Below are 144,179 nucleotides of genomic sequence, written 5' to 3'. Positions count from 1 at the left end.
TGCAATGTATTTTATCGAGGTATAATTTACCTACAACACAACTGACCAAGGTTGTCTTCTTTAGAATTCTGCCAAACGGATACCGCCATGCAACCATGACTACAACGATGACAATTACTGATTTGCGTTTTGTCTCTAGAGTTTTGCCTTTTCTAGAATTTCATATACACAGAATCCATGCACTATTTTCCCTGAACATGTCTTTGGGATTCACCCACGTTCCTGAAGCATATTAGTAATTCCTTCCCTTATGTTGCTCCTGGGTAACGCCTCGGAATGGGATTGTTGGGTCGTATACTAAATGTTTCACTTTATAAGAGACTCTAAATTGTTTGGCCAAGTGGCTGTGCCATGTCGCATCCTCACCAGCATTGTACAACAGTTGCAATTGCTCCCCATCCTTGCCAGCAGCTGGCATTCTCAATTTTTAAAACTTCAGCCATTCTAGTGGGTCTGTGGTAATAGCTCATCGTGGTTTTAATGGGCATTTCCCTAACAGCTGATGATACTGAGCGTCTGTGTGTCTTTATTTGTTATTCTTTTTTGCTTTTTAGAGAGAGAGAGTGCGCCAGTGCAGGAGAGAGGCAGAGGGAGACGGAGGTGGGAGGGGAGAGAGAAAAGAGAGAGAGAGAGAGAGAGAGAGAGAGAGAGAATCTTAAGCAGGCTCCATGCTCATCGTGGAGCCTGACACGGGACTCGATTCCACGGTCCTGGGGGATTATGACCTGAGTCAAAATCAAGAGTCAGAAGCTTAACTGACAGAGCCATCCAGGTGCCCCATTATTTGATATCCTTATTATCTCCTTTCATGAAGTGTCTGTTTAAATATTTTTCCTATTTAAAAAAAATATTTGTCTTCTTATTGTGTCCTATAGATTTCTCTATATATTCCTGACACGAGTCTTCCATCAGAGATATGCTTTGCAAATATTTTCCCAATTTTTGACTTGGCTTGCTCATCTCCTTCCTTTCTTGCTTCCTTCCTTCCTTCCTTCCTTCCTTCTTTCCTTGTTCTGTTCCTTCCTTCCTTGCATCCTTCCTTCCTTCCTTCCTTCCTTCCTTCCTTCCTTTTTCCTTCCTTTTTTCCTTCCTTCCCTCCATTTTCCTTCCTTCCTTCCTTCCTTCCTTCCTTCCTTCCTTCCTTCCTTCCTTCTTTCCTTTCCTCCTTCTCTCCCTCCCTCCCTCTTTCTTTCTTTCTTTCGGCTCCATGAGTTCAGCTTGGAGCTTGAACTCATGACCCTGGGATCAAGACTTACATGCCCTACGGACTGAGCCTGCCCGGAACCCCTGCTTGTTCATCTTCTTAACAGTGTCTTTTGAAAATCACGATTTTTAATTTTATGAGATCTAATTTATCCATTTTCTCCTTTATATGAATGATTGTGTATCTTAAGAAATATGTGCCTGACTCAAAGTCACAAAGATTTTTGGCCTGCCTTCTTCTAGGAGTTTTACAAGTTTATCTAGGTCTGTTAGCTCTATGGCCCATTTCAAATTAGTATTTCCTGTATACTGTGAGGAAATGGCCAAGGTTCATGATTTTTGCGTATGGATATCTGATTGTTCTAGCATCATTTGTGGAAAAGATGACCATTTTCCCATTATTTAACTTGGCACCTTTTTTTTTTTAATTTATTTTTTTTTTAACGTTTATTTATTTTGAGACAGAGACAGAGCATGAACGGGGGAGGGGCAGAGAGAGAGGGAGACACAGAACCGGAAGCAGGCTCCAGGCTCTGAGCCATCAGCCCAGAGCCCCATGCGGGGCTCGAACTCACGGAACGTGAGATCGTGACCTGAGCCGAAGTCGGTCACCCAACCGACTGAGCCACTCAGGCGCCCCAACTTGGCACCTTTTTATAAAATCAACTGATCATATTTGTGTGGGTATATTTCTAGATGTTCCATTGATCTCTCTCTCTATTGATCCTCACAGCAATGAGGTGTTGTCTTGGTTACCGTGGTTTGTAGGAAGTCTTGAACTCCAGTAGCTGAAATCTTCTAGTTTTATTTTTTTTCCCCAACATTCATTTATGGAGCACCAACTCCACACGCAGTCCCATTCGTTTGCTCACCGACTCATTCAAGAAATGTTTCTGGAGCATTGATTGGGTTCCAGGCTTGGATTTACATGCGGGGGCACAGTGGTGATAAAATATATATAAATTCCTTGCTCTCATGAAGTTTACAATCTATTGGGGGTTGGGGGGTGGGGAGTTGGAATGATAAACAGAAATATATACATTTCATTTGTCAAACTCATATATATATAATATATATTCATACATATCAGTCAAATACACATACAGTGCACGTGAGTGTGATCAGATAGTAACCAGTGCCATGAACAAAAATAAAGCAAGGAAAGGAGGGAAGCAGTGAGGGAGAGGCTCTCTAAGGACGAGAGCTGGACATCACCCCACAGCAGCAAGAGCTTGAGCCACACAACACATGCTCCTCAGTGCAGAAGGGAAAGAAGTACCCAGAGCCTGAACAGCCAGGGAAACATTCCGAGGAGGTTTCTGCACTATATTTGTTTAGCAGAAACAATCCAAGTTATAAAAAAATTCCACATAGTGGTCATTTCTATGAAAAAAATAAGTAGAATGAGCCGGATGGCGGTTGAGTTGAGACTTAAATGAGCAGCTGCAGGCAGTTATGTGAAGCACCGGACGAGAGCTTTTCAAGAGAGAGAGAACAGCAGGTACAAAGGCCCTGAGGTAAGTACGAGCTTGGTGTGTCCAAGAACCAGAAAGCAGACTACTATCAGTCCTGGAGATGAAATCCAACAGATAAACAAAGACCTAATGCCCGCAGGGTTTTGTGAGCCAGGGGAAAAGTTTCGACTCCATCCTAAGGGGCCACGGACACCTTTGGGAAGCTTTAGGGATGGGAGTGGCAAGCCTGATTTCTGTTTTAAAAGGTTGTGTGTGCTTCAGTGTGACTTGGTGGCTTTTTTTTTTTTTTCGTAAATTTCTTAAGTCCTGGGAACCCGTTGGGGTGTGGCTGTGCCATCTGGCAGCTTCCTGGAAACCCCCTAATCTGGGAGAATTTATGAAAATGTTCAACGATTGATGGACTTCACATTGTGACTGTTGAATTGCCTTGGGTGCCAACAGGAACTCTTCCTTTTATTGGAATGAGGAATGAATTTTGATATGTGGTCGGTGTGCGTGCGTGTGTGCATGTGTGTGTGTGCACACGTGTGTGTTTGTGTGTGTGTGTTTGGAATCCTTAGTCTCGATGAGTCACGAGGTATATTTCCGCATTTTAACTAAATGAACATTCTGTTTACTGTTCATAGACCTTCTCTGTCCCCAGCTTTTAACACATTTTGCTTGATTGTCTGAGTGCCCTCTCTTTCTCTCTCTCCACACACACACCCCAATAATTTTTTTCTGAACGACTTGTGGTTGTTATATCCATCATGGCCCTTGACTCCGAAAGACTCCAAGTTCATTTTGGCTAAGAATAGGACAGTCTCTTACCCCGCCCCTCCCCCGGGAGGGTTAACTTCGCACGTTTATACTGAGGTACCTCTTTGATCTAATTTATCATCCATATTCCGATTTCATCTGTTAACCCAATGCTGTTATTTATGGGATTCTCCCCTCCAGTACAGGTATAGTCCAGACGAAGGATTTGCATTTAATTTGAATTTAATCTAATTTAATTTTAGCCTTCTTTCACGCGGAACATTCCTACAGCTTTTCTTTGTCTTTTGTGATATTAGCATTTTTGAAGAATGTGGTCCTGCCTCTGTCCCTACCCCCGTTATCATAAAGTGGTCCTCATTTTGTGTTTGTCTAATGTTCCCTCACAACCAGGTATGGACTATGCATTCTTGGCCTCAATGCGGGGCACAGAGGATGTCATTTTCCGCTCCGTTTATCACCTCCGGAGGCATATGATGTTTCTCTCTCTGTCATTCGCGATGTTAAATACCCCCAACCTTTCGTCCAACATTTGTGGACGACATGAAGTGGAAAGAGAGGAAGAAAGTTGAAAAAAAAAAAAAAAAAAAGAGGAAACATGTGACTCAGCATTAAGTTCCTGAGTCATCGTGTTGCTGATTTAACCACCCGAAGCAAGGTTTTGTATAATCACAAGGGGTGAACACCTGCGTGCCCACACACCCGAACACACTCACACACACACACACACCCCTGCATGCCCAGACCTAAGCTAAGTTCCACTTTGCCTTTTTTTTTTAATTAAAAAAAGTTGTTTTTAATGTTTGTTTATTTTTGAGAGAGTGTGAGCCGGGGGAGGGGCAGAGAGCGAGAAAGACACAGAATCCGAAGCAGGCTCCAGGCTCCGAGCTGTCAGCGCAGAACCCGACGTGGGGCTCGAACTCCCAAGCCGTGACATTGTGACCTGAGCCAAAGGGGACGCTTAACCCACTGAGCCACCCAGATGCCCCACCTTTTTTTTTTTTTTTTAAGCTGACCAACAAAGTTCTGCGCCAGCACGTGGAGCATTGGAAGAAATAATCTGGAGAGATTTTAAAATTCTGAACTAAGGCTTCACATCATTATTACTTCCTAATTCTTTGGGCTTTAAAGGATTTGGTGCTATGGTTAGGACGTTTGTGGGTACCAGTCAAGCATATGCATTAGCTTAAAGCAGTGGTTTTCAGCCCTGGCAGTGCATTAGATTCTCCTGGGGGCATTTACCCATCCACTGCTGCTTGGACCCAGCCCCGGGTCAACTGAATCGGAGTCTCTCTGAGGGTGGGGCACCGGGATGGAAGAATTTTATTTTTTAATTTTTTTTTTAAGTTTATTTATTTTTGAAACAGAGAAAGACAGAGCATGAACGGGGGAGGGGCAGAGAGAGGGAGACACAGAATCCAAAACAGGCTCCAGGCTCCGAGCTGCCAGCACAGAGCCCGACGCAGGGCTGGAACTCACGGACCGCGAGATCATGACCTGAGCCGAAGACGGCCGCTTAACCGACTGAGCCACCCAGGCGTCCGGGATGGAAGAATTTTAAAAGCTCTGTGGGAATCTTTAGCGTCCTGTCAAGGTGAAGAACCACCAGCTTATGGGTACAATTCCAGAGCTTCTGTGATCCCGTCTTTAACTTTTGGTTAATGACTAAAGTGTATCGAGCATTTACTGCTCGTCGTGGGCATTCATGGATTTGGTTTCCACGGCATCCATTTTCTTTCTACTGGTGAAGGTGAAAAAGCTCCCTGGCTTTTCTCTGGCTAACTACATCCCTGCTTACCGATTGTGTGGTTGATGACCCTGATTCTTGACTTCAGGAATGGCCAGTTGATTCTTAGGCTTGACGAGTGGATTGATTCACGAATGGTGTAAGTTCGTCTGATGAGGCTTGAGCCAAGCCTTTTGCTGGAATTACGGGCAAAGAGGTGTTTTAGTTCCGGTGGGGCTGGTAAACCAGGTGAACCAGGGACTGCTCCAGAAAGAGAACCTATCCAAGAGCAAAGTCAACGTAGAAGAAAGCAGGAAAAGAAACAACCTCAGTGGATATATGGCTCAGACCCCAGGCTTGGATCTAGCCACGCCTGAAGCTATCAGTCCTAGTTCTTTAAGTCATATGAGCCAATGAGTTCCCATTTTGCTTAAGCCAGTTGAAGGTTTAAGAAGCAGGTAAGAAAATCTCAGCCATAAAGACCTGACAACTTGACCTGAGGTTGAGTTATCAGAGGCAGGAAAGCCTCATAGAGGGAGAGTTCAAGCCAGAACTGTGGGATGTCATGGTCATTGTGACAGCTCCAGCTTCCTCCTCAGTGGGGCAGAGGGCAGGTTGATGGGGCTGGCCACACAGTGCTCCCTCCAGATTCAACTACCTAGCCTGCCATGGCCCTGGGCACTGGTGGTTGTTGATGCCATTTTTAGAAGCCTGTGTAAAAATCGAGAAGACATCTGGGAAGGTTGCAGGAGCAGGAGATGTGGATGTTTCTAGAATGAAAACCGCCTCCTTTGGCCATTGCTACATCTGCTTTGTTTGGGTCATGTGTGCACGGACACCGGCAGGAAGTTTGGGCTCTTATTGGTAAGGCCGTTTTCTATGCTCTGTCTCCCCTACCCCTCTCCCATCCCCCAATTCAGGCAGAAGCCAGCCCTCCATCATCTTTGTCCCCGTCACATGGTGTACGCCCTCCAACCTCGCCCTCACCGGCCCGGGCTGCTGTGCCACTAGGACATCAGGTGATGCAGAATCTAAGAGCTGATGGCAGCCTGGGCCCTTATAATTTGCAAAGCCATCTGGGAGGCCCTCACGTGCCCGTGGGTCCTCTCCCCAGCCCCAGTGAAGTTCAAAAGAAAACGGTATTAAACCATAAAATGGAAAGATAGTTTTTGAAATGACACACCAAAATTACCTGCGACGATTATTTTCTTTTGAGGCAGACGCTTTTTTCTTTCTTGGGGAGGTGAACGCCTTCTTTGCCGGTGCCTCAACTAGCTGCCGGGTGAGAAACCCCAAGCTGACTTGTCCAGCCAGCACGGCTAACACACCGGCCACCTAGTCCGCTCCCCAGCCCCAGAGGCAGGTGCTACTCAGTGATTCCTGTTTGAAGAAGTGGAGATTTTCTTGATCTTCTGTCTTTCTAACTGCATCCATCCACCCGTCCATTTATCATCTATCTATCTATCTATCTATCTATCATCTATAATAACTATCCATCTATCTTTGTCTCTTACTCCTGACTTTTGAACTTACCCGGGTCTGTTATGTTTTTTGTGGTTACCTTATTCATCCTCCATCAGGATACTCCGGGAAGTGAAAGGAGGCCCAGGTGGCACTTGGGCACATGCTGGCGATGCCTCGGCATCCCGGGATGTGTGGTGGGGGTAGGGGTACTCCCCCAGTCTTCCTCCCCCGCCCCCTGCCCTCGGCTCATCCCCAAGGCTCTGAAAGTTGTGTCGAGCGTGTTTTACCAACAGTCTCCGAAGGGGTGGTAAAGAAAGCTTGTGTGGTTCATTCAGTCGGAGAGAAACTGAGCCACAAAGCGATGACTTACAAAATCGCAGAAAGGAGGTCGCAGGTGAGGTGGGGCCAAATCGCTCACACAGGACCCCTCGGTGCAGGTGACAAAGCTCCCTCCGGCCAGCATCCGTGGGCAGGAATGGAGCTCCCGGCCCTCCTGGAGCGAGCTTGTCGCAAAGAAATAATAAAACAATAATAGCTGGGGTTCACTGAACCCACACCATATGCCTTCGCTAGGCCTTCTACACGCATGGGCTTATTTGTTCCTTAAGGAAAGTGTGGTTATTCCGGAAAAGGAAATGAAGGTGCCACACATACTGGGGACTTGTCTCTTCCCCAAAAGGTATAATGGAGTGATACTAGGTGTTTGCCATTTTGACACCCCTTCAAAAAGTTTTTTGAAAATCTCCGGAAGGAGATTTTGGACCTCAGAAACATGTTCAGTGTGCCCAAACAGGCAAGACGAAATAACCCCGACTGGCAACTTGCCGCAGCACCTCACCCCTTAGATACATAAAAACAAATCACCAACTATGCTCAGGAATGAGTTAGCAGCGCTGAGGAGCTGAGAGCAGGAATCAAGTCAGCTTGGGCTTTGGCCCCTTTCTGTAGGGGCAGGGACTGTGGTGGAGGGGGAGGAGGGAGAGGGGGAGGAGGGGGAGGAGGAGGAAGGGGAGGAGGAGGCAGAGGGGAGGAGGGAGAGGGGGAGGAGGGGGAGGAGGAGGAAGGGGAGGAGGAGGAAGGAGGAGGGGGAGAGGGAGGAGGAGGGAGAGGAAGGGGAGGAGGAGGGAGAGGAAGGGGAGGAGGAGGGAGACAAGGGGGAGGAGGAGGGAGAGGAGGGGGAGGAGGAGAAAGGGGAGGAGGGAGAGGAAAGGGAGGAGGGGGAGGAGGGAGAGGAAGGGGAGGAGGAGGAGGAGGAAGGGGAGGAGGGGAGGAGGAGGGGAGGAGGGGGAGAAGGGGAGGAGGGGGAGGAAGGGGAGGAGGGAGAGGAAGGGGAGGAGGAGGAGGAAGGGGAGGAGGGGAGAGGAGGAGGGGAAGAGGAGGAGGAAGGGGAGGGGGAGGAGGAAGGGGAGGAGGGGAGGAGGGAGAGGAAGGGGGAGGAGGGGGAGGAGGAGGGGAGGAGGGAGAGGAAGGGGAGGAGGAGGAGGAAGGGGAGGAGGGAGAGGAGGAGGGGAAGAGGAGGAGGAAGGGGGGAGGGGGATGAGGAAGGGGAGGAGGGGAGGAGGGAGAGGAAGGGGAGGAGGGGGAGGAGGAGGGGAGGAGGGAGAGGAAGGGGGAGGAGGGGGCAGAGGAGGGGAAGGGGAGGAAGGAGAGGAAGAGGAGGAGGAGGAAGGGGAGGAGGGAGAGGAAGGGGAAGAGGGGGAGGCAGAGGAGGGGGAGGAGGAGGGAGGAGGAGAGGAAGGAGAGGAGGGAGAGGAAGGGGAGGAGGAGGAGAAAGAGGAGGGAAGGGGGAGTAGGAGGGAGAGGAAGGGGAGGAGGAGGAGGAAGGGGAGTAGGTGGGAGAGGAAGGGGAGGAGGAGGAGGAAGGGGAGGAGGAGGAGGAAGGGGAGGAGGAGGAGGAAGGGGAGGAAGGGGAGGAGGAGGGGAGGAGGGGGATGGGGAGGAGGGAGAGGAAGGGGAGGAGGAGGAGGAAGAGGAGGGAGGAAGGGGAGGAGGGAGAGGGGGAGGAGGAGGAAGGGGAGGAGGGGGAGGGGAGGAGGAAGGGGAGGAGGGAGAGGGGGAGGGAGACAGAGAAAGAAAGAGAGAGAAGGAACAGAGACTGGGAGAGAGAAAGAGAGAGAAAGGGTGAGACAGACGGACCGACATGGGGTTTGGCTGACGGCCTGGAGAGGGGCAGCCAAGCCAGCTGTGTGACAGTCCACCTCTGGTCCCTGCAGCCACCGCTTTGCAGTTACCACCATTTTGTTGCCTGGCAGGTGTCTGAGATGCAAGGCAGCGTCCAGAGCCCCGCAGACAGCAAGGCCATGGAAAGAGATGCCTCGGGGGGGGGGGGGGGGGCAGCCCCTCAGCAAGCAGTCCAGGCCTGTCCCGCGGGGCGGCACAGATCGTATCAGAGTTTGGACCCCCCCTCTGAAGAGTTCTGCAAAATGGTGTCTGTCGTGTTGACAGTGGTGGCGACTGCGTCCCCGGCAGAGTGTCCTGGTGCGTGCGGTTCCCTAACGAGCTGGCCGCCCGCCCGAACAGCTCTTATCTCCCTGTTTTGATGACATATCCTTAAGATGACCTATATTAGCTGGCACCTCGGATGGCCGCTCACAAAAAAAAGTATCACTGGAAGGAAAAAAAAAAAATCCCTAATGATTGTGTAAATATTCTTAGCCCGGAACATTAAGCGCCGATGCCCTCTGCTGGGCGAGGCGGGCAGGGGCGCGGGTCGGCGGGCTGGTGGCCCTGCACAGAGCTGAGGGGGCTCTGAGGGAGAGCAGCGGGAGGCCTGCCTCCTACTAGGCACGGGGGCCAGTCTGAGCTCCTTCAGGCACGGGAGATCAGACACAAACCTGAAACTACTTACAAGTACGTCCCTCACTTGGAGACATTTCTGACCATCTCTTCCCCTGCATTTGTGTCCCCGGTTACTAATACTGGCGGATCGGACAGGTGGGGAGAGAATCAGAGGAAAAGGCAGGGGCTGACGCAGGCAACTTTTTTCATCAAGAGAGAGGGTTCTGGGTCTCAACAAAAGCCCTGGCAGGGATGGTGGCCAAGTTCATCTTCATCGTTCAGTTGTCTTTCTCAACCAGGACACTTCGGGCTTGACAGAGCGTGCTATTAATGATGATACCGCATCAACAGGTGTAATCCAGGAGTGTTCGAGGCAAGTCAGGTGATCAGTCCAGCACTGTCCAAAAAGAACTTTCCACAACAATGAAAACGCTCTAGGTTTGTGCTGTTGGGTATGGTAGCCACTAGCCATGTGTGGCTATTGAGCGTCAGAGATGTGGCCAGTGCAACTGAGAAGATTCATTCGCAGCTTCCTTCATTTTTGTTCATCTAAATTTAAATGCAAATCATTGCACGTGGCTAGTGGCTACGTATCAGGGGGTGGAGCGCTGGTCTGATTCTTCATAGGCAGATACCCTGGATGTCAGCAGGTTCTCAGGACTTGCTGAGAGAGGTCCTCAAAAAGAACTTGTTGAATAAATGAAAACTCCATAATCAGTCATTTGTGATTGTTGGAGTTATCCTGAATTCTTTTAAGGAGAAAAAGATTACAGAAAAATCCAGAATGTCAGTGGGAGTGTATTCAAGTTGAGTCAGTAAGAACTTGCTGAACAAATGGAAACTCAACCATCAGAAGTCACTGCGCTCTCTCTCCACGGTGGTGGAAATTCAGATCCCTTCTTGGAGTCTCCCAGGAACTTCGAGAAACACAGCTTCTCTGGGGAGAAGTCGAGAGCCCAGTGACCGCTTTCCTGCGAAACTTCATGGTGGCGTTGGGATCCATGGTTGGAAAGGTTGTTCATCACTTGCTTCCAGTGCCTTCCCGGTAGTGTCTCAAAAGCCAGCAAAGTTGTTGCCTGCTCAGAAAAGACCTCTTTCATGTGGGATTTTCACCAGTAACTTAAAAAATGTCTCCAATCGTCTCCTGGTGTTATAGATTTGGAAAGAGGCATTTTTGTTTCTAATTATAAATGCCTGGGTGATGTCATTCAGTCCCCAAGCCCCCAGTGGGGCCGTGCTGAATAGAGAAAGACAATATGCTAACAAGTTATCTGGAGGTGTCAGAAAGAAATAATGAAAAACAGTACAGTTTGGGGAAATGTTTTCCAGCCTGCTTTCTGGTTTTAGCAACTGCACTGGAAAAGATAAGATACACATGGCTTTTATAAGGAGGCCGCGGGATCTCCAGGGGACGTGAGGCAAGAGAAAAGAATCAGGCCGAAAACATGCAATCATCACATATTCACTGAGAAACAGATTCCAGCACAGCAAAGGGGAGCTCTTCAGGGAAGGGCTCCTGTGTGGACCGTTGGGGCAAAGATTCAATGGGCTCCGGGAGAACTTGACTTCAGCTTGATGGTATTTGAATAATCTGCCAGAGAGAAAAACAGATATGGCACGCACTGTCACATTTAGCGTTGAAACTCTCGGTTTGACTGAGTAATGTTCGGCCATGCCCAGGGGTCAGGCCTACACTCACTCAGAAACAAGTGGGGAATTGAAGCAATTATTCAGATATCCACAGACACAGCTACTGGCCAGTGCTGTATCCCCGATTTAGCCCGGAAACAGTAACACCATTATAAGCTGTTTGCGAGTTGTGGAGCTATCTTGAATGTATTAAGGAAAGGAGATTACAGAAAAATCCAGAATGTCAGTGGGGAGTGCGTCCAAGTTGAGTCATACGGACTTGGAGTGGGAAATTGAGGGCCTCCTACCACCGAAAGGAACATCTTGCTTTCAGCCAAAATGGAAATAGAGACCGGGGTTTAAGTTTTTCAGATGGGTCGGTTCTCCACGGTCGCCGTTTATTAAAGGCACACTTGATAAATTTCACGTTGTGTTGCATCTGGGCCCGAAGACAGAAAGGGGTACAAAGCACATTGGAAGTTTTGAGATACTATGAATAGAGTAATCTTGTGTGAGTTTATCCCTGAAGGGGAACCTTCCCATGATTCTCGGTAGGCCAGCCAGTGGGGAAAATTGCCCTCCCCGCACACACCTCGTTCAAAATAGCTTTGCACAGAATCTAGTTTGCCCGCCTGTAAGAGAAAACCTAACACCAGCAGCTTAAATAAGATTTATTTTATTTAAATAAGATTTATTTTCCCCATTCAGTATGCAGCCCAGAGGTAGGCGGCTGCTGGTGTTGGTGTTGTATGGATTTTAAGACCAAATTTGTTGGGGTTTTGTTTTTTTTTCATGGTCGCATGGCTTTTCAGGCAGCAGAAAAGAGAATATGTGAGTCTTCACCTCCCCCACCCTTCACCTCCCCCCCCCCCTCCCCCCCCCCGCCCCCCCCCGCTCCCTCCCCGCTCCCCCCTCCCCCCCTCCCCCCCGCCCCCCCTCCCCCCCTCCCCCCCCCGCCCCCCCTCCCCCCCCCCCCGCCACCTTTAAGGAGCTTCCTGGGGGCCGCCTGGGTGGCTTAGTCAGTTGAATGTCTGACTTCGGCTCAGGTCATGACCTCGAGGCTCGTGAGTTCGAGTTCAAGCCCTGCGTCAGGCTCTGTGCTGACAGAGCAGAGCCTGCTTCAGATCCTCTGTCCCCATTTCCCTCTGACACCCCCCCCCCCCACTTATGCTTTCCCCAAAATAAATACTTTAAAAAAAAAGGAGTTTTTTTGTGAAGGCCACCCCATGGCTTATGGCATCTCACGGGCCAGAGCCGTGTTAAGTGGCCAAGTCCAGGTGCAAAAGAGGCTGGGAAATGTAGTTTTTAAAGCTGATGTTTTTAAAGCCTCCTTCCAACACCCCCATTAAAGTTGATATTCTATTAGTAACAAAGAAGGGACACTGTCTGTGGGGTAGGCTTTCAGTAGACTTCATCACTTCAAAAAAATCTTAAAACAAAACGGATAAAAAAAATGTTTTTGGGGCGCCTGGGTGGCTCGGTCGGTTAAGCATCTGACTTTGGCTCAGGTCATGATCTCACAGTTTGTGAGTTTGAGCCCTGCATCAGGCTCTGTGCTGACAGCCCCGAGCCTGGAACCTGCTTTGAGTTCTGTGTCTCCCATAACCCTAACTCCATAGCTTTTTTTTTTTTTTTTTTTTTAAGTTTACTTATTTATTTTGAGAGAGAGAGAGGTGGGGGAGGGGCAGAGAGAGAGAGAAGGGAGACAATCCCGAGCAGGTTCCACGCTGTCAGCTCAGAGATCCACATAGGGTTCGAACTCACCAACCGTGAGATCGTGACCTGAGCCGAAAGCAAGAGTTGGATGCTTAACTGAGTGAGCCACCCAGGAGCCCCAGTAACTCAATAGCCTTTATAAACGACTTTTATTTATAACCAATTACCATGTAGTAAAATAATGGCCATGCATATTATTAAATATGTATAGCAACAAAGGAAGCGAGTTAGCAAAGCATTAGTGCTTGTGTTTGTGGGCATGTTCTCCATGAGGGCAAAGCAGCATTCTTACCGCATGATCTCCTGCACGCTTCCCCTGGGGGTAAATGAATTAGGTGCCACTTTGTCCATCAGCAGCTCAGTCTCCTCCTATTAGAATCCGAGGCTGAGCAAGGATACTCCCGAGAACTGGCTAAAGAGCTTCAGTAGGAGTTTCTTAAACCTGAAACACACCGTCTAGGGCAAGTTCAACTTCATTAGTGATTTGAAGAGAGATTTATTGAGCTAAAGGGAAGCCCTCTCTGAACAGAGTGTGTCTGTCTTGATTTAAGTAACTCGAACAGCCACGGCATTGAGCGGTGGTTAGGTTCAGGTCTGAAACAATTTCTTTGTGAGTCCGCCATTATTAGCGGTGGGAAAAAGAAAGGGGGTGAAGGATCGGGCTGAGAGGTGAGGCTGGGGGTGGGCAGAGGGGCCAGACGTGCTGGGACTGATGTGCCCATTAACAGTCGAGTTTTAGCCTGTGGCTCAGGGGTCGTAAACTCCTTCAGGGCCAGACAGTACCATGGGTACGGGAGGCTGGCCAGGGGAAGGAGAAAGATAAGGGAGCAAATCTGTCCCCATGGTGACATGGGCTCCGGCCAATTGCTTCCATGGGAGACAGCAGACCCAGTACCGCTAGCCGGTTAGATCTTTCAGGAAAAGCCCAATATCTGAATGTTTATATTAAATCAGATTTGATAGCGTCGGGTCACATTTCATAATGCTGGGGCAAGTGTGGACCGAATGTGGCCACAGTGGGCAACTTTGCTTTAGGGGCAATATGGTCTCAGCAGGGTTGTCTGAGCAGAGAAGCAACACAGATACTTCTCTTCCTCTCTCTCTCCATTAGCCATGGGGAGAACGTTCCAGAATGCAGAGGAGGGTACTACAAAGACAGGGGCAGGGAGGGATCCACTGAAGGCAGGAGAGTCAGACAATATGCTCTAGTCACAGCCAGAATGCGATTTGGTGAGTGTTGGGATCAATGCAAATGGCAGTGAGGGTAGAGGGGTAGGCTAAATTCTGGAACAATTTCTCAGGCCCAGCATCAGAGCATTTAGTGACTGAGTGGATAAGGGACAAGCCCCAGATAGGAAAGGGGGGAGTTGAGGAACAGAGTGATTTTGTTTGAAGCAGAAGTTGCAGTCTGGCATTTTGGCAGAAGAGTATGCCCCAGAGGTATGTTCTGTGGGCCATGCAGGATTAAAATTTCCTTTATATTAATGTCCAGTTCTTGGGGCTCCTGGGTGGCTCAGTTGGCTGAGCATTCGACTCGATTTCGGCTCAGGTCATGATCCCACAGGTGGTGAGATCAAGCCCCACGTCAGGCTCTGCGCTAACAGTGCAGAACCTGCTTGGGATTCTCTGTCTCTCCGTCTGCCTCTTCCCCACTCGCACTCTCTTTCCCTCTCTCAAAATAAATAAGCTTTAAAAAAAAAAAAAAAACATTTACATACAAATCTAGATTTCTGACTCCCTTTGAAAAAAATCTGAGAGTATTAGACATAGATTCCAATAACGCGACAACAGCCGGCACTGGGCAGGGGTTGGGGCTGGTGGGGGGCACGGCGTGGGCTCCCCTGGTGCTAATTTTACCCACCTGGCTCCTCTAAGTATCTGAGTCTGTGACCCCTGAGGGAGCCGGTCGTGCAAACCACAGGAATATACGAGGTCAGCCCAGCAGAGCAAGAAGTGAAGTGTTCCAGGCCACAGGCACATTTCAGGACAGAGTAGGGAACACTGCAAAGGGCTTTAGAAACCATAGACCGGAAGGGTGAGGACGCACTGGGAAGGCGAAGTAAGGCAAGAAATAGAAGCTGCATGTGAGTGCACAACGCTATGGAGGAGCCTGTGGCAGAAGGCTTGAAACAGGCTGTTGGTGAAAGGCGTGCTGCCATCTTGGATTGGTGATTGGTCAATGCCCAGTAGTGTTGAAAGGGAAAGGGGCACACCCAATGGCCTGGGGCTCTAATTCTCTGTATCTGCCACAGGAACCCCAAATTGTTGCACAAGTGCAAGGAGAGAGAGACAGGGTGGAATGTTCTTCGTTTCCTTGTTGTTTGTTATAGAACCAGAAGCAACCTCAATGTCCATCAGCACAGTTACAGGTAAGTACACCATAGTCCGTGGTACCTCTGAGGTTGGGGATAAGTGCTTAAAAGGAATTTTCCTTCACCTTTAAGCTGTTAGTTATTTTAACCAGACAAATGCGTTTCTGTATCAGTCATGCCATTAAAAGGTAATTGAGAGCACAGGACAATGCGTGTGGCGTTTTGCAAGGACCGTCTCTGTAGAGCAGAAGGAGTGGAGAGGAGATCACAACGTCTTGAGGAGTAAACAGGAGGTAAAGGGACAGAAACCGAAGCTGGGAGAATGAGGGAAAGAGGACTAGAAGGCTACAGAAAGACTCAGGTCAGGGAAAGAAGCAAGGGAAAGTTCTTTGTTGGTTCACTTTAAAAAATTTTTTTTGATGCTTTTATTTATTTTTGAGAGAGAGAAAGAGACAGAGCGCCATCAGGGGAGGGGCACAGAGAGAGGGAGACGCAGAATCCGAAGCGGGCTCCAGGCTCTGAGCCGTCAGCACAGAGCCCGACGCGGAACTCGAACCCATGCACCTCGAGATCATGACCTGAGGCGAAGTCGGATGCCTAACCGACTGAGCCACCCAGGCACCCCTTTGTTGGTTCACTTTTAATGGGGGTGACCGAAAAGCCCAATAAAAGGACATTTTGACTTCTCCTGACAGGGCATTACCACTACAGTAGAGCATGGGGTTTACTCCTGACCCAAGCTCACACCTAGAATTTAGTTCCTGACTCTTCTGATGTAGAAAAGTCTAGAAGAATTTTGATGGGAAATTAAAATGGTTTCATTGGTGGGATAGGACCACAATACCTGTATGAAGACGAAATATTCATTTGGGGGCAATGTTGTTTAAAATAGAACACAGAGGAACATCCATTTGATTAAATGTTAGAATAATGAGCGAGGCAGATTAAAAATCGGGGTTTCCAGGTTTTCAAATTTTAAAACAGAGTGAAATGCTAGTAATACAATGTTTGACTTTTCAAATGCATGCTGCAAAACTTCCTGTGTGGTGGAGTCTAGTTGCACTCACAAAAATGAAGAGAGGCGTAAGGAGAAAAGGAAGGAAAGCATTCAATTGTCAACGATGCTTTGCTCTGGGTGATGGAGAAGTTGGTGACTTTACTTTTCCTGCATTTCTGTTGATGGGACAGTTTTCTATTGAAAACATTGCTGCTTTCATCATTCCCCAAAGGAACTGTTTTTAAAACTGTAGTTTGAAAATCATTTATGAGGGAAGACAGCCAAGGAAGGATTCCTGTTTGGCAAGGAATCAGGCAGGCTGGCCCTCAGCAGCCTTTTGGAGACTTTTTTCCCCCCTTTTACCCAAATGTCAAATGTCAGGCTTCCACACAGTGTGACAGAACCTAAAACGATCAACTTCCCCAATGCCGGGCGACAAATGTCAACTCCTCCCCACTCCCAACCAAAGGCCTGTTGTGTGTTCTTAACCCTCAAAGAGAAAACACAGAACTCAGTGGGCTGGGATATGAGCTGGCAAGAGAGGGCTGACCCTGAACGAGTTATGTGACATATAAAGAGAAGAAGGTCGCTCCTCTCCCTCCTCCTGAAGCCCCTCCTTTCCCCCAACATGGCAGGAAGCAACGCAGCCTCATGATTAAGCCTGTGAACTCTGCCTTCGAACACACCCGTATGGAATCCCTGCTCTCGCTGAACAGCTCTGGGGCTTCTGGTAAATTCTGTGACTTCTTTGCACTTCCGTTTTCTCCTGTGTAGAGAGGAGATGAAGAGTCCCCTCTTCACTGGGTTCCTTTGAAGACGAACTGAAATAATAAAGTACATGGAACCTCCATGTAGTGACGGTTGAGTCAGTGGTTTTATTCTCAGGGTGATCTGATTTTATTTTCTTCTCATGCCACCTTAGGGTCATAATTTTGGGGGATGGAAAAAGAAAGGGCAGTTTGGGGAGAAAGATATGCTTTTTAGTCCTCAGGTTTTTCTGTGAGAATAAAGCCTCCAAATTCTAGGCCGCCATCCATTTGGAGACAATGAGCAAATTTGTTGAGCACTCTTCCCTTCCAGGCAGTGTGCTTAAACCCCCTTTCAGGTGTGTGACTAGGTGTCCCATAGATTATCTAATCCTGTCGTGTTTTATTCACCTAAGTCCCGAAAACAGCCACTTCTTGTCCCTTCTTCAGCAACCATACTGATTGAAGCTGACCTCTTCTCTCAAGAAGCAATGGCAATGGCCTTCTACTTGGCCTTCACATTCATTCTTCCTGTTTCCAGTGAACTCTGGAAGCAACCAAAATAGGAGAAGAACCAATCTGGAGAGGATACCCTTATGTGTGGACCCAGGGGCTTTGGAGACAAAGCTGCTTTGTGCCCTCATAGCTGCCTGGCCCCAGAGACACCATGGAGGACCACCAGGCTTACAGTCACCCATCGTCGCTCTGGGAAACACCAGTGACTGTCTCTGCCTTACTAGGTAAGTGCCTCTCACTCACATCGAGAGTTGTGATTCACCTTTCCCCTGTTTTCCCATCACCAGGAGGGAGACATTTGTCATCCAACACGCCATCAGATGTTGGGGTTGCTGCTTCAGGAAACATGTGCATATCTGAAAATCTTTCTCTGCAGCTCTTTAAAGCCAACCTTTGAGTTAACAAGAGGTCTGATGAGATTTTTCCTTACGTATACCCACCAGGGGTGACTTCGTTGTTGAGTTGGTTGCTATTATTTGACAAAGGCATCAGACTATTCCTATCTTCCTTCTATTGATCTGTGGTAGGGGAATAGTGGATGTGAAAACAACTTTTTTTTTTTTTGAAAGGGTGAAAGCAATCCTTCCAAACGATCATAGGTTCACCCCATGATTTTGTCATCTCGTGGAGTTCGTTTTATTACAAGCTAAACTTACGGAAGGAATCCCATTTTGGCTTCATCTTTTTGCTACTCCTTTCTTGGCTAAGTTAAAGGTTTAGTTTAGAATGTTCAATTTGGTATCTTATGATTGTCTTACAAAATTTTACAAAAAAGGCAAAATGCTATAGATAGAGCTGTTCACTATGGTGATGTCTGAAGAGTGGGGCCTGTAAATCATTTCTCTTTTGCTCTACGGCAGCACAGAGAAATGGCTTATCCAGGGCTTGTACATGTCTGAGGGGTTGAGATATCCATGATTATAATCATGCAGCTTCTGAAAAAAACTCAGGGGAATGTATATGACATAATTATAATCATAATCTTATATAAGAAATTAGGTACCCAAAGCATAAAACAAAATAGCTTGCATGGAATTGGACAGTCAGGCAATTAGTATGCATATATTGATTACCTGTTATATGCCAGGCACTTTCAAACCAGGGACATAATCAATACAAAAAAAAATTTGAAGGTACCACATACACATAAGATTGAGTCAGGGAGATGGGATTATGGTAGACTCTTTTACTTTTATTCTCTCCTAACATTTAAAAAAATGTTATGGTTTCATAATTTAAAAAAAGGGAGAGAAATATTTGAAACATTTAAAAAAATGTTACGTTTTCATAATTTAAAAAAAGGGAAAGAAATATTTGAAACAGCATACTGATAAAAGTTGCAAATGCTAATTTTGTGAACTTCATCCCAAGCACTGCTCTTGAGCAGACTCTGAATACTATCTGATTTACCTCTGTAATGATGGTATTATCCATAACATCACTCCCATGTTATAGTGGAGAAATTATTTTATATCAAGCCCAATGTCTTAGAGCTCGTTCAAGGGAGAACTGAGGTCCAGAACGTTGTCAACTGCTACTCCAAACATAACACACAAGGATACATAACACAATTATGCGTGGGATTTCCTACAGTATTTCCTTGATACTTGGCTTTTGGAGCGGATGCCTCCTCAGCTATCTTGGAGTGTTCTCTGCTTTTCTTGTTTATCACTTTCCCAGACCCAAACTCACAGTTGATCCTCAATCAGCAGATGAATAAACCAATTGCACTTTGATAAGAGAGGCCAGGAACTGGGTTGTCTGCTTCATTTCTCAGAAGTGTCTGTCAACCCTGTGGGATTTTTATGGAGTTTTTGCTGTATGCCTACCATTGCAAACTGAAACACATGATGCCAACTCAACTCATAAGACAAGCAAACACATAAACTGGGAAGACGGTGATAAAAACAGGAAATAACTTCACCCTGGGAATATTCCAGAAACCAAGTTTGAATAATTGCTTCATGTTCAGTTGGACACAGGTTCACTCCCAGTTTGACTCACACATGTAAATACTCCTGACTATCTTATGACTGTTAAACACACACACACACACACACACACACACACACACACACACCCTTATCTTTTCAAAATGCTAACTGTGCAGCATGAATCAGTCAGTCTGAACTTCAGAGCACTGGGTCCTTCATCATCAACCTTGACTCCTCTCTTTGTCATCCTCACATCCAATCTATCAGCAAACCCTGCCCTGCCACCCACTTTCTAAGTTTGAAACCTGTTCTGTCAGTTTGAGTAAATGTTTCATGTGCACATGAAAAAGAATATATATTCTGCAGTTACCAGTTGCTTTGTTCAGTAAATGTCAGGTCAAGTGTGTTAAAGAACGTTGGTCAAAATTTTTCTATTCCTCTTGATTTATTTCTGTTGGTTTGCCCACTATTTACTGACAGAGGAATATTAAAGCCTACCATTATGAATGTGGATTTATCTATTTCTCCTTTTAGATCTGATTGCTTCTGCCTTATACATATAGAGGCTATATTAGAAAATGTTTCTAGATTTAGCATTGTTCTATCTTTCAATGGTACTGACCCTTTTTGTTATTATAAAATACCCTCTGTACCTATTATATTGCTTCTTACCTTAAAATTGACTTCATCTGGTACTAGAGTAACTAATCAGCTTTCTTTTGATTAGTGTATGCAATATATTTTCTCATCCTTTATTTTCATCCTGTCTGTATACTCATATTTAAGGTTTGTCTCTTGCAAGCAGAAAATAGTAGGTTTTTAAAATATTTAGTATGATAATCTCTCTTTTCATTTGAGTATTTAGTCCATTTACATTTAATGTAATAATTAATGCATTACTAACATAATACTAACACATTACTAGCTGTTTCAATTAGTTCCACCTGTTGTGAGTTCCATTTTCTTTCCTTTATTATGAACTTTTACATTAATGACATCTTTTTTAGGTCATTCTCCTATTAGCTTGTTATTTCCATATTTTGCATTACTGCTGCTATACATTTTATTTCTACATATATTTTAAACCCCACAAGACATTATTATTATCTTTTAATGCAGTCAATATTCATTTAGATTTAACAACACATTTATTCTTCTGTTGCTCTTCATTCTCTCCTAAAATTTTAGTCGTCCTTATGAGATTATTTTCTTTTTGCCTAAAGGACTTTCCTTAGTCTTTCTTTTAGTTAAAGTCCACCGGCAATGTAGCCACTCAGTTTTTGTTTGTCTGAAAATACACTTATTTCATCTTAAATTTTGATGGATATTTTTACTGGATGTAGAATTATAGGTTGGTAGTTATTTTCTTTCAGGTCTTAATTTTTTTTCTTTTTGGTAATGTTTATTTTTGAGAGAGAGAGAGAGAGAGAGAGAGAGAGAGAGAGAGACAGTGCATGAGTGGGGGAGGGGCAGAGAGAGAGGGAGACACGGAATCTGAAGCAGGCTCCAGGCTCTGAGCTGTCAGCACAGAGCCCGACATGGGGTTTGAACCCACAAACCGTGAGATCATGACCTGAGCCAAAGTTGGTGGCCCAACCGACTGAGCTACCCAGGCGCCCCTCAGGTCTTAATTTTTTAAAGGGTTTTGTCTTTGGACTTCCATCAGTCCTTCTGAAAAAGCAACTGCCCATCTCCTTGCTGTTTTCTATCGAAGTGGAGCACTGTGTCTCTCTTTTAGAATAACTTCATATCAATTTTCTTGTCTAGCTTTTGTTTGTTCCATTAGGTGAGATGTTCTGCAACTAGCTATCTGGACAGTTTCCCAGAGAGGAGTTTTACATATTAAATGCCTTTGGTTTTCCTTAGATGATGTTGGAGCTAGCGGCTGGAGGTTGAGGGAACGACAGAAGATCAGAGGGAGAGAGAGGTTAAGATAGACAGAGTAACTTTACTTAAGAGGAGTGGACCCCAGAAGATTAGCAGATGTCTGCGACCATAGGAAAGATATAGGGGATAGAATGGCAATTTATGAAAATAAATGCCCCTAGAATCTGAGAGACTATGATGGCCAATATTACATTTTATTTCTCTTTATTATGTTGTACTTCCCTGAAGTAATGGAGATTCAGAGAGGTTAATCAACATGCGTAATCTCAGATAGCTAGTACCCCTCTTGAGATTTGAACCCATGCCGGTAGGCTCTAGAGCCCACACTTTCAATTGTTTGAATGTTTATTTTTGAGAGAGAGAGAGACAGAGTATGAGCAGGGGAGGGGCCAAGAGAGACAGAGACACAGAATCTGAAGCCAGCTCCAGGCGCCGAGCTCTCAGCACAGAGCCCGACGCGGGGCTTGAACTCATGAGCTGTGAGATCATGACCTGAGCCGAAGTCGGAAGGTCAACCAACTGAGCCCCACCCAGGCATCCCCAGAGCCAACACTTTTAACTTCTAAGCTACAAGACCAGAGCCTTCTAAAGTTATCTGATTATAAACCAAAGTGAGAAATACCTCATGAATCGATATGCACATATTCATAATCAAAACTTTCACTAATCAATATTATCCATATTATGTGTAATACATCATGAAATATTCTATTCTATTCTATTCTATTCTAGTCCTATTCCATTCTGTTCGGTTCCATTCTATTTCATCCCATCCCACTCTATTTGCTGGGTCAACATAAATGGGTGGGTCCCCCATTTCAGATAAAAATCACTGCTGAAGACAATGACTTACCTTAAGGATTAGTAAAATACACAGCTCTGATTTGCTGGGGAAAGTTCTGAAAGCAAAAAAGCCACTTATCTTGTTGTTCAGAGATTTTAACAACAGAACAGCTTTGGGTCACCCCCTTCAGATTCTCTGGTAGGCAGCCTCCAATAGGCATGTTAACTTTCTACTGGCACTGAGCAAGTGAGGACATTATTTTGCTTGTTTGGGAACCCATTTTAGTTCTCTCTACACAGCACAAGGGCTGACGAGGTCACTCGGTAAATGTTTGCTGCCTGAGTCAAGTAAAGGGTCATCTCAGAGTTTTTCTCCTCTATTCTCTTTTTAGCCCTGAGTAAAGAGAGCTAGGCCATCTCACTCTGGGTCAGAGTCAACAGTAAAAGAATCTCCTAGAATGGTCACTTTCCCAAAGTTGCCGTTTTAGTCTGCTGTGGCACCGAGGGATTAAAGAAAAATTACCACCCCCCCCTCCCTTTCCAGAATTTCCTGTCCTGTCTTGTGGTTGACTTAAAATATTTCAGCTCCCACCTCCCTCTTTCTCACCATTACTTCTTCATGGTTAAAGAGGTTATAAATTTGCAAAGGAAATGATTAAGCAAATCCAACGCTCTTGGCCCGGGACCTGATTTTTCAAGGCCCCAGTTTTGGAGAGCTGAAGAAATCTGTGTGATGAAGGGTTTGCACATGAGTTTTTAGCCTTAGTCAGGACTGGGGCATAGTTTCCTGTTTTTGTACCCTCAGAACTGCTAAGCTCCTGGTGAACAACCGGCCAGCGGAGATGGGGAGGGGGTGGGGGCTTCGGGGAGAGGGTTGGGAGTCCAGAGGGGAGGAGAGAGCTATTCCTCCGTCAGCTCTGGCAGAACTTTAGTGAAAGTGGAGAGATTTTTTTTTTTAAGGCAATGAAAAAGAGACTAGAGGCAGATTCTAGACATTGAAGTTGAGGCTTTGAGTGGTAAAGAGGGGAAGAGACAAGTTTGAGCAGGGCTTTTAATGGGCTCCCAGATACTCAAAGAACAGTCGGATCTCAAAACGTTCCAATGAGCATGAGCGTTTATTCGACACGTATGCGCCAGGCACAGTGCTGGCTGCTTGGCGTGGAGTAGATCATTAAATCCACTTGGCATCTCTATCTGATGGATGTCAAAGCGAAGTTAGACAAGTTTAGTGAGGTGGCGTTACTGGGACCGTTCACAGACATGTTCATTTCTCTAGATACAGGGTGGGTGTGGGGCCCTAACCACTGTTGCTTTTCTCATTTTATTTTTTTCTTTCATAGCAGGGCTTGAGGTCGTGCTGGGCATTTGCCCGTTAATGCCTCTTTCCATGTTTCCCTTTGAACTGCATTTCCCAGGTTCCATTGCCAACTGGATTCTAGTTAAGCTCCAAGATATTTTTCCTCTGCCCTTCTGTCAGCCGAAAGGCAGTGCTCCCTGAGAGCCCCACTCCGGTCCCAGCTACCCTCAGGCAGCCTCTCCCACCCCTATGCGGTGCCCCGGCCCCCCCCCCCCCCCGCCCAGGGTGTCCAGATTCTCAGATTCTCTTGCTTTGGTAGTATCGCCTCTTCCTTCTGTCTGTCTGGCCCCCATGGTATGGCGGCATTCTTCTTCTGTGTCTAATCTCTAGGTGGTCTCCTTGTCACGTGCTTCCTTTCTCAGCTCTGCCAGCCCCTATAAATTCCCCTCTATTGAACCACGGGGCAAGGGACCCTAAGCGAGATACAGATGTTTGTGCCTCAGACACCGGACCCTGAGACAAGAGCTTGGAGGCAGGTAGTTTATTTGGGAGGTGACCCCAGGAAGCACAAATGAGGGAGAGTATGTTCATGAGTGCATCACTACTGTGAGCAGGTAGGATTCAGTTTTGCTGGGGACCCCGGGGGGACATTCAGCAGACACATCAAAAGTGTCCCTCGGAGAGATGGGGAAGCAGAGATAATTATCTGCTATCTCCCATCCCCCATTGCTTGAAAGCTGTCCCTTGGGGCATAAAATTTTAGGCATTTCCAGATTGCCCCGCAGGTGAGCTGAACAAGTTCCCCTAGCGCCTGGAGAAAGCCACCAAAAGGAAAAGCCAATCGTGGAGGGAATTCTGAAGTGGGCTGAAGGGAAATGAGGCGGACCATCCACCCTGTCTGCTACCATGGCAACCTAGCTACTATTATAAGAAGATACAGTCAAGGAAAGCCAAAGGCAGACTCAAGTCAAATTCTGGGGAAGTTCTAGAATTCCCCAGAAATTCTACTTTACTTGAGAATGGGATGGCCATCAGGGAAAAGTCAGTGTTTTTCTTTTTCTTCTCTCCTCCTTCTTTTCTTTTTTCTTGGATGAGCCAGCCAGCCAACGCATTGCTACGATGGGGAGGGCCTGGCACACGGTTTAATCCTAAAGATTGGGCGGCCTTTGAGCCCGTGAGAGTGAAGCCACGTGTTCTACCTTGGGCAGATACCATCTGTCTCCTCATCAATAATGCTCACCGAGCACTTATTATTTGCTGGGCACTCTACTTACAAGCCATCCACGTGTTGTCACACTCTTCTCAGCAACTTTCTGAGTTAAGTACTACTCTTATTCCCATTCTACAGAGGAACAAATTAAGGCTCCGACATGTGCAATCACTTGCTCACAGTCTCCCAGCCTTGGGTCATAGGCACGGATCATCTGCGTGGATCAGGGGCCAAATTCCAAACCCACGTTTATGACACTTGGAAATGAGTATTTAAGCACTCTTGTAGGGACCAGCCCCATTTCGAGGTTTTATCTAGATGGGTATTTCTTCTGCTTTTTGAAGCGGCTTAAGAAGAAAGTGATTACATTTTGTAACACTGAGTAGAGAGTTCGGGTCACGCAATGAATATTAGTCGGGTCGAGTTTATGTTAGATCCTACCTACCGCCAAAATACAGGTTGGATTCTGCCATGCTCCAGCTCCGATATTTTCTTCCCTATTTCTCAGGAGAAGTTTAAACTTCTTCCTCTGGGCTCCTTGCTTCATGACCTTGATGATCTGGTCTGTGCCTCCTCTCCAGCCTCCACTGTCTTATCTTTCCTCCCCATGGCCTCACTCTGGCCACACTGAGCTACTTGCCGTTGTCTCTGTAGACCCTAGGCTTCGGCACTTCCTGTTCTGCTGGGAACGCCTGGCCCGACTCTTACTCATTCTTTGTGAATCAGCTCAACTGTTACCACCTCAAATGGCCAACCTCCCTCCCCTGGAGTCTTGTAGCAGTGACTTTCTCTGAGCTCCACAACACCCTACGTTTACTTATCACACATTGTATTGTTATTGTCCTTTTGCCTGCCTGTCTCTCCCACAGACATGAAAACATGTCTTTGGGAGCTTAGGTTGGGTTTCAGCCTTGACTCTGACATGTGTGTCCTTGGGCAGCGTTGCGTCTCCCCTCTGAGCCTTAGTTTCCTCATCTGTAAAGTGGGTAGGAAGCAAGGCAATTTATGTGGCGCAGGACATCTGGCATCTAGTAAGTCCAACGTTACATACGCATCTTCCGGGCTGATCTTTTTAAGTTGATGATCAGTGGCGTGGCAGCTCTACCTAGACCCGTGCTTTTCAAATTTCCACCTGGAGGACTTGCTAAAACACACAATGCTGGGCCCCACCCTGAGACTTTTTGATCCAGCGGGTCTGGAGTAGGGCTTGAGAATTCGCAGCTCTAATTCGTTCTCGGGTGCTGCTGATGCCGATTGTTAGGGGACCACGCTCTGAGAACCACTAGCCTAGGCAGCTGGGGAGGGTGGATGTCTGATTAAAGTGATCGAACACTTCGTGCTGAAATAAACTCATACCAGAGTGTAGGGCAACCCACCGCCCAATGGATGTGGCCATAGGGTATCTATCAATTAATACATCCATTCAGCCAATATTTGTTGAGGATCCACTGCATCTAAGCATTATGCCAGACATTGACGACGGAGCCGTGAGTGAGACAGACATAAAGTCCCTGATGTTGATGAGTTCGGTCTAATGGCCCCGTTCTGGAGGGCAAGGCATCATAAATGCACATGTCCCATCAGTCGGAATTGAAGGGCATCCTCGGTCTGAGGAGTGGCTAACTTTAAAGATACTGATGTCAATAAGTGCCTGTTTATTGCATCACTGGAGTTGCCTCTAAGTATCTATTTCACCGGGGGCGCCTGGGTGGCTCAGTCGGTTGAGCGACTAACTTCGGCTCGGGTCACGATCTCACGGTTCGTGGGTTCGAGCCCGGCGTCGGGCTCTGTGCTGACAGCTCAGAGCCTGGAGCCCGCCTCAGATTCTGCGTCTCCCCCTCTCTCTGTTCCTCCCCTGCTCGTTCTCTCTCTCTGTCTCCCCAAAACAAATGAACGTTAAAAAAAATCTATTTCACCAAAATGATACATCAAAAATTGATTATGCTAATCCCAGAATCCCCTGGTCTGGAACTGCAGCCATCACTTGGCGTTGATCTTAGGGTGAAGTCAACCCATGGAACATGGCAGAGCAGAGTCCAGAGAATCAGAGCTAGGCTATGATACAACATCGGAGAAATGAAATGATAAACATCCTTACTGCTATCATTATTATTAGCCAGTGGGAATGGGAGTTTTCTGCTACTTGGTGCTGGAAGTTCCCTATGACATAATAGCTCTCCTTTATTAGCTCTTTATTATGCACCAGCCGCCAGCTCCGCAAAACAGGCACTAAGACTGTCCCATTGTTTAGGGAGGAAACTGAGAAGTCAAGTCACTTGCCCGCTAGTTGCGTGTAGAGACGTGAGAGGTAAGGCTGTGTCGTGGGGCATGAAAAGCTGGTGAGGGTAATTTATATGCTTTGCAGTGACACCAACCTAAATGGTTTGCAATCACAATATCCTTTCTTAAGCCTCTTTCCAGACGAAGCTGACAAGAATGGAAAAACCAACCAACCAACTCTATCTCTGCCTGGCGGCCTGGGAATCACCCAAGGCAGTTGACTTGCCCAGGTTGGCCCTCTTATTCTAAACTTGACCGCTTTCTAGAAGTTCATCAACAAACACATTCTTAAGAGCTGTTTTGGCCCGACCTCCTTCCTCATTAGGGAGTCAGGGAAAAGAGCTTGGCTGGAGATGGTAGCACCCTATGTTCTAGAACTCCCCCATGTGGCCAGATTTAAACAACAGCATCCGTGAGTGAGAGCCCAACGGGAAAGCAATGAGCTCCTTCAGTGGCGACCATTGGCAGAAAAGCAGCTGGGGCCATTTTGTCAAGAAGTACTCCTTTGGAGAAAAACAAAAAACAAAAAAGGCATACAGGTGCACGCCAGTGTCCTCATAATAAACTATAACAAAGGTGGCAATTAAGTTCCATTAGGGGCAGACAGCTTTAAATTAGATAATGTATTCAGAAAGCATTCTATAAACTGCGGAGTGTGAGAATGTGAAGCATTATTATTATTATCCTTATTTCTGCAAAATTGCCCGGATTGCTATGCCTGCCAAGGCCAGTTAAAGGGCCAGGGGATAGAGAAGACCAAATGAGTAGCTCTCTGGGGAGAGGAGACAGAGGCGAAAGGGTTAAGCTCCCCAGAACACCAATGTATGCAAAGGGTTAGATCCCAACCGGTTTTCAGGCCAGCGCTAAGATCTGAATTACAAATTTACAGAATTTGCTGCTCAGTAATTTTTTTTTTCCTCCCCTAATGGAGCCTGTTAATTTCCAGTCGGCCACTTCGTGTTCACTGATGGCATGAGGAAGGTCTAGCATGCAGAGACGTATTTCTACTCCCCGCGCGGACCCCCTTTTAAGAAGGCTTCAAAAGGGACACGCAGAGGATGCTTAAAACCCACCCTTATCATTCTTGCCATTCTGCAAAGCGCATGCCCTGCGTCTGCGGCTTGGGTGAGTTAATAATTGAAATCATCTTCCTTTCCAAAATTGTCTTTAAAGTAGGAAGGCTAGCTGATTTACCTTTTTGTGGCTTAAGATCCACGTGGGACTATTTGGCCTAAGAAGTGGCGTTTGTCAGGTCCGGATTGTAGAAATCTGTTCCCTTCTGGGGGTGGGGGGGCAGTCGGAGAAGGAGCCAGCGGGACACAGATTCCAGTCTCTTGGAGTCTGATTTAATGGGGCTCCATTGCCATTGCCTCTGGACTGTTTGCAAGCAAACAAGGACAGTCCGGCTCAAGCGTGTGCGTGTGCGTGTGCGTGTTGAAATCCTGGGTAGCTTGCTCCAAGAAAAGAGCAGGGGGAATGCAACAAAAACCGAAGAACTTAACTTTCTTTCTCTTTTCCCTCCGTTTTTGGCATTTCTTTAGGCAGGCCTCCCCTCCCCTAGATGATGAATTCGCGAGGGACCTCACGGGCTGCTGAGAACAAGCACGCGTTTGAATGAACTCTTTTACGGATATCAGTCCAAAAGTCACCATCAGCTGCAACTGAAAAGCAGAGTGGGTTTTGTTTTTGTTTTTGTTTGGTTTTTGTTTTTGTTTTTTCCCCCAGTGGCGGCCATGTCGGCTCAAAAGCTCAGTTCTTGGAAGGGCCACTTCCTCTTGACACTGGAGAAGACACACCTCCCTGTGCACCTAAAAATAAAAAGTAAATAAATAAATGAGTTTGTAAATTTTTAACGAGGTCCCTCCGGCCCCTCCTGCAGGCCATAATTCCCTTTCGGTTTCAGAGAGTGTGTTTCGCGTCTCGACGTGCACAGCTCTGCCTTCCAAGTGGCCCTTCTGGGTCCCTCAAGGCTCTTTGAGACCCGAGAGCCTTCTCCTGAGCTCATCTGGGGAGTCTCTGCTCTTTTTCACAGGAGTTCAGCGGGAGGCATGGAAATTAGTATTGTCTGTAAACGCACCAGGAACGAGCTCCCAACTAAAAAACAAAACAAAATACACCACACAAACCACACACACACACACACACACACACACACACAGCAAACCCTCAAAACCCAAAAATGGGGTTTTAACGCACTTCTGAGGCTACTACTAGATTTCAAATCTCCCAAATAAGTCATTTTCCGAGTCTACTCTGGCTTCAGTTTTCTTGCCTTTTAAAAATGACAATAACAAAAAAACCAAAGCAATTTCATTAAAAGATTGCTCTCTCTTTTTTTTTTGGCCAGGACGATATGAAACGGTTACAGAAAGTGTTGGGTTTGCAGAGAGGTTCTCAGCAAAGAACTCATTTAAGATTTTTTTTTAAATCCAGGGAGGTGGGGGGGATGGGAGGAGGGCTCCTTCTGCATTAGTGACTCAGCCCTGCCTGGGGGCATTTCTCATCAGGGCAAAAAGCCCCTGTGCCCAGCGAGGTGAAACTTGCAAATGAAACTGTCACCTTTCTCAATGGACGACTACGGCCCAGAGCTCACCAAAGGTCACACTAGGCGCCCCCCCTGGCGTTTGGGGACAAAGGAATAAACAGCTGCCTGGCCCTGTGTTCTATGATGATGTTGGTGGAGGAAAGTCACCCAGCCAGTAAGGGCTTCCCCAAAGGACTTTTTCCCGATTTGCGCCAAGTTAAGCATTCAGACAGGAGGCGGCATGAGGTCATTCTCAACCGGGTGAGTCACAGACACTGATCTCCAGGTTGGAGCAGCAGATCCGAAGAGGCTAAAGGGAAAGCTGCAAGGAAAAGACCTCTGATCTTTATTTGAAACCTAGCAATGGGCATCCACGCTGACAGCTAGCTGGCCACAGCAGCAGCCGACGCCACGCCCTCCCCCCCATCTGCTTTTTTAGAGATACCATTTTTTTCCTGAATGCATTTTCCAAGTGCCTTGTTTTTTTTTCTTTTTTTTTTTTGGCCAAAGCAATGGTTTTATTTTCCTAATGTAAGACTTGTCAGAAGAGCATATTCAATGTTTACTTCAGATCAACGCGTGACGGCTTTGCACAAGCCAGCGCGTATGTGCGAATCTGTGTTTGCTACACGTGCCTGTTTGTATGTGTGATTATGGATATGTTCATGAATTTATTCCTGTATGTAATATAGAAGTATGAATGCGTGCATGCATTTGTGCATTTCTGCATGTAAAGCATGTTTATATGTATGGACGTGTCCCTACGTGGGAATGAACACATATCTGAATACCATGTGCATATCTGTAATGGACTCTGCCCAGCCCCTCTCCTCTAGCTGTTATGGGATCCCAGCTTCTCAGCTTAGTGGGAGCACCGGGCCTGTCCCACCGCTTCCCAGGGTGGCCCGTGACTCATCAACAAGGGTACAAAGGCTGACCCCCTTGGCTCAAGATAGAACCCAACTGCAGTGTGCAATTCTGGCTCCAGAGCCCCCTGAGGGATCAGGATGGAACTCAACTCCAGCTGAGACCAATCCTTGCTCAGCTCCCTCCCCTGCCCTGTTGTTCACTTCCTCTCCCTCCCCCCTCCTGGTCCTCCCTGGACCAGAAGCATGTCACATGCTTCTGAGTCCCTATCTCAGGCTCTACTCCAGGCAGCCTGGCCTAAGGCAGGACTTTTATGTAAGTGGGAGTGTGTGCATGCAAATATATGTGTGTACACATTTGCATGTGTACGTGCCCATATACAAGGGGAAAAATCTAGGAGCATCTGCGAAGGAAAACAAAATGGAGGAAGAGCACTGATTTCATGCTGTGGAAGATGAAGGCGTCTCAGAGAGGACAAGAGACCTGCTTTAAAAGTTGAAAATTAAAAGATGCTTTAGATGTAAATGTATTTTTTTTATTAAATCAGAAAAAGAAAGGTACAGTATACATGATATCAATCAATCATATGCTACTTTGAATTACATTTTAATAGACTCATGGTCCTATTTACTCCTCTGTACACGTATTAAAAAAAAAAAAAACCTCGGGTATTTGAATAATCTTCTGGAAATTTTTTATTAACTGGGGTTATGGGGAGGGTTTTATCGGAGCACATCCTGAAACATTAGGAAATTACAGACAGACTTTGAGATAAGTGTCAGACAGAACAGATGAAGGAAGTCCCTCAGCCATCTGAGAAGCATTAATAATGTAAGATGTGGAGACCAAATCTTTGCTAGTACAGGACGCAGGATTAAAACGGAGACCTCGGTGCCCCCTTGTGTCGCAAAGTAAACTTGCAACTTCATTTATTTTGTGCCTTTTTTTTTTTTTCCCCTGAAGTTGTAATCCTTGCCCTCATCACTGAGCACAGCCGTCTTCCCAAATCATTTCAAACCCTCTGCGGTCAATCTTTTCCCTCTCATCAATAACTTTCAAGGACCCTATTCGAAAAGCGACTCGTATTCATTCCTTTTCCATTCCCCACACATTCCATTTCAGGAAATTGGCAACCTCCCGGCACAGAGCCCATGTTGTCCCTCCTCCAAATGTGAACTTAACCGGATTTTTGTCTCTCCTCTTGGAGCTCAGAAGAGGAGCCTGCACGTACTACAGAACTTAATTCCCTCTGCAACTTACTCACCACTGCCACGTTTCGTAACTTCGCCAGGATGCATTCCTCCGCCCCCTCCGCTCTCTGCTTGGCAACCTTCAACTCTTCTGACCTAACCGGTTAACCTGCTAAACCATCTTTACGGTCATTTACCGGAAAAGATTGGACCCGAGACGTAAATAATACACCTCAATATACAACAGCTCAGGCTTAATTTGTAGGCAGAATTTCATTTGATGGCCACGAGAAGAAGACTATGTACATGGAGTGGGCTGGGGGAGGAAACGGAGTAGGGAGAAGACATCTTGGTGCAGGACAACTTGGTGGGAACTGTAGTAATTTGTTTACTTGGTTTTACCAGCTGGTCCGATGGATACAGGGTCTGTCTGCACTTGAGCGTCCAACATCCGCTTTGGTCCCTGGAGAAAAATAGAAAGAAGTTGCACCCTAATGAAAGGCTGAACCATCAAGGGCAACGACTGCCGTCTCTTTAGCGCTTACTCTGTGCCAGGTGTTGAGCTAAACAAATGCACTTTTTTCATGAGTGGTGGATAAAAGAATGGCCACCAGTCAGATGTTGCAGTGCAATGCCCAGTTATAGTCTTTCTAGCATTGCGAAATCTTGGAGAAATTACTTAACTCTTTTTTTTTCATTTAGTTTTTAAGTAATCTCTGTACCCAGTGGGGCTCGAGTTCACCACCTCGAGATCAAGAGTTGTGTTCTCTCCCGCCTAAGCCAGACAGGCTCCCCTTATCTACCTCTGTAAACTCAGCTTCTCCATCTTTAAAATGGGGACAATACAATGTCTCAGAGGGTTGCTCCAAGATAAAGTGAGTTCATACCTGTGAGGTACTTAGAACACTACCTGCGCTGTGAAGAATGCTTCACAGTTGTGTCTTGCTTTAGTTACCCCGTCCGATCACTTGTGAAACACGTTGCCCTGCTTAACTTTTTATGAAACATAATCACCGTCTGAAATGATCTTATTATCTATGCCCTGATATCTGTCTCCTCCACCTGAATGGAATAAACTCTGAGTCAAGTATCATTATTACTATTGCTATTATTATTATTTTACCTTTTCTGCCCAGTATAATGTATATACAATAAAATCAACCTTTTTGTGTACAGTTCTGTGAGCCTTGACCAACCCAAGTAGTCATGTCACCACCACCAAAATCAAGATATAGCGTAGTGCAACCACTCCCCAGATCCCCTTTGAGTCTCTTTGGAGTCAACCCCTGGCCCCAACCCCCAGACCCCGGCAACCACTGATCTGTCTCCATCCCTAGAATTTTGCTTTTCCAGGACATCATATCAACAGAATCAGAGTACATAGCCTTTGAGTCCAGATTCTGTCATATAGCATAATGGATTTGCGATTCATCCATGTTGCTGCATATATAAGGGGTATTTTATTGTTGGTCCTGTTTTACAGTATATGTAGTATAGGCCAATGATAGTGTAATATAGGATAGTATATATATTTCAGTAAGGTGTGTATATGTGTGTGTGTGTATATATACATTTATATGAGATAGTGTGATATAGCAAAGTATATATAGTTGTATAGTACAGTGTAATATAGTATAGTATAATACATACTATAAATAATAGTATAATAAAGTATATATAGTATAGTATATATACATAGTACAAGCTAGTATTATGTAATATAGGATGGCATAATATAGGATGGTGTATATTGTAGAGTATGCATATAATGAAATCTAGTGTATTAAATGTAGCATGGCATATTATAGTATAGCATAGTACAAATAGTATAGTATATATTATATAATACAGATGATATATATATATAGGGTAATATAATACAATAAATATAGTATGGTATAGTGTATGTAGCACAGTGTAGTATGCAATAGCATATATACTACAGTATAGTATAATATTGGGTAGAATAGTATAATATGCTATTATAAAGCATATTTATATATGTATATAGCCTAGTATATGTATATAGCCTAGTAATACACATAGTATCATGTCGTATAATGTAGTATAGTAGAGCATACACAGTCTAGGATATGATAGTACAACACACAGTGTAGGACAATAGTGTAATGGTATCGTGAATATAGCATGGCTTACTAATATAGCATGGCTTAGTACAGTACAACACATAGGATGTACACAGGGTGCGTATATGGTGCGTATACAGTACAACGTACTGCGGTATATGTTGCATAGTGTAATGCAGAGTAGTACAGTGGAAAGCATGTTCTGTAGAGAATGCAATGCAGTGCAGTTTACCGCTGGCATCAGATCGCTGGGTTTTGAAGTCCAGATCGGCCACTTCCTGACTGCTTGACTTTGGTCAAGTTGCCTTAACCCCGTGCACCTCAAGTTTACCAGCGGAGCTTCGCAGGGAGGCCCGTGCAGAGGAGATGTGAGCGTATGCGAAGTGCTGTCGCACAGTAGGTGCTCTAAAAGAGTTACTGTGATTGCTTTTTGTTGGATTCGTTCATTCACGGGACAGCACGTATGGATCACCTACTCTCTGCAATACGCCGTGTCCGTCTGGGAAGACGAAGAGGAGAGGCCAACACGGAGTAGTGAAAGTTGGGACTCAAAGCTCGAGGACGGCTCCGTCCCTCTCAGGTTCCTGACCTCTGATCAATCCCTTGTCTGTGAGCCTGTTGTCTCATTCGTGAGGTCACCCTGGTCCTCCCAGCATCCTCTGGAGCTGACCCCATCATCACTGTCATTATCAACTCAAAGGAGAGAGCTCAGTGAGCTCAAGTCACTCGTTTTCCACCAGGAAGTGGTGGACCCGAGCTCTGTGTCCCGTGTGCCCGAGTCCTGAGCTCGTGTCCTGCACTCTAGGTGGCTCCCAGCCAGGCCGTCTGCCTTGCACCGTGAACACCTAACTCACAAAGTTGCTGGACACTTGGTGGCCTCTCACTCACCTGCATCTTTACAGCCTAGGGAGGGGCTGACTGAAGAAGAATCATAATAATCATCGTAAGAATAAAAATCGCTGTTCCCCCCTGACAAATTACAACATCCCAGGGATGGTTCTAAGGTTGCCATATCTGATCTCATTTCATTCGGGCTAACTCTGTGACCGAATCGGCCCATTGATAAGGGACCTGAAACTCAGGAAGGCGACTTGTCCAAGGTCACGTGGCCACTGAGTGGTAGAGCTGGGTGCAAATCCAGGGACGAGCTTCTCGAGGGCTGGACTTAGGCTGGCCCTGGGGAAAATGATCCCTTCTGTCCCCACGTCACCCAGCATGCCCTCCGTTGTGCTGCTGTCTGTCCTGGTTCACACAGGCCTCCCCCCTGACACTCAGCCTTAGCCTCCAGAGGTCCTATTCCTTCAGGTACTGAGGGTCTTTTTAAATTTTTTTATTAGATTTTTTTTAAGTTTATTTATTTTGAGAGAGAGAGAGAGAGCACGTGCAGAGGAGGGACAGAGAGAGAGGGAGACAGAGAATCCCAAGCGGGATCCGTGCTGTCAGTGCAGAGCCCGGTGCGGGGCTCAAACTCATGAACTGTGAGATCATGACCTGAGCCAAAATCAAGAGTCAGATGCTTAACCAACTGAGCCCCCCGGGTGCCCCAGTGCTGAGGGTCTTGATGGGCTGAGTCTATCAAACTCAGCTCGCTAAGTGGCTGTCTTGAGCTGAACTTGGCTTGTAAATGGGTTATGACAAACAGATTTTCTTCTTTTAGGTTTTAAGTTAAATGCTGACATTTAGAGATTAATGCCTTGGAGCACCTGGGTGGCTCGGTCGGTGGCCTGTCTGACTTTGGCTCAGGTCATGATCTCCTGGTTTGTGAGTCTGAGCCCCACGTTGGACTCTCTGCTCTCAGCACAGAGCCCACTTCAGATCCTCTGTCCGCCCCACCCCCCGCCGGCTCTTCCCCAACTAGTGTTCTCTCTCGCTCAAAAACTAAGTAAAAAACATTAAAAAAAATAAAAATGAAATGTTTCACATTACCATCCGCACTTTTGTTCTTCTCTCTTGAAAAGCGAGAAGACCTGCCATATTGGACCCATAAACCTGCAAGGCGATAAATGACTGGGACCGAGGGGCGGTGCCCCCTTTTAGATGGGGCACCTGCTTTTCCAGTTGCCACAGACCCCTCCCAGGTCTCTTCGCTCACATACGTTCCCCCTCTGGCCGCCTCAGGCATGGACTTTGGCGATCAGAGCCCCTGGAGGCCACCTTTGTCCTGCCTGGTGTATCAGGACGGTGCTTCACGGTTTACAACCAGCCGAACCAAATCCACTGCCACCGGGTCCCTCTCAGCAGCCCGGTGAGGGGGGGCAGTGATTAGTAGCCAGTCTTACAGATGTGCAAACCGGCTCCAAGTTAAGCCAGGGCCAGCTTATGTAGCAGCGGACTGGCCACCTGGACTGGGAATCCGGACCTCAGATCACCTGTCGTCCAGGCTCCATCCCGCGCACCACTGCTCTTTCCAAGCCCTGGGCGGAGTAACGGAGCTAATTGTCACAAGCCTCAGTTCAGCCTGTGCCCAGGGGAGACGGGCAACGATGACAGGTAGGGGCCCCTGGGGAACGAAGAGCGGGCCTTGCTTTCTTTCCAATCCCCACCGCCTCCTCTGTAAGACGTGCAGATGGGACGGCACAGAATCTTCTAACGCTACATAAAGGTGTCTCAGGGGCTCCCACAGGGGCAGAGATGGGGGGGCCACCAGCTAGGGGGTTCTTGGGCAAGACGGCGTGGGGAGCCCACTCCCCCTGCAATCAGGGCTCCGTGTTGGTCAAGTAGATGTGTTTCTATGTCCACACGTATGTGTGTATACACCCACATGCACACGCACGCACACGCGTGAAGGTTCTCAGTTGCTTTGTGAACGAAGTCCCTCTGCTCAAAAACCAAATGCTTGCAAACAGCTGCACCTGCCGAGTTCTAAAGGCTTCCTTCCAGTTCTTTTCAGACGTCGCATGAACTGCTCAGGAGGCTGCTCCCTGTTAGAATTCAGGCAGCATGCTGGAGGAGGGGGAAGGAAGGAGCCGAGCAGAGACCACCTCGCTGGGAGGGCACAGAGCGAGCAGGGATTGGCTGGCGGTGAACTTGGGGAACTGACTGGGGCAGATGGTCTTGGGGAGGGAGAGAGAGAGGTGGCAGTGAACGGAGGGAGAAGGGAATGCAGGGAAAGGAGTCCTGGGGGGGGTTTAAGGTGAGAGCCACGTGGGCTGATGTCCCCCCTTTGCTGGGGGTTAAGCTCCAGTCCACACGGAAGGTCCCATAAAACTTGCCAGGGAGATGAGAGCGTCTACTACAGAACTCCTGCTTCGTGCCAGGTGCTGGATCCAGTAGGGTGTGTGCATGTGTGTGTGTGCGTCTGTGTGTGTATTTACGTTTATTTATTTATTTTGAGAGAGACAGAGTGCACGAGCGGGGGAGGGCCAGAGACAGAGGGAGAGAGAGGATCCCAGGCAGGCTCCACACAGTCAGCACAGAGCCCAACGCGGGGCTCAAACCCACCAACTGTGAGACCATGACCTGAGCCGAGATCGAGAGTGGGACTGACTGAGCCACCCAGGCGCCCCCCGTAGGGCATATATGCATTTGATTCTCATGGGAACCCTCAAATGGTAGCTGTAATCATCACCTCAGTTTTGCTTAAGGGACACCGGAGGCTCTGAGGGGTTACGTGATTAGCCCAAGGTCACACAGCCAGGTAGGAAGTGGTAGGTCTAGGACTCGAGTAAGTGAAGCTGCCTGTCTTCACGGCACAGACTCCTCGGCACCGTTCTGTCCTTTCTACTGTCCTACGTGGCACCATTGGCACTTTGGGCTGGATACCTCTTTGTCATGGAGGGCTGTTCTGTGCACTATGGGACATTTAGCAAGGTCCCTGGTCTCTACCCACAACATCCCAATAGCACTGATTCCTAGTTGTGACGAGCAAATCGGTCTCTGACGTTGCCCAGCGTCCCCCACAAATAAAATCACTGATTCAGAACCATTGGACGAGAGCCATCCTGTCACGTCCAGGGGTGCCATGGGTAAGGGGATATGCAGAGAACACCCCCATGAGCCTCCGACCAAAACAAAGAAAAAAGAAAGAAAAGAAACCCCCCCAAAAAACCAACCAAAACCAACAAGAAAGACTGGGCCCGTGAGCTCAGAACCTTTCTAGAACAGCACCTTCCCCATGCCCTATGCCACCCTGTGCACTGTGGTTTGGCAGGGAATGGTTCAACCAGAACTTTGGGTAGTAGTCGTTTGGAAATGTCTAGAAAAGTGCAATTAGGGTTTACACTCCTCTCCAAGGAGCGAGAGCTGAGAATGGAGACAAATTTTCCAGCAAAACCACCCAAAGCACGATCAATCTTTCAGACACCCCCTCCTTTGGTGGTTGGTCTCCTTCACCTCTTAAGAACTGGAGAAGAGCTTTTCACTGGAGGCTTGGGGGTGATGGAGGGACTCTGGGCCAGGCTTCCCTTTTCCAAACAGCCCCAGAGCTTGACTTCGGGCATTGCCTCACATTGAGGTTCTATACACACACTGAGACCAGATGGAAATGTGATGGCATTTATCTTAAGACTTTAAACTTGGGGCCCGAGACGCTGCATTTCTAACAGGCTTCCCACAGATGATATTTGGAGACCAAAGCTGGGCCCAGGGGAACCATCGGACTCTCCAGCCTCCATCTGTCGGAAGTCAACAATACCAACAGATATTCAGGGACCAGGGCAATCAGGAGCGATCAGTTGGTCTCGGGCACATCCTAGACCATGTCCCTACCCCCAGCTCTATCACGACATGAAGGTTACCCCAGTGAACCCCGGCCCCACGGCTACTCTCAATGTTATTTCCGTGCCCTCCTCTATGGGCTCCAGCCACATTCCCGCGGGGTCTAGGTATGACTCCGCTTGTGGCTTCTGCGAATGGATGCTTGATTACCGCGCTTATCATTTGATTAATGACCTTTAGACTCTCCTTGTTTGCCAGGACTTATATAATAAAACATTTACCGGCGTCGTATTTCACTTCATCTACGCCTTCATCCGTTCAACAAACACTTACGGGGTGTCTACTATGCTCTACCCACCACGCTGCGGAGGACAGCACGTCTGCCCGTGACAGTATGGCCACTGCCCTCCCAAGGCTAACAGTCTCGGGCAGGAGACGGAGAAGAACCGAATAGACACAAATAACCCAAAGGTTAATCGATTATTGAATGTCTGGCCTCTGCTCACCCCTGTGTAGGCCTCTCTGGAAGGAAGGAGCTAATTTTTGGTCGCCTGTGGATCCCCAACACCCAAGATCGGGCTCACAGCAGTTTCCTGGTTTAAATACTTCGGGTCTCCCTTTGGCCACAGACCAACCCTGGTGCTCCTTATCACCACCCGTGCCTGCCTCCTATGCTCTCTTCCAGCCAGACTGAACTTCGCTTCCGTGCTGTCTCTCCAGCACCCCCACGCACCTGCTGTTCCATAGGCAGGAACGCACTGCGCCTTCAGACCTCCCCTTGCCTCCTCCTGCACAGGCTAATTTGAGGCCCCACCTTAGAGCTCACCTCTTCTGAGAAGCCTTCCCTGTTACTCCTTTCAACCCCAGGGCAGGGCCACATCCTCATGCTCAGGTTCCCTTCACCTCCTGGCTCTCCCTGCACTCAGTACCCCCCGCCCCCATCAATCCACACCCTGCAGGTGGGTGATGTCTGTGTCCACCTCGCTCTGCGTGCCTAGCACAGCACCTGGCACATAGAAGGTGCTCCGTCAGTATTTGTGGGGCCAATGTCCAAGCCAGTCCCTCCCTGAAGGCGGGCACCACACTTCCGGCCCAAGATCCCAAAAAGAAGAGTCGCACAATCCACCTACCAGGCCCTTAAAGAAGCCGCCGAGGGACTGTCGCCGCTTCTCCGGTCTCTTCTGGGACTTGTCCCCGTTCTGCAGTGAGTTCACCTCCACCACGGCCGGCTCCACACACTGGGCGGGCTCTTTGGCGTCCTGCTTGTTGTTCTTCTGCTTGTTCCCCTCAGCCGCCACCTTCTTGTCTTTGGAGGAACCCTCCTTGCCCTTCTGGCCCGCCCCTGCCGGCTCCGGCTCCGGGGGCGTGATGACCTTCTCCGCGGAGTCCGATGTCTACAGCAAGTTCAAACAAAACGCATATTTAGTAGCTGCAAGACAAGTCTCCATAGCAGGTGAATAAACGTGTCAAAACGGAGGTGTTCAAGTGTTGGAGGGTGTCTACGTTTTCATGCATCCTGGACGAGATGGGGGAAAAAATTAAGAAAAAATGTGCGAATCCTCATTATGGTTCAAGGTCACAGTAGGGGATGTTTATTTGTTTATCTAATAATTCACTCACTAATTTATGCTTTCCCAGCCAGTATTCTTTCCTCCCTCTCCTGGGACTACAACTTGCGTTTTCCTTGGGGAACCAGGATTCCCTTTCCTCTCTTTCATGTCAGACAAACTTATTCCACCCCTGTGGCTGGGGCCTGGCGATATCAGAGCCTTGCACGTGATTGGGCTGCTGTGATTGGTTCAGAGTGGCTGAACACACATTAGAAACTGAGCCAATCGCAGAGCTTTGCTAAATCAATCAAGAGAGAGGTCGGCCCTCTTTCCATTGGGTTTGAAGGTGTAGCTTCCAAGACCAGCACCATCTCTAGGGAAAAAAATCTGCTTGAAAAGGAAGCCAATAGGAAAGCAAAGTTGAGAGATGGAGAGAGAGAGAGAGAGAGACAGAGAGAGAGAGAGAGAGGAAGAGTCTATAAGCTGATGGTATCACATATGTCCCTGGATCTAGCTGTTCCTGAAGCCCTTTTGAGCTTAAGCCAGCTTTGAGAGCGTTTCTTCCACTTACAACTCTTTTCTGGGTGATGCCTATTCTTTTCTTCCTGATTACGTCTATCGTGGTTTCTGGTGTGAAAGTGTGCTTTCACTTATAAAACAGTGGTGAAAGAAGAGGAGTGTTTTATTTTTAGTTTTGAATGTACAGCTTTCATGCTACAGAGAAATTTTTGCAATCCTGCTTGGTTCCTTATAATTCCGAGGGAGGAAGCTGTAAAATCCAAAATTCTAGCAAATGCTAGGTAAATTACAGATAACAAAATATCTGTGAAGTAGAAGCCTTTTTCCCATAGTTGGGGGCCACACAGATAAATTAAAACATGCCAGAGGCCTGGGGTAAGAATAATCACATGGAGACTTTACACCCCCATTGGGAAAGCGACATAAGAACTATTTTTCTAGTGTAAGAAAAACACCAGTTCAAGCAACGCCGGCTTTGATGTTGGGGAGAAAACTGGAGTTGGAGGGGATTGTGGCGACTTATCACATGCCCTGTTTAAAGGGGCAATGGCTGTTCCGACCTAGCCAGATGCTCTACAGGATTGCGGCCCTAGTGCTGTGAAATCTTGTATTTTTCACATGGAAACTTGAAAAGGAATTGTTTTAAATGCAAAATATGTCAAGTTTAAGATACTGACTTCAAGGCTTTAAGGCCCTGGGAATGCAAACTGGTGCAACCACTCTGGAAAACAGAATGGGGGGGTCCTCAAAAAATTAAAAATAGAACTACCCTACAACCCAGCAATTGCACTACTAGGCATTTATCCTCGGGATACAGGGGTGCCGTTTCCAAGGGACACATGAACCCCCATGTTTATAGCAGCACCATCAACAGTAGCCAAAGTATGGAAAGAGCCCAAATGTCCATCGATGGGTGAATGGACAAAGACGATGTGGGATATATATATATATATATACAATAGAGTATTACTCGGCCATCAGAAAGAAGGAAATCTTGCCATTGGCAACTATGTGGATGGAACTGGAGGGTATTATGCTAAGTGAAATTATCAGAGAAAGACAAAAATCATAGGACTTCACTCATATGAGGACTTCAAGATACAAAACAGATGAACCTAAGGGAAGGGAAACAAAAATACTATAAAAGCAGGGAGGGGGACAAAACATAAGAAACTCATAAATATGGAGAACCAACAGAGGGTTCCTGGAGGGAGTGTGGGAGGGGGGATGGGCTCAATGGGTCAGGGGCACTGAGGAATCTACTCCTGAAATCATTGTGGCACTACATGCTAACTAACTTGGATGTAAATTTTAAAAATAAATAAATTATTTAAAAGAAGTTTTAAAGCCCTGCTCACAGAAAACCACAGCCCCAGCACCCCCGGGGGCCGCATGGGACACACAGAATACACGCTCACAACTTATGATTTGTAAAAGTTACATATTGTCCCCCAGTTGAAAAGTTCTTGGACAAAGTTCCCCCTCAGTATCAAGTGTAGCCCTGAGAAATAAGCAAGAAGAGAGAAGGTTGCCCCGTCCCCAAAGGCTCCGTAGGTCGCAGCCCCGTGGAGGGCAGGATTCCTTGGAGAAAGGAAACACCCAGGGCATCCCAAAGATGCTGAGCGATTCCGTCAGACCCCACGTGCCAAAGTCGTAGCAAAAGTCAAGACACAGAGGTCCAAGGGCAACAAAGCCCCGAGAGCAGGTACCCTTGCACAAGGAGACAGAAACGCCCGCCGTGATGCTCTTCAGAAAGGCCACAAGCCACCTGCACACCGCGTTGACAGTTTTTGTCGTATAGAAGATTTGAGATCCACTTATTGGCTAAGGGCTTAGCGTCTGCAGCCGAAAGCACACAGTGGGCTCTGGGTCCCTTCACACCCTTGCTGGGTGACCTGGAATGAATTGTTGGGTCTCTCAGCTTCCTCATCTGTGGGGCAGTCACAGAAGACATCGTACCTCACGGTGGCCTCATCGTACCTCATGGTGCGTACCCAGGCCGACTGAGAAGAGTCCGTCATCCCAACCCAACGTTGTCCACGGTGATCCTTCCTGACAGATTCTTTCCGTGTGGGTCCGAGAGCCGGGGGCAGACAAGGGACTCGGCAAATGTTTGTTGAGTGGAGTGTCCCTGGGCCTCCCCAACCTCGCCTCTAATCCCTTTTTCCTCTGTTCCTTCTGCTCTGACCACACGGTCTCCTCTTCTTCCGTGAACAAGCTTATTCTCAAAACGGGGGCCTCACGTTTGCTGTAATTCCTGCTCAGGACGTTTGCGGGGCTTGACGTGACAGCCTCTTCTTTCCCGTCAAGTCTCAGCTTAGATGTCACCTCCCTGGGGCAGTGGCCCCTGTTTAGACAATCTACCCCTCTCTTACAAAACATGGCTGTGTTTCCTTCATGCTTGCATTAATCTTGGGGGTTTCTTGGCTCACTTGAGAACGTTCCGTCTGCCTCCCTCTGCTGGAAGGGGAGCTCTGGAGAACAGCACTCTTCTGTCCTCCATGGCTTTATCCCCAGCACCTCGTCTGACACATAGTAAGTCTCCACCAAAAAGGGTTGAATGGATGACCGGCAACTTGCCTTCCAGATGTTTCTACACTATTTCCCTCGGCAAATCATTGCGGGGTGGGGAGTGAGAAGTGCCCACACGTCAATAGCTTTCACGGGACATTGATTTTTTTCAGGAGGGGCGCTTTCAGTGGATCAGGTCCATTTACCGCATAATTACACCACTGCTATTAGGGCTTAAATGTTCTTTTTAATGGCTTAGACACTAACTCCTGGAAATAACAGATGGCTGGTTCCTTACATTCAGAGTAAGCTAAGAATCTAAACTGTGCGATGATTGCTTCGTCATTAAATGTAGATGATTTAAAATCTTTGCTTGGGATTTGACTCTGTCTCAGGATTTATCACACAAATTATTCTCATCTGAGTCATCTTGAGTGTATCCTCTTGTAGAACTGAGTGACACTGGCTGGTAGTTGGGGGACAAGGTCATGGGAACATCCCGTTTGATTCAGACCCTGAGGCACACCTCAACTGGGAGTTGCCTTGGGCTCCTTTTCCTAGAATCATCACCCGAGACTTTTCGTAACTCTGAGAGGACAATTCTGAAGGGAACAGAGAAGGTCTCTTCCCATCCCCCAAATTAAACAAAGCATTTATCATTCTCTCAAGGATCACACATCCGTCTCCTCAAGTCTGCATCCAAGACGATCGGCAAAACTGTTTCACGTTCACATTCTAGACAAAAATGTACAATTATGTTTAAAACTTTCATATGGAATAAAGTACATGTATTGTGTTTCCAAGATAGTTAACTCGAGGAGTGTTGGTTCCCAGTGGTCCGGAGAACACGTTTGGGGACAAGCACAGCAGGAAGTTGAAAAAGAAAAACAGAAGTAATTTGAATGCAGCAAAAAGCAATATATTCCCTGCTGGAATATATAGGATAATCCAAGTATTATGGTCATGGAAATATAATGAATGGTAGTCACTGCTGTCCATTTGCGTGTGTGATAAGAACAAATACTGTAGGGTGGTAATTTCTTATCAGCGGCATAATAAGTAACAGTAACAAAACAATAGCAACTGCTATGGCTCCCCAGACTGAAGCCCTAACCCCCAGTGTGAAAGTATTTGGAGTAAGAAAGTAATTAAGGTTAACTGGGGTCAGAAGGATGGGGCCCTGATCAATAGGATTAGTGTCCCTATAAAAGCCACCATGTGAGGACATAGTGAGAAGGCGGCTGTCAGAAAGCCAGGAAGGAGCTCTCCTCACCAGGAACCAAACCATTGCTGGCATCCTGATCTTGGATTTTCCAGTCTCCAAGACTGTGAGAAAACAAATTTCCGTTGTTAAACCACTCCATCTATGACAGTTGGTATGGCAGCCCGTGCTGATTCGCACGGCCACTAACATTCATCGCGTCCTCCGTGCTGGGACTTCCAGGTGCTTTACGTACACTGACTCATCTAAGTATGACAGTGCCGTGAGGCAGCGCTTTTCCTAGCTCTGTGATATAGGTGAGGAAACTGAGGCACGGAGACATTGGGTAATTTGTTTTCAGTCACACAGGTAAAAGATAGCAAAGCCAGGGTTCAAACGCAGGCAATCTGAGCCAGCAGCTCTGCTCTTAACCAGTTCTCTGTGTTGCAAAAATTAGTTGAAGAATACTTATTGAGATTTTCGTGGAGGTGTGTTTTTAAGTGAAGAAAGAGTGCAGGTTATAAAATAGGGTATGGAGCATGAGATGACCCCATTTAAAGAAATGAATATGTGGAGTTATCAACATGTCTTAGCTGTGTTTCTCTAGAGTGGAGAAAATAATGGAAAAAACCACACGATCCCATGTTTCTTCACTCGTTTTTCAAAGAAATAGCTCCTACTATATGCCAGGCACCACGCAGTGCGATGGAAAATTAGAAGAGGCCCCTCCCTTGCTCCAGACACAGAAAGAAAGGGGTAGAGGAGACGGATAACGAGTAGACAGATGACTTACTACAACGTGTCATAAATTCCACGAAGTAAAAGAACAAGACACAACAATGATGGGTGGAAATAGGACATCTCTTTGAGGAGGGGACATTCAGGCAAGACTTGAAGGATGGGAAGGGGTTTGCTCTGTGGAGAAGAGGTGGAAAAGTAAGTGTTAAATAAGAAATAGCTGAAAACTCGAGCCTGTTCGTGCATGTGTCTGTAGAGCCCAAGAGAGTGCCTCAGGTACAGCAAGCGCTCAACCTAGAGTCGGTAAATGAGCCGCCTTGTGGTTGAGAATTGCATTGGGAACTAGGCTAGAAAGAAGTAAGGGCATGCAGGCTAACCCCACCACCGAACAGAGTTGACAGGTCACTTACTTGACAGCTGGAGTCTTTCCCATTTATTTCTTCTGAGTGGGTGATCCCTTCATCCCCTTTCACTGACTAAAATAACAAACAGACAACGGCCTTTCAGCTACTACAAGCACAGCAACATGGACAAGGCAAGGGGAGTTCTGGAATGGCTGACCTCGGTCATTCATGATTGAGATGCAACGTCAACTTCTGCAGTTGGAAGACCAACTAGACCAACTGAGATGCGTGATTTCCATGTGGCTTCCAACCAGAGTCCGATTACATTCGAGTGTTGGTTTCCCCAAATCACAACAACAACGTAAGTCTTAAACCCTGGGGTTAGGGAATTCTGGGATAAATAAATGATGATCAGCGTGCTAATGTTGGAACCAGGAGATGGCTGAATGTATTGAATGAATGAACAATTCAACCATTGGTAGGCTTTTCTTGGTAACACATAGGTGGTAATGTTTCCTTGTGTTTTTTCCTCTAGCAGAGACATGGGGCATGTGGAACACCCTCTTTTCCATTTTAGTGACCCCTGTGGCCTGTGGCATCAGTGACAGAGATGGACAGGCTGAATTCATAGGTTTGGCTCCTTAAAACTGACTCTCGGCGAAAGGCTCTAAAAGCACGTTCCTGGGACCACAGCTTTCAGCATCACTTGGGAGTTTGTTAGACGTACCAGTTCTTGAGAACCACTCCAGATCTACAGAGTCAGAAACTCTCAGGGCTGGGGCCGAGCCACCTGTACTTGACAAGCCCTTCAGGTGAGACACGTCTCAGTGTGAGCATCACTGCTTTCAGCTAACTGGTATAGACAAACGCCGACCAATACTGGGGACTGCAGGTTCAACTATGGACTCGGTGATGCTCTGTGCCCGATGCCCGATGCCCGATAAAGCACCTAAGAAATCCGGTAATGAACTGCTCCGCTCTTATCAACAATTTTGACTCAGGTTTCATTCCCACATTAAACCACTAAGTCATCGCTAATCGTCTCCTCCTCCCCTGCTGGAGGGAGGGGGTGTAGGAAACAGGTTAAGCAATGGGGGGCAAACAGGAAGACTTCAGATCCCACTGTTAATTATCTTAGCTGTTCTGCCAGCAGATGGCAAGGATCCATAACACCTGCATCAGAGAACAGTTAACAACATCAAAGGCACTCAAATAATTTTTTGATCGATTAATATTATATGCCTCTGTCATCTGGGGTACGGTAGTCCTATTAGTAAAGATAATAAAAATTGTTATTTATGAAAGCTAACTTTTCCTGGAGTGCTTACTAAGGGTTAGGCGCTCCAGTGAGGCAGTAACCCACACTGGTTCATTTATTCATCATGCAGAGCCTCAAGATAGAGGAATACTGTTCTTTTCCTCGTTTTATAGTCAAGAAAATGGAAGCTCAGAGAAACTAGCATGGGTCACGGAACTAGCATGTTAGGGAGTCAGGATGTGACTCCGGGCAATCACTCTATTCCACCCTCTTAACTGCCTCCCCTATAAGGCAGGAGATACCATTCAATGAACCCATATGTATCGAGCGTCCACTATGAAGCTCCCCAATTTAGAAAAATGGCAGGAGCTTGGATAAGATGCGGGTTGACGAATCTCCAATAGGGAGGTCTGTGGGACGTGCCCACCCTCAGAGGTCAATCATGCTCATCTTTAAATATTACTTGGTACTGCTCTGATTCAGTAGTCCCACTAGGACCGTCAGTGGTTTCACACAGAATGGGAATTTCCAGGTCCTTTCCTACCTCAGAAACAACCTTTACAGAGCTTGGCATAGCGTAGAACCTTGATGCGAGCTTTTTAATTGGTTAGGAATGGAAGCGATCTTTCTTCAGCCTGAACCCCTGGGATCTGGAAGTTCCAGATACTTTTCTTAGGGACATTACCTCATGGGCTTCACCAAGGTGTTCAACCCAAAGGCAAAGAAAGATCTGTTTGTCCTCTACATAAACTTTAGATCCTTGTAGATGGAAAGTGGGTTTTTTTTTCTTCCTCTTGAGTCTTTTCCATTGCTCTACAAGGGCCAGTTTTGCTTGAGAACATGTAGAAAAAGAAATGGAGTCTCTTGCTTACAGTTTCTCTCCCTATAAACAGTTCAGTCAGCCTCCTCGCCCCATCCAAAGGTTTTACCGCTTTGGGATTTCCTTTGCCTCCAGAATTCAGGCCGTCATTAGGAGCCCTTCCTGCCCAAACACGTTCCCTGGCGTCCTTTGAAATATGGAGTCACAAATTCATTAGTTGGTCAGGTAATTCTGAATGGCAAAAACAGGCAGCCAAACACACAAAGTGGCTTTTTAAGCTAAACCTGAATGGACACTGGGAGGCACAGCCCTGGTGCCACCTTTCCTCCCTGAGAGAGACTCGTAACTTCTCTTCAGTGGCTTCAATTTGGTATCTGGTAGGTCCCCTGCCAGCTTAAGGTTTTGATCTGTTTTCTTTCCATCCCTTTCCTTGCTAACCTTTGGAGGAGAAATTGGATTGAATCAGGAAGCTTTCTTGGCAGCGGTGGGTCTAGGCAAGCGTCCTGAAAACAGCCCCTCAGGCTGCCAGGGAGATCATGGCAAAGAAGTTCAGTTTCTTAAAAAAAAAAAAAAAAAAAAGAAGGGAATACCTCAAGCTTTTCTATGGTTTTTCTGTTTTCTCTCATTTTGAGGCAGATAAAGCTGTATTAATCAAAGGTGACCGTATGGTGAGTTTAGACTAAGGGTCTTATTCAGTCCATTTGAGGTACTTTCAATAACAGCAGTTAAGAACAATTTCCTTCCTCCCTCCCTCCCTTCCTTCATTTTCTTTCTATCCCTCTTCTTTCCTCTTTGCTGAGTCCTCTTTCAGAGACCAATTCAAATAGTTCACTTTGGGCTTTGTAGTCCAAAGACCATAACCACAGACGCTCATTTTCTCCAGCTGTCAAAAATAGAGCTACTGTTGAAAGGAACCCCACATTTTTTCAGGGACTATCTATCTAATACTTTAAAGAACAGTTTGAAGACCACCAAGTAATTTCAGATATTTTCTAGTTCAGTACCGAGCAACTTTCTTCCAGAGCTTTATTTTTATTCATGAGAGCCAAAGTACAGCACCTTAGGGCATCCAGCCTGCGGTGTTGAGATGGAATCTGGTTGTGACATCCAAGCTTTGCATAGTAATAAAGTCATTTTTATTTCTTTCACCATGTCACGCATTCCTATAGCTTGATACTCTAAGGAACATTTGAGGCATCTCCGACATATATTACTTAGTCAAAATTCTAGTGGAAATGTTTGGTGGTCACTTCACATTTTTTTTGAAAGGAACACAAGTGTATTTTGATGGATCTCTAATCCCACTGAAGTTGAGATTTAAAAGAATTGGGAAGATGGGGCGCCTGAGTGGCTTAGTTGATTAAGCGTCTGACTCTTGACTTCAGTTCAGGTCATGATCTCACCATTCATGAGTTTGAGCCCCGCATCGGCTCTTCACTGACAGTATGGAGCTTGGGCTTCTCTGTCTTCCTCTCTCTCTCTGCCCCTCCCCCATTCATGATTGATCTCTCTCTCGCAATCTCTCTCTCTCTCTCTCTCTCAAAAAAAACCCAAAAAACAAATAAACATTAAAAAAAAAGAATTGGGCAGATATTTTAATTTAGTGTGAGTCTATCAGCAAGACTGTTTACTAGCTCTGCCTCATTGGAACAAATCTAAGGAACTACACCGGCTAGAAATATCCAGAATCAACAAAGGCTATGCGTCCCAACCTTTGTGTTTTATCAAGATGCTCACTTGAAACGGAATTGGACAATCAGACAAAATTACACAGCCAAGGTAAATTCTCATTCTAATGACAAATATATTCAGAAAACGTACATCCGAGCTTTATGCAAATCATGTATTAATTCTCCCCTCTCTTGCCTTGTTGTAATTTCAGATAAGCCCAGCACAGAAAGATGTTTCCCCAGGAAACACTACTAGGAGAATCACAAAAACGGGGTGATGGTTGTTCTACCTCCTTTTACTCTCACAGAAAATCACTTTCCAGGAGCACAGGAAGCCGCAATAACATGAGTATAAGAGTAAGCTTTAGAATGAACAAAAACCTGAGTTTGAATTCTGGCTCTGCCATTTACCGGCTCTGTGATTCTGACCAGATCACTTAAAACACTCTGAGTCCTCATGCCCTTCTGAGCACAGAGGGGCAGGAATGTGTTGCACAGAGTTTTTACATTAATGAATGAGATAACGCAAGCAATGTGCTAGCATAGTGCCGGCCATGCTGCCTGCACGTGATACATAAACAGCAGCCATTCTTACTAATTATTATTATTAACCGAGAGTGCCAAATGGCCACAGAATCCCCTTTAAGGGTAGGAAGGAATGCCAGCTGCTGTGGAGACAGGAATTGCCCACACAAATGCTACTTTCAGAAACCTTTTCTTGAAGAGAAACTGCGTGTTCATAGTTCAATACTCAGGGAAGAATCTGAGATCAAGAACTTTAGCTAGGAGACTGTTGTTTTTGGTTTTTGTTTTTGTTTTTGTTTTGTTTTACAATTACCATCACAAACCATCCCCTTTTTCCTCCAGAGGGTACATTTCAACAGGCTTTACTAGATTTATAGATTGAATGTAAGCCACAAAAGACCATTATTGCGTGGCTGTCTCCCCCTTCGGTCTTACATTTGCCCAATATTAAGGCTCATAGTCTTAATACAAAGACTTCTTACAAAACTAATGGTCTAAAGAAAGAGACAGGAGGAGGATTAAATGAAACAGCGTGTGATAATGGTTTGGAGGAGGAAAAGCACTTTTCCAGGACAGGGTGTTATTAATATTGACAAATTATAAATCTCTATCTCTGTATTTCTATCCACCACCTTTATGGTTTCATCTGCCTATGAGGTTTGCGGGCGCATGAATATAATTCTCCACCCACTCACTTTATAAAAATACATTGTCACTTCAAATACCCAATCTCTTGACATACAGTTGAATTAATACATATAAGGATCTTGTCCTATGTAGGGCACGACAGATGTCTTAGCTATTTCTTGCAAGTATTTTGAAAATCTGTAGGAGCCCATTGGATTTTCGTGAAGTGGCATATATCTACGTGTGTCAAATGCAGTGCAAGGACTTTATGTGACTCTGTTTATTTTCCCTGAAGTATACTTATTTGAAAAATGATATTCTCTTCATTTCTATTTTTACGAGAGGTTAATTTCCGGAAAGAAAAACATCTCTTAGAAGTGAACTGGGCAATGCGCTTAGTTTAAAAGAAATATGCAACCATGAGTCACATTGCCATGGGGCAGCAAATCAGTTTGACACATTCACTTATTTGGCTCAAAAAATAAAAAAATAAAGAGCTCAGTGATGAGTCGGATGTTGTCTCTATTTTCAAGTCCTTACAGCAGGGTTTGGTTTGGATTTACTGCATAAATCCGCACTTCAGATTAGTTTGGAAGTCATGAAATGTTAGCTAAAAGTGTTTCCTGAAAACGATTGCTGAAGCCAACAGCCAAGATTGCATGCTGTGGGGATAATGACACAGAGGCATAAAGGTAAGTGTACAAGGACGTTCATGCAGGTCCGCAAAGCACCTTGATCGTGTGTGTGAGACACATGGTGTGTGCTCACTGCCTATGGCCTAGGATTAAAATAAACACCCGTTTTCCTTATTAGGCCTTATTCTCTATGAGGACAGGGGCCACGTCTATTTATGGTCACTGTTGTATCCCGGTGTCTAGAATGTAGGGGGTACTCAACAATTATTTGCTGAATAAATACATAAATGAAGTCCCACAAGTGGGAAACAAATCAAATGTCCATCAAGAGAGCAATGGTTAATCTGAGTACGATAAATCTAGACGATGGGATTCAGTGAAGTTGCTGTAAAGAACGAGGTGGCTTTACATTGGGGATGCAACCCCAAATACCCTGAGGGACAGAGACAGTGACATAAATGAGAGAGCTGGGCTGGGTGTGACAAGAGGAAGTGATGGGGATGTGGTGAGCTGGAAAGCCATGTCTTCTGTGTATTTGAATTATTCACAATGATAATATATTGTTATAAGGAAAACAAAGCAGACTGCAAGACAAAAATCATTAGGATATCTGGAATTTTTAGGAAGAATCCCCCAAATCATGGAAGGTTTGGAGTTCAAACCTTAATAGAAGGGAAGAATGTTCAGGCTTCCAGACATAACTCTTTCTATGCACGGTAGATACTAAGAACAATGGACGTTATAAGACCTGATGTTATGAATCCACTGAGGGTTGCTGGGGAAAAATGTGTCTTCCTCTACTCCTATCCCTGTCCTAGGGAGAATTAATTAGAAAAGACTCTTTTGTTTCCAGTTTGTTCCCCTAACAGTTCAGAGGTACCCAGGTTGTATTGCTAGAAAATATCCCCGAGAAACCTCTAAAGGATAGCTCTGGAGGATGAATTTAAGTAATGTGAGACCTCATTAGAATTTAAGGATTTGTTTCGAACGGATGTAGTGAGTGGTTTAGATGTCTTTCATGCCTTATTTGGAATCTCTTGCATTTTCTTGTCTTTTAAGTAAAGAAGTCTCAGGTTGGTTATTTGGAAGAGAAAATCATGCTCTTTGCTATCGGGGAGGTGGGGGAGGGTATCTCTCAACTCCATCCAGAAATGGGAAAGTTGGATCGCTCTCAATGTTATGATGAGCTATTTGGGGATCCCATTTGTAATGTAGATGGGTTGCCAGAAACGGGCCAAATGTTCTTTTCTTTCCTGACATAGCATAAAAATTGGTTGAAAAATCTCAGATCTTGATCCCCATTTTTAGCGCCAAATTGCAGAGTAAATGACAAGGAATGTACATGGAGTCCCAGCCATACAGGCTGATTGCTACTTACTGTATACTTCCTACTCTCTGAGAATCCACTGATAAGAGAAAATGAATCCTGTCAACAATTTCTGGCAGGGTTCTCCTTAATATGCCTCAGCTCCCATTGGCATGGGTTTTGCGTTGTGCTGTGTGGTGCTGTGTTGTGTTGTGTTGTGTTGTGTTGTGTTGTGGACCAGAAAGAACTTCTTAACAGGCTGAGCCTGTGAAACCAGAGAGTTGCTTTCTCAAAGGATTAAACTCCCAAAGACTCCTGAAAATAACGGCACACTATAATGAAATTCTTGTTTTTCATTAAAAGAGAATTAAACCAATGACCTTTTACATGGGTTTTTGTTTTTTGTCTTCCAACCAAGTTGGGTTTTGTTGCATTATATTATTTAAGTTCTTGGATGTTTAGTTATTTCATGTACATGACACTTCATAGACACCAAAACACGTCTGCCCACATTCTTTCCATTTTATACAAGCTAAAAGCACGGAACGAGTTGTACGTGCTCGCTATTAGAAATTATGTTGCCACTTTATAACTGGAACTATTTATAAATCGGCTTTGTCCACATTTGTGTGACTCACATGTCACTTTCAGAATTTTTCTAACGTCAACATGTAACTTGGCCTATTTATTACCTGGTCCTCTAAACAATGCCTTATGTTCTTTATGTAAATATACAGATTTTCAAAGGAAACAGCATGTCATTACCATAATGAGAAAAATAATATCATTTGCCATACACAGAAGGAAACTTTAAAAATAAATTAAATTAAAAGTGAACAACAATACTGACTTCCAGGTAGGTGCGGTTGGCTACCACAGCTCAGGACCCAAGGCCAGCTCTGTCTTTGTTAAAGAGGGAGTTGGCAGGAGTCAAGGAGAGATTAAGGAATATTAGCAATAACCTGAGACTTTCTCTGTGATGGAGTCAGAGGGATGAAAGGGAATTTTCAGATTCCACTTATATCCCATCTACACCACCCACAGTTGTGTCTCACCCCACCTACGATGCTCGGGTCCTTCGCTCTCGGAAGCTGATCTGGGTATTTCAGGTTTCCTGTGCTGGAAGCAGGTGGCTTACCATTTGTCTGAGAAACGCCATCAGGGAGGTTCTTGGTGGTCTGGGGTCGTCTCTTTTGAGTTTTACTTCTGTGGGTTCAGGTGTGGTATCTCCTTCCTCGTTGAGATCCACCGTTCGTAAGGCTGATTCTACTTCCTCGGACTTTACAACCTCTACTGGTGATTCACACACCACCTGGATTATTTTGCCAGGTAATAAGACAGTGAATAAAAAGACATTCCCCAAAAGAGGCTTTAGAAAGTGGGGTCCTGGTCCCCCCTTCTTCACAGAGTAGCTACAGGTTTGAGCCAATGATCATTTCTACGCAGGCACATCTTCCAGAAGTAATGCTCATGTCATATAGTGGGCTTTCTTTTTCTTTTATATTTATTTATTTTGAGAGAGAGAGAGAGAGAGAGAGAGAGAGAGAGAGAGAGGGAATGCCAGCAGGGGAAGGACAGAGAGAAGGAGAGAGAGAATCAAGCAGGCTCCTCCTTGCTGATAGCACAGAGCCAGACTCGGGCTCGATCTCATGAACCATGAGATCATGGCCTGAGCCGAAATCAAGAGTCAGATGTTCAACGTACTGAGCCACCCAGGTGCCGCCATATAATGTGCTGTCAAACAGCCAACTTCTAAAAAAATGCCAAATCCACTGACTTGGGAGTAGCGAGATTCCTCCTGCCTGAGGTTCAAGGCTTCGACAGAAAGCCCCTCTTGGGGACTGCCGTCCATCACATGCTCAACGCCCCTCCCTTCCAGGAGGCCCGCCTCTTTGGTCTGCCATCAAGGTGACTTACACCTAGCCTGTGTAAAAATCAGGAGTGAATCGTTTCCTTAAGGGTCCACCCTCAGAGACGGTGACCGTGACATCTCCCATCACGTGCCCTACATTTACCTGCAACTGTGGCGAATTCGTTGTCTCTGCGGAAAGGATAGGATGAAAGCCACACTGGATTGAACAGACTGGGCTTCCTCCTAAACTTACTTCCCACCCCACCCCAGGGCCGGTCATTTGCCATTGTTTCTTTACTGAAATTCACGCTTTCAGAAGAAAACCAAACTTGGCAAGAAAATTGGCCAAGTTCCTTACGGCCCCCAGAGAGGTACCTAGTGAGCTCAGTGCCCCCTGGATGTCCATGGGGGACAAGGGATGGCCAGCAACGCGGGGTTTGGATGGAAGATCCCATTCACCTGCACTCTGATTCCAAATTCCGTTTTTTGCATCGCCTCGCCCCATTTGTGCTGTGCCCCAGTCACATCTGGAACAGTTTCTGCTTTCGCACTGATCCCTGCAACAGATTTAATTGGCCCTGAGAGGGCTTCATAATTTCTTTTTTGGTTTCCTCGGGCAGGGGCTGGCAAGCTACTCCCAAATCCAGCCCAGAGACTATTTTAGTACGGCCCCGAGCTACAAATGGATTTTACATTTTTAAGGGGTTGTAAAATGCTTTTTTAAAAGATGAAAAAGTAGGCAACAGAGACCACATGTGGCCTGCAAAGTCTGCAATATTTACTGCCTAGCCCTTTGCACAACACGCTTGCCTTCCCCTGCCTCACAGACAGTTGCTCTAGAGCCAAAGTTATCTGTGCATTTGTCTTTGCTGGTGCCAGGCGCCGCCCCTTCCTCGGAATCTTGTTCTTGCTGTCAGGGAGTTGGGGGGAGGCAACTTAGGTATTTCTAGAAACACAGCATGCCTGTGGAGAAATCATCTTCCTTCCGTTCATCCAGAATATACCATTGGTTTGCCCGTGACCCCAGGGATCCAGACTGAGAAAGACCCTGAATTTCTGCACTGTCAACCGAAGCAGGGAGGTGCCCGTTAACCAATCAGCATGAGGAACCAGCCTGAAATATAGCAACTGAATCACAGCCGTCTCTCCCCGCCTTCCATTTCATAACACATCAGCATGACTTCGAGCATCTTCCGTCTGTCGACAAAGATATGGGGAAGTCATCAATCGATCTGGGGAGTCATCAGCTCGAAAGTCTGAAGGACGCAAAGCAGGGGAGATCGGCATGGATTGACCATAAGAGAGCAAGGAGCTGCAGGGGCTGGGGTGAACACAAGCCAAGTTGTCCCATCTTAAGACATAGGAAGAATGAAAGCACTGGACAGCCAAACAGCAAATGTTTGGGAAGAGGCTTCTCCTGCTGCAGGGCTGCCTTGCCCTGACCCAGGCCCATCTTGGGAAACCAGGATGACATTGAAGCCAGGTGACATACTGGGAGTGGTGGTCAGACGTGGTCATGGGTTTCCATATCTGGGCCTGGTTCAGTTCAGTTGCATTTCTGAAAAAGAACCTTCAGCCACAAGGGTCCCGGGGTGACCCTGACAGGCAGGCGGTCTGACCTAGTGATCACGAGATCAGCCTGCAGTGCCTTCCTGGCTCCAAGTCTTGACCTCACCCCTTACGGAGGCTCTAAACAGAGGTCCCTACTCAACATCCCGACATCGAGACGATGGGGTTTCCATCTTTTCGACGGGGACAGTATACACATCAGAAAGTGGTTTGCAAAATTAAACCCAGGAAGTGCACGTGAAGCTCTTAGAACGGTGCCTGACACATAACAAGCACTCAGTTAACGCCACTGGCTGTTACTTGAGCTATTATGAGAGCTGTTTATTTCATGGGCCTGAATAATGTGGAATCACCCGCCATGCACATGCCCATTTTTTAGAGATGATATTAATAACCACCTCTTACCATGCCTGACATCGTGCAGAGTATTTTTAATATATCCCCCCAGTGAATAGTTATTGAATTATTAAAGAGCTCAGAGTAAGATAACATTGTCCCTATCCTATAGATGAAGAATGTGAATGACTGAACGGCTTGGCCAAAGTCATAGCACAGGTAAGTAGCCATTTCAATGGGGATGGAGTTGTGGACCGGTAACCCAATACCTAATATGGCTTAACCAGTAATGATACAGAATCAGTTTGAAAGTAGGAAGTTCTAGGATTGGTTCTATGGCTCCACAATGTCTTTAAAAACATGGGTTCCTTCTATCCTTTGGTTCTCCCATCTTTGGCATGCTGGATTTTCACTCTTTTATTTGTTACCTCATGGATATATAAGTAGCTGCCACAGTTCCAGGCATGACATCCTCAACCCAACGTCTTAAAAAATGGAGGAAGTTCCCAGCAAAAGCTTTCCTCCAAACGAACGTCTGTATTTTGATTCCCTACCTTAGCATACATTGCACTGGCCAGAAGTTGTCACATCCTTACCCCTAGACAAATTGTTGCTGAAAAAAAAAATGGGAGTACTGTTTTAGACTAATAATGATCAAATACTTTGTGGGTATGGTAGTTGCCAACCTTGCCTGAGATCATGGGGAAAAGGGTGGAGAAATGGGAAATAACCCTGAGGTCGGTAATGACCAGAGTCTGACTCATTGAATCTGGGTTCAGAATTATTCTGTCTCTGAAGCAGCAAGTTCCTTTTTTTGTATGTAAGGGCCTGGAGGGAAAATTACATAATAAAATAATCAGACTGTATGGTAACCTCATCAATCAACCTTTCGATTGCCAATGGTTTTCTTGCTGGGCCTTTACAAATGGTAAGTGGTATCAACTCATAAATCCTAGGCCAGAGTCCATTCTTCAAAACATAACTATTTCGGTAGGTGAAAAAAAAAAAAGGCTGATGTGGGCGATACTTCTAGAGAGTCCCATTAGCTTTGAAGTCAGGCCAAGAAATTGGCTTTCAGCAGCCAAGGAAAATCCACCGATTTCCAGTGTGGAAATCCAGAAGGATTTGAGCTGAGTGAGGAGCTAATTTGCATATACAGACATAGAATTTGATTTTTGTCCGGATAGTTTTCCGATATCCTTCCAGCCAAGGCTTTGGAAGAAGTCGCTCCTTCTTTAGAATATATAACTGCATCTGCACATTTTAATTTGGGGCATGACGGATGCGGTGAAAATCAGATGTGTGCTATACTTCCGCGTGGATTGGCTTGACTTCATTAGGGGATATTATACTTTGCATGAAGACGGCTAGTGCATTTAAGACAGAGAACACACATTTCAGCAAGTTTCCACTTTTTGCCTCAAAGATTACACCATCGTTACTCTTGGCATTTGGATTATACAGTTTTCACTAGAACTGCGAGTTCTGGAGACTGATTTACAGCAAAACAGATTTCTTCCACCTAAACTTCACCCATAATACAAAAATATTGATATTAACAGTTGTTACTTTCGAATCTCTTTAAGATGCTGTCTGATTTAATTTATAACACGATTATTTGATTACCAAGACTGGGCGAAGATTTTCTTTTTCAACCCAGGAACTATTCTCCTTCGTTCTCTTCATGGAACCCCCATTTTGCTTTGGGGGAACAATACGCCCTAACTGTAAGACTGCATAAGTGGGTTGAAGTTGCTTGAGCAGATCTAAGCCAATCCACATGGTCTAGCTCATTGGCCATATGAGTTTAGGGATGGGAACATGTGGCAGAATGTATTATTTTCCCAATTTTTCACTCTGGCTTCCTGTACAGCGCTTATAGATCTGTGCCCATTGTTGTGTGACGTGCTTTGGCAAATGTATCGTGAGCAGATGTGATGGAAAGCCGGACTGAGTGGAAGGTCTCAGAGCCCTTGCATGGTTCACCCCTGGCACTGTCTTCCCTTGGTCACTACAATTGCACATCCTTGTTGAAGGGGCTGTTTTTCTCAGTCTAGATCTCAGCAGGAAGGAGCCACGTGGATCAGCCACAGAGAACCCACAGCTGCCGCATAGCCTGAATGAGGAAAACAAGAATCCTTGCTATTGAAAGCCACTGCAGTGTGGGGCTTCGATTTTGCACCAAAATCTGGCCAAAGCTGATTAATAGAGCACGTGAATCCGTGTAGGTCCATGAAGGAGAACAGATTCTAGGACAGGCAGAGTTTGTACCGGACCAATCTCTCCTTTGCTCAGAACTGGGCGACGTGACATCGGAAGGTGGAAATGTAGGCAGGCCAGGAAGGCTGAGCCACAGGAAAGCCCCGAATCAAGACTTATTTAAAACCAATTCTGCTTCCCAGTGATGAGTGCCAATAAATTGCTTTTCAAAAACAAATCCAGATTGGGTTGGGTTTTCTTTCACTTGCAACCATGAGGTTACTTCCTAAGAGAGGTAAAAAACAGAAGTACCTATTTCCTTGATGGTATAGGTCATTGGGAGGGAAAGATTTTTTCCCCCATTAGCTAGCACATTAATTGAATTAAGCAAGGGCCAAAATATTCTCAGATGACAGAGGAATGATTCTTTAGTCTCTGTAGCAGATTTTACTTCTGATAGGACCCGAAGCACATTCTAGGAAAAGCGCTAAACTTCCACAGGTTTTTAAAAAAGCAAAACAAAACAAAAACGAACCAACCATATTCTAGCCAGACGTCGCTAGATAGGACTCTCATAGTATGGTTAATCACACTTAATAGTTCTGTTTTTAACTGTACGTTGTTTTGATTAATGCCATCTCTCTTATTTGGGAGGAGGAAATTAAACTAATTATTTCATGCATGCCTTCACTCGACGTGGGCACTTAGGGATGTGTAATTGCTCGAGGAAATACAATCTCTGATCACTGGGAGCACTCACTCTACGCTGCCATTGAAGCGGGGAAGCAGCCACAGGTGATATGCACATGAATGAGTGTGGTTGTATTCTAATAAAACTTTATTCATAAACAGTAAAATGTGAAGTTGGTGAAATTTTTATGCACCACCCCCCCCCCCCCACAAATATTCTTTCAGTTATTTCAATGATTCAAAATGTAAAAACCAGGGCGCCTGGGTGGCTCAGTCGGTTAAGCGTCCAACTTCGGCTCAGGTCATGATCTCGTGGTTTGTGAGTTCGAGCCCTGCGTCGGGCTCTGTGCTGACAGCTCGGAGCCTGGACCCTGCTTCGGATTCTGTGTCTCCCTCTCTCTCTGCCCCTCCCTTGCTCTTGTTCGGTCTCTCTCTGTCTCTCAATAATAAAGAAACGTTAAAAAAAAATTCCAAATGTAAAAACCAATTTTAGCTTGTGGGCCCTACGGCAATGGGCTGGAATTGGCTTGTGAGCTGCTGTTTGCAGACCCCTGAATTACTGAATGCTTTCTGTGTTTTGGGCACTGAAACATGCACGTTAAATGCATTGTTTACTTAATTCTTGCAAGAACCCTAAGGGGTGGGTAATATCATTGTGGGCATTTAAGAGATGAGTAAACTGAGGTCCAAGAGGGGGCAGAGTCTAGGGATAAAGGGCCCAAGACCCACTGCTTTTAGCCTCATCCCTCCAACTAACAGGCAGACAAAGAAATGCTGGAGCTTAAAAACAGAAATGTTCTTTTGAGGGCTAAGTAACCTAAAGCCATTTTCATAATGCATCTTCATTTTCTTGAGAAAATATTTTGCTTTCTTTGATACCTTCAGCAGCTTTTTTGTTCTCTTTTGGCATCAGTAATTTGACTTTAGTTTACGTTTATATTTCTGTTCCGAATTTCACATTAGAAAAGGAAATACTTCCTCTTTGTCAGAGGTCAACCCTGCATTGATGTGGGGTTCCTCAAACAGGTAATGGCACAGAAACATCCAAAACGAAGTTTCTCTCCAAAAAACTCAGAACCTCAATGCTAACTGATGCCCCAGGGTTAACCTGCAGCTTTTAAATGTAAAGTTCATGGAGGAAAAGACTCACACTGTTCCTCCTCACAGGTTGCTGAAATAGAGGCTTTGGCTCCATAGAAAATAGCTGGTAAATTCATGAGAATTTTTGGGAATTATGAAAGATCTGGGCTTTGCTGAGCTCGTAAGTTTGACTCATAAGAGAAGGGGAAGAAAGAAAGAAAGAAAGAAAGAAAGAAAGAAAGAAAGAAAGAAAAGGAAGGACGAAAAGAAGGAAGGAAGAAAGGAGAGGTGGGGGGAGGGAGGAAGGGAGGGAGGGAGGGAGGGAGGAAGGAAGGAAGGAAGAGGGAGGGGGGAGGGAAAGAAAAACAATTACAATAACAAAAAAGCAGATTTGAAAGACCTTTCTCCTAGCAAGAATTGTAACAACCATTCTAATTTCCATCCCACATCACAGACAACATTTCTGGAACAGACTTGGATTTTCAACATCAGTTCAATGCCAGCAATTAAATAAAAATGAAAACACAAGCTCTCTCCAAGGCTAGCAAACAAGAGACACCTAGAAAGAGCCAAACATATTTTGCTTTGGCAAAACGATAATGATCGGTTTCTATCTTAAGGAGCTGTGAACTCGCTTATCCCCACTTGTAAAATTTTCCAAGACTGTACTCCATTCAGAGCAGAAAGCTGCTGACTCATGAGGACAATTGATTAATCTCCCTGGAAGATGTTTTTGGAAAACTGCATTTTTGCGGTGCCTCTATGGAGCCATCCCCTTTAGACATGAACGCACAGTCTGGAGGGTTTGGACAGCGAGGTCCAACCTATGTCTCCCAGATGTAGACCCAAGGAGTCGGTTCTCCCGCCCAAGAACAACAGTCTTAGCATCAAGTGCAGCAAGATGCTCTCATGCTTGACGCACCTATCTGTCCTGGGTACCGCCCACAGTTAGTAGAGAATCTGGGTTGCCATGGAAACAGAGAGCGATCAAGATAGAAGAAGCGTAGGGGGCAGCATCACTGCCCCTTAAGGAAGTGGAAGGATAGTCTTAAGTGTGATAGACTCTTTCAGCCCCTGGATGACAACAAATTATAAAAACGCATGCTCTGACTTTGTGATTTCGTTTGTGCTGATTTCATAGGCATTGCAAATATTCACCCAATGTTATCCCCACTGGTCCCTTATCACATGAAAGGCTGAAAGAGTCTACGGCAGGTGGGAGACACTTGGGGCAATGCAAGAACACAGGACCCCAGAGCTGAAATGCCCAATGGTCCAGCATGCGGAAGATGAGAATGAAATGGTTCTGCCATTTAACGCATAACTTACATTCTCCTCTGCACCTGCGGGGACTGAATCCTCTTTAACTGACTAAAGGGAAGATAAAAACAAAAGTAAGAGTCAGAATGTTACCAAAAAATGGAGAGTTCTTTGGGCCAACAGCCCTCTGGTGCCATTCTTGGACACTGAATTCCTTACGCACACCTGGTTCCAAAGAGAACTTGAGAGAGACTTACGCGGGATCACACGGTACAGCAAGATGATAAATAGTTACGTATTTGAAAATGCAACGAAGGGAAAATAAATACCCAGACGCGGCCAGGACACGAATGGAGTGGGGGAGAAGCGTTGCTACAGAAAACACAGACCACAGCCTCGGCTGTGGGTCAGTGACACGTCTGCCTTAACATTTTCTGCTTGTTGATGAAAATCACATAAGACACAGTCACTGTCAGGTAAAAACAAATGAGCCGCTCAGGAAAATTCTGGCAGTTAAGTCCAGAGACATCCATCCCATGGTACACATAGAGCAAATAGGTGGTGAGGTAACGAGCAGGGTCTTTGGCCTTATCCTGACCGTAGTGCAGTGGCCAGCATCGGTAGCTGCTTCAGCCCTCAACATAGGCCGGTGGCATCATATGCCAAAGTGGAATCCGGCTAGAACCCTTCTCTGGAGGCCCAGAAGGCTGGGGTCTAACACACCCAACTTCAAACACTATTCCTCCCTACAGTAATTCTGTCATACGCAGACTGCCTCAAGGAGGGGAGCGATTGCCCCAGTGCTGTCAAAGGTCGAGGCCACCATTACATGACGACCGTTTGCGAAGCTTCAACTTTGGAGATGATCTTTGCAGTTGTTCTTAAATTTGGCAGGGAGGGGTTGTGGTGGGGTGATGTTCGCAGACCGCTTTGAGACCCGCTTGGCAGATCTGGACTCCCTTTCCAGAAAAATAAGCACGAACCAAATATTTTGCCCATCATTTTAGGGTGTTCATAGCTGGATTCCAGGCTAAGAACTCTTCCCTATGTTCATTTTGTTCTAAGTCGTGTGTTTATTTTTACCTTTAAACTATGCAGGAGGGGGGGGGAGAAAGGAATCCACCTTCCCAAATACGTCTCCCTGTGCCGTGGACACGGATCGTACACCTGCATCTACCTTGTATGTGCAGGGGCTTTGTACACACCATCGCACTGGAAGTGGCCCCAAGCGGTCAGGAGGGTGATCGTCATTTACGTAGACAGAAATGGAGCCACAGGGAGGCGAAGACACTTGTTCAAGGTGGTACAGCTAGGGAGCGGTCGAAGTGGTTCCAAGAGCCAAGTTCCAAGACCCTCAGACGTCAAGGGTCTGAGTCACGCTTTGTAGTAGCTGTGTGAGCTTCCTTCTCCACGGCCAGATTTGCTTTCTCTCTAGATGAGATGTTCAGCTTGGGCCATTTATCAACAGTAGCTCTACGGAACCCGTTCTGTGAGCCGAGCCTGGATCTCACATGTAAGGGGTACCTGCACCAGCGCTCAACACACAACGACAACTGGAGGCTTCAGGCAGTGTCCCCCTTTCCTCTTTACGTTTCGCGCCGAGCAGAAAGCCCACGGGCAGAGCAACCAGCAGCACCGAATTGCAATTCGCTCTTTCCCACGGCCAGGGGGTCCGGTGTGATAGATGGAAGACGAGAACGAAAACTGGACGGTGCTGCTGATGCAACGGCTCACTTCAAAGCAGACGAGAGGGGCTCTTTCGGCGCAAGTCCCATTTCTGCAGGCCGGCAGGTGCTCGTTGGGTTCCCAAGCTCTCCGGTGAGAAGAACACAAGAGGGTGTGGGGCTAATCGGGAGCCACATGGAGCGCAGGACTCCCATTCAAATCTCAAACTAGAAACTTCTCATCTCCTTCAATGAACTGGGCATCTGGCTGCTATCTGCTGAGCCTACGGACTGTCCAGCCTCCTTCACCATCCCAACCAAAACCCACTTTGAAACTAAAGGATCCTGCTTGGGCATTTATATTGCTGAGAACGAGGGCCTAAACAGCTCCTGAACTCATCAGTATAAACTCGCACAGAAAGGATCCCGTCCTTTGAAGAGCACATTCGTGAAAGGATGTTTCTTTAAAATCCTATCACATGGTAGCACTTAAGCTAACAGACATCCTGTGGCTAGCAGGTCTTCTGGAAGCATCATTTTGATCATGTGACAGCTGTTCTGAGTTCACTGGTTTCACAGTGGCCCTAAGACCTTTCCTCAAGCTTAGACGTTTCGGCCCGCCTTTCAAGTGCTTCCATAATTGTCCGGCCATATGCCAGACTCTCTTAACCAGGATTCCCGTGGGTTCTGGGATCAAATGCAGGCATCTGTGTTTGAAGCAGATAACTCAGAGGATCCAGAGGATTTTCAAAGTCCTCTCAGTCTGTTTTGACCTACACCGACTGCTCCCTTTTCTAAACACCCACAGCATTTGTAACCTGCACCCCACACATTAACACCGGATTCCAACATCATCGTTTTGGAACAGGGCCAGTCACTTTGCATTCGTTCTCCAACTCAGTCCTCCCACTAACCACAGAAAGTAGATGCCACGGTCTGTCCCCAGAGCTGAGGAAAGTGGAGCAGGGGGGATTCAAGTCACCCCATCACATTCAAACGGCCAGTAACTGTCAGAGCTGAGATTTGATGATGTGTCTCTTTGACTTCAGGGCTCCCATTATTTTTCCCACACCATCGTTCCTCTCCTCCAAAGGAAAGCAGGGGAAGCTGCTTTCCGGGCTAAGAACTCTTCCCTATGTTCATTTTGGTCTAAGTCCTGTGTTTATTTTTACCTTTACACTATGCAGGAGGAGGGGAGAAAGGAATCGACCTTCCCAGATACGTCTTCTTGCGCCGTGGACACGGATTGTATACCTGCATCTACCTTCAAATACCCGTTTGAAGAGATTTCAAATGCAGCATTTACTAATGTTGCACGTGCACACACACTTTCAAGTGCAGGCATGTGTATGTGCCTTGTTCCCCCAAATGGACTTTAGGTGTTTCGACAGCAGTACAAACGAGCCTGTCTTGTTTTGTGCCTTTTGTTGGCATCAAACGCCACACATGGATGTTTAGATCATCACCAGCAACTGTTCACACCTGAAGAGATGATAAGACTGTTCGTGGAGCCCTTACTATGTCCGAGGGTCTCTCTGGGTACAGTTATCGGACTGTCACAACAACACAGTGAGATGAACACGTCCCTACTTACACAAAGGAAAACAGAGGCTTTCGGTGGTCAAGCAATGTGTCCAAACTTTCTGATTCTGTCTGTTGTGCAAGACTTGCCACGTACAAGAAATTTTCAAGATCATCTATTTCCTTTCAAGATCAACCCTTTCCTTCAACAGATGAGGAAAAAGAAACTCAAAGAGGCTGAGTAACTTTTGGGAGGTCACAGAACAAATGGTATACCAAAGACCCCAGAACAATAAAGGGCATAGGTAGTCCAGTCACTGGATTCAAAACAGTTTTTGGCAAACACAACATCATTTGAAATTAATTTTCTCAAAGGTTATTTTTGATATTTTTGTTTTATAATAAGAATGACTTTCGCAATCAAGCCTATAAATCAAAATAACTTATAATCTCATATCCACAGCGTGTTAGGGGAGAATTTTATTTCTGATGCTCATATTGTGGATGCACACACTTCAAAGTCAGTTTGTGTAAAAGCTTCTCAGTTACAAGAGGAGAAGAAAGAGAGCTTGGGTTAGCGGAAATATCAAAATTCTCTAGCATTCCTCTTTGTTTCTTTTCCAAAAATTTTTACAACAGTGATTTTATAATCAAGTGCTTTCTAATTTAAAGAAAACAGAGGTCTTCATTTTGTTTTCTACTAAAACATACATCCCCCCATGAGATTTTCAGCTGCACAAGGGGACCAGTCTGTTCGCTCTATCTTTTCAATGCCTTAGCACCCAGCACTTAGCACAAAAAAACTCAGCACAAAGAAAGAAGCTAAAAATACTCTTACATGAGTGAATCTTGCCTGTGTTTTACTTTCATCTAGAGCTGTCTTCCTGATTAGGTGGAAGAAAGGAAAACAAGATTTACCGGTGACTGGGTTTTAGTGTCTCTTCATTATTTTTATAATCTACTCAAGAAATAAAGCCAGATAATCGAGGAAAAGGAAAAAAACCAATGAGACTGACCTATATGAAATCTGATCATTAGGGGGATGAATGTCAACTGGTCCTGTTTTTTCTTCAATGGAAATAGCTTGAATTTCAAAGAGGAACCAATATATCCCTCAGAGACCCCAAAGATAAGGAAAAATAAAGTATTTGAAGCTCAGTAGCTTAGCAGCTTCTCCAAACCGGAGGGTATAGAAAGATGAAGTGTGTCCCCTCCTGAACACGCAGGAGATAAATGACATAGGTCAGAAGGACAATTCATTGGCCACCTTTTTTTGAAAGTTTATTCATTTATTTTGAAAGAGAGAGGGCGTGTGCATGAGCAGGGGAAGAGTGGAGAGAGAGGGAGGGAGAGAATCCCAAGCAGGCTCTGTGCTGTCAGTGCACAGCCTGACACAGGGCTTGATCCCACAAACCATGAGATCGTGACCAGAGCTGAGATCGAGAGTCAGAGGCTCAACCGACTGAGCCACCCAGACCCCTGTCATCGGCCACTTTTGTGCTAGGCGTGGTGTTAGGGGGTTTGCGGGCATTCTTTTTATCTAATCTTCATTTCTCCGTCTAGGTACCCTTATTATTTGCATTTTACAAATTTTGAAACTGAGGCTGCTCATCCAGGCTCATCGGACCCAGAGTCAGATCTGTCTGCCGCCAATCAGCGTTCCTCAGACTTCCGTCACTTGCCAGCCTCCTGCATGGTCTTGGCCACATTTCGTGTACCTTCTGCAGCAGCCACGGAGTGTGCCGTTTCCCTGCTGAGAGAGCTTCCCGCCCACACCTCTTCGGCATCCACTACCGAGTGAAATGTTGAGGCCACGCTCCCAGGCAATGACTGAACATGGCAGGGTACTGGGCCATTCTTGCTCAACATACGACTCCTCGTGGGCAAGCTCTGCTCTGGGATTTCCCGTTGGCTCAGCGCTACCCTGAGTCCATGGCTTTTCTGACCTTCTCCGCCTTCCTTCCCTGTCTCTCTTCTCCTGTGTCAGACCCTCACTATGGTGTGAAGTCTCTCTCTACCTACTCCTATCCCCTGTCCTTTATCCTTCATGCCGCTTGCCTCCAATAAATCTACTGCACATCAATTCTGTCTCAGTGTCGCTCCTTGAAGGATCCAAATTTATGATCAGGTAACAGTTCCTTTTTAATAGGATTGCTTCTTAAGCTAAACATCTATAGTCTCACCTTGAACAACATATATATTAAATCTTGAGTTTAATGTGCTGGCTCAGTTTTTCTAATGCACTTTAAATATGTATAATTGTTTAAATAAAAATGTTTGAGTACGGGTTGCCTAAGTCATCTTCCTGGCCACCAAACTGCACGTCTGATTCACTCGGGAACTGTTCCCTGCCTTGTATTGGTGATAAAAGCTTTTTTAAAAGTAAGTAATTGGCGGCTGGGAAGGAAGGAGACCAGAACAGGATGCCAAATGACATCACCCAAAGTTTTCATTAAGTATTAGAGTTTGTGTTTTGGGCAGGACCCAGAAGAAAGATATCTGTGCAACAGAAAACAAACAGGGAAGAGTTCCAGAAATCCAGCTGGATTCTGGACCAAAGAATACAACGAACACCACAGGGGCATCTGTATTAATCACCTGCCTTGTATTGCGTGCCAAGTTTTGCACGTTTTGCGTGGATGTTTTGATGAAATTACTAATTAGATCTCTTTCAGCTCTATGAATTATATTCCACTGTCTCACCCACGGCTTCTTGCTCATCCTTTGGCCACATTTAAAAGAGGCAAGAGTTCTGAACATGTGTGGCAGCTGGGGTTTGCTCAACAACGATGATCAAGGAATAGCTCTCAGACTGACTCAGCCCCACCCACCACACTCCCTTGCACGCCACCTTAATTCTAGAGGGAAAAAGATCGGACGGTGGTGTGAATGCCCCTATCACAGAGCACGCTGTGTGCCCTGCCCTGGTGGAGAATGGTGGACACCTTGGTTTTCTAAAAGGAGAGTGAGCCTTAGTGGTTCCTAATGACAGATTATATCTTGCAGGGGAAAGAGGGAGGGAGCCCAGAGGTGGTTCAGCTCGCGGGAGTGAGAGTGCTCGGAGGAATCCAGGAAGAAGCCAGACTACTAAGCCATGTTAGTAAGAAAATGAAGTCACCAAATACCACAACTGCCTGTCACGAGCCGGAATAACTCCAAGAATGAAAAAATCTGCTTGTTTATTTCCTTTCCTTTCCCGTGAAACATATGCACATGACACGACAGGCATTTCATTCTTCCCAGGAGTAAATTACAAGTCTTCAACTCAATGGCTAGTTGAGTCATTTGGGAGAAGAAAAATAAACTGCGTGCTTTGTGAGCACATGAATTGGCCCAGTTGAAATAGTTTCTCAAGTCTTCCTAGCCCCAAAGTGTCCCCAAGTCTTGAAAATAGAACTTACCTTTTTCCAGAACAGTTTGCTCAGAGGCAGAGAGGTGGGTGCCCCCTTTTCCTTGGGGGCTTCCTTCGCTGTTTCAGAGGATGTAGGATTCTTGGCCGTCCCTCTGGTCTCCTGGGATATAAAGTTAGCTTTGTCTGACTGGACGTCAGGTGACGGGACAGGTGGCTTTTCAGCACCCTGTAGAGTAAAAAAAGAAGTAAAAATTAAAGTGATGTCAGGATTCCAAAAGCGAAAGGGTTCTTTTTTTATAAATACAGGCTGGGGTTATGCATGTTAGTTTTCTTTTTCACAATTTTCTGTACTTGCAAATATTCTATGTGAATGTGGATTTGTGTTAAAATTTTGGAAAAAGTCAAGTTATTTTCCTTTTGCAAAAAACGATATCATGTTCTTGTAAGTCAGTAGGGATCAGGGTGCTCGTAGGAGGCACTTTGCTGTTAGAATGTTGTTAGTTCATATCGAGTGCCCTTCAAGTGGTTTTGGTCATGTTCCCACCAGTAAAAACATCTTGAAGAGGCACCTCCGATACATCCGCGTTCCTATTATAAACGTATATTATTTCACTAGTCCAGATTAGACATTAAAGGAGGTATAAGGGACATAAAGAAGGTATAGGCATAAGGGACATAATCTCCAACTTGCAGCTTTTAATAAAACTTAACTTTTAAGAAAAGGTACCTGTGCCAGGCACTGCTCTAAGGGATTGAATGTACTAACAATAGCTCTACGAGGAAGGAACTAATTACTATGTTCATTTTACAGTGAAGGAAATGTTGGTCCCAGGTTGTTTAAAAAAAAAAAAAAAACTTCCCTACGACTACACTAATAAGGGGGCAGAGTTGACATCAAAATCCAGGGAGTCTGATACCCACACCCAAACTCTTACCAGCTCCCCTATAATACCCTGCCTCTAATGAACTAAGGTCTCCCCACTCCCTGTGCTATCATATGCAGCCAGGGAGAAAATGTCTAAAAAAAAGCTTCATGGCCAGAAGGTGAGAATGACAAAAAAATTGAGAAACACATCTACACCCATCAGTTTCATTGGGAAACTGATGGGTACTCCTCTTCTCTTTACACTGGGAAAGTACCCAGAGACCCTTGAAAAAAACATCGCAAGAGGATAACTCTATTATATATAGAATGATATAACTAGTATATTTGTGTAATTGTTCATTGAATAGGCACCTCCCTGGCCAGACCATGAGCTCTGAGGGTAAGAGCCATTGCTTTGGTCAGCATTATATCCCTAGCTCCCATCAGGCCCAGTGTCTGGCATAAGATAGGCATTAAATAAATAGCTAAATAATTGTCTAGAAAGGACTGGAGAGCAACGTCTACACGGGATCCTGTTATGTTGTGTTTCTACCCACCCTGCCCCTCCTTACTGGGCTATGGGGTCATAGGCTACTAGTAGTCTTTTCTCCTTGCCCACCCATCTCCTCACTTCCCAACGAAGTGCCCCAGATGGCGTTCTGCCAGCATAAACTGAATTAATACTCTGTCTGCATTATGGAAGAGATTACAAAAACTCTGTGTTTTTTGGAGTCAATCTCCTGGATGGATTCAGATAGGCCAAATACAGCAAACACTCTCAGTAATGAGAATATAAGATACCCTGTCCATTTGCATTTCAGATCAACAAAGAAAAATTCTGAGGCATCAGAACATAGGTCCCCGGGACATATTTATCTTTATACTAAAAAATTATTTGCTGTTTATCTGAAATTTGAATTTGGCGGAGTATCTGTAGGTTATCTGGCAACCCCACGTATGAAATTCTAACATTAGATTTGGAGATTGCATTTCAGATGACCTTACCTTCTTCCCTAATATGTCTTCACATCTGGGTGTGGGAGAGGAGAGGGGTTAGTAAGATATAAACATTACACTGAAGTGGAAAACAATGACCGTATGGCAGAGCTTATGAATTAAATGAGCCAGCTACTAAAATTTTAGCTGCCCTGCAGAGAGGGCGGACATCAGGAAAACCTGAGTGGGGAGAGGAGCATTCCTGGGCATGGCAAAAAAAGTCCTAAAACAATGCCTTTCTTTGTGTGCATGTTGTCATGTTCAATGTTAGAAGAACATGTGAAAAAGTTTGATTCCGAAGCATAGCATGTGACGAAGCCAAGAGAAAAAGATCCTGATTCAGCAAAGCTGACACTCTTATTATTTATAACAATAAGCTTATTTCACTTTTTAATTCCTGGCCTCCCTACTTTTTTAAACCAAGAAAAAAAATTTTTAAGAAAATTCTTCTTATAGAAAGAAAAATTGAGATACAGAGAAATGAGTCTAGGAGTTGATCACGACTGGTAACCACTGCATTTTTTTTTTAATAGCAAAACCAGAAGACGGTGTTTAATCCCTGAATTTGCTTGGATTTCCTCTTTTCTGTCCTGGGTTCCAATGAAATTGAGGGTGAGTGGCACAGCTCCTATAATCATGCCACAATCTGGCTGGTTGGTCTTAATGGCCCTATTTCTCTCTCTGTTTGGATGACAAACGAAGAAAAAGGAGGTAAAAGCCAGTAAGTTCTACCAAACTCCTGCAAAAATGAGAGTTGAGAACATTTGAGAGTTGTCTCCTTTACTTTTACACAAAAAATAGACTGAACGTAACTCAAGGCAAAATCTTACAGTCCTTGTGTTGGCATTACAGAATCCCAGGGAGGGGCACCTTTTCTTGCCAATATTTCCCGAATCCTATCTTTGCCCAAAATGCAAGGCAGTGGCAGGATGTGAGACCAATGATCGGGGGAGAAACCTTAAGAATACTGAACTTGGGTGGTCCCCTTTGTGTGGAGGAAAGAGATTCTGGAGACATGAAACTTTGCTGTGCATGAAATGAATTTCCTAATGAAATGCAGACATGAGGGGGAAAGTCATACGTTTTGTAAACTTTCAGGGCCCCCTCCTCACAGAAGCTCCGGGTGGGAATTCAGCTGGATTGCTTTGCGTAAGGTCTATGACATATTTCGCTAGCAATTACCAAATTGTCTCTCACACAGAGTAGCACCACTTTTTAATCTCCACCCTCCCCCCCCGCCCCATAATTTCTATCACTCCACCCTCTCTGTCTTTACAAAACAAAATAAGCCTGTATGGAAATTAAAGCGTGGCTTCATAACACGGTTTGCTTATGCAAAAACAGATGCAGCCAGGAGATCTTTCTATGGAGCCTTTCTTTGCATACACCGTCCTGGGACTCTAACATCCAGCTGGGGAAGTTTTTTTAACAAGTTCATTCAACCTAGTGGAGAATGGTTGATGTTTTAAACATATGTCCAACGAATGGATAAAGAAGATGTGGTTTATATATACAATGGAATATTACTTGGCAATGAGAAAGAATGAGATCCCGCCATTGGCAGCAACGTGGATGGGACTGGAGGGTATTATGCTGAGTGAAATGAGTCAGGCAGAGAAAGACAGAGACTGTATGTTTTCACTCCTGTGTGGATCTTGAGAAACATAACAGAAGACCATGGGGAGGGGAAGGGGGGGGGAAGAAGTTACAGAGAGGGAGGGAGGCAAACCATAAGAGACTCTTGAGGACTGAGAACAAACTAAGGGTAGATGGGGGGTGGGGGAGAGGGGAAAGTGGGTGATGGGCAGGGAGGAGGGCACTTGTTGGGATGAGCACTGGGTGTTGTATGGAGACCAATTGGACAGTAAATTATATTTAAAAAAATAAAATAAAATAGATAGATAGATAGATAGATAAATAAATAAATAAATAAATAAATAAATAAAATAAACAATGCCCAAGCATGCTGGCCCAATTCAGGGATCTTAACTGATGGTTTCAGACGAACACTGGTCTCTTCCTAGAAATTGAGAGTGAAATCTTCACAACTAACTTCTATGTTGTCCTCACTTTCCAAGGACATGGAGATAGAAATTGCTCTGCCTTCATTCACTGTTTCGTTCTGTCTGGGCTTTTATTTGGGCTCAGGATGAGCTTGGTTAATACTGAAAATGGAGGGAACAGGCCACAGAAAGACAACGTTATTTTCTTGAGGTTAGAAGAGTATTTCCCAAAGCGTAGGAAGCATACCATTGGTGGCATCACAGGTAATTTTAGATTGTGCGGACATGTAACGCTTAATAACATGAAAATGGCAAAAATACTTTTCTTTTTTCAACTCGCATTTAATCTTCCTGAGAACATTCGGGGAAAAGCTCAGTCTGGTGCCGGTATATCTTTAACATTTTTCTATTGCTGGCAAATTGCATTTTAATGGAGAAAGGCATTGGATTCAGAGCTTAACACAAACAAGGTAGCTAGAAGGTCATTATTTTTTAATTAGCCATATTAATGGTTACCTCTTTGTGAAAAATGACTCCAGTTTTCCATGTATGATGTAATAAAAGTTTTCTTTAAAGATACCTTTAAATAGGAATTGAGTCCATTTTAATAAAAAAGATCAACTGAACCGTGCTAAATCTGACAAAAATGATTGCGATGGTATGCATACTTTCGACGTTTGGGAAACACGGAGTTAGAAGGATCATTCCAGAACCCTGGTCCACACTAGGAAGAAACTAGCCAGATGTTTATTTATAACTATGGAGATTTAAAATAATCACTGAAATTTGATTCGCAAAATCTTTAATGCCCTCTAATGATCCCAATCATACAAGGCTGTCTTCCCTGAAGCAGGGCTGAGGGGACACAGGACATGGGACAGCCACCTGTACCATGTGGTAAAGACCAGGGTTCTTTTTTTTTTTTTTCTTTGTCATTTAACAAGATACAGACCTTATGCCTAAAGAATTTCCTAAAGGCGAATCCTAGCCTGGGGCTATGCAGGGGCTTTTTCTTGGTGGCTTTAGCTTGGATCTCACAGATCTTCTGCCCAGCTTGTCCATCACAGACACTTTCTGCTTTGGATGCCTTTTGGGCAACAGCGGTCACAGCTTAGAACTTTGTTTTTAGACAAAATCCATTTTTTTCCCATTGTTTTTAAGTGCATTGAAACGCTTTGACAATTAACTGCCGAGACAGCACCCCCCATCCCCAAACCACAACATTCACATCACGTGAATGACTCTCTTTTCTTAAACGCTCAGAGACAATGTGCTGCACAGTACATTCACAGTCCATTTCAAGCACATCTTAGTTTTCATCAGGGCGACCTACTTAAATGACCCAGATTAACACGACTTGCTAAAGACAAGGACCGGACATTTAAGCTCCATCTATATGATATAAAATATTCAGATTTAAAGAAGATACACAGCCCCTACTTGACAGCACTAAATATTTAAATGCTATTGTCACATGGGAAGGAAAAAAATACCTGAAGACACCCAATTTATTTTTGCATCCTGGAGTCAAGGCAAACACTGCCTTGAGTGGCTTCCTTTCTCCAGACGATCTTTCATTCAGTATTAGAAACCTCAGGGAAGCAGTATCATCCATAAAAATTTCAGCTGACTTCTAGACGAGCAGATCTCTCCGGCAAAAAAAGTGTCTACTGTGTGCCAGTCCACAGAGCCAGAGTGGGGGTGGGGTGGGGGGAGATTGGAACTGAAATAACCCAGCGACAACCATTCAGAATTGTTGACTCGAGTTACAAATGGCGGGGGATTTTGTGTGGGGCGTGTAGTGTGCTAAAAACCGTCTGGGCCAGATGGGAAGATGGACAAATGGTGTAGATGTTTCAAATGCAAGGATCCAAGAACTTCAGTAGAAAGGATGTTAAAAAGGCAGGTTTGTATAAAGGGATCTGTTTGTATCATAGACAACCTACATTCACCAAACTCGCTTTTGAGACTCAGTTCTACTAGCAGTGACCTTGACCTCTCTGGGCAGGGTAGTGAGATTTTATCAGCTATGTACGTGCAGTTGGGACCCATTCTGGGGTGGGAAGAGTCTTGTTGTATGAACAGCGGAAGAGAATTAGCGCCATCAGGTCACTTGAGAAGCCACACAATTCGCCCACATACCCCACTGTTTTTAGCCTATTGTGCTGACTATGTGACTTTAAACAATGCAAGACACGGAATCAAAAGAGAAACATTTGGACGCAACTATTCATTGAACTTGACCCTAGCTGACTTGCAGCAAACGACTAATTTTAAAGGAAATGCATGTAGATGCCTCATATATATATATATATATATTTTTTTTTTTTTTTTTCCTAACATAAGAAGAACATTCTGGAAGGACCAATCAATACAATACAAATGTAATAGTGGTGGTTCAATACGTCCTGCAGCAGTTATGGAAATCGTGATCACCTGCATTTGAATAGAATTCCGTGGTTTACCAGGCATTGTCATATTTTCATTCAATGCTGGGGGATGGGGGGGAGATGGAATTTTTGTTGTCCTGATTTGACAGACGTTGAAATTTGGATTCACATAGGTTAGGATCACATCATACAGCTACCACATAGCAGGACCGGAGCTCAAACGCAGGTCTTGAGATAAATTCCAGGATCCTTTTCACAACCTGGCCCCTTCGAAAATTGGTAACAGATGTTATCGGGCTGGCCACGCCATTTATTTGGTCCCAGTGTCTTTCAAAGCCGTTATCAAAAGGAGGACCCAAGACACTTATCTGTCACCAAGTTAAACTTTCCTCCCGATTCCCGTGAAAGTTAAACCATGTGTTCCATTAGGGATAATCAGTTCTGTCAAGTGTAAAGGAAAACATCTCTAGAAAGTAGTTGATCCAAACAAAATTTATTTTGAGGGGAATTGGTTGAATCTCTAGGAAGACAGGAAAAAACTCGGTCTCTCTAGGGCATTCTAACTCTAAACATTCCTTCCTTTGGCAAGAGTCCAATGGTGACTATTTCATTTCACCAAACAACTGCCTTTGTGGTGATTTATTCTTTTCAAATTACATGAAAGACACAGAATGTATTTTTTAGAAACCGGAAATATGGCAGCTTCCTTCTACTTCCAATTGAGTCTCATTTCTTCCTCATTTCCAGTGGCTACTCCATACTCTGTACCCTATTCCTAGATTCCTTGGGTCTCTCTATACACAGCTAACAAGACTAACATGATATATGGTTACTGGTATTCGGTTCTTACTTTATATAAGAAACTGGTTATTGTGACATTATATATCCAGAGTTAGCATATATTTCAAGCTTTCCACTAAAATTTTCATTAAAATATCGTTGACATGAATGAAATGTTTTAAAGACAGTCTAACAGCACTTTTCAATTGCTAAATATATAGGTAAGTATACACGTGCCTACACACACATGCACACACGCAAAACTCAGGACACGAAACAGCAGACACAAACCCAGACCCAACTCTACACACAAACCCAAGCATGAACACCCTTCAAACTACCTACCGTATCTTCCAGATCTTTTTTTGTTTCAGCTTTGTTAGGTGAAACCTTAAAATGTAAGAAAACCAAATATTAAAACTCATAGCTAGCTCATTAGGTAAGGTGATTTGATTTCATAGATACATTTTTTTTTTGTCTTTGTTTTTTTTTTTTTCTGGGGGGTGGTGGTAAAATTCACTCTGCTGGTAAAGAATGTAATGAGAAGTCCTTTCCAGTAGAAAGGAGTTCTACCAAGTTCAGTAGAAAACCACGGACTTCTGGATAATTTCTAGGTATAGAAAAGCTAAAATACATTAATATTTTATAACGAAATGTATCAGATCTTACACATTCACTAAGGGCTTGACCACATTCAAAACTGCCTCCTGGAAGGCCACGGATTTTCCATGAATTCTACCACCAATCCAAAGAAACGCACAACCCTTTGGTGTTTGTGGCACGTTCTGTTGACTTGTTTTACCTTTTGAAGTTAGTCTCGGACTTTGGAAATAACTCGAACACACCTGCAGCTGTCTGTTTGATCATTCATTCATTCATTCATTCAGCCCTCTTTTGCATGTCTGACACGTGACTGTCTGTGGCTTCCTTGAGGAATCAGAGATAAGCAAGCAATACAAGACACGGGTGCTTGCCTCTACGCAGTTAAAGTAGATTTAGAGGAAACAAGATAGGGAATTATTTCTATAGTTTTATCAGCCGTTTGGGCGGCAAAACTACGCTGATAGGTCCACAACTCAAGGAGCTATTTTCCAACTATGTTTATGATCAGTGACCGTAAGACTTCAAACTACTGTAGAGTTCCATGACAACACAGCTCAAGTCACACAGTTTGGGCACCCAACGTTCATATCGTGGTCCTCAGCTCTGATGTGACATGATCCCCTTGCAAGGCACCTCTTGTCCCCATTCTCCAGTGTTCCAGCTGCCCCATCATGGTACCCCATTCAATACAATGACATCCACGTACGTGTTGTTCTTAGAATTAACCAAACTTTTGAGCAATGGGATTGAGGAAAGAGGGGGAGGAAAACACTTACCAGAGTTTTAAAGAAGCTCATGATGGAATTACGATTCTCTGTTGTATCTGTTGCCTGGGGGTCCTCCTTTGCCACGTCCAGTTCCTCTGGGTCCCCAGGGACAGAGCACCTCACAGTCGGGATCTCTTGTCCTTCCTTCCCCTTGCTGTCAACTATGTCCTAGGTGTCAAACAGAGTCGTCACAGTTTCCACTTGTTGAATGTGGACTCTCACAGCAATATTTTCGCTTCACACCCCTCTCTCCCTTACCCCTAATTCCAGCCATACTTCTTCTGCCCACGGGGATGCAGAACAATCGGGAGCTTATGAGAATCACTCTTCCTTCCCCTCCTCTGCTTTCTAACATATTCAGCATTTGCAGTCAGTTGGAGGGACATTGTTTGGAGCCAGAGGGGAACAAACACAGCAGGGCACGTTGCATCCCCGAACAAAACCTCTTTTCTCCCAATTCTACAAAGAGGCTGTGTATGATGCCAATATTTCCCAACTCCGTGGTCACCTAGTCTAACGATCCGTACGTTAGCCCCAGAGACGCCTCCATTTGACTTCCCACAATCTCCACAGTAAGAATCATGTCAGCTTTTTAAAAGTACCGTTGTTTTATTTTTTTAAAGTTTATTTATTTTGAAAGAGAGAGAGATTGAGCGGGAGAGGGTCAGAGAGAGAGAGAGAAGGAGAGAGGGAGAGAGAATCCCAAGCAGGCCTTGCACATTCAGCACGGAGCCCAATGTGGGGATCGAGCCCACGAACCATGAGATCGTGACCTGAGCTGAAATCAAGAGTTGGATGTTCATCCGAATGAACCACCCAGAGGCCCTTACCCCTGTCCTCCTTTCCCCATCTCTACAGCCGTGACCCTAGCCTAAGTCAGGTTACTTCAAACCCATTCATTCTTCAGGCTTGATCTCGAGTTTCCCTCCCCCTCCCCCCACCACTGACATCTCTCTGGGTCTTGCCGGCCACGACATCTGTTTCCTTCTCTGAGTTTCTGTGCCCCGTTCTCCTCTGCACTCACTTTGGACGCAGGTTATGTACGTAAGATTAGCCTAATGCCAGAGGCCGGGCCAGAGTAGCCTGCATTAAAAATGGGGCTTTTGTGGGACGGCTATAAAAATACAAAAATACATTTTGATGAATATTTTAAAAGGTAATAATAACACACGTATCCTGCAAGGTTTGGCTCAGCCCCGGCACTCTTTCTAAATGGAGAGGTGCTTCTCGTGAAATGTCTCATAAAGAACTAGAACTTTGTAAAACTGAAAGCAGATCAAAGCTGTGGCCTTGACAAGCTTGTTGGGTTTTCTAGTTAATTCCAGGCAGAAACTGTTTTGCTTTGGAAGAGAGGCTCTTTTGAAAAAAAAAACAGGTTTCACGTGAGTTGGATTTTTTTTATTCTAAGGTATAATGTAGTGATAGCAACATTATTTATTCACTTGTTAGGAAGGATGGTTGAAAATGTTGTTTATAGCGGATGAGTGGTAAGATACCTACAGGTACGGGGATTTCATGTTAGGTGCTACGCACGCGCACACAGAAAGTTATTGCTTTGGTGTGCTTTAAAAAAATGTTATTCCTGGCACCAGACCTTTGGTACTGTGGATATTTTTGCTTAGGTGAAGCTGAGTGAAAAGAGATTAAAAAAAAAAAAAAGTTAGTTAACATGCAGTGTAGTCTTGGTTTCAGGAGTAGAATCCAGTCACTTACAAACAACACCCAGTGCTCATCCCGACAAGCACCCTCCTTAATGCCCATCCCCCATTTAGCCCATCCCCCACCTCCCCTCCAGCAATCCCCAGTTTGTTCTCTGTTTTTGAGAGTCTCTGATGGTCTTCCTCCCTCACTGTTTTTATCTTATTTTTCCTTCCCTTCTGTTATGTGCATCCGCTGTGTTTCTTAAATTCCACAGATGAGTGAAATCATATGGTATTTGTCTTTCTCTGACTAATTTCGTTTAGCGTAATACCCTCTAGCTCCATCCACGTCGTTGCAAATGGCAAGATTTCATTCTTTTTGATTGCCGATTAATACTCCATTGTACATATATACCACATCTTCTTTATCCATTCATAGTTCCTCTCGAAATAACACCAGCATTCTTCACAGAGCTAGAACAAACAATCCTAAAATTTGTATGAACCGGAAAAGACCCCAAATAACCAAAGTCATGTTGACGAAGAAAACCAAAGCTGGTGGCATCACAATTCTGGGCTTCAAGCTGTATTACAAAGCTGTAATCATCAAGACAGGACGGTACTGGCACAAAAACACACACATAGATCAATGGAACAGGATAGAGAACCCAGAAATGGACCCACAAATACACGACCAACTAATCTTCGGCAAGGCAGGAAAGAGTATCCAATGGGAAAAAAGATGGTCTGTTCAGCAAAGCGTGCTGGGAAAACTGGACAGCGACGTGCAGAAGAATAAAGAGAAAATTTTAAATAAAACTTGAAACAAAGAATATTATACCAATAATCCAACAGGTGTTTTGGGCGATGAGCCATTTTGAAAGTGGTACAAGGAATAAATCTAATTGAGAGGTGTCCCACTGGGTCTGACTTACGGTGTTGCCTAGGACAGAGTTATCTCCGTTCAGTCATGTGCTACGTGGGGGAACTTGGACTGTGCCCAAGCTTCAGAGAGACCACGGAGGGTTAGCATGGGCTCTGGAGCTGGCAGTCCAGACACTCCCCGCTCCACCAGATCTATAGTTGCCTAAACCAGAAAAAATGAGCACAGTCAAGAAAGGACAATGGCACCAGCAAGGCAAAAAGACCAGAGCCCTTTTCTCTCAGTCCTTCCTCCCTGAACTCACACACCTGAGGACAGAGAAGTAAGAGAGAAAATCCTATTCCTTCCAGATTACAAGTCCAAGGTGGCATCAGAGCTTGGCTCCAGAAAAGAAAATGGATATGAGATTAGAGTTCCCGAATGGGACTGGACTTTTGAATCACTGCAAGGTTTGGGATTTATGACAGCATAAGAGTTAGGAAGGAAACTATTTATCGAACGTCTACCGGGTGCCCCAAATGGACACATTCGCTGGGAATACAGCCGTGAGGGAGACACACACAGCCGTGTTCTCAGACAGCTGACATTCCAGCAGGGAGGCAAAGCAAAACCCAACAAAAATACAGAGGGACCAATAAGTGAACTTCATGACTCAGGAAGTGAAGACTGCAAGAGAAAACATGAAGAAGATCAAAGAACAGAGGGTGAATTAGTCACTGGGTGAAATCCTCCAAGAAGGTTATGTGTGGGGGTGGGGGAGGCATCTATTCTGCCGGGGGTGGGGGGTGCTGACCTCCAGGTTAGGTCAGCTGCTCTGAGCCCCTCTGGCCCCACAGCCCATGGGCTCCCAGTGCTCCTCACAGTGAGTGAAAGAGTCTGCATCTAGAAGGGTCTGCCAGCTCCCAGATGGGCTCTTCCTGCAGGGAGGAAGAGGCGATGATTCTTCTCCAGGGCTAGACACACAGGGAACACTTACTGAACTCCCTGGAAATAAAAGGGAACACAGTGAAGTCAATGAAGGGGAAACGGATTGGTAGAAGGTCAAGTGGTGCTCATGGGTCGAGGTGGTCATCAGGGAAAGCCCGCCATGATGGCTACCCTCTGAGGAAGGCAGCAGATAGCCATTTGTACCTCCTTGCCCAGGACAGAGCAGTCTGAATGGAGGAGACACGGCTCAACAGAACTCCAGGGACGGACTCCAGGAGTCCTCCAGCTTTGTCCTCGGCCCCATGGCGTCTTCTCCAGACATCTCTGAAGATGCTTCCCTCCGCCTCCCTGATTTCCCCGGGGGCAGCAGTGTCTCAAGTCTTGGACAGCAGCTGAGAGATGAGACCCCGTAGACCCTCCTGCTCAGTGCGAGGAGATGGTTTGTCTGCCAGGGGCTCTTCCCCAGTGACAGCTTTATGGCCTTTCAAATTGAAATCCTCGGCTTGAACTTGAGCCCTTCTCTTGAAATAATTTTTTCTTCTTAGCCTGGCTTTTAAAACAAACATAACTCTGCTTCCAGAAAGATGGAGAATACGAATGTTTCCTTATCCTCCCAGTAAGCAAAATGGAAAACCCAATCCCTGCTTTCTCTCTGCCAGGTGGACAGGGGCAGGTAGACCAGCTACAGACTGGAGGAACCATATGGTGGGGAGTTCCTGGGATTTCTTTTTGCCTCATAGATTCTAGACCCGGAAATGGAGCCAGCAACCTGGAAATACCAGCAGTCACTGACCCCACCCCACCCCCCTCCAAAAAAAACCAAAAAACAAAAAAGAAAAATGCTTACAAGGAGGCAGAAAAACTAGATCGCACACACATTGCTTGCTGGTGGGCACATAAAATGATACAGCCTGTCTGGAAAAGGGTTTAGCAGTTTCTTACTCAATGCACAGCTACAATACAACCTAACAACTGTACTCCTGGGTTTTTTCTCACCAGTAAAATGAAGACATATATTCACAAAAAATATATGAAGACATATATTCACACTTGCCTCCACAGGAAAGTTTATAGCAACTTAGTTTGGAATAGCCCCAAACTGGAAACAACCAGATGTGTTTCAATGAATGAACCGTTAAAGACAATGTGGTCTATCTGTAGCATGGAAGGGTATTCAGCAATAAAAAAGGAAGGAGAGGAACAGTATCAATTAATAGCGTCCGTGACCTTGATGAGTCTTCAGAGGATCCTGCCTGTCCCAAGAGTACACATACCATTCTAGAAATGACCTAACTATAGAAAGAGAGAGCAGATGAGTGGTTGCCAGAAGTTAACGGAGGGGTGGATACGGTAGGGAAGGGGATGAGCCTATAAAAGGGCAACATGACGTGTCCTTGTCTTGGTGGGAATGTTCTCCATGGGATTGTATCAATGCCAATATCCTGGTTGTGTTATTGTATCATAGTTTCACAAGATGTTACCACTGAGGGACCCTTGTATTACTTCTTACAACTACATATGAATCTATAATTTCAAGATAAAAAAAATTTAAGTATATTGTTTTAATGTTTATTTATTTTTGAGAGAGAGAGAGAGACAGAGAGTGTGTGTGTGTGTGTGTGTGTGTGTGTGTGTGTGCATGAGAGGGGGAGGGGCAGAGAGAGACAGACACACAGAATCCAAGGGAGGCTCCAGTCTCTGAGTTGTCAGCACAGAGCCTGACGCGGGGCTCGAACTCACGAACTGTGAGATCATGACCTGAGCCAAAGTCAGATGCTTAACCAACTGAGCCACCCAGGCGCTCCAAGATTTAAAAATTTTAAAAAAGCATTGTAGGGTAGTTCTGGAAGAGTAAGAATGAAGAACCAATAAAAAGTCCAACAATTCTGGAATAGATCGATAAATTAGCATGTGGCATTAACATGTGAGATTAACCTCTAAGCTACATTAGCCTACATTTCTACATGTAGGAATTAACATACGTTCCATGTGATGGAATATTTTGTAGCCATGAATTCTTTGAGGAACGTATAATGAGGAAAAGAAATGCCTATGGAAATAATAAAAATGACCAAGCTTTATGTGTCCAGCCCTAAGAAACTAGTTTAAAAGGCCCCATTTAGTTCTTACGATTTCATGAAGTATGTACTATACACATTTTTTTTTACTGATGAAAAAATTGATGCATGACAACAATAAATAACTTGTGTATGGTCATAGAGTAGAGCTGGAGTTTGACTCTGAGCCCAAATTATTCCAGAAGCAAAAAACGTGTAGGCTGTCTTCTACATTGCCTTAAACAACTCCCTTTCTTCCGGTGTTTACTTAAATATCTTTCTACCAAGGGTTTTCCTATTTTAGTTTCTCTCGTCTATTTCTTTTCCTTGCTATGCAACATGACTTACCCAAAGATATGTGAGAATTTAGCGTATGATAAAAATGACACCTCAGATCTCTTTGAAGTGAAGGATTGCTCAATAAAAGAGAGAGGGACAACGAGGTGGTCATCTGAAAACAAATTAACACAGTGTCCTAACTCAATCCTATACCAGGACAAAATCCAAATGGATAAAAACACTAGAAGAAAACACCAAAAAAAGTATATATTTTATAATTTTGCGTTGAGAAGTCTTTTGTAACTATGACTCAAAATCCAGAGGCCATAAAAGGAAAGATTGAGATTTAAAAAAAAAAAATCCAAATGTTTGAAAACATTCCATTGGGAGGCTGGTTTGGGAAGCAGGCACTGTTGTAAGTGATGATTGGAAAATAAATTAATTCTGTCCTGATTGAGGGCAATTTGGCATTATCTATCAATATGTTTTTTAATTTTTTTAAATTTTTATTCATTTTTGAGAGACAGAGCATGAGTCGGGGAAGGGCAGAGAGAGAGGGAGACACAGAATCCGAAGCCGGCTCCAGGCTCTGAGCTGTCAGCACAGAGCCCAGCTTGGGGCTCAAGCCCACGAGCCATGAGAGCATGACCTGAGCCGAAGTCGGACGTTCAACCGGCTGAGTCACTCAGGAGCCCCTACCAATAATTTTCAAAAGAACGGACTCTTTTCTCTAGCAATTCCACTTCTAAGAGTTGACTCTAAAAGTCAGTTCACACACGTGTGAATACACAGAGGCATGAGGCCGTTCACCGCAGTGAGGCAATTAGCCAATGTTCGGAAACCAGCCCAACGTCATTCCCAGCGTCCTGGTGAAATAGATCATCGCACATCCACACAGTGGATTACTACACAAGTGTTAGAAATGGGGAGGGTGTACAGATATTGATACGGTGTCGACTGGGGAAAAAAAAGCGTGGAATAGAACAGAGTGTGTATTATATTATTTTCTGTGTAAAGAAAAAGGAATAAGAATTTACGCTTGTATTTGCTTACGTACATCCAAAGAAACCCTGGAAGGATACATTCAAAAATGCACACAGCAGTTATCTACAGGAGTAGCACTGGGACACAAGCACACCGTCTTACAATTTCTTATTTTGAGCCGGGTATGACCTATAACAACCAAAATTAAAACGTAGACGACTAATACCAAATTAAAAAAAAACAAAACAAAACAAAACCCAAACACTCAGAGGGTGAAACTAAACACAGTTGGGAAGATGATGCCTCAAATATTGAGTTATTTGTGGAATGATCTGTGCTCCTAACTACGAATATGTCTTTGCTATTCTCATCAGGCCTCCAGATCATTCTCAGCACCAGACATTTTAGACCAAAGCACAAACGTTCCTCAGGAAATATCTGGAAACTTCTTTCATACAAACAGGTGTTCGTGCTGTCAGCTTGTTTTTCATCCGTGTGGAAGAAGCCTAGGTTCCCCCCTTGCTGTTGCCTTCAAACGGCAAACAGACAGGAACACTAGTTAAGTGATCACAATTTGTCATGTTGAAAAATAATGCCGCCTTATCATAATTTGATTGTCTATAATAAAACCCATATGGAACTTCTGGCACCTTCCTTCAACTGTAAATTGTCAGCTGGATTTCAGCCTCTTTAAGCAAGGCCTACATCGTCAAAGTGAAAACATAAGGCAGAGGGGTCAAGGCCATAAAAGCCTTGTCTGGAGCTATTAGTGATAAATGTCTCCCTCTTCTAGCTTTACCTCTGACGGCGTGTCACTGGTTTCGGTTCGAATGCTGTACCTGGAATCGGCACTTAGCGTACAGTTTAACACAGGAAAATTTGTCTGGAAAACACCGAATGGTACAGAAACCCATCACTCCATTCCTTTCCATCTGTTAGAAATTTGAGCCACATGCTGCCTAGGATAAAAGGGAAAGGTCTCTTTCCTCTCCCACTTGGATGCCCCGACAGCACAAAGGGCATCGTGTGCCAGGCAGCAATGGTCTCCAGACCGTCTTCTTCTGAGAGCCCCGTCACCTGCATGGAGCCATTGTCAGACGGAGGGAGAAAAATGGAATGTGGTTAATTCTTGAAGGTAGAATTTATCTTGCCTTTTGCCTAAAAGGGAAAGCGAATGAATCAACAAGCAGGAAGGAACTGCAAAACCGAAGTCTACGGAAAACGTTTCCGTGGAACTTCAAATTTTCCTAAGCCAATCGGGGGTACATATATGTTACATATGTTATATACGTCTATATTGCATATATTATATACGTCTATATCATATACATTTCCTTTGTGTTACTAGGAAGCTCCAAGCCACCTAAGGAGAGTTTATCATTGTAGCTAATTTTTATTTTTCCCACTATTCCTGCCCAAATTCACATCAGCTGGTAAAGAAATGCCTTCGCACCGTTTGAGCTTTGGCAAAAATAGGGAAAGAACACAGCGCCTAAGGAATGCTAATCATGGAAGGGCTTCAAAGACTGCCCATCCGATACCGCAAAATTCCTCTTGCTCATCCCCTACTGGAGGTTACTACGCACTCGTTGTAAGCCGATTTAATAAGTGGGGGTTATTTCTGAACAAGGAATTGGCACACTAGCTCTGAATTGCATAGTTCCGGAATTACCGTGAAGAAAAAAATAACCTAGTGGAAACTGTCACTACCAGCAGCCTTTCTCCCGGTTGTGGTGCAACCCCGGGGGGGCCTCAAGCCTCACAGCGCAGCCTAGTGGAGGGATCGGGAAATTTCCTAGACTGTGGTCCTGTATAACCTTACCAGGCAGTGCATGTAGATGAGAGGAGTAAAAATGTAAAGTGCACCCATCATCCCGTTACTGAAAGCGACAGACTGCTACTCACAATGTGCAGTTTTTTTCATTCCACACCCCTCTTTGGGTTCCGGAAGGACGAATATGTGTGGGCAGGCGGAAACACATGCTTTTTACCCTAAGGGCATCTTTTCCTATTTTGAAACCCGCTCTCCTCGTTTAACATTGCCCTTCACAGGTCGCCCATTCCATCTCTATGTCATGCCGGCCTTTGATGCCCAGTGCAAGGGTGTGCCATAATCAACAGAACAACGCGTTTACTGGATCGTTTCGACCTTCCCAACGCTGCCCTTATAGACGTTGCTGGAATTAAAAAAAGAAAAAAGTCTTGCGGATAAAATTTTGCCCTTTTTCTCAATACATTCCGAGATGTCAAACTGCTCATTCCAAACGCACGCTGCTTTGAGACTTTAAAATTGTGTACTGTTAAAGTGCCGTGGTTGAAACAAGCTTCCTAATGATCCGGGGAGTGGATTAAGAAATTACCAAAGATGTCAGAGGGCAATATAAAATAATATAAAAGTATGGAAACGTGAAAGCTGTCTTTTCTTTGTCTTCTGGCATGTTTTCGAAGAGGAGAATTTAAGCTGCATGACACAGATCTAAAAACGTTCCACTTATCCACTTTCCAACCCCTTTTTTGGGAGAAGAGAGGCAATATTGTTCATTTTATCCGCTTACACTAATTGAATCGGGCTAGGCTGGACCAGCTATCCAGCGTGATGCTCTTTATTGTAAATCGTAAGATCACCACCTGCTTTAATACTCTGTAGACCTAACCTCAGGGTATTAAGAACTCATCTCGTATCTCGGCAGCAAAAGCCAAACACAGCACCTATACGTAGTACAGCCTCATTAATCCGTCGTGTTGACTGATGCAGAGATATTGTATTTATAAGATTAAATAAAGTGGTTGTGTATTGTGGTCAGAGACGGAGGGTGGAAAGAAATCTATCAAAGAAAGCAATTCACACCTGCTTGCTGTGAATAAGGGTTTTCCATTTTCTCTCTCAGAACTTCTCTGTACTTGAGGGGTAAGTGAATTTGTCAACTTGATTTCCAATGGCAAGTGAAATGTGGGTAGAGAATTAAGCAATGAAATGGTCTTTTCCTGCTTCTCCTTCTTTTCGTCCTCAGCAGTCATTGCTTTGGGGATATTCTTAAGGACGCACGACTCGGCATCTGCTTAAAGGCCACTGCGTATGATATAAAATGGAAAAATACATTTGCTGTGGGCAAAGCGTGGGTGGGGAGGGATTCCCAGGGCAAGTCACATCGGGCAAAAGGGATTTGTGGAAGATTCTTCTGTTCCACGATCAGTTTCAACATGTACAAGTTCCAGAGTGATCATGGCATTTCATATTTATTACAGGGAAAACATCCAGCTTAAAAAAAAAAAAAGTATTTCAAAATCTAAAAGCTAATGACCCACAGCCTAGAATATGTTTGTCATCTGCTTAACAAACACTTCTCAGTAACAAGAAAACTGTTTTGCATGTTGCCAAAATTAGGTTGTAGACCTAAGAATGGTTTGGCCTTGTGCAGAAAGAGAGAAAAAAAAAGTCCCATCCTTTTCCCTGAATTTCTAGATTAGACCAAACTCCTGGGCCCTACCTCTACCCGTTTAATCGTCAGCCACCTCTCCAATCTACTTTCTGTCTCAAAACGCTACCGATTTAATTCACAGCCCTTTTTCTACCCTTGGAACTATCTGCTTGTTTATTTTCGTATTCGCTCTTGCTCTCTTCATTGGAATGAAAGCTGTCGTGAGGTACACCATTCTATCTGCCCTAAAATCACTCCTGACACAAAGAAAGTACTTGGATGTTTGTTGAATGAATAAATGAAAGCATTCACGCTTCCTGTTTTTATTATACCACACCTGCCTCTCGGGCTGGATTTAGAGTTTATTAACCAGACGGTCACCTAAGTAGCTTTATTTACTTAAAAAATGTTTTTAATGCTTATTTATTTATTTATATTGGAGACAGAGACAGAGAGAGCGTGAGCAGGTGAGGGGCAGAGAGATGGAGACAGAATCGGAAGCAGCCTTCAGGCTCCGAGCTGTCAGCACAGAGCCCGACGTGGGGCTCAAGCTCAGGAACCGTGAGATCATGACCTGAGCTGAAGTCAGATGCTGAACCGACTGAGCCATCCAGGTGCCCCCCTAAATAGCTTGAAATTGTGATAAGTGCTAGGAAGGAAGGAAAGTGGTCTGTGATGGAGATATTTCACTTTACTCTCAGCCCTACCACAAGAAAATAATAATGTAGGTGTTCTAGCAAAGGACAACCCCCACGCCACACTGTTGGGAACAAGGGAGGGGTGGGGACTGGATGGGCTGGAGAGTAAATGTCCCATCCCCAGGGGCAGCCACAACTCACATTCTATCTGAGAACACAGGACGAAACTTCCCACTTCCCAGAAAGGTCCGAAACATGGATCTGTGTTCAAATTTTATCATTTTAAAATATTGTCAACTTGATCAATTCGGAAGTATTATCAATAAATGAAAATATTACCCAAAACACTGTGAGATTCACATAGACTCTATCTCTGGTTTGCGGCCTCCAGCAGGAGGCCATTTTCCAACTTGGGTCTACATGCCTAGCTCAGCATTTCTGAGAACGGTCCCTCGAAAGTTCTGGCCAGCTGGTTAGAGGACTAGTAGTTTTATGGACAATTAGGTTGGAGAAACTCTCAGTTAAACAAACTGAATCAGGTCTGCTTGCTGCAGGACCTCTCAGGTCTTTAGGAAGCTGATATCCATTGGGAATCTTCAGGAGAGAAGATAAGGCAAACAGTATTTTCTTTTTTCCTTTTCTTAATATAATTTATTGTCAAGTTGGCCAACATACAGCGTACACCGTGTGCTCTTGGCTTTGGAGTAGATTCCTGTGATTCATCACCTCCATACAGCACCCAGGGCTCATCCCAACAAGTGCCCTCCTCCTTGCCCACACCCATTTTCCCCTCTCTTCCACCCCCCATCAACGCGGAGTTTGTTCTCCGTATTTAAGAATCTCTTACGGTTTCAGAGACGGAGGCAAACCATAATAGGATTTTCTCAAACTCTTTGGTGGCGAGCCCTGTTTCTAGGCACATCTTATTGGACTGATGTTGCATAGAATTAGAATTAACTAATGTCCCAAAGTATTAGCTTCAGAAATTTTTAAAAATATATTTTAAGCCCCCTTTTGAGGGGGTTCAAAATGTTCACAATGTTCCCTGTTTTTGAACTTCTAGGCCCAGTGGCTAAACGTGTGGGTGCTGGTGGTGAATTCCAGTTCTGCTCCTTTCTACCCGGATGATCTTCTGCACGATATTTCATCTCTCTGTGAGTTAGTAAAGGCTCAATAAACTAGGACTGCTTGACTGCCTTCGCTGCCTTTGCTGCCTTCGCTGCTCCTTTGCTGGAAGCAGCGAATCAGACTGGATGACACCAAGGGGAAAGCTAACTCAAAATCTGTTTTGCAAATTCATTGCAAAACACCAGTCACTTGATATTCAACCATGATTATTAACACCATAACATGTTAAAGACCGATTTAAAAAAACCGAATAAATGATACAGTTACGCGATTCTACATAGCTTATCTCAGTGAAGGCATCTATATCCTGCATGCATTTGAAGTCATTTCCTCTTTCAAGTTGTGTCAGGCAGAGCTGATAATGAGAATATATTCCAAGATTCTTTGCAAAGTGGTGACATGATGTGCACCAGCTTTATTCTTGTTAGGTTCACCTCACAAACATTGCTGCATGCCAACAGGTGCCAGGCATTGAGAATAATACCAAACTGCCTGAGACGCAGTCACGTCCCTCAAGTTCACCGTCTCTGTATATGAGAAGGGTGATTACGGTAGAAGAAATTCTTTCGGACTTCATATTGTGACCATTAGTGGATTGGAAAACAGCTTAGTGGGTCAAGACCAGCATTAAAACCATCAAACAGCAGAGCATTAGAAAAGAATACAAGGGGCGCCTGGGTGGCTCAGTCGGTTAAGCGTCTGACTTCGGCTCAGGTCATGATCTCGCGGTCCATGGGTTCAAGCCCCGTGTCGGGCTCTGTGCTGACAGCTCAGAGCCTGGAGCCTGTTTCAGATTCTGTGTCTCCCTCTTTCTCTGACCCTCCCCTGTTCATGCTCTCTCTCTGTCTCAAAAATAAATAAATGTTAAAAAAAATTAAAAAAGAAAAGAAAAGAATACAAAATGCCAGCATGTATTCCGTGCTGTAAGAACAGCACTGTTCTGTGCATTCTTTGCTGCATTCATGAGCATGTGCATCAGGTCAAGGTGTAAAATCTATTTCTTCCTGTGGGCCATGGTCAAATGAGGCAGTTGTGCAATGAGTGAATTCAAGTAAATTACCCTGAGGGCGGGAGGCACCGGAACAGTCTCTATCGGCTCCGTTCACGCGATGATTTCCTGATATAAAGTTGGATCGAGAAAATCTATCTGGTTTCTATTGATGGCAGATCATCTCTGCTGAAGAGTCTGTTCGCTGCTGAAGAAACTTGACAAGCCCCGCCTTGTACCTTGACACAGATATGTGACTGGATCTACCATCGACCTTCGGAAACTTCTCTTCCCTTTCATAGGACACTATGACTGTGTGTGTCCACTACTTGGACCTCTGGCAGCCATCTAGACGCCACAAGTGACAAAATCTGTGTACCAAGCCAATCATACATGGCAGGCGCTGGAGACTGACTCATGCTAGGGCTAAGGAGATGTCGAACCAACGTAAACCCCTTACCTCCAGAATTCTTATTATGCTCAAGAAATAATAAATTCTCCTCATTAACTATGCCACTAGTGATTGGGCGAGCTATTTCTTTTCTTTTCTTTTCTTTTCTTTTCTTTTCTTTTCTTTTCTTTTCTTTTCTTTTCTTTTCTTTTTTTTACTCACAGCCAAAGGTACCTGAAATGATATACTACTCAAAGTCCGTCATACTGGAAGACCATTTGAGCTATTTCGTAATTCTTTATTTCTAACTTTCTGAGGACTTAGAAAACATACTGTTTTATTTAGTCATTGCTACTGACTGCCCGTGTCATCCTCTAGCCTTTACAATACCCCCTCAGGCACTATCTTCCTCTTCTGCATGAAAACACCAGGTTTTGAAATGACTGAGTGACACATACTTTGGGAACAGATGGCTGCCAGTGGATGATTATGGTTTTGCCACTAACTTCACTTCTCTGAGCTCTAGCTTCCTCATCTGTTAAATGGTAATAAAAATATCTACCTTGGGGTGGCACCTGGGTGGCTCAGTGGTTAAGCATTCAATTCTTGACCTTGGCTCAAGTCATGATCTCGCAGTCTGTGCGTTCGAGCCCCGCGTTGGGCTCTGTGCCGGCAATGCGGAGCCTGCTTGGGATTCTCTCTCTCCCTCTCTCTCTCTGTCCCTCCCCTGCTCTCTCTCTGTCTTTCTCAAAAATAAATAAATAAACATTAAAAAAGTTTTTTAGACATCTACCCTGTTGTACTGTTATAAGAATCAAAGGAGATAGCAGATAAAATATGCAAAATACTTACTACGCAGCCTATGAATAATGAATTGTTAAAAAGTGATTATTTAAAAAGGATTATTTAAAAAGTGATTGTTAAAAAGGATTATTATTAACTCCACCTCACAGCTAATAAGTGGTAGAATCTGAACTCCTTTCCGGATCAGTCAAGGTCCTAACACTTGCACATGACCTCTGCTGCTGAAAACATTTCCTATCAAATGTTTTGTGGTGCTAAATCCATGCAATTTATAAACATTATACTAGTAGAGCTAAAAACCCTGCTTACTCCATAATTTATGTAATTTAAGGTGGATTTTTCCCTCTGTACTGACAAAGTCTTTGGGGTGGATAGTTCTCTTTGCCTGTTGGAATGGCTTGGCCTTGTGGCTGACAGGTAGGCCAGACAATAAAAAAACCACAGCTTAAACCTTAGAATTAGGTGAGTTTTAAATTTTTAAATTTGAGACTAACTTGTCATTTGCAATGTTGCACACCCTAACATTTAAAAAAAGTTAAATCGAAATATCCTCAAATGAGTATTCAATTTCACAGAGTCACAACACTATCACACAAGTTTCAAAAAAATGGTAAAAACATAATGTGGAGCGTGGAAAGTATGGGCTTTGAGGTTGGGCAATTCTCTTTAGCTACGTAGCTTGGAGTCAATGATTCGGTTTCCCTAGAACTTGGATTTCTTCATCTGGAAGATAGTAAAGATCTAGAAATTCCCACTTAAGCTCTGATGTTTCAAGATGATCCCTTGGGGGCACCCGGGTGGCTCAGTTGGTTGAACGTCCGATTTCGGCTCAGGTCATGATCTAGTGATTTGTGAGTTCGAGCCCCGAGTCGGGCTCTGCGCTGACCGCTCGGAGCCTGGAGCCTGCTTCGGATTCTGTGTCCCCCTCTCTCTCTGCCCCTCCCCTGCCTGTGCTCTGTCTCCCTCTGTCTCTCAAAAATAAATAAACATGAAAAAAAAGAAGATGATTCCTTCAAAGCAATTTCGCAACAGAATTTGACTTAACCTATAATATAAAAAAGAAATACTGGAGGATTCATGTCACCAGAAACCACCCAGGAGTGGGGACATGTGGTCAGCCTCATGGAGAACTTGGCACTTGAAGGTGAAGTGAATTTTAAAAAGAAAAAATGTTTTTAATGTTTATTTATTTTTGAGAGAGACAGAGACAGAGCATCAGCAGGGGAGGGGCAGGGACAGAGGGAGACACAGAATCCGAAGCAGGTATCAGGCTACGAGCCATCAGCACAGATCCCGATGCAGGGCTCGAACTCACGAGCTATGAGATAGTGACCTGAGCCGAAGTCAGATGCTCAACCAACTGAGCCACCCAGGTGCCCCATGAATTTTTGATAAAGAGAGAGAAAGAGAGCCAGGCGGAGAAAATGCAGAGAAGCAGGTCACACGTGGGCCGTTCTGACTGGGTACATTTAAGAGAATAGTGGGAAATATAGTTGGAAAGATAGGGGAAAGCTGGTAGAGACCCTTGAACGTGACACTAAGAAGCCACAGCTTGTAGGCAAGGGCATTGAACTTCTATTGTTTCTAAAATAATTTTACAACTCCTGCACCTTTTTGGTTTTTAACCCAAATCTGGACTTCCGCCTCTGGTGATTTCGCTTTCAAATTAGACTCACCTGTGCTATCTCAGTGAGGTTTGGCCGAGGACTACGGAAGGGCAGAGTAAAAGACAAAAATGTTGATTAATAGGTGGGGGGGGGGGGAGAAAAGCCATGATATTAATAATAGCTGAATTTTCTTTTCTCAAAATGCAAGATCTCTGGGCTAAGTTCACTCCACATGGCTTATCTCATTTAATTTTCACAAGTGTGAACGATGTGAAATTGTGCTCAATACGATAATTATTTCCATTTTACAGATGAAGAAACCGAGGCTCAGAGAGGTGTAGTCACTTGTCCAAGGTCACACAGTCAGTAGGCGACAGAGGCCGAGTTGAAATGTAAGCTGCTTGATTGCAAGGCTTCTTTATACCTGCTTTTTACACCATGTAGGATTCTGGAAATCTTGGTTCTTTCATTCCACTTCTACCACCAAACAGCAGTGGCAGGATGGAGTGTCCATTAAGTGAAATGAGGAAGCCTGTAGATTACACAGGTAGGCATGTTGTTGCTTGTTGTTGGGTGTGAATGAGGAGTTCAGTTTTGCACACATTGAGGTCGGGCGAACCTTTGAATGGAGATGTCGAAATTCAAGAATATGTGTCAAGAGGCAGCTGGATATTTAAGGCTGGACTTGAGGAGTAGGTGTAGGCTACAGACATGAACTTGGGGCGCGTCAGCAGGGGGCTGTATCTAAACCCTTGGGACTCTACGGAAATAACTGTAGTCAGAGAGGATGTCTAAGAATTCAGTTCTGGGGAACTCCAACGTTTAGAAGATAAGATCCAGCAAAAGAGATTGAGGAACTCCTTAATCAGCGAGGGGGAGAAACTGGCAACTAACTGAGGGTGATATTTCCAGAAGGAAGGGTCGCCGATTCGGCTGGCAAGTCCAGTGGGATAGGCCTGAGACGTCCAGGGCTTGGCAGCCGCGTTGAGGGTTGGGGGAGGCCACATCCTGGCCACATTGACAAGAACAGTTTATGTGGAGGACAAAAGCCTGAATAGAGTGTGTTCAAGAGAGAAAAGGACACGAGGAAGCAAAAACTGAGTATTTTTCTTAATATCTGGAGCCTGCATGAATTTGGGGATCAGTGTACTTATCACAACTTCCCGTAAAAAATTGTCTCTTATGGGGCGCCTGGGTGGCTCAGTTGGTTAAGGGTCCGACTCTTGATTTTGGCCCAGGTCATGATCTTGCAGTTTGTGGGACTGAGCCCTGCAGTGCAGGATCCTGCTTGAGATCTCCCCCACCCCCACCTCTCTCTGCCCCTCCCCCATGGGCATGCATGTGTACCCGAACACATGCTCTCTCTCTCTCTCAAGATAAATAAACTTAAAAAAAATTATGTCTCTTACTAGATCTTTGAAGGACTAGACTGTGATTCATCTTTTAAACCTTTGCAAAGGTTGGCGTTTAAATAACAGTTGCAGGATTTAATAAAACTTTAGAAGAAAGACATCTTCTTGTTCAGATCTCTTGAATCTGTGCTTGGTAACAGGTTAAGCCCCGCCCCTCCCCTTTCCCTCCAACACAAAGACACTTCTGGAATTACTGGTTGACAACAGACACTTAGTGTGTTTTTTTAAACCGATGAAGATCAAATTTTCATTATGGTTTTTTTTTTTTTTTTTTTTGGACAATGAATCTCTTAAGTGTGTATCTTATAGCTCTGGTTCAATTGTCGAGGGGCTGGAAAAATTAAGAAAAAACAAATCTCATCCCTGCCAACACAGTTTGTGTGAATCACAGCTCAGTGAAACCTTTCAGGCATATAATTTATCTTTTCTTTGACCTATGCACTAAATGCTTCATTTGTTCATGAATTCTGGCCTTGTTTTAATTCTGCTATGCTCTGAATGTAGTTTTATGAGGCACAAAAATAAGATTGTCGATCCGAAAACACAGAAGATTTGTGTGCCTCTCCCAGAATGCAATGGGGGCATCCTTCCCCCAATTCACAGCTCTGCAGGTTTGCGGCTGGAACTCCAAGCCAGGGAGAAGCATGCAGTGAGACAGGGGGGAAAGGTTCGAGTGGGTGGGTGGGGAGGGGACAGCTGATGTGGCTGAACCCAAGGCATAATTTACGCTAAGAATTCTGAATCAATACATTGACGGCCATTTATGCCTAGTGTGGTACTCCCACCAAGAAAGCCATTGGCTGAGAAGTTTTAGTCGTGTTACTCTCCGGGGGCTGGATTCTCTCATTACACTCCTAGAACAATCGATCCCTCCTCCTCCCTCCCTCTCCCCCAAAAGCCGTCTGTACAGCCAGGGATCAGATGAGAAACCTTAATAATCAGGAGGCTGTGGTTCGTTTACAGTCTTTACAGATGCATGTATTTGAATGTCCGCAAGGTCACAGACTGAAGGAGAAATAAATGGCGTAGCCTAGCTTTCCCATGTTTTACATGCATATAGTTCAGGGCGGTACTCGATATTTAAATTCCAATGATGTTGCCAATAAAAACATGGAAATTCGTAGTGTAACAAGACCAAATGCCAACCTCATTGGTGAATCTTAGGGAGCTGACTCGCTTTTTTTTCTGACAGTTTGAGGGTCTTCTGAGAGGTCACTGTAACTTTAAAATATCACCCACGGGCTTGACTCTATCAGATACCTGCCATGTTCCCCATACAAGCCCCCATTTTCTGAATTGTATCTCATTTTGGAACTCACTCCACTCAATTCGAGGTGCTGTCCCTAAGGGTCTCCAATAACAAAACACTGGGCTGGTAAAGTACAAGTCTGAACTTCCCTGTGCTTTTCTTAGAACAGGAGTGGATTGACCGCATTGGGGCTTTATGGTTAAAAATGTTTAAGGGTCCGGTATCAGATGCTACACTGGTTTTCTTAATTAAGGTGGGGATTTGGATAAGTTACTTAGACACCTGTCTCCAGATGGGTAAAGCTCAGTCCTTCATCCTTGTCCCGTAAGTAACTCAATCTTTTCCTGACTCCAGTGATGGGTTGGCTTTGGATGCCCCAGTGAATGAAATGTGATTATTCAAAAAAATCACAAGCTCAGAACAACCTTAGGAGCCCACGATGGATAAATGAGAACTCAACAAGAGTTTCCACTCAGAGTCAGGTAGTAAATCGTTTCTCAAATATTCATGAATATGGATGACCAGTTTCTAGCCCCAAGACAAATAACATTCCAACTCCCGGTTTATACATTTGATGGAATGTTCTGGGAGCCAGGGAGGCCAATTCTCTTTGTGTCGGAGCACCCTGCCCAACACACGGCCTCCCCAGCGAGAGCACTTGGCATCTCCCGTAATAATGGTGGGGGTGGGGGTGGGGGGGTTGTACCGCATTTCTTCCTGGACCAAAGTCCCTGAGGACAAGTCCCTCTGTCCCAGCCTTCACTGTAGCCTGGCCTCACCTGCACCCGGCAGCGTCCCACTCAGTAAAGATTTGGTGCCTGGATGCGTTTGAAAACTTACTTTGAATTATACAGAAAGCTATTCGATTGGCATCTGAACTGGTGCATTTGGGGAACCGGGCATTTGCGGGACAAGTTCTTAAGCTTTTGAAAGAAAAATTGAAAATCAGTTTGTGCAGTAGAGATTTACAGAAAGATCAAGAACGCTGATAGTGAGAGCCCGAACCCACGAGCCTGATGACCTTTCCCCAATTTTAACTCTCCAGGACTTACAGCTGGTGCCTGACGTGTACAGTATAATGTTTGACACGGTCCTGCCTGCGTGCATTAAAACCACAGACTGAGGTGATACTCATTTTCCTTATGGAGAATAATATATCCGTACAGCGCTTAGAACAGAGCCTGGTATACTGTAAGTGCTCAATACATGACAGCCAGAGTTATTAGCAACTTCCCTTGAAACACAGTGTATCAACTTTTATTTCCTTCTTCATTGGAGGAGTTTCTTTTCTCGGCCGAACACAAACAAACTCAAGATAAAAAGCAAATGCTCTTTTTCAGATCAAAAGAACTCGTGTTTCTTTGTGCAGGAAAGAAAGCAGCTGATGTGGAATACCTCCTTTAAAAATATCTAGTTTTTACAAAGATATGACCCCAGCTTGTGGGAAAATAATTAGTACATAAAAGGGTCTGCCCAGAGCTGTAAAAGCTCTTTATTTAAACCCATGCTTTGGTGCAAAAGATAGTTAAAGATCAATCCAGGCTATTAAAAATAAGAAATGAAATGTATTCCAACAAAAGCCTATAAACATGCTGGTTGCGAAACAAGCTACCGAGGCCAGGCGAGGTATTTAAGTCTTTTAGGAACCGTTTTTATTCCGCTAAGGCCTTTCCCTCCAGACTCCATTGATCATAAATGCAACCTGTCTTCCTCTACCTTTGATAAATGGAAGGACGGATTCATCTGTGTGTAACTCACCTCCTCTCTTCTTCTACATAAAACAGATGCCACAGCTGTTATTGTTCTTCAAACAGATGTTTCTGTCCACAGGAACATGGGGGACACTACAATGTGCCATTTGTTCTAGAGGGCTGCGTACCTTGTCGGGGCCCCTTGGCGACTGGAGAGCAATATAGACGCCATCCGCTTACCCCATCAGAGCTGCCCCCCCCCCCCCCCCCGGAGCTTAACAAAAGGGATCGTCCCTCGTCAGCACTTACCCTCTCTGCAGGGACATCATCGGGCGGCCTTGACAATCCAGGGACTTCCTCGGCCTGGTCCTGACGCTCCGCGCTCTTGGCTTCCTGTTGGCTGTCCACTGGTGCCTTTTCCCGTCCCTTGTCCAGTTTGAAGAGTTTGTCGAAAAAGCCAGAGTCCTTAGGCTTGGCAGGGGCTGCTCCCCCTGACTCAGGTGAGACGGGCGCTGGTCCCCAAGTGGCAGAGACGCCTTCGTCCCCGGCTGAGCTCTGCCCCGGGGTTTTATCTGGGTCGTGCCCCCGTGCAGCTGCCCCCGGAAGAGTCACGCTCTCACTTGGTTCTTTGTTCCCTAGAGCTTTATTGGAGCTGACATCAAGCTTCACTGACCCAGTGGATGCATCCGTGGCTTGGTCTCCAGCACGTCCTGGTACAGGGCCGAGCGAGTGTCAAGAAAAAACGAGATTTAGCAGCTGGCGCCCCGGCTTTGGCCTCGTTCCCAAGATTCTTTCCGTTGGCATCCGCAACAGTGCTCATCTCCATTGTCTCGGGGGAAGAAGTGACCGCATTATCCTCCTTGACACTTATTCCCAAATCAACTGTAAACACAAAGACAAACAGCAGTTATTCAGCCCGGCGAGGAAATTCAAGGATCGATAATGAATTCAAGGATCGATAATGGACTCCAAACCGTTTGATACACAAAGGCCAGAATGCAGCCGGGGCTCTGTGGCTGTCCGGTCAACGCTGCAAAGCAGAACCTGGTCACCTAGAACTCCTGTGACCTTGCTAAGGAGAAAAGCCAGTTAGCAGAAAGCCCACACCAGGCGGCTGCACAGGTGACACGCACGTTAATGACGCTGTCGGCCTGTTGCAGGGATCCCGAGAGAAGAGTGTTGTCACGATATCAGCTGGGAGGCAGCACAGCGGTCGGGAGCTTGGGCTCTGGAGCTAGAACAAAGTTAGTCAGCCTTCTGACTTCTGACATCGGGGGGCTGGATCATTCTTTGCCCAGGGGGGCTCCTCTTGTGCACTGCAGGATTCTTAGCAGCATCCCTGGCCTCTACCCGATAGATTCCAGGGCCCACCCCCAAGCTGTGACAACCCAAAAATTGCCCCCCTATGTCCCCTGGGGCCAAAAATCACTCACGTTTGAGGACCGCTGAGCTAAAGTGTCTATCTGCACCTGAGGTACCCAACCGTCCCATGCCTCGATTTTCTGGTAAATTCAGGCAAACAGTAGAACTTCCCTCCTAATTTGGTTATGAAAGTTACGTGACTTCATGTGCTTAAAAACACACAGAACTGTGCCTGATGCATGTTGGTCACTGTCATTATTCACGAGTGAGAAACCCGGCCACACAGAGAGGTCGATGCACCTCCCCACGGCTGCCCAGTGAGCTGGTAAGTAACCGCGTGTGGTCAGGGGCAGACACCTGACTCTGAAGTTTGTGCTCTGTCTTACCATGAGGCCTATATTAGCAGAGACTAAGGGGAGATTTTTAAAAGTAGCACTTGGAAAGTTTCCAGACGGCTGGAAAAACAAACGTCCACCGCAAGAAGGCGATTAGACTTCAGGTGGCCCGGAATCAGAGGCATAGGGTCAGCTTGTGGGTGCAGGCTCCGCCCCCTCCGGGGAGGGGCCCTGGCATCCAGCTGTTTCTGCTTTGACCGCTGTGTGGGTCCCATTGAACTGCTCTCTTTCCTCGTTGCCTTTTCTAAGCAGTGCAATATTCGCGGGGGGGGGGGGGGGACGGAGAGATACCACAAATTTTGGAAATCAAAGTTAAAGATCAAGATTCTCTACTGATAAGCTGTGTGACCTTGGGCAAGTCACTAAACAGCTTTGGATTTCCTCATCCTTCAGATGGGAATGCTAACAGCTCCCCTGCAGCATTTGCCCCCGGATTGTTTAAGGGACACAGACTGCTTAATAGTTGAACAGGCACTGTGATTATCCTGAAGGCTTCTCCCATGCCTTTGCCAGCATTGCGGTTTGCTTATCCAGGTGCAGCAGCCACTTTTTAAAATATCTGTTTGCAGGAAAGAGAGAAAGAGAAAAGGGGAGAATCTGTTGGTCTGCTCGTACAGTTTGTTAATATGCATGAGAAACACACACACAAGCACGAGGTATGTTGATATTCGTCAACAATCTCGGACCTCGAGGAAGTCACCCCGTAGGGGCACTGGGTATGTCACCCAGCTCTTCCTCACCCCTTTCCTGTGCTCTAGGAATTCATAACCGTGTAAAACACTGTACTCAGGGCAAGAAGGCGGGAGGGAGAGCCGGAATAAAGGAAGTGATAGATGTCAGGGTGCTGAGTAAGCCAGGCAGGCAGCTGACGCATCACAGTGAATATAAATGAATTGTGGGGATGGCCCATGCCAGGAGAAGAGGAAACAGTTGACAAAAAAGGCAGAGACTGAGATTCAAAACAAGGGAGGGCTTTTCGAATTGCCAAGAGCATCAGCCTGTCCTCTTTCCCTTTTTTCCTCTCTTCTTGACTCTCCAGACGGGAATCAAAAGAGCTAATGGTAAATGAGAGTGTCCCGCTCAGGGAAAAAGTCTCTGAAAAGAAAACCCTTCTCCAGGAAAGACTTTTTAAAAATTGAGGTAAAATTGGCCCATATCGTTATCTTAGGTTTTCGGGCGTACAACGTGATAATTCTATATTGGTATACACTCCATACCGTTCGTATATATGACAGCAAGTCTGGTGACCATCTGCGCCACGCGGTTGACCCCCCCCTTCACCCTGTTCACCCACCTCCCAACCCTCCCGACCCCTCTGATCACCACCACTCTGTCCTTACTCACCTATACGTGACTATGACATTTGTCTCTCTCTGTCTGACTTATTTCACTTAGCACAGTATCTTCAAGGGCTATTTACGTTTTTGCAAATGGCAACATTTTCTTCTTTCTTATGGCCAAGTAGTATTGATTATATATATATACTATATATATATATTATATACATATATATTATATAATATATTATATAGTATATATATATTATATATTATATATATTATATATTATAATTATATATTATATATTATATTACTAATATATAATATATAGTATATAATATATATAATATATATTATATATTATGTTATTAATTATATAATATATTATATATATTATATATATTATATATATAGTGTATATATATAATATATATAGTGTATATATATATAATATATATATAGTGTATATATATAATATGTATATATATGTATGTATATGTGTGTGTATATATATATATATATGTACACACACACACACACATACACACACACGCACGCACATATACCACATCTTTACCCATTCACCTATTGATGGACATTTACGTTGTCTCCATATCCTGGCTGTTGTAAATAATGCTGCAACGAACATGGGGATGCGGGTATCTTTTGGAATTCGGGTTTTCATTTCCTTTGGATAAATACCCAGAAGTGGAATTTCTGGATCATATGGTAGTTCTATTTTTAATTTTTTGAGGAGCCCCCATGCTGTTTTCCGCGGTGGCTACACCAACGTGCATTCCCACCAATGGTGTACAAGGGTCCCCTCTCTCCATATCATCACCAACACTTGTTATTTCTTGTCCTTTTGATAGTAGCCTTTCCGATAGATGTGAGGTGATATCTCAGTGTGGTTTTTATTTGGATTTCCCTCATAATTATTGATGCCAAACACTTGTTCATGTGCTGGTGGGCTATCTGCATGCCTTCCTTGGAAAATGTCTATTTACATTCTCTGTTCATTTTTAAATCAGATTTTTTTTTTTTTTTGCTATTGAGCTGAGTTTTTTTATCATTTTGGATAGTAATCCTTTATTGAATACATGATTTACAAATATCTTCTCCCATTCAGTGGGTTGCTTTTTTATTGTGCTGATGGTTTCCTTTGCTATGCAGAAGCTTTTAGGTTTGAGGTAGTCCCTGGATAGACTTTTTAAAAAGTGCCAATATATTGCTTTAATATAGGATAAATTCTTTACATTCCAGGTATCTAGGCTGCACCTCAGTGCATTTACAAATCACGGTAGATGAAAACTATATAGCTCTTGATATTAGAGAATGGGAAAAGTATGTTTTATAACTTATAAGAACTAGCACTTCCTACATGGGGCATTCCATGATAATGAAGGTCTGCCCCCCGAACTTGGTGAATGCATATGCAAGTCTGTCACCCAGAGCTTCTAGTTCCTTTACTAAAATGCTTACTTCCCAGGAGGGCATGTGATCTAAGCTAGAATAATCCTGTGGCTTTTGCTGAACCCATTAGAACAGAGTTACACCCTTTATGCCTGGGTTGGCAAACCAGCGGGGGTGCATCTGTTAGGGGTGGCCTTGGCCATCACATTCACAAGTACTTGCCTGAGAACCAACACAGATGGAAGCAGAGTCAAAAGATTCAGGGAATAAATGCCCGATGAGGACACTTGAACACCTGGATCCAGCTGTGCCTGAAGGTGAAATTTACCGTTACGTGGCCAACAGATATTTTTTTTTTTTTCTTTTTTTTCACTTATGCCAGTTTCTATTAAGTATATACTCAGTGACTTGGAGAGAATTTCAGAGAATTGGCCAGTACCTATTCCACTTGTGAAGTAATGGCTAGCAATCTTCTTCTTGGGAAGTTGTCTCCAGGCTCTCAAGTCTGTCTAGGAGGCATTTACTTGGGAGGAAGGAGGATAAGGAGAATGAAACAAGGAAGTAAGTTCCAAGGAACTGGATAGAAGGACCACCAACTCTTTGTCTTTGCATTTAAAGTGAAGGGGGAAAAAATCCACTTTGGGAGAGAGATTGCAACCTCTTGAGACCTTCAATAAACATTAGAAACAAAATATTTCCATGGGGTGCCTGGGTGGCTCAGCCAGCTAGGTGTCTGACTTTAGCTCAGGTCATGATCTTGCAGTTTGTGAGGTCAAGCCCCACATTGGGCTCTGTGCTGACAGCTCAGAGCCTGAAGCCAGCTTCTGATTCCGTGGATTCTGTGTCTCCCTCTATCTCTCTGCCCCTCCACCGCTCATGCTCTGTCTTTCTCTCTCAAAAATAAATAAACATTAAAAAATTGTTTTTTAAAAAATAAAAAAAAGAAAGAAAATATTTCCTAAGATATCGACTTAAATGCACACACAACACACACACGCATACACACACACATCCAATCTGTGAATGAATAGGAAGAAAACCCATTGGAGTTACAGGTTTTATACCGTTGCAAAGATAAATTTTGTTTACATGGCGTCCTCACATTATTATGGAAAGAATTGAACAGTGCCTTCTAGATGATCGGAACTCAGCTTTCAATTCCTATGAAAAATCTTGAGAGAAGCCCATCCCGAATCTGGTTCCAATAAAAAGTTTTCTCCTAAAGCAGACAAACAGATGACATACCAAAGAGATTTTACTTTCCATGAAAAAAATGCGTAAGAGTTTAAGGAAGATAAAAAGGAATCAAGCAGGAACGCACATGACAGACCCCAACTATCTAGGAGGGTTGAAAATTTTGATCTTTCTACTGCAGAAAATACATTTTGTATTATGTGTGTGGCTTTTTAGAAGAAAGCCATCTTATGCAGACATGTGATTGAAACTTATTTCCAGTGGCTTTTCAGCATAATTGTTAAGAACTTAGATGGTGGAGCGGAGGACCTCGGTTTGACTCTAAAATATTAAATACAGATGGTCTTTGGGGCACCTGGGTGGCTCAGTCGGTTGAGAGTCCGACTTCGGCTCAGGTCATGATCTCACAGTTCGTGAGTTTGAGCCCCGCATCGGGCTCTGTGCTGACAGCTTGGAGCCTGGCCTGCTTCGGATTCTGTGTCTCCCTCTCTCTCTGCCCCTCCCTTGCTCGTGCTCTGTCTCTCCTCTCTCAAAAATAAACATTAACACAAATTTAAAAAAATATTTAAATACAGATGGTCCTCGACTCGCAGCGATCGGACTTGTGTTTTTCGACTTTACAGAGTTGCAAAAGTGAATCTCATTCAATAGAAACTGTGCTTGGAATTTTGAACCTGGATCTTTTGCTGGGCTAGCGACACGCGGGGAGCCCTTCTCTCCTGATGCTGGACAGCGGCAGCTCCCCGACAGCCACGCAATCATGAAGGTCAACAACCCGTAGGCTGACAACCATCCTACCACAGAGCCACCCCGTCTCTCTCTTCCACTGCAGTTTTCAGTACATTTCGTGCCATAGTCAACACTTTATTACCAAATAGGCTTTGTGTGAGATGTTTTTACCAAACGGCAGGATAATGGCAATGCTCTGTGCACGTTTAAGGGAGGCTAGGCTAAATTATGATGGTCAGTAGGTTGGGTATAGTAAATACATTTTCAGTGTACAATGGATTTATCTTTTTTTAGGTTTATTTTTATTTATTTTGAGAGGGAGATGGAGAGCAAGCAGGCGAGGGGAAGAGAGAGGGGGACAGAATCCCAAGCAGACTCCATGCTGTCAGCACAGAGCCTGATGCAGAGCTTGAACTCATAAACTGTGAGATCATGACCTGAGCCGAAGTCAAGAGTTGGGCACTTAACTGATTGGGCCACCCAGGTGCCCCAAGAGGTAGCCCCATCTTAAGTTGAGGAAGATCTGACTGTGATCTGGGTGAATTACTTTATATCTCTATGCCTCAATTTTCCTATAAAATGGGCAAGAAAATAATAGTGCCTTCTTCAAAGAGTTTTTAGGATTAAATGAAATACTTCCTACAAAGTCCTTTACTGCTTGCGGGTATGTGGTGGATCCTCAGTAAAAATTAGGTTTTGTGCGTGTGTGTGTGTTCTATATATATATTATTACTATAATCACTATTTCATATTTCTAAACATAGGTTATAAGAAAAAAAATTATTCCAATGGTTTAACCTACAAACTTGAGTGCTCTGGAAAGACGTTCAAAAGTAGTAATGATAGGAATCAACTTCTCTTCAGAAATCTAAGAATCTGGGCCAGAGAAGTTTCAGGAATGCTTATCATTTTCTAAGTAGCAAGTATTTTCAGTCAAAACAGCTGCTTCCTCAAAGTTCTACTGTATGTTTAAACACACACACACACACACACACACACACACACACACACACACAGTATCTTTTCAGATTTTGTGAGGAAGGATCATCTTTGGGGTTGTTTTTTTTTTTCATGTGCCAGAGTTTTGAAATATTCACTTGCTGCCACTGTAAACACCATCTCTAACATTTAGTGGACGTTTCCCATATGCCAGCCATTATGGTAAATGCTGTATGTAATGAGAAGCATTTTATTTATGTATAACAGGAAGGGTTTAAGTTAGGTACTATCATCACCCCCCATTTTACAGATGGGAAAACCAAGGCTCTGAGAAGTAAGGTCACTTTTCAAGTGGCTTTTAATTGTTAAGAACTTAGATGGTGGAGCAGAGGACGTCGGTTGGACTCTGAAATATTAAATACAGTGGTGTATTAAGGGTGGAGGCAGGATGTGAGCCCATGTTTTGCCTGATTCCAAAGCTCAACCCCCTGACATGTTGGAGTAGAAGCAAGAACAGAAGAGAGGGAGGGAACAAAGCAAAGTTTGGTTAACGGAATTAGTGGATTTTCAAGAAAACGCTATGCACGAAAACACTATGCACAACAACAACAAAAAAGCCTGTGTTTTCTCACATCTGGGAAACATTGCTGTGTGATTCTGTTTTGTTTTAAATAAAAATTAGATCATGTCATTCATCTACATAAAACTATCCAAAGAGGGGCCTCAGCACCACTGAAATCCAGCCCAGACTCTACCACGGAGGACACCAGCTAGACCCTCAGCTCATCCCGTGTTCCTCCTCTCGACACACCAACCTCATCCCCACCTGAAGCCCTCTGCACTAGTCGGTCTTTCCGCCTGGGAATGCTTCCCCTCTGATCTTTCTTCCCATGGCTACCTGCTTATCATTCAGGTCTCAGGTCAGGTCTTCCTTGACCACCCTCTCTGAAGTCACCCTCCTACTCACCCCCCTTCCCTCTCTGGACTCTGCAGAGCATTCCATAGTCTCTGAAATGATCTCATTCATTCATCACTTGCTTGCTTCTTCCCCATTGGAACGTAAGCACAAGTAGATAGAGACCTGGTCCGTCTTGATCATAGCTGCGTCTCCACTGCCCCCAGAAGTGCCTGGCACCTAACAGGATTAAGTCAGGGAACAGGTAAGGCAGCAGCACAGAGCCCGGGGCGTACCAAACACCAAGGGAACCTGGCTATAACCATGGCAAGAGTAACAACCCTTGTGATACTAGCGGTGGGGGAGGAAGAGCTCTCCTCCTCTAAGACTCCATTATCCAAATCCTCCTAGCGACTGTTAGGGTTAAAGAAACCATCATCATAATTTCACTCACAAAGTGTCCACTTACAAAGGTCATCTCCCACTCGGGCAGACCTTCCGGGGCAATGCCGTCCTATGTGTCAATACCCCGATCGATCAGGAGAAGGGACAAGTACGGGGGAAGTACGACGCACACCAGTTGCAAAGGGGAATCGCACACCTTCCAGAAGATGCAGGAGTTCGTGGAGTGTTGGAAAGTACCACTCAGATCACACACGTGGTTTTGTTGGGTGAGAAACAGGCAGAGTTCAAAGAGTTCACCCAAGAAGACAGGAAGGTAGAAGGGAAACTAGGCGACGACCCACTAAGCTCTTCAAAGAGAATTCTACTTGAATGCAAAGGATAATGAGAGGCCCATGGGAAAACTGATGAAGACCTCGAAATGTTTTGCGAAATGACCCTTCTGCGGTCTCGCTGCAAGAGTCAAATGACACATCAAAGGACTGTGGCTTTCTGTGTCGTGCAAATGCATTTGTTGTTTTATAGGCCTTGAAATAAGGATTCATGTGGCAGATACTTATAGCTCGGAGGAAGATGTTAGATTTGAACATTTCACGGAATGATCACGTTTCATGCTTTGCATCTCAATATGAAAAGGCCACGATGTCCTCGCCAAGACATTCCAGCATAAATAAAAGGGAGAAACGGGCTAGGGGGCATCTGAGAGCTGAAGGTTCCCAACCCTTGGCGTGATACGGCATGTCTGAACATCCAGTGAGGTAAATGCTGGCTTGAAATGTTGGGTTCCAACATCATGTGGGCAAAAGGTAACTCCTCACCCCGTGCTCTCGCGGAAGTCAGCTGTGACCTCCTGTCACTGTGGTGCAAGACCGTACTAGTGAAGATCACAATTTCTACTCTCCTCTCTGCTCACAGATTTCTTATGATTCATATGCTTCAAAAGTCTGGAACATACAAAGATAATTCAAGCACAAAACCACCTTCGTTCCAATGGGAGCCAATATCATCACTCAAAGACGCATTTAATGTTTGATTTTGTTTTTGTGTTCTTTTTTTTTTTCTCCATTTGGTAATAAGACACACTCTACGTGGGTTTACTATCCAAAACGATTTATCTCTGAGCTCTCTTTTTCTGTCTAGACCCTCCACCCTCATGGCAACGTAACTAGCGTCTGCAACCCAGCGTGGCTTATCAAGCTTTGTCCATGTTTGTATAAATACATACAAGTGTTCCAGATACATGTACACAGGGGCTTGCTCGTTTTTATAAAAATTGGATCAGAACAGATGTAGGTTTTGATCGCTTTTATATATCATTGTTATGGATTGAACGTGTGTGCCCCTGCAAAACTCATGGGCAGAAATCCTAACCCCTACTCTGGTGGTGTTAGGAGGCAGGGCCTTTGGGGGATGATTATATCGAGAGGGTGGAGTCCTCATGAATGCGATTAGTGACCTTATAAAAGAGGCCCCAGAGAGCTGCCTTGCCCCTTCCACTGCTTGAGGACACAATGAAGAGATGGCCTTCTGCAACGCAAGGTCTTACGAGACAAGGAATCTGCCAGCGTCTTGATCTTGGGACTTCCCAACCTGCCGAACTGCGCAGAACAAATGGTTGCTGTGTCAGCCCCCAGTCTGTGGCATTTTTTTAGAGCAGCCTAAATAAACTGAGACAACCATAGTCATTCCTCAGAATCCATATGTCCAAGTCTATCTTATTTTTTAAAACACTGCCTAATATTCCTTAGTATGCACACACCAAAAGATATTTAAGCCATTGCCCTAATCAATGAACATTCTGATAGTTTTCAAGTCATTGTTTCCATTTCCATCTCTATTACAAACAACACTGAGATAAACCTCCATGTTCAAAAATCCTAAACTAGTTCTTTTTTTTTAAATTTTTTAATGTTTATTTCCGAGAGAGACAGACAGACAGACAGACAGACAGAGTGTGAGTGGGAGAGGGGCAGACAGAGAGAGGCACACAGAATCCAAAGCAGGCTCCAGGTTCTGAGCTGTCAGCACAGAGCCTGATGCGGGACTTGAACTCATGAACCGTGAGTCATGACCTGAGCCAAAGTCGGATGCTTAACTGACTGAGCCACCCAGGTGCCCCACTAGTGCCTTATTTCTATAGAATGTAGAACTGTTGCTCCCAAATCAATGTGCATTTAAGTTTTAAAAATAGACACTGCCAGATTTCTTCCTAAACAAGGGTTCTAGAGGGCCGCCTGGGTGGCTCAGTAGGGTAAGCGTCTGACTCTTGGTTTCGGCTCAGGTCATGATCTCACGGTTTGTGGGTTGAAGCCCCTCGTCAGGCTCCATGCTGACAGTACAGAGCCCACTTGGGATTCTCTCTCTGTCCCTCTCTCTGAACCTCCCCTGCTTGCGTTCTTTCTCTCTCTCAAAATAAATACATAAATAGGCTCTAGAGATGCGTATTTCAGCAGCAAAGTAGCAGAGTGTCTCTCTCCCACCCCCAAGGGTAGCAGGGATGTGAAGCAGCAAGGACACTGATCAGATCTATAACATAAAGCACATTTTAAATGGTAAAAGACGTACCAGGAAAGGCCACATATTATTCTATGAGGGTCCTCAGCTGTTGGAACGCCAAAGGTTAGCCTTGGACATGGGTGGTGGGGTGAGCAGAATTCATGCCACAAAGAACACTGTGGAAGATTGACAATTACAAGCCTGGGACTCTGGTGCACTACGAGTAGCCAGCCAGAAGGCAGTATGGGACGAGAGGCTCAGGGAAGAAGAACGGGAAAAGCAAACGAATCCAGGAGACATCGTGTTCTCCAGAAACGATCAGGGCCCGTATGAAAAGATGCTCCACAGCATCAGTCATTAGGGAAGGGCAACCGACACCTCAACACGGTACCAATTCACACCCACCAGGACGGCCATAGTCAGAAAGACGGACAGTAACCAGTGTGGGCGACGACGTGAAGCCACCAGAACCCGCATGTGTTGCTGGAGGGAATGTAAAACGGTGCAGGTGTTTTGGAAAGAAGTGTAATAGTTCCTTCGTGAGTTAGACAGAGTTACCGTGTGACCCGGTAATTCCGCTCCTCGGTAGGTAACCAAGAGAATGAAAACGTACGTCCGCACAAGAACTTGTACACAAAAGTTCACAGCAGAACTATTCAAAATAGCGGAGAAGGTGGAAACAGCCCAAACCTCAATCAACTGACGAATGGATAAACAAGAGGTGGCCTGTCCGGACAGTGGAGTCACATGCAGACATGTGAAAGAATGAAGCATGACCACACACTTTCCACATGGGTGAACCTTAAAATGCGACGCTAAGTAAGAGAACCCAGATATAAAATACCACCTATTACATGATTCTGATTACATGCGACATCCAAAAGAGGCGAATCCAGAGAGACAGAAAGCAGATTAGTGGTTGCCAGGAGTGGGGGGGAAGGGGATACGGGGAATGACTTGCTAATGGGTGCGGGGTTTCTGGTTGGGGTGCTGAGAATGTTCTGGAATTAGATAGTGGGGATGGTTGCTCTACCTTGTAGATATACTCAAAAGCACTGAACTGTATCCTTTATCTCTTTTTTAAGTTTATTTATTCATTTGGGGGGGGGGCATAGAGAGCAGGAGAGACAGAATCCCAAACAGGCTCCGCGTTGTCAGCACAGAGCCTGACACGGGCCTCGATCTCACAAACCGTGAGATCGTGACCTGAGCCGAAATCAAGAGTCAGCAGCTTAACCGACGGAGCCACCCAGGCGCCCCTGAATTGTATACTTTAAAACGATGAATTTTGTTGTATATGAATTATATCTCAATTTTGAAAAAGGAGACACTGCATAAATCAACATCAGACAGTGGGGAACAGGATGGGCAAATGAACCCCCAACGTGAGCACACAGTTAAGAGAAAAGACACACAGCTGGCTTTCAAGCATAAAACAAGATGCTCAACTTCACGAATAGTTAAATATGAGCAAAATAAAATTACACCGAGACTTAGTTTTCCACCTATCAACCCAGTGAAAAAGGAGACGTTTAGTGACCTGCGTAGGGAGGGGGAGACTATGAGAAAAGCAGCTGCATATATCATTGGTGGCCATGTATTTTGGCAGTCTCATTGGAGGATAATTTAGTAAGACAGACCAACATTTAAAAATTCACAAACTCTGTGAACTCAGAGAGTCTGAGTTTTTTAAGTCACCTGGGGTTGACGTATCCTTCAGAGGTCATTTTAAAAAGGACTCATGGGGCGCCTGGCTGGCTGGCGGTAGAGCACGTGACTCTTGATCTCGGGTTGTAAGTTCGAGCCCCACGCTGGCGTAGAGATGGCTTGAAAAGGACTCATGAATGAAGTGCATAGGCAGCTTCAAAGGGGAGGGAGCCACTGGTGACCTTCGGCCCACACAGTTCCTCCCTGGTGACAACATATACAGGAGTTCTAGCAAGGACAGGAGGCCTGGTGGGCCCAGAGGCCAAGCAAGCACACTGAGAATTGGCTATTAAATGTTTAGTTGCTTCAAGCTGGGATAGCCTGCTGCCCATGATGATTTTGTTTAATGTTTATTTATTTATTGATTTCGAGAGAGACAGAAAGAGAACACTAGTGGGCGAGGAGCAGAGAGAGGTGGAGAATCCCAAGCGGACTCCACTCCAAGCCGGATGTGGGGCTTGATCTCACGAACCGGGAGATCATGACCTGAGCCGAGATCAAGAGTGGGATGCTTACCTGACTGAGCCACCCAGCTCCCCGCCCCCCCACTTTTTTCTTAAAGGTTACTTATTTATTTTGAGAGAGAAAGAGAAAATGAAGGAGGGGCAGAGAGAGAGAGAGAGAGAGAGATTGAGACAGAATGCCAAGCAGGCTCCATGCTGTCAGCACAGAGCCAGACATGGGGCTTGAACTCACAAACTGGGAGATCACGACCTGAGCCAAAACCAAGAGTCAGACACTGACTCTGAGCCACCCAGATACCACCCCCCCCAACACCTTTTTAAAAGTTACTTTCGTTGAGATACAAAAAGCAGGGAGAACAACTTTACATTCTCAGAAGTGGCCAACTTCCAGATCTGCTAATGCGGCTAGTACGGTGTTGGCCCAGCAGGGTGTTTAGATTTTTTTGAATTGGGAAATTTCTTTTGAAAACCCTAAAATGGGGCTTTCACCGAAACATCTTACTATCTGCTGAGGGATTCCCCCAGGGAAGCCACGCCCGAAGCTGAGCGGAGCTCTGAGCGCCAGCATTTCTGACTCACAAGGTGTGGGCTGGCGCCCCAGAATCTGCTGGTCTGACCTGTTCAAGGTGACGGACGCGGCGGGTCGGGGCATCTGAGAGTCAGTTATGCATCACAGCTTTTGTACCTACAGATGCAGCCAGACTCTGTTCACATTTCCCATCTCTTGTTCTCCGAAACATTTGGTCTTTGTGGTCGGCTCTGCGCATAGCCGATCCCGTCCACCAATACGCTGCTTTGATTGTTAGACTTCTAGAAATTCTAGGGCTTTTTAGCATTTCTTTGGTCTCACTGATTTTTTTTTTTTTAAGTTTTGTTCAGCGACGAGCGTTGGCCAGTTCTCCCCAGTGTGGTAAAAGGATGTGAAAGGAAGGTATTTAGAAAAGTCCACTCGAGGATAAGAACTACGGTGGACGCATTTATTCCGCGTCACGATCTGGTTCAAATGCGCCCTGGGGAAGAGAAATGAAATGAAGTTCAGCTCCCCTGTGATGATCCTGTTTCTCTCTTTGCTGTTTTTCACGCTTTCTCTGGGTCTCATTCGGCCTGTCGCGGCCTCCCCGTCAAGAGGAGGTCAGGTTCACGTTGCTCATGCTTCTGAAACTATGTCGCTGTTTCTACGTTCGGGGCCCAGTGTGCCGTTCTGGATCCTTCGCGGTCCAGAGAGGCCACGAGCAGATTGTGTGTCAGTGGGCAGCGGCCGCGTGGAAGTTAGTGGAAGTTAATGAAATCAGACCGTGGGAACCCTGGAACAAAAAGCTGTGTCCAGGGTGTCAGCCACGGTAGGGACAAAAAGTCCCAGGAGACTTTAAAACAGGACTGCCCATGTTTTATTTTTGAAAAACATTTGACTAAGGAATTTTCTGTGCGAGTGCCTTCCCAACGGTTTCTAACGCTGCCGAACGTCAGCCCCTCGAAAAATCCTTATGCCCGCAGGGAAACTTGAAAAAAGATTTATGCCTGGGCCCTACCCTCCGGAGCCTCCGATTTAACTCCTTCTAGGTGGGACCCGGTAATGGGATTTTCAAAATTCCCCTGGTGATTTTAATGTGCGTTAAAAATTGGGAACCCCATGATTTTAATGGCCATCATTTACTGTTTCAGGCACCAGGCAAAGGGATTTACAAGCATTATCTTATTTACTCTTCATAACACCATTCGATGGAGGACTTAAGTCTCTTGTTTAAGCTCACAGATGCTCAGAGGCGGGGCGAGGCCTCAGATTCAAGCGGTCTGTCCAGAAAGCACCTGCTCTTGAAGAAACTATCTCAAATGCAAAGGATAAAAAAAAAAAAAACACATACAAGAATACTCACTGCAACAGCGTTCAAAGCGGAGAGAAAGAAAAATAATGAATGCCCAACATGGGGGTAATGGCTGAATGAACTATAACATACCCCCACCTTCAAACATTTTGTAGCTGTCAAAAAACAATGAATTAAAGATTGTACCGGTTGCACGAGAGGCATGTTTGTGTAGTCCAGGGATGTGCCCTGGGCTGGGCTGGATGCACGTTTGGGGACTCGCTGGGCCTTGCTCTCTTTCTTGCCCCACGCCTTCTTCGTGGGACCAGTTTGGGCTCCCCCCACCCCAGCAGGGCAGTCTCAGAGTACTTGGACTTCCGACCTGGCAGCTAGTGTCCCCAGAGCTACCGTGCAAGAGACAAAGGCAGAGGCTGTAGGGCTTCTTAAGGCTTAGGCCTGGAGTTCATGGGTCCTCCTCTCCACTCTATTACCGGTTACGCAGGCCAGGCCAGCCCAGATTCGATGCGAGAAAACTACAACAGGGAGGCATGGATTATTCGGGGCAGGGAGGGGAGGAAGTCGGGGTGTGCATATCTGGAGACGGTCAACCACCACAGTGTAACAGGCAAGATGACTTTATCCGACAGAAATTCTCCACTAGAGTTTTTGGTGAGAAAAAGCACCAGGGATGAGACCTCCCAGGGCATGCTTCCAAGGGGGAGGAGGGGCAAGGAGCCGCTGGGCGCCCCCCGGGAGAGCCAGTTTTCCCGAACGTTCGGTCGCTGCTGTCTACCGAGAGGCGATGCCGTGCAAGGGAGAAGAACAACACAAGGGCCTGCGTGGATGGGGGCAGAGCAGGATTTCAGGTGCACGGCCGAGGATAAAGAGCTTGTTGGGTGGGAAAATCTATAGCACATGTGGGGAGAAGAGGGGAAAAGGGAGGCTTGGGAGACGAGCTAGAGCCCTTTCACGTCTTCTGCGAGGCCTGAGTAAAGTTGTGTGCTGCTCTCGATTGCTCTGCTGTAATTCTCTCAGATCCACGCTGGCAAGCACTTACCCTCCCCACGGCCTATCCACGCCGCCCCGTTTTCTTCCCTTGCTGCCCAGAGATGCGAGCCTCCCAGCATTCCGTGCGGCTAGCCTGGCCACGTGACCAGCGTGGCCCCGTGACCTGGTTCCGGCCAATGAGATGAAGAGGATGCCTATTGGGGGCAGGGGCTTCTGGGAAAGGTCGCTCTTTCCGTGCTAATGAAAGGGGGGAAAATGGCGGCCGATCTTCGCCTTTCTCTTCCTGTTATGGTTTGTTAGTGGGTTTTTTGCTTCGTTTTGTTTTGTTCTTGGCCTTTCTCTTCCCACTTTTGGATCCCATCGTGTGAGGATGTGGTGTCGGGGCGGTGGCAGCCCTCCTGTGAGCAGCAGTGACCTCACGGGCACGGTTGTTTGGTATAGCGCTGAAACGCTGTGGAGCCCCCCCCCCCCCCCACTTCCTGTTACAATTAAAAGGGGTGTTTCCTGAGTCAGGGTTACGTTGTGGCGTCACACATTGGGGTCTAGGAACTTTCTCATCAGCCCCCTTTCCTCACCCATCGGCTGCCCCTGGCCTAGTTGCCGTCGTGCATTTGTTCACTACAACCACAAGGGGAAGGCTCGCGCCCCCTTCTCAGGGACTTTTATTTGAGTGTCGGGAAGAGATTTAAAAAACAGGCCAACTGGGGGGTTAATAGTGCTCAGATGCTCAAAGGACACATGTAATTGCTCCCCTCCCGACCAGTGATGTGGGTCCCACGTTCTCCCCCCTCTCCGGGAGCTCTGAGTTTTGGCCTGGGGCCTCCCATGACACTTTGTCCAAGCATCACTATCGGCAGATGTGCCTCTTCTCATTCATTATGTTGTCGCATCGGCAGGGGGACTCGAGTAAGAATTTCTAATCCCATGAGATGATTCACCTTTTTTTTTTTTTTTTTTTTAATTTTCTTTATTTTTTAAAGCAAAATTAGGCAATTCTTTTTTGGAACAATCGACTAGGAGCCGAAAGGGAAGGTGTTAATATTTTGGAAACTTCTTATCCAGGAGAAACAGAGACAGTCTCCTGTTTCTGAAAAACGATGTGTTCTGGCCGATAAATCATGCATTTGTCTCTGCCATCCAATAGCAGTGAGGACTGAACAATTTTTTTTTTTTAAAGCAGGAACTAATGTGATACATTTGATAGAAAGGAGTCGAAGGAGGAAAAAAAGGAGGCATTTTTATTTCCCCAAAGATCAGTGAGGTTTTAGGCATAAGTATACAGGTGGGGAAATCTGGTCGGGTGACATGATGGGTGAAGCGGGACATACGGCACACACGTGACTATAGACTCTGCTCATCAGCCTCTCCCGTCTCCTGTATTTCCTCACATTTACCCTGGGCCAGCCACTGTTCTCGCTCTCTCCGAAGTTACTGTCATTATTCCCGTTTTACAGATGACTCTCTGAGATGCAAATTCCTTGCCAAGGTTGCACAGCTAGTGAGTGGCAGAGCAAGGACATTAGCTCAGGTCTGTTAGACTCTAAACTGTGAGCGCAGGACGCCTGGGTGGCTCAGTCCGTTAAGCGTCCACCTTCGGCTCAGGTTATGATCACCAGGTTTGTGGGTTCCAGCCCCCGTGTGGGGCTCTCTGCTTGACGACTCAGAGCCTGGAGCCTGCTTTGGATTCTGTCTGTCTGTCTGTCTCTCTCCCTCTCTCTCTCTGCCCCTCCCCCACTCGTGCAGGTGCTCACTCTCAAAAATAAAAACATTAAAAAAAAAATAAGGCGTGAGTGCACTCACATTAGTTTTCTATTGCTGCTGTAACAAACCGCCACGATTTTTGTGCCTTAAAACAACCCAGATATATTATCTTACAATGCTGAAGGTCAGAAGTCAGAAACGGATCAGCTGGATGCTCTAGGGGAGAATCTGCTTCCTTGCTCTTTGCAGCTTTGAGAGGCCCCCTGCTTTCCTTGGCTCATGGCCCCCCTCTTCACGTCGAGGCCAGCACTGCAGAATCTTCCAGTCTCTCTCTGTGTCTGCTTCCATCCCTCTCGTCACCCTCTCTGACTTTGACCCTCCTGCCTCCCCCTCATAAGGACGCTCGAGAAGACATTGGGCCCACCCGGGTATAAAAGTTACGCTGGAGATAATCCAGTTGACTTCCAACTGTAATGACAACCTCTTTGAGCATCAGCACTGACTCCAACCCAGAACAAGTCACGTTCCCCACGTGTTCACCACATCCCAGGCGCGATGCTCAGTATTTCATGCCTATCAACCCATTTCAGCCTCACAATGGTCCTTAGAAGCTTGGTTCTGCCAGTAGTATCGTTCCAGTTCTACAGATGAAAGGACAGAGGCTCAGAAACTTGCCCAAGCTCACGCAACCGAGCCACAATTCAAATTTAGCGCCCTGGCTTCCTAGGCTGTGCGCCCAGTCACCCCCACCCCTGCTTCTTAGTAAGCCCTCACAGGAAACGTTCCTGCATGGCGATGAACTGTTTCATCATAATAGGAAAAAAGTGGGGGAAATCTAGATAAAAAGAAAGAAAACAGTCACTCAGAATCCCATTTATCTGTTTCTCTGGTGACTTTTCTCTACGGTCATGTGTACACGTACACATCGCCAGAGATGAAAACAGATGGTGTCTCAAAAGATATGGTCAGAGAATTCTGTCGAAAGGATAAAAAAAAAAAAAAAAAAAAAAAAAAGTCCCCCGGAATCCTACTTTTATACCCCTTTAAAAACTGCATTGAAAATTATAACTCAGTTAATAACCTGGGGAAAACAGCAAGAGGGCGGGAACAGGCCGCCTTCCTCATTAAATGGGATAATCACTCCAAAGCGAGTTGCGCTGGGCTCAAGTTGTCAATGAATGACAGGCAGAATTCTGACCTCAGAGGATTAATCTAAACTCTTTACAGATTCTCCGGCGGGTGCCAGATAAGTTGAAAGGAAGGCTGCAGGGCAATAGAGCTAAATACAACCAACTCCTGCCTCACCAAAATGCCATTCTCTTTCTCTGTGTCCCTTGTCATGTGTAGGTCACAGCAATATGCTATTCCAGACCGCCGTCCTGTATTTCTGTTACCTGTTTTCTTCCTTGTAGGAAGACTATGTATTTGTTGGGGAGGAAAGCAGGGAAAGACGTAGACAAGGAGGGAGGGAGGGACCCAGGGAGGAAGGTGGGGGCGCGGGGACTTCCTCAATTCGCAAACACTGTGTTCTTCTTCGTACACACGCCTTGACCTTGTGCCCTATACTGAAAGCAGGAGAATGGTAATATCGTTATGATAGAGAAAGTGATTTCTGGGGGGCACATTATATTCTCAACGCCTCTCAGTTTCTCAAGAACAAACATCTACGGTTTGTAAAGTATGTAAACGGTACGGTTCTCACTTCAAAGCCGGTGCCTCTCAGTGGCCAGCTTGCATACCAGTCTCGTCCGAGGTCGCGGCTGTATGTGCGATCCATTTTGTGTATATCAAAGTGTAAGTTTGACCCACAAGGTTTAAAGGCAGGAGGAAACTTGGGACCTTGTCTCAGCCAGTGGTTGCCAATCCTGGCTGCGTGTCAGACCCCTCTCGAAAGCTCCCAGCCTTAGGTTAATGGTGGACAGAGGCTACTGGAGGAGACCTGGCATCCCTAAGCTTTTAAGAAACTCCTCGGGAATGATATGGTAATATAGAATAAGAAATCCATATTTGGTCTTCAACCCCGTTCCTGGCCCTGGCCCAGAACTCCTACAACTTATCTTATGAAAGATAAGAGCCATGGAGATGTCTTTTGTTATTCATCACAAGCCCAGCCCCTTTTAACCACGTCTGAGTTTATGCTAATGAGGTGACTTTGGAAGGCCCCTAAGGATGGGGGCCCCGGTTGCCATGGTAACCAGCTTTGTGATTGGAAGGTTGGAACTTTCAGCCCCTTCCCCCCTCTCTGGGGAGGGGGGAGTGGTTGGATTATCGAGTTCAATCACCAATGGCCAATGGCTTAATCAATCATGCCTGAGTAATAAGGCATGCACAAAACTCCCTGAAGCACAGGGTTGGGAGAGCTGGACTGGTGAACACATGGGGGGGGGGGGCGGCATGGGAGGGTGGTGTGCCCAGACAAGGCACAGAAGTTTCCCCCTCCTACTCCCTACTCCCCCGGAGCCCTCCTACCCTGCCCTCTGCGTTCCTTCCATCTGGCCGCTCCTGAGTTGAATCCTTGTATAATAAACTGGCAACCTAGCAATTAAATTGTTTCCCTGAGTTCTGTGAGCCATGCTAGCAGATAACTGAACCTGAGGAGATGAGGAGGGGGGTCATGGGAATCTCTGACTTGTAGCCAAGTAGGACGGGAGCCCGTGGGTAGCCTGGGGGCCCCCTGCTTGCAACCGGCAACGGAAATCTGGTGGGACTGAGGCTTACGCCCATGGAGGCTGATGTGAACTTTAGGTGAACAGAGCGAGCACTGCGCTGACGTAAGGGACACCCACCTGCTGTCTCGGCTTAGTGGGCAGTCCCACACTTGTGATGTCAGATGTGGTGTGAGTAGTAGAGTATAAAGAAAGGAGTTCTCCCCCTTACCCTAGGAGATTCTAAAACCCCCAGAACCAGTAATAAAACTCACTTCCTCATTGTTCAGAAGAGGAAACGGGAGCCCAGAAACTTACATGCAAATGACCACAACCATCATCATAAAATAATAATGATGGCAGCTAAGACTTACAGCACTTGCTATGCGGCAAGCACTGAAGTATGTGCTTTATTAAATCTGACACTTGTGTTGTAGGTACTGTCGTTATCCCACTTTAGAGACGTGGAGACTGAGGTCCAGAGAAGTTGAGTAGCTTGCTTAAGGTCACACGGCTGGGAGGTGGCAAAGCCAACAGTTTGATTCCAGAGTTCTTGCCCTTTGCCACTTCTTCTCATATAGTTATGTACATATTCTCTGCGTAGTGGAACCCAGCCACTTTTGATGCATTGAATTTATGGTCTTATATTGTAGGATAAAATAAAACAGGTAAGTGTACTGTCCCATTTTAAAACTGCCCTTGTGGGGCGCCTGGGTGGCGCAGTCGGTTAAGCGGCCGACTTCAGCCAGGTCACGATCTCGCGGTCCGTGAGTTCGAGCCCCGCGTCAGGCTCTGGGCTGATGGCTCGGAGCCTGGAGCCTGTTTCCGATTCTGTGTCTCCCTCTCTCTCTGCCCCTCCCCCGTTCATGCTCTGTCTCTCTCTGTCCCAAAAATAAATAAAAAACGTTGAAAAAAAAAATTAAAAAAAAAAAAAAAAAAAAAAAACTGCCCTTGTGTAGAGAAAATTCTGTGGCCTTGTATCCTTTACCAGTTTCTTGCGGAGTTCCTACGTGCTGGGTGATATGTAAATACTTCATGGACGGTCTCCTTTAACGCTCTCAGGAATTTTGTCAGGTAGGTGTTCTTATCCCCACAGGAGAGGTGAGAAAATCCGGGTTTTGAAAGTCAGATCACTCGGGTTGCCCGGATGGCTCAGGAAGTTAAGTGTCCGACTTCAGCTCAGGTCATGATCTCGAGGTTTGTGAGTTCGAGCCCTGCGTCGGGCTCTCTGCTGTCAGCGCGGAACCTGCTTCGGGTCCTCTGTCCCCCTCTCTCTCTGCACCCCACCCCCCGACAAATAAATAAACATAAAAAAAAAAAAAGTCAGATGACTCCTTCAGGTCACAGAGCTAGTCGGTTACCGGCAACGATTTTAACCAGGTGTGTCTGACCCAAATGCCCACCTCTTATCATTTTCACTCTGGCTTTTATCTCATCTGCTGTAGATCCTTGGCCCCTTCCAGTGGTTATGAATACCAGAAGGAGTGGGTGCTGTTCAGAGTGAACTGTATCCCCCAGTGCCTGTGACCCCATTTGGAAACAGGGTCTTTGCAAATGACCAAGTTAAGATGAGGTCAATTAGAGTGGACACCAATCCCACGTGACTGTGTCCTTATGAAAGGGGAAATCTGGACACACGGACAAACCTGCGTAGAGAGAATACCATCCAGAAGCCACCGAACGCCTGAGGCTGCCAGAAGGCAGGACAGAGACAGAGAACAGATTCCCCCTCGATGGTGCTCAGAAGGCGCCACGCTGCCCATGTGGTGATGCTGTGGTAACGAGGATCGTCCACGGTATGGAGGACTGTCCCCTAGCTGGGATCTCCATCACTGTGTTCATATTCTCTCCTACCTAGGCGGTCCCCCCCACCCCCCCCCCCCCGCCCACCCCGTCTCATTGTTTCTACGTTCATTTTTGTTTCTGTGGTTTTACTTTTTAATAAAAGTGAATACAATCGAAAGAAAAGACTTCTGGCCTCCAGTGCTGTGAGACAACACATTTCTGTCGCTTAAGCCACCCAGTTTGTGACACTGTCAGGGCAGCCCCAGGACACGAATACGAACGTTTTCAAAGCCAGCCTGTGGCTTCAAGACTTGCATTTTCCTTTCACCGTAAACAGGATGGGCAGACCCCTCCCCACCCCAAGGGGAGCGGCTCACTTCCCCGATGGCACTGACCTTCATCATAGCAAGGAATGTCGTGGGTTGATATGATCACCGGCACCCCGTTTTGTGCACATCTACTCTCGGACGCCGCCTGGAACAGAACATTGGTTCTGGCATTAGGAGTCAAGTCTTTGGGGGAAAATCAGAAGTCAAGGAAGAAACTGACGGCCACAGGGCGCATCACCAAATTAAACTTAATTTAAAGGCTGTGTTTCCAGAAACCACCCAGCTTCCCATCCTGCCTCCGGGAAGCTACATAACCCATTCATCTCGGTGAGCCCCACAGACACAGGCAGGAGGGACCCCAACGTACAAACGGGACGCCCAGGCTAACTGGGGCCACTCATCTAACCAGTGGGGAACGAGAACTTAACACACCGATTCCTCACGCTGTGAGGTTAACTGCGTGCCGCTTTCCTGCACGCACAGCGCCGTCCCCAGCCGGACCTTTAGTCAACAAACTTGTCAAATGCAGGAAGTTGGCCGTTTTCGGTTCCGTTCCACACCCACTCCCTCCGTCTTCACTGGAACCTCTTTCCAATTTCAGGCCACTGCCCTGACAGTTTTTCCTCTTGTTATCTCTTGCAAGTATTTTTAAAGCTTTTATGCTTACGTATATACGTGTGCGTGCATACATACGAATATACTCGGACAGAAAGAAAAATGTTACGAGAGAGAAGGTAAGTTGCTTGGTGCTATTTTAGTGATAAGACCATCTGCATTATACCACTAATAGTTGGCATTAATTGGATATTGATTATGTGCTAAGTACTCTGCATGTGGTAGGGGATTTTGCTAAGCCTGTCCTCTAGATTGGTAAGTGCACAGAAGAAAAGCAAAAGACTGAATGGCAGCTCCTGAAGGTGGGAACCTCCTGGGGCGGACACAGAAGGCTTTTCCCTTTCTTCATGTGTTTGTAATGGTCTCATTGTTTAAAATAAGCCTGTGGTCTTGAATCAGATCATCAACCCTCCCAAGAAATCACAAGAAAGCAGGGGCCCCTGGGTGGCTCAGTCGGTTAAGCGTCCGACTTCAGATCAGGCCGTGATCTCACGGTTCGTGAGTTCAATCCCTGTGTCGGGCTCTGTGCTGACAGTGCGGAGCCTGCTCCGGATCATTGGTGACCCTCTTCTCTGCCCCTCCCTCTCCACCCCCCCCCTTGTTCCCAATCTCTCTCTCTCCAAATAAATAAGTAAACATAAAAAAAAAAAAAGAAATCACAACAAGGAAACGTCTAACCCATGTGACGGTCTGGCCCCGAGCTCATAACTGGCATCCCCCAGGGGCAATCCTGGATGTGCCAATTTGGTTTATTTGATTTACAGAGTTTTTGTTTTCAAGTCTTTGGGAATCAGTTGCCCATCTTTAAAAATCAGCTTTCTTTCACACTGTTTTCTAACTACTAATGAAAAACCAGACTCTGGGGACATCTGGATGGTACCTGTCGGCCAGAGCCAGCCATTTCCAAATAGACCCTCGGTCTCCGTTCCTCCGGGGGCCCTGCCTGCCCCCTTCACTGACTTTTGTCACTGCTGAGCTCCTAGAGGCCAGAGGCTCCCAGACTAGGAGTCGCTTGGGAGCTTGAGAGACTCCTGATGCCTGAGGCTGATCCAGACGTTGTGTTTCGGTTGCTGGCGGTGGGGCCAGACAGCAAAGCTTTCCCAGATGACATACTACACAGGCAGGCTTGGCCCCCAGTACACAGGCACCGGAGTTTTAGCCCATTTCTCCAAATCCAGCCTCTTCTGAGCAGCGATTCTCCAACGATATTCTCAACATTAGTTCGTAGGTACTATCTGCCTCCTACAGAGGTGTCCGTGTTTAACCGGGCTCCAAGTCTTACATGGAATCGAATTCAGATTCCACTGGATGGTGGAAATGTCGGCTTTCTGCGACTGGGTCGTAGAAGATCCAAGGAGCAGTGATTGGGAGTCCCTGGCCTCTGCCCTCCAGAGCAGTCTCCTGAAGGAACGGTTCCTAAACCCGGCTCCCCACCTTGGCTACACTGGCAGCAGCTGAGACGCTCTAAAAATGTGGCTGCCTGCCCTCACTCCCACACACAGATTCTGATTCAATTGGTCTAGGGTGCTATTCTGGCATCACAATCTTTTAATACCTCAGATGATCCCCATGTGCAGCCAAGCCGGCCCGCTGCCGACCCTCCCCTGGGTTCCCCATCCCAGGCACCACTGATGTTTGGCGCCAGGTCGCTCTCTGTTGCCCGGGCTTTCCTGTACACCGTGAAGCAGCATCTCTGGACTCCACCCACTAGATCAGCAGCGGTGAGTTGCAACAATCAAAAACGTCTCCAGACATTGCCAAGTGTCCCCTGGTAGGGGCAGGCAAAATCACCCACAGTTGAGAACCACCTGCGAGTAGGTACAAAATGAGCCCCATGGGATGCACCTTGGAGGTCCTTAAAGACGCAGGTTGCATAGACTCCCGGCCTTGCAGTCTTGGATTCAGTAAGCCTGGGGGAGGAGGCGGGGCTTAGGTGGAGTCCGCCATCTTGAACAAGCTCCTTGATGGATTCTGGAGGTTTGACTCCGACTGAACTTGAATACAACTGTTCCATGGGAATATCAGCACATCATCCTCATCAATACTGTCTGTGTGATGAGCTCTGAACAGGCCATTTATTTTGCCATCGTTCCCAAATCCACCTGCTAGTGGCGAATCACCCGGTGAGCATAGCTACCTACCTTGTTAGTGTCTATCTCTGATTCATTCTCTTGGTCTTCGACTCTTTGTGGGACGCTCATTTGGTTGCCCATTACTCCTGCAATAGAGAGAGAGAGAGAGAGAGAGAAATTAAAACCCAAGACAAACAAAAACCTTCTTCCCACCTCTAAAGTTAAGGCAGCAGAGACTTGACAAGCTACTCTGGATGTGTCAACACAAGCCCAAGTTAGGTCAATTGCTTATATTTATTTTGAGGGATGAGAAGCGGTTTGGGACTTATATATTCAACAGAATTTAAGTCAAATGCAGCTCCAATTTTCAACTGCATTTCATTGCTGAGAGGAGATGTTTATCATCATGAAAAGTGTATTCAGTCCAGATAACATTTTCTTCCCTCTGAGCCCATCACAGCTGTTGCATCAAGGAGATTTTAGAAAGAGGATAATTAAAATAATACTTAGAATTTTTAGTATTCTCTGATCCTCAAACGAAATTAGATCCTTTGCTAAAACCTCTCATAGCACTGGTGGTGTTTGGGTTTTGTTTTTGTTTTTTTTTTTTCCCATAACACTTAGTGCTACTTGTAATTATTTATTTGGCTGTGTTTTCATTCATTCATTGACTCAACAAGTAGGTACTGAGCACTAACTCTACACCTTACGCTGTGCCAGTCATGAGGGCTAGGACTGTGTATTAAACAGACTAGGCCCCCTGACTTCACGGAGCTAAAGTCTTGTGGGTAGATAATAAAAAGACAATAAATCCATAAGCCAGGCCATTTCCGATAGCTCAAGGCAGCATGGCACAGTGGTTAGGAGCAGGAGCCCGAAGCAAGACAACCTGGCCTTGAACCCTCTCCCTGCCTCTCCTCGCTGTGTGTCCTTGCATGGGTTAATTAGGCTCTCTGTGCCTCATAGACCTGCTACAAGGACTTGACGATTAATGCTTGTGAAATGTTTAGAACACTGCCTGGCTCAGAGTAAGTAATATCTCAGTGTTTCTTCAACCCAAACACGTGGGGTTCAATGCCTTGAATAAAAGTAAACTGGTAATATAACAGGGGCCAGGGTGGGGGGGGGGGGTGCAGGAGGTGGCCATGCTACATACGATGGTTCTCGAATGCAGTAACAATGGGTCCAGCCTGGGAGGGCAAAACAGAACACTTAGCTTCTGTCTCTCTTCCCCCAACAAATTGTAAGCGCCATGAGGCCAGAGACCATCGGTCTTCAGCCGTTGTTGTATCTTCTTCTTTAAAATTGTTTTTAATATTTCTTTACTTCTGAGGGGGGGGGGGAGCACGAGCGGGGGAGGGGCAGAGAGAGAGGGAGACACAGAATCGGACGCCGGCTCCAGGCTCTGAGCTGTCAGCGCGGAGCCCGATGCGGGGCTCGAACCCACGAACCGCGAGATCATGACCTATGCCGAGGTTGGATGCTTAACCGACTGAGCCACGCAGGCGCCCCCCTCCCCCCCGTCCCCATCGTTGTGTCTTCTGCATTCACCATGGTGTTTGCATTGATCAGATGCTAATTTATTACTTACTGGTTGGATGGAGGGAATAATCATTGATAACTACCTCTCACCCGGCAGGTGCCGCTCCTACCATTAACTGAGCCTTGTTTTAGTAATAATGATAAAGGTCAACAATTATGTAGCATGTTCTCAGTTCCCAGCACCGTGTTCCAAATGCACTCCCTGTCTGGTTCTATTGAACCCTGCAGCACCCCTGTGAAGTGGGTGTTCTCATCACCTCCTTCTAGATATGAGGAGGCTGAGTCACAAGAAGACTGCATTACTTTCCAAAGGTCACCCAGTTAATGATGGCGGGGGCAAGATTCAAACACAGGCCGCCCGTGCTGCTAACCACCGGGATGTTCCGCATATTATTTTCTCCCTCCTTTGAAAGGAGGGAATGAGTTCTCCACCACTCACCCAGGACAGACATCCGGAATGCGGCCAAGTGAGGGTCTGACCCGGACTATGCCTGCTCTCAGAAGTAGGGCTCTTTCAGACATTCCGAACACGTGCTGCCTTGCTACCTAAAAGTTTCTTTTTCACAAGCAGAATAATGTATGTTGGATGCGCTGCCTCATCAGCTTTTGGTGGCTTTCAGAATAAGAGCCGGGACTTTTTTTTCATTTCTGGTTGAAAACAGCCAGTGCATCTCCAAGGATTCCCATGGGCTTCTGGCCCATGGTATGAGGTTCCCTGCCATGGGAATAGACACATTGAGTCATTAGAAATTTCGGAGGCCAAAAAAGGGCCATAGATCTGACCACCTGCTCTCTTGGGGGAGTTTGGTAGTAACAGAATCTGGGGGTTTTATGTTTTCTAATCATACCGGGTAATAAGGCTGAGCGATGCTAAAACCTACAGGATGTTAGGTTATTTTGCAACATTTCCTGTTTATAAAATCCATGATGCACATACTTATAATGGACTGTCACTTCCATCTATAAACGGGACATAATGGTTATAATATTGAAGCCTCAAGACTGGAGTTGGCAGACAACAGCTGTGGGGCCAGTCCAGCCTGCCGCCTGTTTTTAGTGTGGCCAGTGCGCTAGGAACGGGCTTTACATTTATAAGTGGCTGGAAAGGGGCACCTGGGTGGCTCAGTCGGTTAAGCATCCAACTTCGGCTCAGGTCATGATCTTGAAGTTTGTGAGTTCGAGCCCCATGTCGGGCTTTGTGCTGACAGTTCGGAGTCTAGAGCCGGCTTCAGATCCTGTGTCTCCCTCTCTCTCTGCCCCTCTCCTGCTCCTGCTCTGTTTCTCTCTCTCTCTCTCTCTCAAAAGTAAAATGAACATTAAAAAAATTTGTAAGTGGCTGGAAAAAAGATCAGGAGAAGAATCACAGATCGCGATACATGAAAATTACATGAAATGCAAATTTTGGTATCCATAAGTACAATTTTACTGGAAGGCAGCCACGCCCATTCATTCATGTTTGGTCTCCATGTGGCTGCTTTCATGCTTACAAAGACAGAGTTGTACAGTTGCAAGAGACTCTATGGCCTGAAAAGTCCAAGATAGGCCCTTTCTGGAAAGTTCATCAACCGCTGTTGGAGATATATACTGAGTAGTGTATATACCTAGTTTGCAAAAAAGGGGGGAGAGGCAGCTGAGAGACAAATGTTGCCGGTAGTAAGACTGACCAGGAGTTGAACCTGCTGTATATAAACATAATGACAGCTCTAACAACCAAAGATGATAAAATAGTAACAACAACAACAACGGCAACAGATCTGGTGAGTGATTACCATGTGTTGAGAAACTGTTCAAAGGGCTTGACTTGTAGTAAACTCATTGAGTCACTGCAGCAAATCAGCAAGGCAGTGGCAACACCATTCTGATTTTGCAGATTACGTCACCACCGGAATCCGGCTTTCCACAGAATTGAAAAGCGATTCACCAATGGGTTTGCAAACGTGTAAAGCTCTCGTTGTTCAGTTCGGACTTCGTTTGGGGGCTACTTTCAAAAGATGTTCGAGGGTTACGAGAAAACCTGTGGGCTGGGAGACGTGTGATGTGAGTGGGCAGGAGAACCTTTTCGTCCCGTGGAGCTGGGGTTCCATTTTCCTGATCATTGCGCGTTGGGAGTAGCCTCTTGGCGGATTCAGGGCCGAGTGGACCAAAAGAAGCACACTGCACTCGCCCGTCTTTTGCAGGGACTACCTAGATTCGGGTAACATTGCTTCCCAGCCACAGTTATAACACAGGTGTCGTGAAATCGTTCCTGCTCTTCCTTCATATTTTGCAAAGAGCAGGATTTACGTGGGACAAAACCAAAAGGTCCCTGCCACCTATTGGCCAGCGTTGGTATCAACAGAAATGAATGCGTTCGGCCGGCCCACAGGGCGAGGTCAGAATGTTTGGGGAGGTCCAGGGAAACAGTATCACAGTTAGCAATTACATCCTCTGTTGATGGTTGGCAGGAGACTGGCAAGTCCTCTCATGCCCCGGAGATAGTACATCTAATAAAACAATAATGATAGTCATATCTGATGTGTACGGAGAGCTTGCCATGTGGCTGCCCAGTGCTGAGCATTCTGGGACACAGGATAAGAAGGCGAGTCACCCGGCGCCCCTGGCTCGGTTGGTTAAGCATCCGACTCGACTCTTGGTTTCGGCTCAGGTCACGATCTCACGGTTCGTGAGATCGAGCCCCACGTCGGGCTCTGCGCTGACTGTGGAGCCTGCTTGGGGTTCTCTCTTTCCCTCTCTCTCTCTGCCCCTCCCATGTGCACTCTCTCTGTCTCTCAAAATAAATAAATAAACTTTAAAAACAAAAGAAAACAAATACCATGATGGTGAGAGTCAATCTGGGCTGTCCTGGGAAAGAAGGTGCTCGGGGGTACAGGACTTTTGTGCTAAAACTAGGGAAGCCCTTGGCAAACCAGGCTGAGCTGATCTCCCTCTCCCTCTAACCCCACTCAAGGAGTCTGTGAGGCAAGGACTCTTTACCCCCAGTTAACGGACGGCCACACTGAGGCTCTCGATGGTTCAGACAATAATTCCTGTCCGTGATGGAGTTTTCTCTGGTCTCCCACAAACGAGAAAGATCAATCAGATCAAGAGTTTTTCATCAAGAACACTGTATTCATTTGAAAGAGCCAGATTTGGGGCGCCTGGGTAGCTCAGTTGGGTGAGCGTCCGACTTCGGCTCAGGTCATGATCTCACAGCTCGTGAGTTCGAGCCCCGCGCTGGGCTCTGTGCTGACAGCTTGGAGCCTGGAGCCTGCTTCGGATTCTGTGTCTCCCTCTGTCTCTGCCCCTAACCCACTCACATTCTGTCTCTGTCTCTCTCAAAAATAAATAAACATTTTAAAAAAAAAGAAAGAGCCAGATTTTACTTTGGGGGAAAAAAAAAGAAAGAAAGAAAGTTTGAAGGTGACGCCCTTTCTTTCATGAACCAATAGTGTTAGTTGTTTTGTTTTTAATGACCTACTCTGACATTGAACACAAGCCAGGCCATGTGGCAAGGTGTTTTGTTTTTGAAAACGAACTCATGCTTGAGGCCTTAGCATTTGAGAGCACGGCGTCAGTCTTCGCTTGGGGGTCATTCAGATGCGAAAGCCCTTTAGCTTCTCCACGTCTGGCTGTGTCCGTGAGGCCAGGCCTCAAGCTGGGTTGCACATTAGAACCGGTGGGCACAGGGCAACCGGGGGCGGATTTAAACCCCTGGGGCCCAGGCCCCAGCTGGACCGGTGCCCTCAGACTCTCCACAGTGGGGTCTGGGCACCGGTACCTTTTCAGGATCTTCAGGTGATTTCCGTGGCAGCCGAGGTCACTGGTTTGGATATTTGGGGGGCCCCTGGCCCCTGGATGCTGCCTGTCACAGGGATTCTCAGAGGAAGGCCCTGTGCTTCAGGCCCCACAAACCATCATCAGCCCAGGCGTCTGGAAACCTCCCCACCTCGTCAGGGCGCTCTTCGAGGGTCTTGTGTTTTGTTAGCCTGCAGATGCAGGGCAACCGGAGTCTCCAGCTGTCCTTCCCCGAGAAGGGGTGTGCAGGGCACGGTGGCCCCGGCCAGCCTCCCCCTCCCAGGCGGCTGTTGAGAAGTGAGGAGCAAGGCCCCCAGGGAGGAGGGGGAAGGGTGGCCTGAGCGGGCAGTAATCTCTGCCCCCTGCTCGCCTGGGCACTGCGGCCTGTCCCTGAGGGGAAACCCTCTGGCGCGAGCCAGGCCTCCATACATCTCATAGTTTCGAGGTTTGGGGCAAGGCACCGGGCCTTCTGAATGCATTTTCCTTGTGGGAAATGACGGTCTTCCTAGTGGGAACAACCATCAGCAGGCTTGGAGAGTTTTCTTTAAAAAAAAAAATTTTTTTTAATGTTTATTTATTTTTGAGAGAGAGACAGACAGACAGACTGTGAGCCGGGGAGGGGCAGGGAGAGAGGGAGACAGAATCGGAAGCAGGCTCCGGGCTCTGAGCCATCAGCACAGAGCCCGACGCGGGGCTCGAACTCACGGACCGCGAGATCATGACCTGAGCCGAGGTCGGACGCTCCACCGACGGAGCCACCCAGGCGCCCCAAGCTTGGAGAGTTTTCCATGCGCCTCGCGCTCCCAATCTGCGTGTATTGACTCCCCGGGTCCCTGCAACAGCCCTCTGGGTTGGACGCTATTCTGCCCTCAATCTTCTGCTGAGAAACTGAGGACAGAGAGGCTGTGGCACTTCCCCCATCAGCCCTTGCTCTCCCCAGTTTTGCGGGGAAGGTTCGATGAGGGAGCCTTGTGCCCGGCACGGAGCAGGCAGCCGACAAGGGGAGAGAGGGAGAGGTACGTACATACCCAAGGGCTGGGGTGTTTGGTCCTAATTCCCAGGACTCTATGTTTGTATTTCGCATATGGGAGCTGCTGAGACTTCTTGGTTATATGCAAAGGTTCGCTTTAGAAATAGGCTTCTCTTGGTTTCTCAGAATAACTGGTGAGCAGTGTTTCTAGAACGGGGCGGGGGGCTGTGCTGCCCTCCAGGTCACAGCTCAGGGCGGGGGCGAGGGCGGGGCTGCTACTGGCGCCCAGGGGGTGGAGACCAGAGATGTTGCTGAACATCCTGTGGAGCACAGGACGGCCCCCAGCAGAGAGTGATCTGGCCCCAAATGTCACCAGTGTGGAGGATGAGGCATCCCGCTCTGGCGGGGGGACTTAGCCTTCTCCTCTTGCTTGTGGCCCAGTGTCCCTGCCGACCTTAGTCCCAATGGTGAGACGGTAAATGCTCCGTCCTGCGTTCACGTCCCGGCTCACGCCCGCTGTCTGCCTTAGCTCCTGCTCTGTGGGGGTGAGGCGGGGAGGAAAGATCGTGACACATTCGTCCTCCTCACTCTCGGGCGAAGATCAAAAGGGTTCAGTCCACATGGTGTTTAGCCCAGCGGCTGGTGTATACCCTTTAGGGACTGAAGATCAGCCATTATTATACGGGGCAAATAAAGTGTGCCATGTCTTTGTAAAAATGAAACCTCATACTTCTCCGGTCCCTACTCTACGCTGAACACAGCTCTGAGTGTTTTCCTATATTGACGTATCACGTCCGAAATAGAACCCCCGAGGCGGGCAGGCCGGTGTTTTCGTTGTCCCATTTTATAGATGCAGAAACTTCATGCACACCTTCTTTGCCCACGATCATGCTATGGCCTGAACTGTTGCCCCCTCCAAAGTCACATGGCGAGGCCCTGACTCCCCCTGGGTCTGTGTTTGGAGACGGGGTCTCTGAGGAAGCAATTAAGGTCGGAGGAGGTTAGCGGGGCGGGGCCCCGAACTCAGAGGATTAATGTCCTCGGAACAGCAGACACCGAGAGAGAGCGTGCGCTCTCTCCACCGTGCGAGGACACGGCGAGAGGACGGTGGCGCGAGAGAGCCAAGGAGAGAGTTCCCGCCAGAACCAGAGTCTGCCAGGACCTTCATCATGGACTTCTCGCCTCTGGAACTGTGTGAATGGCATTTTTGTTACGGCAGCACGAGCTGACTGATACAGATTACGTGCTGGTAAGGGGCTGAAGCAGGCTTTACCCCTCGGTAGCCTGGTACCACAGTTCAAACTCTTAACTTCCTATTTCTCACCTTCTACTGTGTCCTCTGCCCTAGAAGTTATGCTTTTATCTCATTAAATATTTATATGCAACGTAATACGACACAGAATATGAAATATCGCCTGTCTGTTTTTGCGACAAGACATCAAAATCATAACTGGTCAAGGAATGTCGTCTGCTCTAAAGTCAAGGCATATTTTAGGACGAATGCAAAATTGAAGGGTCATCAAGTATCTTTGTGCAGAGATTTAGCACAAGGGCTTGGCAGTAGTCAGGTGAGAAAATGTTAGTCCTTACTGATACTATTTCTCTCTCTCTCTCTTTTTTTAATTTTTAAGTGTTTATTCACTTTCGAGAGAGAGAGAGACACACAGAGTGCGAGCAGGGCAGGGGCAGAGCGAGAGGGAGACACGGAACCCGAAACAGGATCCAGGCTCTGAGAGATCACGACCTGAGCTGAAGTCAGATGCTTAGTTGACTGAGCCACCCCGGCGCCCTCTATTTATTTCTCTTATTAATGTCACGATCCCATTGGCTCTGTGTTCTGACCCATGCGTGAAACAGCCACACCGGAAGCTGCCCCTGGACGCCTCCCTCGTTTTTCACACCGATGACTGGTGTTCGCGTCACCTCGGGTTAGTTACAGGTTAACAAGTCCTGCTCCGGGGAACGGATTAAACACGAAACACAGTGCAGCTGCCCCGGAGAGAGCGTTTCTGAAGCCGCCCGGCCAGCAAGCAGCTAAATGACAGTCAGGTGGAAAGGGCAGGTCCTCGACAGCGGAATGGTGACAGAATTAGTCACCAAGTAAGCAGAAACACCTTTGATCAATGCCATGGAATGCAGGCAAGGAGGTGGGGCCTCCTCACTGCCCCGGCAAGGGCAGGGCCCACACAGCCATCTGGCACACCCAGCGGAACAAGCCTTCCGGCCCCCACCTCCGAGGGCGAGATCAATATGAGTAAAGAGACCAGACCTGCTCGGCCAGGTGCCGTGACCCTGCATCTCCCTGTGGCCCCCAGCACAGTGCTGGGAAGGGGAGATACTCTGAGGGCGTCCATGTGCAGTGGTACAGGCTGCCTACGTCACAAGGGGGCACGTGAGGACTGAAAATCAGCCTTCGCTGTGCTCCCCAAGCCCCGTTCTCCAGTATGGGACCACGTGGGCACAGGGGGAGACGTGCCTTTATCAAAACTGCACTGGGGGTTTCAGGAATGCTTGGCAATTGACGTCTTCCTGTCAGAACACTCAGTTACGTTTGTACAAATGGTTGATGTTCCGGAAGGCTTAGAGCTTACTATCTCCTTCTTAGTGTTGCAGCAGATGTCTTTAAGCTACTAGCGTAGCGGGTAGCATCATCTGAAGGCTTACTCGGAGCCAGGCAGGGCCAGGATTAGGGTAAGGCAAGGGAGGCACACAGGTGCCAAACGCAAGGAGGCATGGGAGGTCTGGGCAGGTGCAGAATCCGCACTCCGGAATGAGCACCCGCCCTGGATTTTGCCCCGGGTGCCTCGCTTGCTTCCCGCTAGTCCTGGTCCTAGGGCCAGGACCTTTCCTTCTATTGTGTCCGTTTTTCCTCGCAGCATCCCATCACTCCTCCATTGCAGAGATGGAGAGACTGAGGCTCCGTGATGCAGTCCCCTGCCGCCTAGAATGCAAACTCCACGAGGACAGATGCCTCCTTGTCCTGCCCATCTTTAATTGGCGCTGGTGATTAAATGCGTAAGAGGAGTCATGACACCCCCCATCCCCCCCCTCAGAAAGCTGCAAAGAGGCAAAGCTGGGGGCAAACCTGGTTCCAGTGACTCGGGCTCCTCACGTCTTTTACCTCGCCCAGCGCTGCTGCGCAGAGGTGACAGAAGCCGCCAACAGTGCCGCGATCAGCAAACGTGTCACTCCGGCGAGACAGATGAGCCTGCGTGGAGCAGGGTCCTCGGCCCTCCCGGGCCCCTTTCCCTCCCTCCCTGTGAGCACCCGCCATCGTGGGAAACCAGCCAGGATGCTTGCTTTCCAGAAGCACATGCCTTCTTGGGAAAAAGACAGCCCTTCGCAAGTTTGAGAAATCTTGGGAAAAAAGCCTCCTCACGAGGAGGACCTGACATCACAGCTTTTAAATAACCACAACGATGCCATTACTGATCCTATCTTTACTTAACATGCTGTTGTTTTGTTCACCGTGGGTGCTTTGGCGTGAATTTAAAACAATTTTAAATCGTGCTTTAAAGCGGAATTTATCCTGATGACTGAGAGTTTTGGTGTCTCTTAAATTCTGCACCCATACGAGTGCCTCACTCAAATCCCGAACGGCTTGGGTTTCAGTTCCGTTCGGTGAGACCTGGGAAGAGGTCCCTCCCTCGTCTCCTGAATTGTAAAATCAAGACGATGACGGCAGCAGAAGCGAGAGCCAGTGTTGATTTCAAGGGCGTAAGTGTCCGTGAAATCAGTCTCAGCCCTCACAAAGTTCGCTTGGATCGCGGTAATATGGTTGTGCCCATTTTACAGATGAGGAAATGAAGCCCTGAGAGGTAAGTAAGCTGCCCCAGGGCACCCGAGGCAGGAAGGAGCTGCACAGAGTAATGCCGACTGTTGGAGTCCGACAGCTGGGATTTGAATCCAGCATTTACCTCGAAGGATCGTTCCGAATGTTAAATAACACAATTCATGTAAAGAGCCAGGTTCACACAAGGAGTCCTTCTCCCCGTCTGCTCCACTTCCTTAGACGATGCCCCTTGGCACAGACTCAAAGCCAGCTTTACCTGGGCGGGGGGGGGGGGGGGGACTCTTGTCCTGCCAGTAGTCCCCGAATCACATAGCATACCCCTCCGTTCGCTGGTTTTTCACCCCAAGTCTTAACTCGAAATGGCCCTCAATCGTTCCACGCAAATTGGAGCTATGGCTTCGTACCTGACACCACCTACATTGTCATCTAATCCTTCTAGAACCCCTTGAGGGTTGAGGTAAGGCTATCTTTGGGTCCATTTTGCAGAAGGTGAAACTGAGGCTCACGCATACCCAAGCCCGCACAGTGAATCAGTGGCAGAGCTGGGGTGAAACTCAATCCTCTCTGATGCCCAGCTTCTACATTTCACTGCCTGCCCCAAACAACGAGCCCCATGCCCTGCTGGAAGGACCTGGAAGCCGTTACCTGTCGAGTCCCCGGTGGGAGTGTCTTCAGTCCCCTGGTGTCACCTGGAGATGCTTCTAGAAGCTCAGCGCGCCTTGTCTCCAGCTGGTGCTGCCTGGTGCCAGGCGGTCAACTGAGCCCGGCTCCCTGCCCTTTGCCTCCTGGTCCGGAGCCTGCTGGCTGAATACACATAGCAGGGCAAACACACAAGTCCGGGTGGGGCCCTCCTCTCCGGTGATCTGATCGGCCTAGAGAAGCAGGTTCTCTTCCTGGATCCGGGGGCTGTTCTCGCCTCGCCAATAAAAACCCAGCACCTGATTCCTCTCGCACTAATGCCTGCAGGGCACTCCGAGCATCCTGCCCGGGCCCCTCACCCACTGCAGCTGCTCACGTCCACCCGGGTCGCTAACTCCCTTCCCTGGTAACCACGGGCCACGGTCAGAGCAGGGAAAACACGTTGTGTAAGGCTTTGCAGTTCTGTCTGCCTTTCACCTTCATTTATTCTAGAACACCACCTGCAACGCCACCTCACCAGCCTAATTGGAAGGAAATAGCATCTCACCCACTGCCCCCCAAACATCACTCCCAGAGGGCGTAGGACACGGGAAAGCAGGTAATCTAAGGGTGGCTGATGGCTCTGAAGACAGCCTGTGGCATCGGAAAGGGCGTTTCTTTTTCTCCGCAGGTTAGAAATTTAAGACAGCCTGCTTAATTTATTTCATTTCCACAATGATATCTATTAAAGCTTCTCACAAGGACATATGCAGCCCAGTATGGGAGCGTAAGTTAAAAATAGCAAATGAAGATAGGAAAATAAGAGTGGGTACGTCCGAGGAACCAGGATAGTAAATAAATATGCACGCGGATTTACAGACTTGCTGCGATGGCTTCACAGATATGGCTTTGAGCTTCCTAACAGCCAATGCAAAAAGAGAAACATGGTAAATACTATTCGGCGTTCTTGAGAAAACATTCGGGAGAAATGCAAACTAGTAATTATTGTGGCTTTATTCATTAATATGCTCATCTAAGTACTCATCGTGAATACTTGTTGAACACTAGGCTATATATAGGCCTGGGTTAAGAATGCAGAAGAAAAGAAACCCTGTCCCCGCCCTCCCTGGGCTCACTGTAATTGAACACGGAGTCCTACAAATAAACATAGAATTACAGAGTGTGATCCTCATTATGAAACAAAGCCCAGGCTGCTAAGAGAGAGAAGCAGGGAGAGCCAGAGAAAGCCCCTTTCAGAGAGCAACATTTAAGGGACAAACATACTATTGAAACAGATACTGAATTCACAATCGGATTCACCACAGTGAGGGCTGGAAACAGGATTCTAGCTCAGCGCTCTATCTTTAAATCTGGAATGTCATAAATCTAATTATTAAGCATTTGTCACGCACACACGCTGTGCCAACGAAATCACAGAGGCCGTCTGGCCCGGGGGCTCAAGAGCTTGGGTTCAGATCGCAACACTGACTGACCGGCTACGTGACGGGAGCAGCCACTTTGCCCCCTGTCTCTGCTGCCCCCCCTTGGCTGTGAGCAGCGTTGTGGTTGTCTTTGCATCCCCCACTCCCAGCACTCTGCAAAACGAGATGGCCATCTTCCTGCCACAGGGTGGGTGCTCGACAAGCGCTTCTTGATTGGACCGGCTCACTCTTAACAGTTGTAACATGGTGACTGCCATGTGGATGGATTTTACTCTTTAGGGATTTGAGCCACTCAGGCTCAAGTAATATTCCATTGTATACAAATACGACATCTTCTTTATCCATTCAGCAGTCAATGGACATTTGGGCTCTTTCCATACTTTGGCTACTGTTGATCGTGCTGCTATAAGCATGGGGGTGCATGTGCCCCTTTGAGACAGCACATCTGTATCCCTTGGATACATGCCTAGTAGTGCAATTGCTGGGTCGTAGGGTAGTTCCATTTTTAGTTTTTTGAGGAACCTCCACACTGTTTTCCAGAGTGGCCGCACCAGTTTGCATTCCCACCAACAACGCAAAAGAGATCCTCTCTCTCCGCATCCTCGCCAACATCTGTTGTTGCCTGCGTTGTTAATGTTGGCCATTCTGACAGATGTGAGGTGGTATCTCATTGTGGTTTTGATTTGTCTTTCCCTGATGATGAGTGATGTTGAGCACTTTTTCATGTGGATGCCTTCATGTGTCGGTTGGCCATCTGGATGCCTTCTTTGGAGAAGTGTCTATTCATGTCTTTTGCCCATTTCTTCACTGGATTATTTGTTTTTTGGGTGTTGAGTTTGCTAAGTTCTTTATAGATTTTGGAAACCATCCCTTCATCTGATATGTCGTTTGCAAATATCTTCTCCCATCCCGTCGGTTGCCTTTTAGTTTTGCCGATTGTTTCCTTCGCTGTGCAGAAGGTTTTTATTTTGATGAGGTCCCGTAGTTCATTTTTGCTTTTGTTTCCCTTGCCTCCGGAGACGTGTTGAGTACGAAGTTGCTGCAGCCGAGGTCAAAGAGGTTTTTGCCTGCTCTCTCCTCTAGGATTTTGATTGCTTCCTGTCTTATGTTTAGGTCTCTCATCCATTTTGAGTTTATTTTTGTGTATGGTGTAAGAATGTGGTCCGGGTTCATTCTTCTGTATGTCCCTGCCCAGTTTTCCCAGCACCACTTGCTGAACAGACTGTCTTTATTCCATTGGATATTCTCGCCTGCTTTGTCAAAGATGAGTTGGCCATAGGTTTGTGGGTCCATTTCTGGGTTCTCTGTTCACTTCACTGATCTGAGAGTCTGTTCTTGTGCCAGTGCCATACTGTCTTGATGATTACAGCTTTGCAATATAGCTTGAAGTCCTGGATTGTGATGCCTCCTGCTTTGGTTTTCTTTTTCAGGATTGCTTTGGCTATTCGGGGTCTTCCTGGTTCCATATAAATTTTAGGATTGTTTGTCCTAGCTCTGTGAAGAATGCTGGTGTTACTTTGATAGGGATTGCTGTGTTTCGTTCTTACTAAAAGTAAATGCCACGTACTCAGTGGTTTTTATTTCACTTCTAGATACTTGTACATGCTACCAACACTCTCTACCTTCAGTTTATTGATGAGCAAGGAAGGGTTAAAAGGAAAAGAAGCTGTGGGTTGCTCTCTGTCTCCCTTTCTGTGACCTCATTTCCAGTACACTGGCTAGTAACAGGAGACAACATGAGTAAGAAAGGACAAGATGGAGTTCTTTTGTTGTTTGTGTTTTCGAGAATGTGTTGCCTTCTTTCTGCATTGGGAGCGATTTCCAATTTAATAGAAAGCATGACCTCTCGGGGCTGTCAGTGGCCCTACAAGCTCCATTGTAGATACCACGCACACGTCTTGCATTCACTTTGAGGCTTGCTGGTCCTCTAGAATTATCTGCCTGTGGGGCATCATGAATGTGATGTGCTAAAGGGACGGCAATGGACAGGGGCGTGTGCATGGACGTGTCTTCTCTGCCCACATAGACGCCTCAGTGTCCATCAGATTTTTTAAAAAATACTTTGCTTTTTTTTTAGAGCAGTCACACCTGCGCCCTCACATGCAGAGCATCCCCGCTTATCAACATCCCCCACTGGAGTAGTCCATTGGTTACAATTGATGGACCTACACGGACACGCTATACTCACCCGAAGTCCCCAGAGTTATTCTCTCTTGATGTTATGTGTTCTGCGGGATTAGGCAAATGTGTAATGACATCCACCTGCTATTGTAGCGTCGTACAGAATAATGTCACTGCCCTAAAGATCCTCTGTAGTCTACCTATTCATCCCTTCTTGCCCCAACCCTTGGAAACCATTACTTTTTTTTTTTTTTTCAAATTTTTAATGTTTATTTCTGAGAAAGAGAGAGAAAGAGAGAACATAAGCAGGGGAGGGGTGGAGAGAGAGGGAGACAGACAATCCGAAGCAGGCTCCAGGCTCTGAGCTGTCAGCACAGAGCCCAACGTGGGGCTCGAACTCATGAGCCGCAAGATCATGACCTGAGCCGAAGTCGGACGCTCAACCGACTGAGCCGCCCAGGCGCCGCAACCCTTACTGTTTTCAATGTCCCCTAGCTTTGTCTGTTTCAGAATGTCATGCAGCTGGGCTCAAACAGGATGTTGCCTTCTCAGACTGGCTACTCTGCCTTAGTGACATGCATTTAAGTTTCTTCCATGTCTTTTCAGGGCTTGACAGCTTGTTTCTTCTCAGTGCCAAGTACCGTAATAATAAGAGTAGTATTCACTTGCTAAGGATGTCATGGTTATTTTCCAGTTTTGGCGATTATGAAGAAAGCTGCTAGAATCACCCACGAGCAGGTGTCTGTGAGGACATGAGCTTCCAGTTCCTTGGGGCAAATACCAGGGAGCACAAACACTGGACCATATGGTAAGAGCGTGTTTAGTTTTACAAGAACTCGCCCAACTGTCTTGCAAAGGGTGTGCACCATCTTGCCTTCCCACCAGCAGTGACCAAGAAGTCCTGTCACTCCACATGTCACTCCACATCCGTGGCCGCACATCATGTGGCCGGGGTGCCAGATCGGGCTGTCCTGTCGCATTTTACTTCCACCAGCAAGAGTCCAGAGATGAAATTATTAAGGATTTCAAAATGGTGACTGCAGGGCATTAGTCCAAACTCGGGGTCCTGAGCGTTGAGAAGGACGAACTTTTTGGTGGAAGGATTTACTTCCTGGTGTCCCCCCCCCCCCCACGGGGGTTCACTAAGTAGAGAGCTCTTCTTGGCCATACATACTTTCGGTGGTGGTCACCGTCACACCTCGTGACTCAGTTTGCCTCTTAATCTTCGCCCTTTACAGTCTCCACCCCCTCTTCAAATATTGACGAACTCATAAAGTTGTCAGCTCCTGCAGTCAAACTGCTCTTCTGGAATCTGTATTGCAGCCGGTCAACTGTGTCCAAAAAGAGTCCACTGGAAATCTGAAACCTGAACCCTCTCCGGCACCCTTTCTGGGTCTCTTCCTGGACGGCCTTGCCAACGCTCCCTCCTCCTATGTGCGGGATTCTCTCTCCCTCTGAGCCCATTTCAGCTGTGTGCTTGATCACTGAGCCAGACTGGGACATGACCCAGACATCACAGCGTGGTCATGTGTGCCGAGACAGAAAATCTAGTACACGCCTTTGTTTTTTGGGTGTCCACCCATCACTGGCCATTCTTCTGAGCCCTTGCTTATACGTTCGCCAATATGCTCCTTATAATCCTGACACAACAGGCATCTATTTGGGTAAGGAGAAAACAGGCTCAGAGAAGGATAATGTCTTGCCCTCAATCAGACCAGGGGCTGATGCTGGAATCAAGTTCCCAAGGCTAAACCCGGGACCCAGTCTCGGTTAGAAACCCAGACTCTGGAGTCAAACAGTCTGAAAAAGAATCCTGGCTCCAGCAGCTGATTAGCTGTGTGACCTTGAGCGGGTGACTTGCCCTCTCTGTGCTTCAGTTTGATCATCTATCAGACGAGTCTATTGGCAGCATCCAAATCACAGAGGGGTTGTAGGAATTAAGTGAGCTAATTTGCAGGGACTGCTCAGCACTGTGCCTGGCACCTAGGATGCTTAACGAAATGACACAGCCACTTAACGGGTAGGGCTGGGGTTTAAACACATGCATGTAACTTCTGGACCTGGGCTCTCAACAGCTGGATATATATAAAAATACGATATATACATCCATGCGTAAAGACACCAAAAGGCACACACAGGTCATTAAAAGGAGAGAAAAAAATAGTAGTAACAAGGCCGACACGCGATCTAGAACCCACGCGCGGACCGCAGGGAACGTCGATCACTTGATTACGCTCATCTGTGTGCAATCTCTGTCTCGGAATCATGTTTCTAACTCAAGCAATATTTGGGGAGCTACGCTGGATGCCTTCCCACGTCTCACCCTCCGACTCCCACTGGCGTGTGAGAACACCTTGCAAAGGACGGGTCAGCGAGACGCTTCAGTTCAAAGCACAGATTTCTGACTCAGCTCATTCTCTGGCCCTGGTGACAGAGTCGGGCTATGTTGCCGTCCCCTGCAAAGGCCACGTCTGCCATTTCCCCTAATCCAGAACCGTGGTGTCCATCATTCCGTGTGATTTACTGGCCTCCGTGAGAGAGGGTTGGCGATCATCAGCAGAGTGGTGACGAACGGGGCCCCTGGCGTCAGACCCCAGTTTGGATCCTGGCTCTTGCGTCCAGGCTGTGAGAAACAGACTAGGGTGCACCTCCTCGCTCTAAAATGGGAGCGTTAACGTCTGCCCTGAGGATCACATGTTTCTGAAGACAGAAACCCAAGCCCAGACGCTGGCCCACGCTAAGGGCTACCTGCTGCTGGCGTCTATCACCCAGCCCACGGAAATGGGTGGATGCTTAAGACCACGATGCGATCACTGACTCAGAGACTAAATGTGTCTTCCCCGGGACCATGCACCTTCTTTCCTTGCAAAAATAGCATCTCGCTTGCCTGTGTACGTGGAGTGACAGCCAAAAGTCGGCACCTTGCCTCGTTTGTTAACCGGCTCATGGGATGTTGAATCCAATGTGGGAGAGACCATACTTGGGTTTGGATCCTCTTTCTGCCGCAGACCTGCCAGGTGAATGGAAGCAGGTTTCTTAAGCTCCCTGGGACTGTTTCCTCGATGTGACATGGGAATGCGATGCCTGGTGGCTCTCGGATGTTTAGGACGCTGCCCGGTCCGTGACTTGTGACGGGTGTCAGCGGAGGGCAGCTCCTGTTATTATTATTAACAATATCCCTGAGGTATGAGACAAGGACTATGGAAAGGGAGAAGCCACTTGTGTTGCTTGAGGTGGAACAGGCTCCCTCGCCCTCGTAGACACTTGGCGCTGACGTTTTCCTTCATTGTGGGGGTGTCCTGGACCATACGGGATGTTCGGCAGCATTTGGGGCCTCGCTGAGTGCCAGTAGCAGTGGTGACAACCCAAAGTGCCCCCGGACGTTCCCAAATGACCCCCGGGGAGTAAAATCACCCCTGCTGAGAACCACCGGGGAGAAGGGTGGGCGAGCGTGGGGACCGCTTTGCAGGTATACGTGAGCTCTCGAAACCTGCAAACCCAGAAGGATAAGAGCCTTGGAGGAAGCAGGATAGATATTCCAGAGAGGGATGAGGGGCGGAGAAGCACACAGCAGGCTCTGGGGTCATGCGGTCGCCCGGCGGGGGAGCGCAGGACATCACTACTGGGGCTCGTAACGCCACCATTCACACCAAAGGACAAGGCTGTGAACGTGGCCAGATCAGGAGAGCTTGATTGTTACCTTGCTTCCTTGCAGTCTGGGCTTTACCCTCGAAGGTGTTTAAACACCTCGGGGGAGCGTCGGCCAGACTACATAATGAGATTTCAACACCTGCTACAACATGGATGAACCCTAACGACTTTACGCTAAGGGACATAGATCAGGCACGAAAGGACAAATGTTGCGCGACCCTCACTTCCATGAGGCACCCAGAACCCAGAACAGGCCAGCTCACAGACACAGGGGGCAGAATGGCGGTTCCCAGGCCGTGGGGAGGAGGGGTGGCGGTTACCGGGTAGTGGGGACAGACTGGGGTTGGGGAAGATACGACAGTTCGGGGGGAGGCTGGCCACACGACGATAGGCAGGTGTGGAACGCCCCCGAGCTGCACACTTAAAAACGGTTCAAACGGTAAACGTTATGTCCCACATATTTGATCACAAGGAAATACAGAATGCGTGTTCCATTTGAATTTTCCCAGAAAGCCAGAAAACGAATGAGTAACAGCTTTAAATATATATCCCAAATGTTGCATGGATGGGTGGGAATATGTCCCGTGCACTCTTTTGGACATAGTTGCACTAAACGATTATTTGTTGCTTATCTGGAGTTCAAATTTAACGGAGTGCCCTGTAGTTTTATTTGCCAAATCCGGCAACTGTGATTTGGGGCCGTTGCTGAGGAGGGAGCACTCGGGGGGGAAGGAACGGTGACCCACAGACCAAGGAGGGTGCGTTTAGCCAGGAAGAGGAGGAAACTGACAGGGGCTTAGATAGAACATTTCTTGTTTAGTGAACAGGAAATCCACAGGAAGATGCTCCCTTGGTTGACACAGAAGCCCAACGGTGTCTTCAGACGCTTAGAGAAGAGTCTCCACTAACGTTCGTAGATATTTTTATTGAGAGTGGCCCACTTTGGGGACACCTGCGTGGCTCAGTTGGGTAAGCGACTGACTCTTGATTTTGGCTCAGGTCATGATCTCAGGGTTGGCGTGTTCGAGCCCCACATCGTGCTCTGTGCTGACAGTGCAGAGCCTGCTTGGGATTCTCTCTCTTTCCCTCTCTCTCTCTCTCTCTCTCTGCCCCTCCCCCACTCTCCCTCGCTCTCTCTCCCTGTCTGTCGCGCGCGCGCTCTCTCTCTCAAGATAAATAAAACTTGAAAGAGCGGCCCACTTACATGTGATCCAACACTCTTGGGAGATAGAATCCTTGCCACTCTTGGGTCTGCGTTTGGGAAGAGAGGGGCCACGTTAGCTCCTATATGACAGCACTGATGGGAAAGGAGACACTGACTTCAGGGATCCTAGGGTAGACCTGGGGACTAGATTTAGAGTGTGGGTGGGTAGGGGGTTCACCTAATCTAACCCACGTGATTTGGCAAGACTGGGTTCCAACACCAGCTTCAAGGGCTCCCCGCCCCCTGCTTGCTCAAGTCTACAGCGAGATAAAAGCCACGGGAGGGACAGCACAGCCCTGAGAGGCCACTGAGACAGTGCATGAATCTGCGTGAACTGGCAAGGAAATTAAACCGTGTTCGACCCCCACAGTGTCAAGAGTTGGGTTCTTTCTTTTATTTATTTTTCTTTTTCTTTAAAACAATTTTTTTAATGTTTATTGATTTTTGAGAGAGAGAGAGAGAGAGTGTGAGTGGGGAAGGGGCAGAGAAGGAGACACAGAATCCAAAGCCGGCTCCAGGCTCCGAGCTGTCAGCCCAGAGCCCCACGTGGGGCTCGAACTCACGAGCCGTGAGATCATGACCTGAGCCAAAGTCGGATGCTTAACCGACTGAGCCGCCCAGGCGCCCCTGGGTTCTTTCTTTTGATCGTTAGAATTAATGGTCTCCATGCTGAATGGTGTCCTTGGGCGTGGCAAGAGGACAGGAATCTATTTTCTGCCCCTTTTCCAGCTTGTTCCAAGTCTTCATTACGGTGAACCTACTCGTATGGATATTTGCAAGGTTGTCGATATGCTCTGCTACGGAGAGACTTTGGTCAGAAAGCTGTTCTCAGTTAGAAGCATCTGCAAATACTCTTGCAAATAGAGATGAAATATGGTATGGTGAGGTGCTAATAATTCTCCCTCATCATGTGGACACTCAGGAGATTTTCCTTCCTGCAGGGAATGAAATAAGAGGCAGAAAATACCCACTCGAGGGCAGGCAGGGTTCGTTGGGTTTTCTCTTCCTGCCTTCAGGAAAGTGGGTGGCATTCCGGAGCAACCATGTCAGTAAACGTCCTTGGTGTTTCTTCTCCATATTAGAGCAAACATGAGCTGTAAGACAGAAGCCAGTTAGAGATTTCATGTGCGGCATCCAGGATAGGGCAAAGGTTACTGGGCCGGCCAGACACAGGCAGCTACTGTGTTCACTATGGCTCTGTGGGTGTCAGACGCGTTTGTAACCCCGGTAGCTGTGACCCCCACCCCCCACCCCCCAAGTCTTAAATGACAGGCGCGGATTTCTATGCCAACGGTTTCACTTTATTCACATTAGCACTTCAGATTCAAGATGATCCTCTCAAAGCATGGTTTCTACCTTTGCCTTTCTCCTTCCTGATCAATTAGCTCATTCTCCACCGCCATGGTGACAGTGAGGGCACCTTCAGGAAAAGTCCTCCACTTTCCCAGAATACGCCCCAGGGGGACCCAGAGAGAATTGCACATGAGCCTGATTTTCATATTTGCACGTGACAGGTAGACCATATTCTCCTAGCGAGGGGAGCAGAGAGTTGAGGGCCAGCTGTATTCACGCGGGACTGGAGGGTGTGTGGACACCATCCTTTCTTCTTCTTGTTGTTAACTCGAGATCAGTCCAGTGTGATGGTCATCGAGCCTGCACTAGATGAAGCAAGTGTCCAGAGGGTCTCTTTACAGAGTCTCAGGAGGCAACCAGACGGCCAACTAATCCCAACTCTGGCATTGACAGCCATGTGGCTGCGGTACCCTGCCCGGACCACCACTCCGGGACCGACTGCTCATTCCCCAGCTTCTGGAAGGGTTGGCTGGGCATGGCTCTTTCTCTCTCTGGAATTTGCCCTCTCCCCAGACCATTGGCAGTCGGCCCCCAATGACCTGTTGGTATAGAGATATGAAGACCTGGTCACCTTGCTTCACTGGGGGCATCTCTCAAGGGGTGACTCAGCCTGGAGCTCCCCATCTGACGGAGGGCATGGTGAGACCACACCACGGTGTCTGCCTCCTCCTGCCGCCCAACCACGCTTCTTTCCCTCCCTCTCCTGGTGCTTCACAACAGCATGTCGGGATGGACTCCCTACAGGCAAATCTCCACCTCAGAATCCGCTGCCCGTAGGAGCAGTCTGTGACGATGGCCTTTGGAAAAGTTGATATTTGACATTAAAATGCACATGGGAAAAGTAGAATAATTCAAAAGGTCATCTTAACAAATGCAAACAAACAGCAACCACAAGCTGGAGCTATAGCCGTCCTAGGCTACCTCCCCAGAGCGACACATTTGTTTGTGTATCATTTACACGGTGATTCTCAAAGTGTGGTCCAGGGATCCATGGACGTCCTCCACCCTCTCAGGGCATCTGTGAAGTCATACAATCTTCATTATAATACTGATCTTGTCTTTTCCACTCCCCTCTCCTCACAGGTGGAGAGAGAATAAAGTGTTCATCGAAGTGGTTTCAGATTTCGCACTGCAGCTAACTTTAAGAAACTATCCCTTGTCAAGTGTAGTATCCTAGCACACGTTAGATTTGAAAAGGCTATTAAAATAACTTCTTTCTTTTCCAGCTACAAAACTGGGCAGGGCTGGGTTTTCTTCATGTACCTGAACCCAAACAGCTTATGGAAACATACTGAATGCAGAAGCAAGTATGAGACTCCAGCTGTCTTCCATTAAAGCGGAAATTAAAGAGATTTGCAAAAAATGTAAGATCATACCGTATTTTTGCTTTTCTCCCCCCCCCCCCCCGTTTTGGAACAAACAAACTAGTTTTGTTTGAAACTGTTGGAAAACAGTTATTTTTCATCAAGATGTTATTTTTGTTAACATGGAATGGATTTATTATTATTTTCTTAATGAAATAATATTTAAAAATTTTTAGTTTTAATTTCTAATACGGTTAACATTGATAGCTCTAACGAAAATAAATAAAAACATGTTGGGGTCTTCAAGAACTTTTGACGGTGTGAAAGAGTTCTAAAGATCAAAACTTAGAGGGCGCCTGGGCGCTCAGTCGGCTAAGCATCTGACTCTTGATTTTGGCTCAGGTCATGATCTTACGGCCCTGAGACTGAGCCCCACATTGTGCCGGGCGTGGAGCCTACTCAGGATTTTCTCTCCCTTTCCCTCTGCCCCTCCCCCCACTCTCTCTTCGTCTAAATAAATAAGTAAATAAACAAATAAATAAAATGTTGAACTACTGTTTTAGGGCCAACACCTTATTTGTTTGTTGGTTGGTTTACCATTCTATACAATGCCAAATATGTCATTTAAATGAGGTCGGGTATCCCTTTGAGCAGCTGTGTTCCAGATGAATTAACCATCTGCCCATGTTGGACATTTAAGTGTTTGACACGTTCTTCTGTTATAATCATGGCAGAGATGAACATTCTTGTAGCCATAGGATTGCAGCCATTTTCTGGATATTTCTCTTAGAAGCACTTCCCAGATGGTAAAGTGTTGGATCAAAGAGTAGTCATGTTTTAAAAGCATGAGATCGATGATAGGTCGATCGATCGATCGATCAATCGATTGCCAGCCAGCCAAATTCCTCTCCAACTAAATGACCTTCTGTGAGCCAGGAGCTGGGTCTCTATCACTCAAATTGGTATTTCCACAGTGGGATGGATGAATGAATAAATCAAAGTATGAGAGGGACTGTTTCTTTGTGTCCAGGTTAAAATCGGGCCTTAGCAGTTAAATTATTTTGTATTTGCTTAGTAAAAGAAAATGGTCTCTTACCAGTATTCTGTCTCATCAATTTTTCCCTTGGTAACATGAGGTTGAAAATGTCATCATGTGCTTCTGGGCATTTGTCTTAATTCTTTATCAGCTGCCAAAACAACGGGGTCCTGACACCTAACTTTTCTCTCAGGCCAGCGCTGAAGCTCCTCGCTGGTTGAGTTTCATTAGTCTTCCAAGGAGAGTACAAATAAAGGGCATGAGGGCCATGATCTTAGTGACTAATTCCTCACGATGTTGGAGAGGAAAGAGTGGTTTTTATTTTTTTTTAATGTTTATTTATTTTTGACAGAGAGAGAGAGAGAGAGAGAGAGAGA

General features: G+C 46.2%; 1 protein-coding gene across 1 annotated transcript; it reads right to left on the bottom strand.

The window, feature by feature from the left end:
* Nucleotides 1–30,613: 30,613 nt before the first annotated feature.
* BCAS1 (brain enriched myelin associated protein 1) lies at nucleotides 30,614–131,801 on the bottom strand. Its single transcript, XM_019458112.2, is given in 14 exon segments — nucleotides 30,614–31,753; nucleotides 39,164–39,427; nucleotides 44,963–45,028; nucleotides 52,876–53,049; nucleotides 60,793–60,834; nucleotides 67,310–67,486; nucleotides 72,077–72,211; nucleotides 74,640–74,684; nucleotides 75,674–75,832; nucleotides 96,071–96,481; nucleotides 96,483–96,643; nucleotides 118,374–118,452; nucleotides 121,064–121,140; nucleotides 131,719–131,801. Coding segments are annotated over 13 exon segments (1,860 nt in total). The 5' UTR covers nucleotides 121,136–121,140; nucleotides 131,719–131,801; the 3' UTR covers nucleotides 30,614–31,678.
* Between the last annotated feature and the right edge of the window lie 12,378 nt (nucleotides 131,802–144,179).

This window comes from Panthera pardus, unplaced genomic scaffold (assembly GCF_024362965.1).
Source record: "Panthera pardus isolate Hobbes unplaced genomic scaffold, ASM2436296v1 HiC_scaffold_25, whole genome shotgun sequence".
In the NCBI taxonomy this organism is placed as follows: domain Eukaryota; kingdom Metazoa; phylum Chordata; class Mammalia; order Carnivora; family Felidae; genus Panthera; species Panthera pardus.
This window is presented reverse-complemented; position numbering and strand designations above follow the sequence as displayed.